This window comes from Diaphorina citri, unplaced genomic scaffold, assembly GCF_000475195.1.
Source record: "Diaphorina citri unplaced genomic scaffold, Diaci psyllid genome assembly version 1.1 scaffold334, whole genome shotgun sequence".
Lineage (NCBI taxonomy): Eukaryota > Metazoa > Arthropoda > Insecta > Hemiptera > Psyllidae > Diaphorina > Diaphorina citri.
Window position 1 is genome coordinate 82,608 of NW_007377769.1, and position 144,179 is coordinate 226,786.

The 144,179-nt window shown below is 38.2% G+C and overlaps 1 protein-coding gene and 1 long non-coding RNA gene across 2 annotated transcripts; one reads left to right on the top strand and one right to left on the bottom strand.

Moving 5' to 3' along the window:
* Positions 1 to 40,618: 40,618 nt before the first annotated feature.
* On the top strand, positions 40,619 to 113,778 carry LOC103507673 (protein Shroom-like). The gene is made up of 13 exons (XM_026822483.1): positions 40,619 to 40,673; positions 68,057 to 68,302; positions 73,932 to 74,204; positions 74,481 to 74,665; positions 91,364 to 91,485; positions 91,923 to 92,178; positions 92,601 to 92,958; positions 104,215 to 104,294; positions 107,651 to 108,004; positions 108,282 to 108,552; positions 108,899 to 109,243; positions 109,723 to 109,841; positions 113,504 to 113,778. Exons 1-13 carry the CDS (start codon positions 40,635 to 40,637, stop codon positions 113,505 to 113,507), a joined length of 2,652 nt encoding a protein of 883 aa, XP_026678284.1. The 5' UTR covers positions 40,619 to 40,634; the 3' UTR covers positions 113,508 to 113,778.
* A 2,955-nt stretch (positions 113,779 to 116,733) lies between these two features.
* On the bottom strand, positions 116,734 to 118,722 carry LOC113466791. The gene is made up of 2 exons (XR_003391082.1): positions 118,592 to 118,722; positions 116,734 to 117,790 (listed from the first exon to the last, which is right to left on the bottom strand). It is a non-coding gene; the product is annotated as an uncharacterized LOC113466791 (long non-coding RNA).
* Positions 118,723 to 144,179: the final 25,457 nt, after the last annotated feature.

Genomic DNA, 144,179 nt, shown 5'->3' on the forward strand with positions numbered 1-144,179 from the left:
CTAAGGTTTGATGCAGGGAAATGTAACTGCTGAGGTCTTATCGTCCCGAAATCGAAGAGAGAAGGAAGACAGGATAGGAGAACGAACGTTATCCGCGCGGTCAGGATAAAATCTGACCGGGCGCGGAAATCAAACCTGTGAGACCTATAAGAGCGCTTACATGGCAGACGCGCTACCAAATAAGCTAACAAGGCTGGCCGTGGCCTGGCATCCTGTCAATCGCTTTGACCACTACACCACGGTAGGTTTCAACTTTCAACATCTGCCAGGATCGGCGTAAAAGCTGACCACGCGGACGGACGCCTTCGCATGGGTTAATAGGTATTAGCAAGTTATACGATTAAATAACAGTATTGTATAATCGGAACGATTTTTGGTTCGAGTCCAACTTATTTCAAAGTCAATGTTTTTCGGATCCAAATCAACTTCGTGTTGAACTTTTATCTCGCGAGGGACAAAGTTCAGGGTTTCAATGTTAACTGTTCAATTGTCGAACTCGGCTTTTTGGTATGCAAATCAAACGCCAAGTGGAAATGATTCAGTTGAAAAGAAAAGTTCCATTCAATTTAAACATAAGGCAATTTCCTATTTTTACCTTCCATTCAGCGTCAAACTACCCGTTTCCACACATTAACCTCAGCCAGCCTATTTTTACGACACATTGTGTTGGCCACATTTATTTTAATGAGTTTTGTGAGGCAGCCTGGCAGACTTCGACATTTTTTTAGCCCACATCAAGTTTCGCACACACAGCTGAGGTCAACCACACCCCTCCATCAAGCTTTTGTCTTTCCTTTGTCAAGAGTTTGGAATTTTCGTGTGGGGTTTCATAAATTTTATGATTTTATGTCTTAATGGCATTTTTTTGACGAGATAATTTTCACTCGATTTCTAGGTACTCCAGAGTCCAGATAGATGTGTATAAAGCTACTTGTAAATCGGTCGATGTGTGGGATTTTTCGAGTTTCTATGACAAAGGCTTGTATGGATGAGGATTTACGGGATTTCAAATGGGGTATGAAATTAGGACCTTTGACCTGGAATTAGGACCTTCTTGGACCAGTTTTTCTTTTCTTCTCCTAAATAATGTAGTATGGCCTACATACATACTACAAGAAGTATTGGCCTACATACATAGTAGATCAAGTATTGGCTTACATACATACTACAGGTATTGGCCTAAATTTTGGAACATTCCGCTCCCACTAAGCCACTGATTCTTGCCCCACTCCCTAGCTGAAACCCGGGATTTTGCCCTGAACGATTACAAGGGTCGTAGCGAAGTTTCTATTAGCCAATTTCCAGATCTCCAACTGAGTCCATCACCTTTAGAGTCTTTAGACATGTCGAACTCCTCCACGAAAACAGTCAATCTATCGGTCCTTCTCTCTATGTTGGTTTGTTGGTATATGGTATAAGGAAACATCAGACTATCATCAATATGGTACAAGAATCAACAATCAGCAGTATACATAGTTAATTCCAATGACTATTATGATCATTGAAGTAGCAAAACCAACAAAAGTTTGTAACATGATCCGAGTAAAAGTAGCTAAAGCAATTTTGTATCGTAATAAATTTCCCTGCCTGCCCGGCTTGTGGGTTGGCATTGTTTTTCTTATGCCCGCTAGTGTTGTGTTGGGTATTTCCTTAACGATTTATCTCATATGAGCTTCAAGTATGTGTCTGGTGGTACCTTCTGTGTACGTATGAATAAGGTAGGTATAAGTATATTATAAAAGCACAAGTCTGGCATTCTGGCTGCAATATCTATAGTAACTCTGTAAAATATACTATACATACCTACATATTTTTCCTTACTGATTTATTCTAGTACAGGGGTTTCCAACTAGTGGCCCGCCAGACCATGTTTGTGGACCGCGAAGTATTTTGGGATTTGTACCTACAAACTTACCTAAATGTAAAAATAATAATAATGGTGTTCAGCTACAATTAGGAGAATACTTTTTGAAATTTTTTGCCTGCGGCGCTCAAAATTCGATCGGACCGCAGTGTTAAAAATTGGGGGGGGGGTGCTCCCCTATGTACATAATTATGTGGCCGCGAAGTACCTCCCATTGTAGCATGTGGCCCGCATACACATGGAAGCTGGAAACCCCTGTTCTAGTACAAGATCCAGCTATGTGTCTGGTCGCTTGAGTCAACAATGAATTACCCGGGAAGAATAGATATACTGAGACAGCTAAATGTTTCAGAGCTTAAAATGAGATCTTCGATTACCGATTTTTATATGAAATCAAAATAGGTACAAGTACGTACATTACAACATGATTTCGGCATAAAATTTCAGTTCTCAGATAACTACCTAGTACATATAGGTACCTACTTTTGTTCTCGTACCTACATGGAGTCTGGAGTTATGAAAATCTTGACCTATGAATCTCGTTTTATGCTAACTCGACCTATAACTCTATCGGGGCCTGCGATTAGTAAACTTCTACAGCGACCTGTGATTAGTAAATTTACTACGATTTACCATTTCCATTTACTGATCAGTGAATTGCCCAAGTCACGAGTCAGCCATATCGTAATCTTCATTGTTTTCGATGATTTCGACTTGGTGCGAGACGATCGATTGGTATTTATTGACCGAGAGCTGGGCATGTCTAATGTTACCCGCCTTTCGATTAGTAAATTTACTACGATTTACCATTTATCGATCAGTGAATTGCCCAAGTCACGAGTCAGCCATATTGTACCTAATCTTTATTGTTTTCGATGATTTCGACTTGGTGCGAGACGATCGATTGGTATTTATTGACCGAGAGCTGGGCATGTCTAATGTTACCCGCCTTTTCATCCATGTAGGTACCTACCTCATGAGTATAAAGTTAATTTTGAATTTTCCTTCAAATTTCGAGGAGACTCTTGGTGACAAAAGCCCTGGAAAAACCGTCTCAGTTATGAGTGTTTTTGTAATCTGAGCCGTTTTCACATCTTTTGGCACAAATCTATTCATTTAAGGCAGGAGTTCCATTCTTATGAGGTGATTTTTGGCCCATTTTCAATCAATTCAAACTGCTGATGCTGTAGCGTGATAAAAGCACCGCCCGGTTTCGGCCACTAAGACTTCGAGTTTCTTCACTCACCTTTTCGGATCAAACTGCTGATGCTGTAGCGTGATAAAAGCACCGCCCGGTTTCGGCCACTAAGACTTCGAGTTTCTTCACTCACCTTTTCGGATCAAACCTACACACTACAGATCGAAAAATTCGTATCTTGAGAGGTAATTTTTTGTACGTTAGCTCCCGGTCCATTATTATAGGCTCTAATTCAGTCTGTTATGAATGTTATGATATAGTCCGATGTTCTCATATAAATCAGCCCAAATGCTCCACAACTGTCAAAAACAGCAGCGGAGGGTTTAATGCAAAGGTTATTCCAGAGGTCATGTAGGATTTCGGTCATAATTAATAGCTTTGCAGTATTGACAAATATCGGAACACTGTACGTTAGCTCCCGGTCTATTATTATAGGGTCTAATTCATGCTCTTATAAATGTTATAATATAGTCCGATGTTCTCATATAAATCAGCCCAAATGCTCCACAACTGTCAAAAACAGCAGTGGAGGGTTTAATGCAAAGGTTATTCCAGAGGTCATGTAGGATTTCGGTCATAATTAATAGCTTTGCAGTATTGACAAATATCGGAACATACAAAGGTAGATATTTTATAAAGCAAGACTTGACAATGATGGTTCTTTCAACACTGCCCTGATCGAAACTTCTGTGTAGGTAGCATTGTAGGACTGGTAAGCAATCATCCTGATTGGTTGATATGACGGAATTGAAATCTGCAGAAACTACCGATCCAACAACCGACATAAATTTAGATTGAATCATTGAAGTGTTTCACGAAGAGTCAAAGAGTCAAGGTCTCAGTTTAAGCTTTTATTAGGTTTGTTTACTTGCGTTAACTTGCGTTGTTATTCTTGTTCATAAAACATTCCACAGTGTAAAATCTTTGTAACTTTTTATTCATCATCTGCATAATATAGATTACATGCAGCCGTTTCGAGAACGAACATTATCCCATCAGGATAAAATTTGCCCCAGGCAGGAATCGAACCCGCGGCCTAGCGCTTACAAGGCAGACGCACTACCAACTAAGCTAACTAGGCTGGGCCTCTGAATTCTGAATTACCCTCTGATCTGGGAATTTTTCGAGGGTAAGTCATCTTGAAATCTCCTAATACCGACAGAAACAGGAAAAGATTGGCTTTACTACGAGTACCTACAATCACGTAAATCACGCCTTCTGAAGTATAGAAGTTCATGTTCATTTTCGTTCAATTCATTTCATTCATTCTATAGATGTTTCATGATCTCATTCTATCACCGAAAGAGCATTGCGATGTTTCTCTACAACAGCACGGCGAAGATTTGTTGCTCTTCCACAGTTTACGAACGTTGTGGAGCCTCAAACAATGCTGTTATTAAAGAAAAGTGAAAGAGGCCAATTCTCCGTTGGATCGTTCGACATAGAACTTTATCCCAGAGTTGTGACCTTTGCATGAAAATATCACCTCATTGAAACTTGAAGCCAATGCAGCATCCACCCGTCACCTTTCTAGAGTCATCCACTTCAGCCGAGATTAACCTTTCCTGGAACACAGTTGTGCCCACACATAGTCGACTGGTCGTCGATCGACGAGAAGAATCTGTGTTGTCAAGGCATCAGTGTATACGGTTTCAATCGACATCAATAATTGATGTCCATTGACGGCCAGTAGACTGTATGTGTGGACACACCTTTAAAGCTCGTTTCCTGTCTTTTTCCTATTATATTATGGTTTAGTGCAAGCACTATGACACCAGGTGCCCACACTCGCAACTTTCGTCGTCAGTCAGCCCCCATTTGAACAGACATGAGTTGCAGCGTCCATGATGTGTCAACCCTCTAGTTTAAGAAAACCTTTAGTAGAACCCCAGCTTTTTTCGTGAACCACCCATGTCTATTGACAGTCTAATCCGAACGATTGTTGAATATCCTAAATATCTATTCTAGAGAAGACAGGGAGAGAAGCAGAGAAGAGATGCTAACCCTAACCATCCTATCTAGTATCCAGCTGATGGTTTTCAAAGGGTTTTCTCTACTTTGGCTCCTATTCCTTAACCTGTCCATAGGCTGGAATAAAATAAAGGGGACGAAAGGGCGTGTCAACCCTCTAGTTTAAGAAAACCTCTAGTAGAACCCCAGCTTTTTTCGTGAACCACCCATGTCTATTGACAGTCTAATCCGAACGATTGTTGAATATCCTAAATATCTATTCTCTCATAATGGCTGTCTGGTTACTACTATTGTTACTATCAAATCCATTAATCCACGCACGTGAAAGGTCATTGACATGAACTTACCACTTACCACATTGACTTAGACCAATAGCTAAGGATTATAGATTTCCACATCCTCATTCAATGGTTTACTTTGGCTCCTAGGTCTGTTGCAACTGGGCACAGGCCGGGCCAGATTAGCTCACCTGGGTAACATGGTGTGGCGTCAGCTCAGACAGGGCTAAGCCTAGACAAAGTACGGTTTACAAAAGATAATAGGGTTCATAATTTTATAGAGCCAGCTGACCGTAGGTAAGGCTCGAGAGGCTCAATAGATGCTAACCCTAACCATCCTATCTAGTATCCGGCTGATGGTTTTCAAAGGGTTTTCTCTACTTTGGCTCCTATTCCTTAACCTGTCCATAGGCTGGAATAAAATAAAGGGGACGAAAGGGAGGGTAAGAGATTCTTGGAATCAAACATTGCATATAGCTTATGATAGTTTAATGTTTCCATTCTTGGTATAGGACTAAGTGGGATGGCATCCAATTCTCGATTCCAGAAAACTTTTTATCGAGCGCTTGAAAAGCACTTTGACTTTGACAGAATTTCATGTATTTTTAAGTGGACTTCTAGGAATTTTTCTGTTCCAAAAGCTTCCGTATTTTTTTCCTAAGGATTTTCCTGAGATGGAGCACTATAGCAGCAAAAAAAAAAAAAAAAAAAAAAAACACAAAAAAAGGGCCCTATAGCTCAGAAAATTCCGATTTGATTAAAGATTATATTAGCCAGCCCCCAGCCTAGCTAGCTTGGAGGGTAACTCGTCTGCCTTGTAAGCGCTAGGTCACGGGTTCGATGCGGGGCGGATATTTTCCTAAACGGATAAGGTTCGTTCTCGGAACGGCTGGCTTTCTTCTATCCTGTCTTTTCCTTCTCTCTTCGCTTTCGGGACGATAAGGCCTTAGCAGTTACAGTTCCCTCTATCAAACGTTTACAAAAAAAAAGTTAAATTTATATTACACTTCAAAGTCCCAAACTGCATGTAATACTAGTTTTGCAGTTAAAATAATTACTGTAGGTAAACTACAAGTCATGAATTAAGTCTCACTTAGTTTTATTATAATTTTCTGCGTGTGTTGAAGACATTTTCTCATATTTTCTGATTCTGACACTTTGAACTTGTTTTCTGATGGTGATCTGATAACTCTTGCTCTGTACAAGTTGAAAAACATGAGGTAGGTAGATAACTAGAAAGAAAATGCAAATTACGGGTAAAATAATTATAACCTTGTCACCTTGTGATAGGTACCTATTAGGTTAACTAGGTGTGTAAATTCATCTAAGGAAATTTATCTTCAAGAAAAATCGTGCGGAATTCCAACAAAATGATAAAATCTATAATGGACGGGTTGAGGTTTGAGCTTGACCTGGTGATCCTATTGGAATGAATGGAAGAAAAATCATAGGTAAGACTGATATCTATCTAAATTGGTAGGCAGTATCTCTAGATTCAGTGGGTACTGTGTTAAGAATAAGCACAACACGTTATTATAGCGGTAGGTAGATAACTTATACGCTTATTCACTTATCATTGATTCTACTACCTTGTAGGTTCATATGATTGGTGAGTACTGAGAGGACCTTGAACCGGTAAACAAAAATTAGTCCAACGGTTAACAATTAACATAGTATACGTATACCTGGTCCTCCCCTTTGTAACGCTATCAGCAATATTAATTGGCATAAGATATGTAGGTACATATGAGATAGAACCGAACCAGAACTTAAATCAATTTAGTTCTGAAAGAAAACTGTTAACAGTTAATGGATTGGAAGAACAGTTGGGAAAAATTCTGGAGAAAAGAAAAACAAGTTTTCTAAATTTCATCAAAATAGGTAAGAGCTCATTATTGGAATAAGTCCGTATGATTTACCACAATGTTATTTCACCTCACCATTACAACTGGTACGTGTGTCTATTTAATAACTATTTATTGACACGAGAAATTGCCACGAAAGGACCCATTTTGAGTTTACGTTGTAGTGTGCGGTAATGCAATTACGCTCACGTAACTTTTCCCTTGCTTTAACAAGGAAATCATAACTCGAGATCATCCCTTGCTTCACCAGGAAAATCAAAACTTGAGATCGGTTTAAATTTCAGCACAATCCTCTCTTATTGCACATCTAGAACAAAGAATCCTCTTTGGGAATGATTTTTAACAAAATTCCACATTAGAAAAGTCATTAAAAAAGGCCTGAGCTCTTCTTCTAAGCCCATATTTTTCCTCCCATTCAAACTTTACACCATTCTATTCTTTTGATTCTTCCATTGATAAATTATCATCTTCATCACCATCATTCCTTACGCTCTGTTTCCTATCAACAAAATTGTAGGTAATACCTACAACACAATAACCACCTTATTTACCTCACAAGCCGCGAGCTACCATTCCTATGCATTCTCATACGTATAGGTCTCTGCATTACAAACAGTTTGATTGATATAAAATTATGAAAAACTGCACCACTCGACCAGGGTCGTTTACAGCTTTTCCAGACCTAGGTGCTGGCCACAAGAATACCCCCATCTCAATGAGATACTGTTCGCCCCCTCGCCCCTTACTGAAATCCTGGATTCGGGCCTGCTCCCACCTCCCTTAGTGTGGACTGAAGGGATACCTATTAAAAGTACTCTTATTTTATTTTTAGCTTAAATTCCCTTTAGGAATGAACATGTTTCACCAAGGTCACAAATTTGGGTCGCAGTTGTGTTCCCTCTATCAGAACGTTAGATAGAGGGAACTGTAACTGCTAAGGTCTTATCGTCCCGTAATCGAAGATAGGATAAGAAACAACCAGCCGTTCCGAGAACGAACATTATCCGTTCAGGATAACATCCGCCCCGGGCGGGAATCGAGCCCGCGACCTAACGCTTACAAGGCAGACGCGCTACCCTCCAAGCTAAGTAGACTAACCTATTCTTGTTTTATATTTGTCTTTGGGTAGTGGTAAAAAAGGTATCGCTGGTTCCAGGATAGCTCGGAGATGCCGCGGCCCGCAACTAAGCTAACCAGGCTGGCGATAATGTTCTTTCTCGGAACGGCTGGCTAGTCTGGCTACTAATATTCAAGTATAGCACATTGCATAACCTATCAAATATCAGGCGCTAGGCCAAACTAGAAAGATTTACAATCTGTTTGTTACCAAAGACAATCTTGATCTAAAAAGTTGGTTTTTCGGAAAATTTGCATATCGATTAAATTAAAATAGGTATTACATAAGTTAAGATAAGAAAATACCTACAATCTGCCAGCAAGTGTTACACCTGCAGCGTTTGATCCAGTTATGCAAATAAATACAACCTATTGATTAATTTATTATACTATTATTTTTATTTATTACTTGTCTATTATAATCTGTAACGGGAAAACTGGACAGTTTAACCATTATTTTATTTTGACGCCCGGGTTTACAGTCTTTGACATTTTACAAAGTTTGTACCTACGTTAGTCCGTTTTTGGACCTTTTTCTGGGCTTTACGTTACGTTCTCATTTTAAAATTCATTTTGGATCTCTTGATTGGATGAGGTTCGTTCCGACAACCAGATGAGGTTCGTTTTCGGAACGGTTGGTTTGCTCCTATCCCGTCCTCCTTACCTCTTAGCTTTCGGGACGATAAGACCTTATCACGGTATTTATTGTTACAGGGTTCTCATTTTAAAATTCATTTTGGATCTCTTGATTGGACGACAAAAAGGCCCGTTTTGTCTCGACATCCGACAACCAGATGAGGTTCGTTCTCGGAACGGTTGGTTTGCTCCTATCCCGTCCTCCTTACCTCTTAGCTTTCGGGACGATAAGACCTTATCACGGTATTTATTGTTACAGTAGGTACAGTTCCCCCTATCAAAAACCTCTTGAAAAAGTCAATTTGAGACGATTGACCTGGCTATTAGTTGACATGCCTACACTCTACAATCTACTGATAACAACAAAAGATCTAAATCAGAAATTCCTCCAGTGAAAAACAAGCGCAGTTTGAGCTCTATGGACAACTTTGAACTTTCGTTATTGAAATCATTTTAGTCTCCATCTGAAACTCTAAATCATTTAGTCTAAATCTAAAAGTCTAAATCATTAAGTTCCACATCTAAAAGTCTAAACGAACGAGGGGGGACCTTGAATTAGAATAATAAAAGTCATTAAGTTCCACATCTAAAAGTCTAAACGAACGAGGGGGGACCTTGAATTAGAATAATAAAAGTTTAAAGAATAATAATCTGGAATGGATTGCGAAATGTGACCATCTGAACTTGAAGCACGTTATGTAGACATTTATATTTGAGTCGTGAGAGTCTTAACCTGTGTCAGGTCCTATAAGTTGGTGGGCCTTTGATATTTTTTACTGATGGTAGATACCTATTTAGAAAATCCAGGTGAGGGTAACAGGTAGACTGACATTTTTTTACTTTCCTTATCCTATAGGAAGGAAAGTAATGTAATCGGGTCAAATTTTCGATGGTCAGTTTTTAGTGTCAAAACACTTAGTTGGAGAGCCTTTGATATTTTTTACTGATGGTAGATATCTATTTAGAAAATCCAGGTGAGGGTAACAGGTAGACTGACTTTTTTTACTTTCCTTATCCTATAGGAAGGAAAGTAATGTAATCGGGTCAAATTTTCGATGGTCAGTTTTTAGTGTTTTTTACTTTCCTTATCCTATAGGAAGGAAAGTAATGTAATCGGGTCAAATTTTCGATGGTCAGTTTTTAGTGCCAAAACACTTTTTGAGGTCCCTATAGAGCCTGAATACAAAGTTTCAGCCATTGGTCCGTGTGTCTGTCTGTAAACAAAATATCTCGAGAACGGTAAGAGCTAGAGACTTGAAATTTGGTAGGTATGTACATATGTAGCTGTGACACGAAACTTTTGGTTAAGATCGGTGCAACGGTTGGCGGCATTTTACCGCTTTTTGGCGGTTTTCGGTGTAATTCAATATTATGGCTGTGACACAAACTTTTGGTTAAGATCGGTGCAACGGTTGGCGGCATTTTACCGCTTTTTGGCGGTCTTCGGTGTAATTCAATATTATCTCGGGAACGGTATGAGATAGAGACTTGAAATTTGGTATGTAGTCCACAAATGAGGCAAGAATGTAACACAAAACTTTTGGTTAAGATAGGTTGGCCGTATTTTGACCGCTTTTTGACGGTTTTTGACAATGCGACACAAAACTTTTGGTTAAGACCGGTGCAACGGTTGGCGGCATTTTACTGCTTTTTGGCGGTTTTCGACCCATTTTTGGCGGTTTTCAGCTATACTGACTAAACGGTTAGAGATATTGTAAAAGTTACTATAGAACAAAAAATTAACATCATTCAATAGGATAAGGAAAGTCGTGTGATGTTCACACCAGATTTTTTAAGGTTTGATGCAGGGAAATGTAACTGCTGAGGTCTTATCGAAGAGAGAAGGAAGACAGGATAGGAGAACGAACGTTATCCGCGCGGTCAGGATAAAATCTGACCGCGCGGAAATCAAACCTGTGTGACCTATAAAAGCGCTTACATGGCAGACGCGCTACCAAATAAGCTAACAAGGCTGGCCGGGGCCTGGCATCCTGTCAATCGCTTTGACCACTACACCGCGGTAGGTTTCAACATCTGCCATCAGGATCGGCGTAAAAAGCTGACCACGCGGACAGACGCCTTCGCACGGGTTAATATTAGCAAGTTATACGAATAAATAACAGTATTGTATAATCGGAACGATTTTTGGTTCGAGTCCAAATTATTTCAAAGTCAATGTTTCGGATCCAAATCAACTTCGTGTTGAACTTTTATCTCGCGAGGGACAAAGTTCAGGGTTTCCATGTTAACTGTTCAATTGTCGAACTCGGCTTTTTGGTATGCAAATCAAACGCCAAGTGGAAATGATCTATAGATTCAGTTCAAACTTTGTGTTTTTCTACTCAGCTTTGTTCTTCTGGGCGCTATTTGAAGTGATGTGCTACAGTTTTTCCCCCCTCATTGCAATGAAAATGCATTTGTTTAGACAGAATGAGTATTTGGTCAATATCATAGAAGGAAGAAGAGATGGCAAGCAAGGAAGAGGAAGGCCAAGATCGATGTACATTGATCAAGTTGTGAAGGCATCGGGTTGTACCAGTTATCAAGAAATGAAAGCGAAGACATCAGATCGATCGGAATGGAGAGCTGCCAACCAATCTTAGGATTGAGGAGAAAGAAGAAGATTGCAATGAAACGGGTATAACACCCATCACTCACGGATAGGGTCTCCAGATCAAATTTTTAAAAAGTAGGACATTTGGTTCCAAAAACCCGGACATTCCATCGAAAACCCGGACATTTCCCAAATTTCAAAATGTATAGTTTGCACCAGTGCCCAGGGTGCAGAGAACACTGCATTTGCCTTACTTAAGTTACACACGATCGTTCTTCTTCACATTCCGATGAAAGCAAACATTTTTACTGGTTTTGTTGATGTTTCATGAATACGAATGTCCATAATGTAAAGACAAGCATTAGTCATGTAAAATACACATGACGAATTGTCAACCTATGTATAAATTGTAGGCATTTCTGTTAGACCTGGATCTCAAACTTTTTCCGCCACAAACGTTAAGACAGTCTCACAGACCTATGTAGGTCTGTCAGACTGTCTGAGCGAGAGTGGCTGGCGTTAGTGAAAAACCCGGAAATTAATTTATGACAAGTGAAATTAATTTATGACTGGAAACCTACAGATACAGATATAAAATGTGATTATTGTATAAAAAAAAATGGCCTTTACATTTCCCAGTGCATGACACACTAGACTTTTATTCTGAAGGTCCGTGTTCAATTCCTCGCAAAGTCGAAGCTTTTGGGGGCTTAAATTTAAAGAGCATCACTCAGGAACTCAGCCTAGTAGCTTATAGTGTCGCCGAGAGGAAGACAAAACCCCGTCACCTAGCAGTGATGTTAAACCAAGGGCCGTATTTAGCCCCCCCCCCCCCCCCTCCCCCCATTTTTTACCAATTTCATGACTAGCTCTTGCCTGGTTAGTTGGTTGGGTTCTTAACCAAAGTTGAAGTCAAAAGCTCTTTAATACTTCATTACAATTGAACTAAGTACCTAGGTATTTTACCTTATACTGCTTAAGTGTCAGCCTAGTTAGCTTAGAAAGTTAGAAGGTATCACGCCTGGACTTGTAAGCACTAGGTCGCGGGTTCGATTCCCGCCCAGGTTATACTTTATCCTAAACAGATGAGGTGTTCCTTCTCGAAACGGCTGGCTACTGGCTAATATTCAAGTATAGCGCATTGCATAACCTAATATCAGGCGCTAGGCGAAGCTAGAAAGATTTTACAATCTGGGCCCCGTTTCATGAAACTTATAAGTCCTGTAATACAGGGAAATTGCCTCTATTAAAGCCAAATTTTAAAGATGGTCGTTTCAAGGGGGCCCGGCCACCCCCCTCCCCTACATTCGAGCTTCATTTTTCTCCTGTACTGTAGGTCAGACTTCGAAAATTTGGAAAACTTCTCTCTTCGATTTCGGGACAATAAGACCGTAGCAATTACAGTTCCCTCTGTCAAAAAACCTCTTTAAAAAAGAAAAAAACCTTAGACTTCACTTCGTCCGGTCACTTATCTTGATCTTATCTTTTGCAAACCATTGTTAATATACCCACTCGTAATTTCTACCATATTGTATTCGTGTAATCGTGACGAACTGAAAATCCGAACATATGAAAAGCTCAACTTTATTTTAAATTATTTAGATAGGTAGTTACCTATACATATTATTTAGAATTTATCGTTATTCTTCTTCCAGCTAAAGCTACGCCACGTTTTGAGCAAATGCCTCGGGCATTTCGCCCGCGACAACTCCCTAAAACCTTGAATCAAACAATATGTTGCACAGAATAACAATATGTTTCACAGAAATACAATCTGTTAAAGACTTATATAGCAGAATTGGATACCTATATGATATATGCATTACTTTCTGTAAAGTCAGGACGAAAGGTGTTATTAGAAAGGATCGAAATAAAGCGAATCCCCTGGCCTTGATCCCGCGACCCCTGGACTTGTGGTCGTGTGTACTGCCCGCGTGGTATTCTGGTAGGTGTAGTCAATATGTATCATAAAAACATAATAGGTATGCTAAACATTGTAGCTTTTAGTATGTAAATGTGTATCAGATCACATATTATTATGTATCACTCTACATAATTCTCATTTTATAGGTATACCTGGTTAGCTGGTATCTAAACATACCTATCTCCTTTGTAGGTATTTGTAGTTGCAATGGCAGGTACACAATATACCTATGTAGGTAGGTACCTATATTGAGTAATGGAAAATATCTATTTATTGTCCTTTGTCCCGAAGATAGGTATGTGTTGAACTATCTATCTATCTATCGAACATTTTGAGCCTTATTTTGTCCAACAAATTGCATGAAGGAAAGTTTCATCCGGAGTTTACTTGCGGTCAACTTCTTCCGGAACATGTCAGGCGCAAAAACCTAACAACTTAAGCACGTGTACCTATTTATTGCGGACACTTGCGGAAAAATTCATAGGTCAGACTTTTACAAGGTGAGCAATTTTTAGGTTACTAACAAACGAGCAAATTTCTATTCAAATCTAGTGCATCTTTTCAAAGTTGAGTTTAAACAACCAGTAGGTTGTATGCAAAAGGTCATTTCGTTCGCAATTAGTTCAGATATGCATATATGCAACCGTCCCATCGTGCCTGACTTTAACTTGACACTTGGACTTGAAAAAGATTTATTATTTCATTATCTCATGTTACATAATAACTACATAATACGGTGAATACCTCACAGTCTACTTTGAATAAGTAAATAGACTAACTTAACCTTTACAACTTCGCTAAAGTCCTCAAGGTAAACTCTAAAGAGGCAGTAAAAACTTTGAGCCTTTAAAAATACGGGGTGAATTGCGGCTATAGGTATGTATTTGATTTCGGTCCTCAAACTTCGGCCTCAACAAGTTAAAGGTGACAGCCTAGTTAGCTTGGAAGGTAGCGTGTCTGCCTTGTAATCGCTAGTTCGCAGGTTCAATTTCCGCCCGGGGCGGATTTTATCCTGAATGAATGAGGTTTGTTCTCGGAACGGCCGGCTTTCTCTTATCCTGTCTTCCATCTCTCTTCGATTTCGGGACGATAAGACCTGAGCAGTTACAGTTCCCTCCATCAAACCTCTTAGAGGTACTTTACCTCTGGACTTTCCCTATAGTCTTATTGAAAGGCACTTTGGGCTCTGTATCTGTAGGTGGCTAGGTGGACAAGTATCTAGGATCATTTGATAATAAAAACTTTTGTTCAAATAGGTTTTAAATATTATTATCTATATTCATGAAAAACTTTAAGATCTATTCATAAGTCACAACTATACCTACATAGTTTCTATGACCAAAATGGTAGGTATGTAGGTACTATGTACATAGGTAGGTATCTAGTGTATCTACGTACCTACGAGTGGGTACATGTACATCGTCTGTTAGCTCAGTTGTAATAAAAAGAAATCATTACAACCCTTGGGCAGAAAACTAAACAAATTGCATGAAACATACGCGAAGAATTTTATAGTTAAGGGGTCTGGCAAAAATGAAAATTTGATAACCTTGAATTATTAGCACTTTTGGCACAACCCATCAAAAATAATAATAATAATACCTAAGTATGCAATATGCATGTACATATAACTAAAAGTGTTGATTTTTTCTGTATTTTCGGCACATCCACAAATAACGTTAGAATTTCTCTCTCTATCTCTCTCACTCTCTCTCTCTCTCTCTCTCTCTCTCTCTCTCTCTCTCTCTGTGTGTCTATGATCTTTTGATACTAAAAACTTCGAGATACAATATTCTATAGGTACAACCTATTTGTTCAAATAGGTTTTAGTTTAGATCCTACCTATTCATTATCTATTTAGATCTTCCCAAAACTTTAAAATCTATTCATAACTATACCTAGTTTCTACGACCATACTGGTAGGTAGGTAGGTATAGGTATCTACGTACCTACATCGTCTGTTAGCTCAGATGTAATAAAAAGAAATCATTACAACCCTTAGGCAGAAAACTAAACAAATTGCATGAAACATACGCGAAGAATTTTATAGTTAAGGGGTGGGTGCGTTGTCTATATTCGTTGTTGGTTATTGTATTTGTATGACTTGAGGGGGTGCACTCATATTATTGTGTGACTCAAAGGGGTGCCCCCTATGTCAGGTTTTGTCCGTGAACCCAATCACTATGAGCATTTTCCAATTGATCTCTCTCGATTTGCATATTTCTGCTGAGAATGACGTCATGTGTGTTTTATCTTGGACATCTATTGTTCCATGGGGTTAGGACGTTAGGTACATTACAAGTCAGGCCCGTTAACAGAATTTTATCGAGGGAGGGCCCAAGAATACAATTGGGGTGGGTGCTCCAATTTTTCGGAGTCTAACCCCATAGTAAAAGAGCAGAATAAAAGCCTAAGGAAGGACACTATAGAAACAGCCCGGGTTCAAGTATTACCTACTGTCAAATTTTGACTTGGCGGGGTGGACTTACCTTGCTCCTTACCTACCTCGGTGGTGTAGTGGTCAAGGCGCTCGCCTGGTAAACAGGAGGGCGTGGGTTCAATCCCAGCCGAGGTATGGAATTCTCAACAAGTTAAAGGTGCCAGCCTAGTTAGCTTGGAAGGTAGCGTGTCTGCCTTGTAATCGCTAGTTCGCGGGTTCAATTTCCGCCCGGGGCGGATTTTATCCTGAATGAATGAGGTTTGTTCTCGGAACCAGCCTAGTTAGCTCAGTTGGTAGTGCGTCTGCCTCGTAAGCGCTAGGCCGCGGGTTCGATTCCCGCCCGGGGCGGATTATATCCTGATGGGATAATGTTCGTTCTCGGAACGGCTGGCTTTCTCCTATCCTGTCTTCCTTCTCTCTTGGATTTCAGGACGATAAGACCTTGGCAGTTACAGTTCCTTCTATCAAACCTCAAAAAAAAAAAAAAAAAAAAAAAACCTATAATTTTTTTTTAATTACTGTCAAACCTCTTTAAAAAAAAAAAATTGTTCTCGGAACGGCTGGCTTTCTCTTATCCTGTCTTCCATCTCTCTTTGATTTCGGGACGATAAGACCTGAGCAGTTACATGATCCCTCCATCAAACCTCCTAGAGGTACTTTACCTCTGGACTTTACCTATAGTCTTATTGAAAGGCACATTGGGCTCTGTATCTGTATTAGGTGGCTAGGTGGACGGTGGACCATTACCTATCTAGGATCTTTTGATAATGAAAACCATTGTTCAAGTAGGTTTTAAATATTATTGTCTATTCATGAAAAACTTTGAAATCTATTCATAAGTCACAACTACACCTAGTTTCTACGACCATACTGGTAGGTACATGGGTAGGTATCTAGTGTATCTACGTACCTACGAGTACATCGTCTGTTAGCTCAGATGTAATAAAAAGAAATCATTACAACCCTTGGGCAGAAAACTAAACAAATTGCATGAAACATACGCGAAGAATTTTATAGTTAAGGGGTGCGTTGTCTATATTCGTTGTTGGTTATTTATTGTAGGTACTTGTATGACTTGAGGGGGTGCACTCACATTATTTAATTGTGTGACTCAAAGGGGTGCCCCCTATGTCAGGTTTTGTCCGTGAACCCAATCACTATGAGCATTTTCCAAATGATCTCTCTCGATTTGCATATTTCTGCTGAGAATGACGTCATGTGTGTTTTATCTTGGACATCTATTGTTGCATGGGGTTAGGTACATTACAAGTCAGGCCCGTTAACATAGATTTGCATAATTCTGCTGAGAATGACGTCATGTGTGTTTTATCTTGGACATCTATTGTTGCATGGGGTTAGGTACATTACAAGTCAGGCCCGTTAACAGAATTTTATCGAGGGAGGGCCCAAGAATACAATTGGGGTGGGTGCTCCAATTTTTCGAAGTCTAACTCATAGTAAAGGAGCAGAATAAAAGCCTAAGGAAGGACACTAGAAACAGCCAGGGTTCAACAGCACTAGAAACACCCCTTAACCATTAGAAACAGCCAGGGTTCAAGTATACCTACTGTCAAATTTTGACTTGGCGGCGTGGACTTACCTTGCTCCTTAATCATAAATTGGTGCCTCGGTGGTGTAGTGGTCAAGGCGCTCGCCTGGTAAACAGGAGGGTGTGGGTTCAATCCCAGCCGAGGCATGGAATTTTATCCTCAATATATTTTGAAAATTTGACCACAATAATAGTAGTAGCCCACTGCTGGAGTAAAGGGACTTTTCAGTCCTATGCGAGCAGTATAAATAAGCACTATTATTATTAGGTATTATTATTAAATTGCTAAATGTTTCAGAGCTTAAAATGAGATCTTCGATTACCGATTTTTATATGAAATCAAAATAGGTACAAGTACGTACATTACAACATGATTTCGGCATGAAATTTCAGTTCTCAGATAACTACCTAGTACATATAGGTACCTACTTTTGTTCTCGTACCTACATGGAGTCTGGAGTTATGAAAATCTTGACCTATGAATCTCGTTTTATGCTAACTCGACCTATAACTCTATCGGGGCCTGCGATTAGTAAACTTCTACAGCGACCTGCGATTAGTAAATTTACTACGATTTACCATTTATCGATCAGTGAATTGCCCAAGTCACGAGTCAGCCATATTGTACCTAATCTTTATTGTTTTCGATGATTTCGACTTGGTGCGAGACGATCGATTGGTATTTATTGACCGAGAGCTGGGCATGTCTAATGTTACCCGCCTTTTCATCCATGTAGGTACCTACCTCATGAGTATAAAGTTAATTTTGAATTTTCCTTCAAATTTCGAGGAGACTCTTGGTGACAAAAGCCCTGGAAAAACCGTCTCAGTTATGAGTGTTTTTGTAATCTGGGCCGTTTTCACATCTTTTGGCACAAGTCTATTCATTTAAGGCAGGAGTTCCATTCTTATGAGGTGATTTTTGGCCCATTTTCAATCAATTAAAACTTGTCGTATCGTACCTCTACTTTTTTTCATCAACAAGTTCCAAATTTCTAACAACAGTCCCTCGCCTTTTTCATCGTTAATCAACATAAATCAAACTGCTGATACTGTAGCGTGATAAAAGCACCGCCCGGTTTTGGCCACTAAGACTTCGAGTTTCTTCACTCACCTTTTCGGATCAAACCTACACACTACAGATTGAAAAATTCGCATCTTGAGAGGTAATTTTTTGTACGTGAGCTCTCAGTCTATTATTATAGGATCTAATTCATTCTGTTATAAATGTTATAATATAGTCCGATGTTCTCATATAAATCAGCCCAAATGCTCCACAAATGTCAAAAACAGCAGCGGAGGATTTAATGCAAAGGTTATTCCAGAGGTCATGTAGGATTTCGGTCATAATTAATAGCTTTGCAGTATTGACAAATATCGGAACAATAGATTTATTGTTATTAAAAAATGTAATTATTAGATTTATTATTAGGGTTAAAATTATATTATTAGATAAGAACACCTAATTAATTAATGATTTTATGATGTATTAGAACTTTTGGTTTTAATTTTTAGATAGGTAAATGAGCAGAGTTTTCATTACTTGAATTTATGACCCAAAAGCATTCTAAATATGTATATATACCTACAGTCGAATCTGTCTAGGAAATCCTAGGGACCGGCAATTTTCCCGCTTTTCCCAATTACATAAGTGTTTCTCTATTACAAGTACCTAATACCTACAAATCAAGGGGCATGATTTTTTCCAGGTTTCCCACTTAGACGGGTCCCAATTAGACAGGTTCGACTGTAGGTATCTAGCTATCTAGTTTTTTTTCCTGAAGATTGCGAGGTTGCATTAACGTTCCATCGTAGTTTTTGCTCTTATAGGCTAAGTGTGGTTTTCTTTCCTTGACGCATGCCTTTGACCAGGGTTGCAAATGTTGCTATGCTTTCATTGCCTGTGGTCATACGCGCAAACTTCCCCATTCTTTCTCCGCGCAAGTTTTCCAATGCGCTCGCATAATTTAATGAATTTTATTTCTCCGAACATCAGATAAAAATATCTGATCCAGAGAGGGTTGTATATTTAAATATCAGTTTAATAAAGCTGACAAAGTTGTTGATTATACTCTATATACAGGGTGTTTAGAAGGTACCTATACAAAACTTATGCTGGATTGCACGATGTCAGTTAGGCTTAGGCATTAGCCACTCTCGGCAGTCCAGTTAGGGTGTATTTTCCACTGCTCCAATAGAGACTGTATAGAAGAGTGGTCAATTTTTCAAAGGTCAAATGTCAGTTTCCCGAAAGAAAATACCTACAACTTTACTGGGCTGTAAATATCACTGCCATCCAAAACCAGTCCGGTCCATTTGGGCGAAATCCACTTCCTCAGCTACAACCCACTTCTTCGACCCCGCCGTGAATCGAATCGCGATCTCCGGCGTGCAAGCCTAGTGTGATACCCACTCGGCTTTTGCTTGAACAAAAGAGAGAAAACTATGATGACCTTTTTCTCGTTGTTCAATGTTCAAGAAAACTGCAAAATCATTATCTCGCCCAACAAACCACCCATGTTTAGTACCTACTTCTGGGACACCCTGTAGATATTCAGATCAGATTAATAAACCTGACAAAGCTGTTGGGTTCTTGATCGTGAGCTTTCAACATTCTTTCACCTAGGAAGTCACTCGATTTTTCTTATGCCCGCTAGTGTTGTGTTGGGTATTTCCTTGACGATTTATCCTATATGAGCTTCAAGTATGTGTCTGGGGGTACCTTCTGTGTAGGTACGTAGGTATGAAGCTATAAGTATATTATAAAGCACAAGTCTGGCATTCTGGCTGCAATATCTTTAGTAACTCTGTAAAATGTAAAATATATTAGAGAGGTGTAAAATGTACTTTACATACCTACATATTTTTCCTTACTGATTTATTCTAGTACAGGGGTTTCCAACTAAGTGGCCCGCGGGCCACATGTGGCCCGCCAGACCGTTTTTATGGCCCGCGAAGCATTTTGGGATTTGTACCTACAAAACTTACCTAGGTAAATGTAATAATAATAATGGTGTTCAGCTACAATTAGGAGAATACTTTTTGAAAATTTTTGCCTGCGGCGCTCAAAATTCGATCGGACCGCAGTGTTAAAAGTTGGGGGGGGGGTGCTCCCCTATGTACATAATTATGTGGCCGCGAAGTACCTCCCATTGTAGCATGTGGCCCGCATACACATGGAAGCTGGAAACCCCTGTTCTAGTACAAGATCCAGCTATGTGTCTGGTCGCTTGAGTCAACAATGAATTACCCAGGAAGAATAGATATACTAAAGGAAAAGAATAAATGATAAATTTGAAAGAACGAAGTGAGTTTTAAGTTTTCTCTCGAGGATTTTGCTTTTCATTTGTCTGCAAATCTGGTCTGTTTCCAAACTACGATAGCTTTCCACCATAACTCTCGAACGATTTGAACGATTTTGATGAAATTCGTTGAAACTGTACAACACGTTAAAAAGAAATCTTCTCATTAGATTTGAGGTCCAAATGGATCTTTGAGGGCCTCGTTGAAGCTCTTTTCCATACGCAGATCACTGAATCTGAATCACTAGTTAATTCATCATCCTACTTTTCAAGCATTTTTTTTTTTTTTTTTTTTTTTTTTTAAGTTAGGTTGGCTTTGCTGCGAGTACCTACAATCACGTAAATCATGCCTTCTGAAGTACAGAAGTTCATGTTCATTAATTCATTTTCGTTCAATTCATTTCATTCATTCTATAGATGTTTCATGATCTCATTCTATCACCGAAAAAGCATTGCGATGTTTCTCTACAACAGCACGGCGAAGATTTGTTGCTCTTCCACAGTTTACGAACGTTGTGGAGCCTCAAACAATGCTGTTATTAAAGAAAAGTGAAAGAGGCCAATTCTCCGTGGATCGTTCGACATAGAACTTTATGCCAGAGTTGTGACCTTTGCTTGAAAATATCACCTCATTGAAACTTGAAGCCAATGCAGCATCCACCCGTCACCTTTCTAGAGTCATCCACTTCAGCCGAGATTAACCTTCCGCGATTTTGATGAAATTCGTTGAAACTGATGTACAACGCACGTTCATCGTTCAAAAGAAATTTTCTCATTAGATTTGAGGTCCAAATGGATCTTCGAGGGCCTCGTTGAAGCTCTTTTTCATATGCAGATCACTGAATCTGAATCACTTCGACATTTTTTTAGCCCACATCAAGTTTCGCACACACAGCTGAGGTCAACCACAACTCATCATCCTACTTTTCAAGCATTTTTTTTTTTTTTTTTTTTTTTTTTTTTAAATGGGTTTTTTTCCTCGCAAACAGATTTCAGATTGGATCGCCTGGTTGAATCTGTGGTATCAAGATTGGTTTTTCTCCAAATTGCAGATCAAAAGTTTCCATTCCCTTCTGTCTTGTGCTCTTCTCATCCATTTTGTCCCTGCCACTTCTCTGATTGAATCATCCTATCTAATTGGTGGACGTCCTCTTGCTCTTTTTCTTTGGCTACCATTCTGTTGTTCGTCCATCTATTGTCAGGTTGAATCGGGGGAAAAAAACTTTGGGCGAACCCGGGGTCTGCCGATAGGTCGAGAAAGGCCCAACTTTGAAATATTAAATGAGAATCCTCTACTTGTGAAAGGGCTCCAAAAACTCGATACCTCTGTACAATAGTAAAGGCTCTTTTGAAGACTCTTTTGAACAGAACGGCAGTTGCGTACGGCGTACGGGCGTTAGTTAGTCGCGGATTGTGTTACGACTGTTATCGTGTTTTTACTGATGCCTCATTCTAAGAGGTCCTGAGCTCCTGGAGGAAGAAAGTATGAATTCTCCAGAGTCTCCAGTGACTCCAGTCACATTATTTGGACCTCTCACCCTGTACTACAGTAAGAAGCTATCATTGTAATCCATAACGCTATTAATACTTTAAAGTTTATGAGGTGTACATTGTGTGCATTATTACATTGTATATGTATACCTACTATGAATTCATTGATCTTGATCCAGAAATTATGAAATGTGTGACTACACTAGAGAGTTCTTTATGAGATGTGACTTTAGTTCCATGTATTTAGATCAATAGCATTGATCTGTGTTAACCTTTGCATGTTTCCTATTGACGCACGTGACGTGTGTAGTCACCCTTTTTTCCTGGATAGATTACAGGGTGGCGTTTTTCCGGTACTGCGAAAGCCAGTTCCGAGGATCCGAGATATTTTTTTACACTTTAATTAAAAATGTCCAGTAAAAAAGGAATAAAAATTTTCAGGTTTTCAGTGACGGCAATTTTTACCTTCCATTCAGCGTCAAACTACCCGTTTCCATCACACATTAACCTCAGCCAGCCTGAGTGCTGGGGCGTCAGCATTGCCCAAATGGTCATCCATCCCGATACCAACCAGGAGGAACGTTTCATCCTGTGATTTATTGAGCATTCAGCGTGCTGAAGCCGCCACTCCGGTGTCAAAACATCTGGTCATCTAGTTTGAATCGGGCTCTTGTCAATGGAGGCTATTCGGAACTAGATCTCTCTATTTTACGACACATTATATTGGCCACATTTAATGAGTTTTGTGAGGCAGCCTGGCAGACTTCGACATTTTTTTTAGCCCACATCAAGTTTCGCACACACAGCTGAGGTCAACCACGCCCCTCCATCAAGCTTTTGTCTTTCCTTTGTCAAGAGTTTGGAATTTTCGTGTGGGGTTTCATAAATTTTATGATTTTATGTCTTGAATGGCATTTTTTTGACGAGATAATTTTCACTCGATTTCTAATAGGCACTCCAGATAGATGTGTATATAGCTACTTGTAAATCAGTCGATGTGTGGGATTTTTCGAGTTCCTATGACAAAGGCTTGTATGGATGAGGATTTACGGGATTTCATATAGGGTATATGAAATTAGGGCCTTGGACCTGGAATTAGGACCTTCTTGGACCATTTTTTCTTTTCTTCTCCTGAATAATGTAGTATTGGCCTACATACATACAACAAGTATTGGCCTACATACATACTACAAGTATTGGCCTACATACATACTACAAGTATTGGCCTAAATTTTGGAACATTCCGCCCCCACTAAGCCACTGATTCTTGCCCCACTCCCTAGCTGAAACCCTAGCTGAAACCCGGGATTTTGGCCTCAACGATTCAACAGTCCAATTACAAAGGTCGTAGCGAGGTTTCTATTAGCCAATTTTCAGATCTCCAACTGAACCCATCACCTTTAGAGTCTTTAGACATGTCGAACTCCTCCACGAAAACAGTCAATCTATCCGTCCTTCTCTCTATGTTGGTTTGTTGGTATATGGTATAAGGATAAGGAAACGTCAGACTATCATCAATATGGTACAAGAATCAACAATCAGCAGTATACATAGTTAATACCAATGACTATTATGATCATTGAAGTAGCAAAACCAAAAAAAGTTTGTAACATGATCCGAGTAAAAGTAGCTAAAGCAAATAAGCAATTTTGTATAATATATAATATCTATTCTCTTTCTATCCTTTGTTTTGTGTCTACTTATTCTGTTTATACCTATACCTATATATATCTTTATTCTGTTTAATATAGCTTTATTCTGTGTTTATATTTACATCTATATTGTGTTTTATAATATCTCTTTTATAATTATATCTATATTTTGTTTCAGTTTAAAGCGCGGTTATTAGCTCCGGGAATGGATTCATAACTTTTAACGTTAATTGTTATGACTTCATTTTCAGCTTCACATAGCTTTGCGTCAGTTTAGGCGTAACAATTGCCTCACGCTGATGTCTATAGCTTTGAGATCCCGTACCGTAATTATTTTTCCAATATGGCGGCTAAAAAGAGCTTTTGTGACAATATCTCGTCTCCGGTAATTTTTTACTGTTAATTTATTTATCGTAGCAGGAATACTTTGAACTTAGGTATAGGCCAGCTATGTCCAACTAGCGGCCCGCGGGCCACACGTGGCCTGCCAGACCATTTTTATGGCCCGCGAAGCTTATTGGGTGGGCCCCAACGGGGCTTGATTTTTGCTCTTTTAATATGGGGTGGACGAAAATGTGGAGCATTGTGAAAATGAATGACGTGAAAAATGACGAAAATCTGGAGACGAAAATGTGCTTTCCCAACTGTAGTTATCCCCTTCAAGAAAATCCTGGATATGAACCTCCTAACCTGTGTATGTGGCCCGCGAAGCACCTCCCATTGTAGCATGTGGCCCGCATACACATGGAAGTTGGAAACCCCTGTCCTAGTACAAGATCCAGCTATGTGTCTGGTCGCTTGAGTCAACAATGAATTACCCGGGAAGAATAGATATACTGAGACAAAAGGAAAAGAAATAAGCGATAAATTTGAAAGAACGAAGTAAGTTTTAAGTTTTCTCTCGAGGATTTTGCTTTTCATTTGTCTGCAAATCTGGTCTGTTTCCAAACTACCTACGATAGCTTTCCACCATAACTCTCGAACGATTTGTCCGCGATTTTGATGAAATTCGTTGAAACTGTACAACACGTTCAAAAGAAATCTTCTCATTAGATTTGAGGTCCAAATGGATCTTTGAGGGCCTCGTTGAAGCTCTTTTTCATACGCAGATCACTGAATCTGAATCACTATAGTTATCTCATCATCCTACTTTTCAAGCATCTTTCACTTGAAACCATAATGAATAATTGCCTGACTGCTAACTATACAAAGGTAGATATTTTATAAAGCAAGACTTGACAATGATGGTTCTTTGTACACTGCCCTGATCCAAACTTCTGTGTAGGTAGCACTGTAGGACTGGTAAGCAATCATCCTGATTGGTTGATATGACGGAATTGAAATCTGCAGAAACTACGGATCCAACAACCGACATAAATTTAGATTGAAGTGTTTCACGAAGGGTCAACGAGTCAAGGTCTCAGTTTAAGTTTTTATTAGGTTTGTTTACTTGCGTTGTTATTCTTGTTCATAAAACATTCCACAGTGTAAAATCTTTGTAACTTTTTATTCATCATCTCAGAACTTTATCCCAGAGTTGTGACCTTAATTTGCATGAAAATATCACCTCATTGAAACTTGAAGCCAATGCAGCATCCAGCACCCGTCACCTTTCTAGAGTCATCCACTTCAGCCGAGAGCCGAGATTAACCTTTCCTGGAACACAGTTGTGCCCACACATAGTCGACTGGTCGTCGATCGACGAGAAGAATCTGTGTTGTCAAGGCAGTGTATGGTTTCACTCGACATCAATCGATGTCCATCGACGGCCGGTAGACTGTATGTGTGGAAACACCTTTAAAGCTCGTTTCCTGTCTTTTTCCTATTATATTATGGTTTGGTGCAAGCACTATGACACCAAAAGAGGGGAAACGAGCTTCAGAAGAGGAGAAATTGCAAAAGGAAAATAAGGCTTTTCATTCTTGTCCATTGTGGTGATGATGAGCACCCACAGTTTTAATCTAGTCTGTTCCCCAAAGGGTTAAAGCTCTAGGTGAAGAAGAATGCATAGGTCAAGTGAGTGCGGGGCAACCGCCTCAAAAGTGTGGACGTGTCTCAGTCTCAGGGGATGTCGATCAACATCGGAACTAATGAACATTGACGTTTCTTTAGAATTACTTCTGGGCATGTCGGAACCTAAACGAAAATATGACTTGAAACGCAAAGCTGTGTCCACACATAGTCTAGGGCCGTCGATCAATGCCGTCCATACTGCCTCGACAACATAGATTCACCTCTTGGATGACAGCTTAAGAAGATCATTACAATGTACCTATTTGATGAGTAATTTCGATTTAACTGAGAAACGCTTGATTCAGGTGACTACATTTACATCCCAACCATCAAGTACATTTTTATGAAGATCGCTTCACAGCTTAGAGGTCACGGGTTCAAAACAATGAGTGATGATGGACGAAATTCTGTCTTGTTGTCTTCATCAGAATTACTTACAGGGTGAGTCAGTCTGGATGGCAACAAGGGACTGCTCAAGGGATGACATATTAGGCACAAATATTGAGTGATTGGCTACTCACAGGTCACGGGTTTAAAAAAATGAGTGATGATGGACGAAATTCTGTCTAGTTGTCTTCATCAGAATTACTTTCAGGGTGAGTCAGTCTGGATGGCAACAAGGGACTGCTCAAGGGATAACATATTAGGCACAAATATTGAGTGATTGGCTAATTATATTAATTAAAAGCTTATTAACGACTTAAATTAAGCTAAACTTCCATTTCATGAGCCATTAACACTAAGTCACTGTTTGTGTCCAGAATAACGTAAGTAGAGTCCAGTAATTTCGCTTTGATTACCCCAACTTTTGAAATAAAATTTTTAATAATTCCATTGCTTGTTTCTTGATTTCAGGCGGAGAGATGAAAAAGCTATGACAGGAGGCTATCTGAGCTCCTCTTCTGAGCGCCAGGTAAGTCACCACTTACGTACTTACCCTTCTAACTAAGGTTGATAAACGTGTGAATAGCTAAATTATTTGTCCAATGGAAAGGAGCTAAAATAGCAACATCCTTTTCTTGCGAAAAAAGAAACAGAAAAGAAATCAAGGTTAAACATTATCTTTTGTGAAGTTTAAGCTATTTATTTTAAAAGATGATCTCACCATATGGCTTTCTCAAAGGTTAAGAACAAAAGGTCTTTTGGTAGTGCTTTCTGTTTGGTGGGTATAGTGTATTTTTAAAAAAAAAAAAAGGTTTGACAGAGGGAACTGTAACTTCTATGGTCTTATCGTCCCGAAATCGAAGAGAGAAGGAAGACAGGATAGGATAAACGTGTCAATAGCCAAATTATTTGTCCAATGGAAAGGAGCTAAAATAGCAAGATCCTCTTCTTGTGAAAAAAGAAACAGAAAAGAAATCAAGGTTAAACATTATCTTTTGTGAAGTTTAAGCTATTTATTTTAAAAGATGATCTCACCATATGGCTTTCTCAAAGGTTAAGAACAAAAGGTCTTTTGGTAGTGCTTTCTGTTTGGTGGGTATAGTGTAATTTAATCACATTCCATTCTATGGTTCGATATAGGTAAATCTGGTTTTCAATTTGAATGAAATGGCACAAATAAATTATTCTTTTGAAATTTGAAAGCCGATTTTATTACAACCAAATCGGTTTTATTAAAACGCTCATCGCATTTTTGAAATTGTTTACGTACCTTTTTGCATACAGTATTCTTTTTGGCAAAATGTAACTGATATCAAGCAAAAGATACGGGTATACCGGTTTGAAAAATCTTTTTCTTTGAATTTAAGGTGTGTAATTTAATCACATTCCATTCTATGGTCGATATAGGTAAATCTGGTTTTCAATTTGAATGAAATAGCACAAATAAATTATTCTTTTGAAATTTGAAAGCCGATTTTATTACAACCAAATCGGTTAAAACGCTCATTGCATTGTTGAAATTGTTTACGTACCTTTTTGCATACGGTATTCTTTTTGGCAAAATGTAACTGATATCAAGCAAAAGATACGGGTATACCGGTTTGAAAAATCTTTTTCTTTGAATTTAAGGTGTTGTTAATCTTAATAATGGTTTTTGGTGCAAAACATTTAACATTATTTAAATACAGTATTGGCATAACCGCAGGCGAAATTACACCGTTACATAAACAATGCGAGCTGTGAATGTGTGTTGTCTGTAGAGATCCTCGTATTTATAATGGCTTAAACTAGGTAATGTCCTGATTAAAAGCGGATTTTTTAATTGTTGTTAACACAAGATTCTAATCCATATGCTGATCTGGTCTGATAGTGAATTCTTTAACGAAGTTCTAGATCTCGTTAGTGCAGTTGGGGTATTCTTTGATCTTTTTTTATGGTTTTGACAAACCTATCAAGTAGACATTTTCTCAAATACCCAAATAGATGTTATGTACATACATGCAAGCAATGCTACATTACTCTCAACAAAGAACAAAGTAGATATTCCATATTGAAGCAAAGCACTGACGGGAATACCTACACCACATCTTGTCAAGGTGGCTTATTAGGCATGTTTTCCTCTCTAATTTAGTTTGTTTAAACGTGTGAAACTTGTACATTATTGGCTTTAGCTGTCATCGTCTCCTAGTTTTCTGAAGTTTTTCTCACACACTTGCTCGAATAGGAATCAGTCCCTTGTGTTGGGCGTCCTTTCTTTTGGTGAATTTCTGGTGAACTAGTAATACTTATCAGTGTGATAATTGTGGTGGACACTGGTATTTGGTAAGCCTGACATGTTTGTCTGCTTAGTGAGACTGGACATTGTGCCTTTCAATCATTGTCCATTAAAACTTGCATCGTCATAAACAAGTAAACATTTGTACATACGTATAAGAAAAATGCACTTCCATGTAACTGTGTAGGAATGCAATGTTCCAACTATATGGTACTTGCAATGAAGATGAATCTCTGGGCAATATCATACTCTGAATTACCTATATCGTTGAATCTTTTTATGTCCTCTTTGTGAAAAACCACCTCAGGGATCCCAACAGACGGGAAAGGCTACAATGAAGGACCAGTGCTTCCAACGCCAGATAACATGTTGAAGAAAACCAAGATTGGACCAGTAACATATCTATCAACCTAATCCACCCTGTAAGTCATATCGATCATAGATGTAAAATATTAAAAGTTAAAATCAATCTCAATCGAAAAATAATAAAAACACTGTGTGCGCAATTGGAATAAGTAATTACATCTCTCTACTTATTGATCACTCAATTCATAAAAGAAGAAAAAAAAAGGCCATTATGATGCAACTAAAGTGCAAGGTAACGTCTGGTGCATACTAACTACAAGACTAATGCGCTTGCGATCTGTTAACTACCGACTTAATCAATAGACAACGAGTTGCTAACATGCAATTTGCAGATGGAGTCCGGCTTTTATTTTCAAATCATTGCTCGATAGGTGTCATTATTGGTTCAATTAGTTGATGTTATTGTATCCAATGATAGACTTACTTCGTGTCAATTAATAGACATAAAACATTCAGAGATAAAACCGTGAAGGGTTAAAGTTCTGCTAGAGTTCAAGAGATCAAAAAACAACATAAACTAGGACACCGGAGACTTGAATGGAAAACCCATAAGACAAGTTTGCAAAAACAGTTAACACATTCAGCGTCACTACATCTATAGATGTAATAGTGAAAACCGAATCTAGTGTGTCACTTACTTTCTATATTGTTCCAATATGTATAGCTATAATGTTATTTATACAAAACTGTAGCCCACAATATTATACAACTGTTTATTTTATAAAAAAGAGGACATCTATAGATGTTCATGACACATCACATACCCTGACATAAGGGATTAACAAGATAATACATCCATAGATGTAATATTACATCTATATAGTTTGCCATTTGTTGATGGGGACTATTGGGGACCATTTATCTGGTTACGTTAGCAAAAGAGGCATTTAACTACAGTGTCAATTAATTCCCTCAATCTTGAGAACAGTGATGACTAATGACAATGAAACAATAGGCTCAACAAGGCTCAAATATACCTAACTTAAAAAATAACTATGAAAATATTACTTTTGTTGATACTGCCATGAGTTGGATCCTTATAACTTAGGATCCTTGTAACTTATAAGTCTTAAAACGAACCAATACAACCTATTGGTAAGTTTGTGAGAAAATGTGAACAAGGTAGAAAGGAGAAGTTTGCCATTTGTTGATGGGGACTATTGGGGACCATTTATCTGGTTAAGTTAGCAAAAGAGGCATTTAACTACAGTGACAATTAATTCCTTCAATCTTGAGAACAGTGATGACTAATGACAATGAAATATTAAAAACGCTAGAAAAATGCAAACGATAGTAATGATAAGAATAGGCTCAACAAGGCTCAAATATACCTAACTTAAAAAATAACTATGAAAATATTACTTTTGTGTGATACTGCCATGAGTTGGATCCTTGTAACTTATAAGTCTTAAAACGAACCAATACAACCTATTGGTAAGTTTGTGAGAAAATGTGAACAAGGTAGAAAGGAGAACTGTGTCGAAGTAGACCTTGCGGTTAACTTGGCTGACCTCAAGGATGACTTACTTTTTGGATCGGTACTATTTTTTTCTTCTTCCACTCCGATCTAAATAAATATTGAAATCAAATGTATAACATCGTTCTCGGTTTTCTGTGGCCACATCTCTTACACATAACACAACGTCAAGATCCAAGACAAATATCTCCAGGCGGATTTAAAATCAGGCTATCAGACTCTTCTCATCAGACGTGTTCCCAAACATAATGCTCTTCAAGAGGTCTTCTTGGTTCTTAAACTTGCTATTATCATCGTTTCAGATTTCAATATTCAAATCTCATTTCGAACAAAGGAAGCGATCTATCACGAATATTGGCGAAGTGATTTATTATGACAACAGAACCCATTTGGAAGGAATAAGATTATGGTATCGTGGACCAAGGCTATTGCTGTGCACACACTAGTTACCGGTTCTAACTTGTAGGTGATAATGATTTTCAACGCTGAGATTATGGTATCGTGGACCAAGGCTATTGCTGTGCACACACTAGTTACCGGTTCTAACTTGTAGGTGATAATGATTTTTAACGCTGATTTTCTTTCTTTCACGCTTTATTATCGCCAGACGTAATGCAAGACAAGCCAGATCTTCTTAGGGAAGTTTTATAATATTGGAGAGCCTGTTTAGAACTTCTCGATCCGAGGTATTGAAGACTGTTTCAAAGACAGCAATGAGCACATTGGGCATCTAGATGAAAAATCTTCAAGATTTACAACAAATTTCTTCCTTTCGACTTCATCCACTACCGCTCCTACAGCTACAGCATATTGCTTATTCCTAGATCTAACGCAAAACTCGATCGGAGCATCCAATTTTAAGCTTTGCTGGATTTTATGGTTGACCTTTTGTCGTCAGTTTCAAAAACCTTTCTCAAATTCCCATTAAGGTTTTTTCAAACCAATCACCGGGCCAAAAGGACGAGCAAACCCATTAGACATCTTAGGATATTGGTTTCATTATTATTTATCGCACATTCTCGATCTTCCTGGTCGAAAATATTTCACGACCTGAGCAAACACTTGACCAAAATAAATACGACCTAATGTTACGTAGGTGACTATAAGACTTATATGTATTGAGCTTTATCTCCATTTGCCGAACATCATTTCGAACAATTTAAAAGTGTCATTTAGGAATGTTGATATCGGCATATTGAAGTCGTGGGTTGTTCTTTTCTGTTTGTGCCGCCAGTTTAGGGTCTATGTCCATTTTCGATAAAGATGTAATCTAACCTTACTGAGTACGAACAAAAAAAAATTGGGTATACGACACAGAATCACGCGAATTGAACATCGCGATCCCAAAATCGGTTCCGAATTGAAATTGCCTCGCACCGATTGGATTTTCAATCAATGACACAGTGGGAGGTTCGCCGGATCTTATTTATGTGACATACTACTTATGTTCTCAATATGATCAAACAAATGTCAACTCCATATATTCTCCTAACATATGGACTTTTATATTTGACTAAACCTTGAACTTGTTTCGTATTTAGGCTAATGCCATGCAAGACGGCTTGAAATCCATCACTTGCACTCGTAATTGTCATGATCGTAACGTACAGATTAAATTGAGCTAATGGGGCAGTTACATGAAAGTGACCTCGTGGTATTATATCTGTTCTTTTTACCTCGCAAATTTCTCAAAAAAGAAGACTGAGGGGGAAATTGTAGACCCTTTTCTGCGTTTAATACAGAAGAGGCACTGGCGAAAATTCGAGATAAAATTTGAATTATCCATCACATCTGTCCTCAACTCCTCATGTTTGTCCCTTTACTATCTGTGTTATCGTTATTGGAAATGTTGAAATTGGCAATATGCATGTTTCACTTTTATGATGACGGCATTTTCCAAACAACAAGATTTTCCAAAATTTAGGTACTTGGATCCAACTATTTTTGATATTGGGAGACACTAGATTCGTATAAGCTTAACACATCTTTTGGGGCTGTTTGCCCCTAAACGTTGTGGGAGATGTCTCATTCCCCCGTTCATATTCAAATGTATATTTGAGACAACCAAACAAGCAACTGCCCCTTCTAAATATTAAAACTAACTTTGTTTATACTCCTATTTATCATAATTTTCCCGTTGCTCTTCTCTCCGCTCATGGTTTTTAATGGAAAGAGTTTTGCGGTGGAGAAGGAAATTATGCTTGCGAGGCTTTTTGTCTGCAGCCATTAAACGTGAGGTTTTTAGATTTGGATATTAAGAATTATCATGTGGGGTTATGGTATTATACATTGCTTACAGTAGAGTTTGAACTTATTAATTTGTATGCTTCAAAGTATTCCAGGGGGTTTTGACTACTAACTAGTGATGCATCACACTAAGGAATTCATCTTGATAAAATGGGAGCATAGGGAATATAGGAATTAATCGTAAAAGAGGTAAAATCTAAAAGGGGTACAAATAGACGATGAGTCTTTTGGGCTAAATTGGGGTACAAATAGGGAGTCTCTTGGGCTAATTCTGCAGAGTTGCTAACTGGTGGGCAAGACAAAATCACTAATACCGAGAACTTGTATGTCAGGTCTACCTCTGAGCACACACACTGTTAGGTAGAACTGACTCTATCAGGTAGACCTGACACCTGATCAGATCTACCTGATAGTGAGTGGCTGGCCTAAGCCAATCAGAAGTCTATAAGTTTAGATTTTTATATGGAGATAACAATCAATATCGCTGATCTTCCTAAGGATTCTCTTTAGTTAACATATTGGAGAATCCCCATAAACTCTTCCAAGGAGACCATAACGTCCACACATCTGGAACCTCACTGAACTTTGTACCGTTCCAAATTTGAAAGAGGACATCTTGCTTAGTCAGGACAATAAATTAGAGACGAGCAAAAAAAAAAGTGTGCTCATGCTTTGCCGTGATCAGTTCGTTGATGATTGGGAGTAACGTTAGATGTAAGAGGCGAAACTGTGATGAAAGATTTTTTTCAACTCATATAAACAAGTTTTTTTTTTTCATGCAAAATTATATGCGTTCCTAACTACGTAAATATTCAATCAAATCAATAGCATTGAATTGCAGATTTGATTCCAATAATTAATTAATCCACACACTGATAAGCTGACTGATAAGGAAATTTCTTGGTATTCCCCGTCTGACTGGTTCTGGAAAAACTTCCAGTCTCACATTTTCACACATTGAGTCACACTTGCGAATTAGCATAAAAATATGACATCAGATTTTTTTTCTAAGAAGTGATAAAGAGAAATGATTATTAGGAATAATATCATTATTATGAGGAAGATTATCAGCTGTGTCTGCTCCTCTGTTTGCGATTAGATAACCTCTTGCAGATGAGGTCTCTAAAGGAAGAACACTCAACCTAGTTCATTGGGAAGCCCTCAATTTAAATTTTAGAAAACTGTGTGCCTACAGTATGTAGTGCTCTCCAGTTCCAGTGGATATAATTTTATGTTTTACTAACCGAATCGGTTGTCACTTACTTTTACTAGCAAAGAAGCGATAGGAACTGGATGTGTAGCACATTGCATACCCTAATCTCAATACCAGGCTTTCATAAAAAGTTGTTGCTTGTTTGAACGGTGATTGTTGAATAATGATCTTCAAAATTAAGTACTTAGAATTTAGAATGTATTTGTTGTGATAACTTTCCTCCCTTTCATATTACCTTTTATTAATTATATATGTTCTCTCTCCCTCAGTTCAAGCTGTGGCTCCCTCTCAACCGCAGTTCTAGGCCCCATCATCATGGGCCCCGCCATCTCCATCGACGACTGGGTCCCCGAGAGGCCCCCTAAGAAGCCCCACCTCCGCTCCGGATACTCTGCCCCACGGCCCCCTAGCCCCGAGTTGCCCCCTCCCTCCCCACCCCCTAACCAGACGGAAGATGAGGTGTTTGATCCGGATGAACCGTTGCCCCCTCCCCCGCCTGAATTTCCGTCATATAGCACTCAGCTCTCCCATCATATGATTCACAAACTTATATGATAGTTTTGGAGTTAGCAGTACAATCTCACAACAGACGAATAAATAAACTGAGCCTGGAAAACAGATTGAAAGCAGAAAGAGAAGTTAACTTTGCGCCGTGTGATGGTGGATGGTGAAGTTAGGTAATGAAGTTACTTCTAGACTTCCAGTAGGTTTTACCATGAATGATACAATTGGCACAGTTCAGTGGCATGAATCCCCACGTACTCCACCTACGCCTGCACGACATTATTGTATTTGACAATTCTCTCAACAAAACGTTGAACAAAAGCCGCCATTGTTAGTAAAAATGACAAATGACAATGTCAACCTTCTTGCAAATCCGTTCGAGATGAATTGCTTACTAATCTCTTCACTGAATTACTGACGTCCCGATTATCATTATGGAAATCCTCTGGTGTGATTTACTTCCAAGCCCACGCTTGCAGGGTGGCTTATTGAGTAGATTCTTACGTACGGAGACTTAGGCAACCATGTCTCTCTGTGTCTTTGTTTAACAAAATTGAAGAAAATTTGTGTTCAATCCCCGAGATATGGGAGGGGATAAGAAACTTTCTATTTTTTCAAGCTCTTTAAAGACCGAAAATTTGTGATTTCTAGAGGCTATGGAGTAGTCTAGAGTTTGGGTTTAAAAGAAGTTTCCGTCATATAGCTCTCAGCTCTCCCATCATATGATTCACAAACTTATATGATAGTTTTGGAGTTAGCAGTACAATCTCACAACAGACGAATAAATAAACTGCACTGAATTACTGACGTCCCGATTATCATTATGGAAATCCTTTGGTGTGATTTACTTCCAAGCCCACGCTTGCAGGGTGGCTTATTGAGTAGAGTCTTACGTACGGAGACTTGGGCAACCATGTCTCTCTGTGTCTTTGTTTAACAAAATTGAAGAAAATTTGTATTCAATGCCTTATCTTTCCCCGAGATATGGGAGGGGATAAGAAACTTTCTATTGTTTCAAGCTCTTTAAAGACCGAAAATTTGTGATTTCTAGAGGCTCTGGAGTAGTCTAGAGTTTGGGTTTAAAAGAAGTTTCCGTCATATAGCTCTCAGCTCTCCCATCATATGATTCACAAACCTATATGATAGTTTTGGAGTTAGCAGTACAATCGCACAACAGACGAATAAATAAACTGAGCCTGGAAAACTGATTGAAAGCAGAAAGAGAAGTTAACTTTGCGCCGTGTGATGGTGGATGGTGAAGTTAGGTAATGAAGTTACTTTTAGACTTCCAGTAGGTTTTACCATGAATGATACAATTGGCACAGTTCAGTGGCATGATTCCCCACGTACTCCACCTACGCCTGCACGACATTATTGTATTTAACAATTCTCTCAAAAACGTTGAACAAAAGCCGCCATTGTTAGTAAAAATGACAAATGACAATGTCAACCTTCTTGCAAATCCGTTCGAGATGAATTGCTTCTTCAGATGTCTCTATTTCGCTCTGCTAAAAAAATCTTTTAACTGTTTTTGCAAACTTGTCTTGTGGGTTTTCCATTCAAGTCTCCGGTGTCCTAGTTTATGTTGTTTTTTGATCTCTTGAACTCCAGCAGAACTTTAACCCTTCACGGTTTTATCTCTGAATGTTTTATGTCTATTAATTGACACGAAGTAAGTCTATCATTGGATACAATAACATCAACTAATTGAACCAATAATGACACCTATCGAGCAATGATTTGAAAATAAAAGCCGGACTCCATCTGCAAATTGCATGTTAGCAACTCGTTGTCTATTGATTAAGTCGGTAGTTAACAGATCGCAAGCGCATTAGTCTTGTAGTTAGTATGCACCAGACGTTACCTTGCACTTTAGTTGCATCATAATGGCCTTTTTTTTCTTTTATGAATTGAGTGATCAATAAGTAGAGAGATGTAATTACTTATTCCAATTGCGCACACAGTGTTTTATTATTTTTCGATTGAGATTGATTTTAACTTTTAATATTTTACATCTATGATCGATATGACTTACAGGGTGGATTAGGTTGATAGATATGTTACTGGTCCAATCTTGGTTTTCTTCAACATGTTATCTGGCGTTGGAAGCACTGGTCCTTCATTGTAGCCTTTCCCGTCTGTTGGGATCCCTGAGGTGGTTTTTCACAAAGAGGACATAAAAAGATTTAACGATATAATTCAGAGTATGATATTGCAGAGATTCTTCATCTTCAATGCTAGTACCACCATACAGTTGGAACATTACATTCCTACTCAGTTACATGGAAGTGCATTTTTCTTATACGTATGTACAAATGTTTACTTGTTTATGACGATGCAAGTTTTAATGGACAATGATTGAAAGGCACAATGTCCAGTCTCACTAAGTAGACAAACATGTCAGGCATACCAAATACCAGTGTCCACCACAATTATCACACTGATAAGTATTACTAGTTCACCAGAAATTCACCAAAAGAAAAGACGCCCAACACAAGAAACTGATTCTTCTATTCGAGCAAGTGTGTGAGAAAAACCTCAGAAAACTAGGAGACGATGACAGCTAAAGCCAATAATGTACAAGTTTCACACGTTTAAACAAACTAAATTAGAGAGGAAAACATGCCTAATAAGCCACCTTGACAAGATGGATCATACTGATAGCACACTACAACCACAGGATAGAAGATTCACAGACCATCCTTATCTTGATCTCAAATTACTAAAGTATGTAGATTCACCTTGGCAAAAAAGTCAGACAGATGTGAGAAGTACGAAGTGTCTTCTTCCTCATTTGTGAGATGTTTGTCTTGAACGTTTTTAAATAACGCCTTGAACAAAATAGCGCCCAGAATTCCTAAGATCAAGCGATATTCCCACGTACCATACCAAAATTACAAGCGTTTTTAAATAACGCTTTGAAAAGAATAGCGCCCAGAATTCCTAAGATCAAGCGATATTCCCACGTACCATACCAAAATTACAAGGAGCACAAAGTGGACATTATTTCTTGACTCGAGTACAACTTTCCTCACAACCTCACAAGATATACCATCCGCATTACTAGGCTTAGGCTCTTAGCCCACGTAAGCAGGATTCAGTAACAAGTCTTTCAAATCTGGCACATACTTTCAAATTACTTGTAAAGAACAACTTGAGATCTTATTGGTAATTATCAATTCAATTGACCCCAAAATGCAATTTAAAATGGAATGGGGAGGTAATACCCTTAACTTTCTTGACCTCACTATTAATATAACCCAGAACCACAGCCTAGAGTTTAATGTGTATAGGAAGGCAACATATGCGGACACTATCATACCTGCATCTTCACTCACATGTAATGCCCACAAACGAGCCTTCTTTGTATTTGCTTTCGACCGGGTTCTAAACCTAAAATTAGCCAAAAAACAGTATGAGGCTGAAGTAAATGTCATTTTCAACATAGGATTAAGAAACGGTTATACCCTAAGTTATATGAATAAGATTTTAAGAAACAGATCCAACGCCCTAGATAATAAGCTGTTGTACACCACCTCCCCTAAAACAACCAAACCTAGATACGTAAGAATCCCCTTTATAGGACAACCTAGCTATAACATAGCCCACAAACTGGAAAAGAATGGACTTAAGGCCGCCTTCTATCCACTAACAAGACTGGGCCAAACCCTGTACAACCACAAAAATATTAACAAAATGGAATACTCAGGGGTTTATGAATTAAAACAACCAAACCTAGATACGTAAGAATCCCCTTTATAGGACAACCTAGCTATAACATAGCCCACAAACTGGAAAAGAATGGACTTAAGGCTGCCTTCTATCCACTAACAAGACTTGGCCAAACCCTGTACAACCACAAAAATATTAACAAAATGGAATACTCAGGGGTTTATGAATTAAAATGTGAGTGTGGTGCCCAATATATTGGGCAAACAGGGAGATCCTTTGGGGCACGTATAAAAGAACATCTAGCCATTCCCAAAAGATACGTAAAAGCTTGTAGGAGTGCCACCCAAGAAAACATCCCAGAAATTAAAGCAAAGTATAAAGATAAGTCTGCAATGGCTGACCACCTCATAGACAGCGGCCACAACCCAGAACTATGCCAGAGCATAACTTCCTCCTCTTCAAGCTAAAGAATAAAGTGAGTAATCTCTCTCCAAAGAGATAATGGTTCATCCTACTTGTGAATAAGTAATTAGCGGGTAAATATCTTGCACTGGCGGCTTTTGCTATCTAAAAATTCGAATCGCGTTCATCCCATTGCTTTTGGGCTTCAATATCTTCCATCATACTTGCTAACAATCTTTGGTTAAAAACACCTGTACACACACCCACTTTGAGTTGTTCTATAGCTTAAAGAAAAAAGTTCAAATCTGCAACATTTACATTTCCCCTAGCCAAAGATTTTCCTCGGTAGATCTGGAAGATATCTCAGAACAACTCCATGTTCACAAATTGGTTGATTTGAAGGTACGGACAAACTTAATGAAATCTTCATAAAGCATTCGAAAGGAACCCACACCAAAATCCATGTTCACAAATTGGTTGATTTGAAGGTACGGACAAACTTAATGAAATCTTCATAAAGCATTCGAAAGGAACCCACGAAGACTAAAATCATCTGCTTAAATAGCATCAGACATCTTGGGTTTTCGAAGCATGTCACATAATTTTCAAATGAAACATCGCGTCCTCACAGTGGGAGTTGTGAAATGGTTTGGTTCTTTCGAAATCGAGATGAATGATAGCAGACGCGTTTTTCAAATAATGGCCTGTACACATGACAAAGGTGACTGGCCTGGTGATAAACTAGAAGTTCATGAACCAGAAAATAGACTTGATTTCTTAGATCAGTATTCAAGAACACTTGGGGTACCCTGAGGATGTTTACCAAAATTTTGTTACGTTATTCGCTTCTTTTCTATCCCTTTGTAATGTTTGAAAATCAGGTGGAAATCAAATTAAATTTTTTCTTGGTCTTCCAAATAATTTCCCTTGTCTATTAAAATGCTCCAATCAGCAAAAGCTACACTATTTTTCAGTAGTGAAACAAGAAACCTACCTCGGAAAGCTTGCGTTTATAGTCTCCTACGAGTATCATATCAGTCATACCACCATATTGATATTCCATTCCAAAATTCCAGTTCGTTTTCTTTGAAAATTCTTCGGGCACACCCATATTTGTAATTCGCAATCATTTGATATACGAGAGTCAAAAGCTTGCGTGTGATCAAGGTCGGTGTGTGACTTGCAGAAAACAATATTTGCTTTTAAATTGGCGACTCCCACTTGCCATCCAGCGGATGATGTGTGATGGACAAGTACTGTTGTTTTAAGTTTTTTCAGGAGATTGAAACATGTGGTGCTGTTTGATAGAAGGTGGGCAGGCACATTAAACATGACTGTACTAGAGAAGCCGTGCTTAACTTATGGTACAGATTAAATATTTTGACACGTGGTTGAGTGGATAGAATTACAGAGTTGACAGTCTCTGCCATCTATCATGAGGGGACACTAACCAGAGTCCATCTATATGTTGATCGACATGGCCTGGAACCCATATAAAGTCTGTAGGTAAGATCAAAGGATTTTGGTGGAAAATAAAAATTGAGTTTAAAGTGTGGACGTGTCTCAGTCTCAGGGGATGTCGATCAACATCGGAACTAATGAACATTGCCGTTTCTTTAGAATTACTTCTGGACATGTCGGAACTTAAACGAAAATATGACTTGAAATGCAAAGCTGTGTCCACACATAGTCTAGGGCCGTCGATCGATGCCGTCCACACTGCCTCGACAACATAGATTCACCTCTTGGATGACAGCTTACGAAGATCATTACAATGTAGCTATTTGATGAGTAATTTCGATTTAACTGAGAAACGCTTGATTCAGGTGACTACATTTACATCTCAACCATCAAGTACATTTTTATGAAGATCGCCTCACAGCTTAGAGGTCACGGGTTCAAAACAACGAGTGATGATGGACGAAATTCTCACTGCCTTGTTGTCTTCATCATAATTACTTACAGGGTGAGTCAGTCTGGATGGCAACAAGGGACTGCTCAAGGGATGACATATTAGGCACAAATATTGAGTGATTGGCTAATTATATTAATTAAAAGGTTAACGACTTAAATTAAGCTAAACTTCCATTTCATGAGCCATTAACATTAAGTCACTGTTTGTGTCCAGAATAACGTAAGTAGAGTCCAGTATTTTCGCTTTGATTACCCCAACTTTTGAAGTTAAATTTTCAATAATTCCGTTGCTTGTTTCTTGATTTCAGGCGGAGAGATGAAAAAGCTATGACAGGAGGCTATCTGAGCTCCTCTTCTGAGCGCCAGGTAAGTCACAAGTGTAACTGGGTGGATGGGTTGGGTTTTGGTCAGATATGCAAGTTTATTTTTAAGCGTGTTCATTTTAGCAGATTTCTCTAGAAAAGCCTGGTCATTATTCGTGGTGTAACTGGGTGAATGGGTTGGGTTTTGGTCAGGTATGCAAGTTTATTTTTAAGCGTGTTCATTTTAGCAGATTTCTCTAGAAAAGCCTGGTCCCGGGCTCGGCTATCCAAACACTCAAATTCAGCTTGATGTAACCAAAAACCAAGTTCAATGTGGATCAACATCAGCTTTTTGTCTATCCAGGCAAGTTTTTTATATTTGTTGTTTGTTTCAGCAACAAGAATCTTCCTTTTGATTATTCGGCACTCCAAGATCATTAGTCGGCACTGATTGTTTCAAAATTTTATGAACTGTTACCTTCATAAGAATAAATATGATGTATAAACCTTGTTTTATGTAGAAGGTCTGCTTCTAACTTAGCGTTCTTGGGTCTTACCACACATTTGACAAAATTTGGTGTTAGTTTCTTCTTAATTGTTATTGAAATTAATCAGTGTGATTTCTCAATTATTTAGCCTTAAGATACCTACCATGTTTTTTACTTACAATTACACGATGCGCATTTCGATCATTGGATCATCATCAGGTGGATATGTCAATATTTTACGAAACACTTGTATTGTTTTGTACAACGCTTATGGTACCTGAGATCAATCAGTGTGATTTCTCAATTATTTAGCCTTAAGATACCATGTTTTTTACTTACAATTACACGATGCGCATTTCGATCATTGGATCATCATCAGGTGGATATGTCAATATTTTACGAAACACTAACGAAAAAGCACGTATATCGGTAACATATTTTAATACTAAAACACGGGAAATAAAATAAAAAGCTGGTGATTTGAACCATTTGAACCAGGACAATTTCCTGAATATTGCTACAGACTTCCATAATAAACGAACATTTGAAATACTCCGCGCCAAACAAAACCTACAACGTCCCTATGTAGAACTAGAACCCTATGTATAATCACAATCAGTGGCGTAGGTATACTCGTATGTGAGAAGATCTTGTGCAAAGTTAAATATCATCAATTACTTATGATTATGACTAAGGGTGTGGTCCACTCTTGTAGATTGTTCTCGGATTATGTTCAGTCTTGTTTGTCTGTAGTAAGTGGCTTTAAGAAAATCTTAAATTTATCTCAATTCTGACATATGTAATCTGACTTTGTAAGTCTCAGAGAACGGGGGGAGAGGAAGAGGAATAGGGAGAGATGGAGGAAAAGAAAAAACAACCAAGTGAAAATTAAAATAAATAAATTTATTTAAGTGTTATCTATTAGATAAATAATTAAATTTATTTGTTCGTCATCACCTGTGGCTCCCAAGACAAGGAAAGATGACTTACCCTAAATGAAATTCCAGTAACGAGGTAACTATATCCAATTACCAACTGACCCCACGGGACTGGGTACAAAGCTATTTAGTCATATTCCCTAGCTCGCTAATCTGACGGCATAATTACCCCATGTTAGTATTTAGAGATTGTAATACACAGGATATTTCTTGAAGCTTCCATTATCTCTTGGCGGAAAATAGAAAGCGTTATCCAAGAGGCAAAACTGCAAAGTGTGGGTAAATATTTGGTTTGCTTCAGCCACAAAAGTTTAATAAGTGTTGTTTCCACCTATCTTGCATTTTACATTATACACTTCTGTTGATACCTACGTAATACATACTATATCATTGTTGCAAATTAAACAAATAATGAACAGGTAATAGAGGTATCTATTGAAAAATAATTACCTTCATCTACTGTACGAGTACGAGTATTTCTAAAATTAGTATGAATTTGTTCAAAGGTTTAAGGAAGAAAGGAAGTTTATAAATTTTTAATTCTAAATTTTTATGTCGTTTATAGGAGTCGAAAACCAACCATAGGTTAGGAAGCTTATGTTTTAACTCTGATCTACATGCCCCTAGTTCCCTACGGTCGGTCTCATTACCTCTCTATCACCGTTCCTGTACTTACCACCCTCCCTCTTCACCTGTTTTTCCTTACCTTAATTTTACACCTCCCATTTTACTTCCTTTGCTCTCCCCCTCATATGCTCTACCTTTCTACTTTCTCTCCCTCTTTCTTTGCTCTATCTTTCTCTTTTTCTCCCTCTCCTATGCTTTACCTTTCCCCTTTTTCTCCCTCTCCTCCTATGTAGGGTTTCTACTTGGGGGGAAACTTTCCTCCAACTCCGCCGACATATTGAGGTAATAAAATTATTAATTTATTTTTGAAACCCATGGAGGGAGAGAAAGAGAGGGTGGGAGAGATATAGGGTACCTACATAACATGAGGAACTGAGATGTGGAGAGGGAGAGAGAAAGAGGGAGGGAGACGGAGAGAGAGGGAGGTGGGACGGAGGGAGGAATTAAGGAAGAGAGATAAGATAGAGAGAAGGAGGGAAATGAGAGAGAGAGAGAGGGAGGGATAGAGAGAGAGAGGAGAGGGAGAGAGAGAGAGAGGGAGGAATGTTAAACACGTCATTATGTACTCCTGTCACATATTACCTATGCGTGTAGTATAACCATCCTTGTCACGCACTCCTTTCACTCCTTCTGGAAGTCCTGGGAGTCCTGGATAACAGATAAATATACCTACCTAACTCATTTCAGGATTTATGTATTCGGACACCTTGTCATTTGGACGTAGGTACATATTTGGACAAATGAATGGACACCTTTTCAAAGGCAACCTAGTGTATGGCCTCAGGACACTTTGTATCTCCAGTGAGTACCAAAAGGTTCAAATAATGCCCTAAAGTGCATTGGATATAGGGTCTCCAGATCAAATTTTTAAAAAGTAGGACATTTGGTTCCAAAAACCCGGACATTCCATCGAAAACCCGGACATTTCCAGATTTCAAAATGTATAGTTTGCACCAGTGCCCAGGGTGCAGAGAACACTGCATTTGCCTTACTTAAGTTACACACGATCGTTCTTCTTCACATTCCGATGAAACTATGAAAGCAAACATTTTTACTGGTTTTGTTGATGTTTCATGAATACGAATGTCCATAATGTAAAGACAATCATTAGTCATGTAAAATAATGACTTGATCGTTTTCTTATTGTATTATTCTGAGTGGAGTTCCATGTTCCACCATAGCAATAAGTATGATAAATTATGGAATCCCTGTCTACCTAGATTCTAAGTAACTTTACCTATCTACCTATTGTAAGTAACTTTACCTAGAAACTAAAATATTGACGAATTTAGCGTCACTCAATGTGGATATAACACGGTTATTAGGGTTATTTAATATGTAAAGTTGAACACAGTTTGAAAGGATCCAAGTTCGTGTAATGGAAATTTTCCAATACTGCTGCGGTTACCTATTGTTTTCTCCTTCCTAACCTCTACCCTTAGATTTCTGCCGGCCTGTGTAACTTCCTCCTCTTCAAGCTAAAGAATAAAGTGAGTAATCTCTCTCCAAAGAGATAATGGCTCATCCTACTTGTGAATAAGTAATTAGCGGGTAAATATCTTGCACTGGCGGCTTTTGCTATCTAAAAATTCGAATCGCGTTCATCCCAATAGGGAAGTAGGAAAAGGCGGGCTAATATTGAATCTCTCTCCTCTTCCTTTTTCCTCATCTCACCCCTTCTCTCTCTCCCCTCCACCTCATTCTCCCTCCTTCTCATTCCTCCTTCTCTCCCTCTTCTCCTCTCTATCTCAGCACTTTAATCACGTGACATCTGTTAATTTCGAGTGGCGAATCATGGAATGAATTCATAAAATGTTGACGGCTCCTGGAAATCCTTTAATCAAAATGGTGTCTAATCTCTTAATCAAAATGATGTCCGAGGATTAGGCTTTTCCTGGGCCGGGGGCTATTTTCTTTATTAAGGCCTCCGCAATCCTCTCATGGGGAAATGTATAGTTACTTAATTCACTTGTATTCTATTCAGGAGACCTTTTGGGTTCGAAATTCAAAAGCAAAACGATTGCTACATTGTACCGATTGCTACAGAATGATTTACCTACATATGCATATACATGGCAATTCTGATATTTCTAAATAGCTACCAAATATCCCATGTGTGTACAAGTATTTTAGAACAATACAGATTACACAAATATCTTTCATCGAGGTTATTAATTTCTTGCCCGGTATTAAAAATGACCCCCTAACCTCACGAAGAAGAATAGGAAACTGGCGGATAATAATTAATCATAAGTTTTCCCCAACCTTTGTAAACGGGGGAAACCTGTCAGGGAAAATAGGCCAAAGGCCAATTTCGACCCCGCGTGTCCGTGGCTCTACCACCCAACTATCTCATATCTTTTTCTCTCTCCCTCTCCCTCCCTTCTCTAACTCTCCCCTTTTGCAATAGAGTTACTTCCCCCTTCCCCATGCTTTTCATAGTAGGTATATCTAGGTTTAAATCTGATAAATAATTGTAAAAAAAAACTTCCTACCCCTACACAAAAAAAAAAACATCCCAGAACTCTCTTAAACTAGGAGAGAGGGTGGCAGCTAGGTGGCGTACCTACCTACATGTACATACCTACCTCCTAGATCTAAGGAAAAGAATTTGGAAGGGAAGTCCTCTCTTTAGATTAAATCGAGAACCCCGGGTCACCATCTTGTGAAGTGAAGGCAGCATCGCATTAACGTTATTTGATTTACAAGAGTTGATAGTGGAAAAGAAAAATATTGAGCGAAAGCGTAAGACGAAAAAAAGAGGGGAGAGAGAAGAAGATGAACTGGGAAAAAAGAAAAAAAATATGGCACAAATAAATCAGACGATAGGAGAGAAAAAAGAGATAAAAAGAATGAATAGGAAAAAACACGAAAGAACAGCTTTTTCTTAAATTACATGTGTAGGAAGAACGAGAGAGAAAAAATGGGTGTGAGGGCAAGGGGTTACCTGGACGAAGAAAAGAGGGAGAGAGGGAAGAAGGGGATGAACTGGGAGAAAAAGAAGAAAAAAAAACATGGCACAAATAAATCAGACGATAGGAGAGAAAAAAGAGATAAAAAGAATGAATAGGAAAAAAACACGAAAGAACAGCTTTTTCTTAAATTACATGTGTAGGAAGAACGAGAGAGAAAAAATGGGTGTGAGGGCAAGGGGTTACCTGGAGAGGAAAGAGGGATTGAGAAGATGGATCTAGGGAGGAGGAGAAGAAGGAGAAGTAAAGAAAGATGGGTGAAGATTGGCGATCTTTCGTGTGATTTACTGTAAATATCTGCCCGAGCCTAACCCATCGATACCTACATCAATAGAAGAGGAAAGAGGGATTGAGAAGATGGATCTAGGGAGGAGGAGAAGAAGGAGAAATGAAGAAAGATGGGTGAAGATTGGCGATCTTTCGTGTGATTTACTGTAAATATCTGCCCGAGCCTAACCCATCGATACCTACATCAATAGTCGCAGGAAACAAATGAGAAACATGGAGAAGGAGGGGGGAGGATAAGCCTTTGTTATCAGCGTGAGATACCTTAGAGAGGGGAAGGGATTTAAAGAAGAAAAAATGAGAAAAGGTAGAAAAACTGGGGAAGGAGTATATTGCAGAGAAGAAAGAACAGGCTCACGAAGCAAAGAAGGAAAAGAAGCAAAGAGACATGGAGAGGAAATAGGATCAGTCTCAGGTTTACAGTCATGTTCCTGTATTGGCAAAGATTGAAAGGTAATAAAGGTATACAGGAAGGAGGAGGTATCGCTGCAGTTATCCCTGATCCCTGTTGACAGACGTACCTAATAAGCGCGTGCAGGAAACAAATGAGAAACATGGAGAAGGAGGGGGAAGGATAAGCCTTTGTTATCAGCGTGAGATACCTTAGAGAGGGTAAGGGATTTAAAGAAGAAAAAATAAGAATAGGTTGAAAAACTGGGGAAGGAGTATATTGCAGAGAAGAAAGAACAGGCTCACGAAGCGAAGAAGGAAAAGAAGCAAAGAGACATGGAGAGGAAACAGGAACAGTCTCAGGTTTACAGTCATGTTCCTGTATTGGCAAACATTGAAAGGTAATAAAGGTATACAGGAAGGAGGAGGTATCGCTGCAGTTATCCCTGATCCCTGTTGACAGACGTACCTAATAAGCGCGAAAATAGGAACAGTCTCAGGTTTACAGTCATGTTCCTGTATTGGCAAACATTGAAAGGTAATAAAGGTATACAGGAAAGAGGAGGTATCGCTGCAGTTATCCCTGTTGACAGACGTACCTAATAAGCGCGGTCAAACTTTCTTGACTTGGCGGGGCGGAGCGCTACCGCGCTCCTTAATTTAGCACAATAAGCGCGGTCAAACTTTCTTGACTTGGCGGGGCGGAGCGCTACCGCGCTCCTTAATTTAGCACTCAGCTGTGAGCAAATACCTAATACATATTTGAGTGGTCCGGTGCCAGACTTGCCTAACCCTCAGTTTCTTCAAATTGAGATAATGAGACCTAAAGTTGGGCCAAATTTTAAAACCCTGAAATGAAGTATTCCAGCAACATAGTATTTCATGCCATCAGACATTTGGAAACATAGTTGTCGATGCTGGGAACAGATCTTTTTTAGTACTTCCTCCTAATGAATGTAGGTTGAAATTTTCAAATTTGTGGGTTAGGCAAGTCTGGCACCGGACCACTCAATTAAGTTTAGCGTACTCGTATCACTTTAAGACTGAGAAATGGTATAGTTAACCCCAGGCAATCTTCATCTGTGCAATCATATTCGAACACTCATATTATCCTTGTTGAAAACTTTCCTTATGTACTACTGCTACTACTAGTCAAACACTACGACTACCTATAACCTAGCTGAATTCCGTCGCTTCGCTCCGGAATCCCGCTAGTTCATCCCGAGGCATGGCCAACCTTGTGGAAAAGGCATGGCCGAACTTGTAGTTATCAAACTAAAAACATAAACGAACCTCAAATATTAGGCGAGCGAGGAAAAGTTTTCTCTCCCGCAGTCTCTGCACTCTGTGTATTTCTTATGGAGATTTTAGCGATCAAAAATTGATCATATCTCAGGATCGGTTTAGATTTTCGCAAAATCCTTTCTTATTGCACACCTAGACCATAAAAGGAATATCCCTACCAAATTTCAGCTTTCTAGGTGTTGTGGTTATCGAGATAGAGCGATCAGTGTGTGAACTATGAAATGTGAAATGTGAAATGTGAATGAGTGAATGGATCTCGTTCTTATAACTTACTAGTTCATCCCGAGGCATGGCCAACCTTGTGGAAAAGGCATGGCCGAACTTGTAGTCATCAAACTAAAAACATAAACTATTGGCATAACCGCAGGCGAAATTACACCGTTACATAAACAATGCGAGCTGTGAATGTGTGTTGTCTGTAGAGATCCTCGTATTTATAATGGCTTAAACTAGGTAATGTCCTGATTAAAAGCGGATTTTTTAATTGTTGTTAACACAAGATTCTAATCTATATGCTGATCTGGTCTGATAGTGAATTCTTTAACGAAGTTCTAGATCTCGTTAGTGCAGTTGTGGTATTCTTTGATCTTTTTTTATGGTTTTGACAAATCTATCAAGTAGACATTTTCTCAAATACCCAAATAGATGTTATGTACATACATACACATGCAAGCAATGCTACATTACTCTCAACAAAGAACAAAGTAGATATTCCATATTGAAGCAAAGCACTGACGGGAATACCTACACCAAACAATATCACTGTACCAAACAACTCTAGCCTCAACAATACCCATCTTAACGGGAACTTGAAATTTCAAACCATAATCCAATTGCCCTGGTTTCAGAAATCAGAAAGCCTTGGAATAGTAATCTGGACCGCGTGATATCTCAATAATACCCACCGAAAATAATGCTCGAACTTCTCCTTGTGTTATTGTTGGTCTATGAAGATATCAACATACTATCAGGGCCACGAGAAGATTTCGAAAAAGCATTAACTATTAGCTCGGAGTTTGAGATATTTTTATTAGATGTTTGTAGTCTGTGGACCAGATTGTCAGACGCATGTGGTTGACCCTCACTGTGAGTAATGGGAATATGAACATTAGGAGCACCATGCACATTGGTAATGGAGCTACCGAGGTTACTATTGTATGGGCTTTGAGGAAAGTATCTGTCTATTTTGATTAGCTATGATTCTAAGTTTGTAGAGTATCGAGAATACATCAACGTGGATCCTAGGGCGAAAAACAAATATGTACTTGTACTTCTTGCTAGACTGCTGAAAGGTCCAAACTATCTTCACATTCTAACCAAGACCTTTATACGTACGTGCCTACATCGTAAGTTCTAAAATCTAAAGCAAACAAGATAAAAACAACTTTCAAAAATCTGTTCAACAATACAAGCTCATAAGCGCAGAAATTGTACTTCTTGCTAGACTGCTGAAAGGTCCAAACTATCCTCACATTCTAACCAAGACCTTTATACGTGCTTACATCGTAAGTTCTAAAATCTAAAGCAAACAAGATAAAAACAACTTTCAAAAATCTGTTCAACAATACAAGCTCATAAGCGCAGAAAGATTCGAGTGCGTTAAATCCGAATCTAACGAGAGAAATACGTAACCAACGGGTGATGGTTGTGCAATGAGAACTAACAAGAGGTTCTTCAACTTTGTCTCAATTTCATGGCGGGATTTGTGCGACGCTGCGATGTTTCCGTGGTTGTTTATTTCCTTGAGTTTTGAGATCTGAGCTACGAGGGTTTGAACTTTACCCCTTTCTTAGGAGAAAAGTCCAACGCACTTTATTGATTAACAATCGTACTTGGATAGGTAACCGTTAACAGTATTATCTGTACCCAGTATGTCCTCCGTGCGTTCGCATACCTAGTAGATACATCACCGAAAATTGGCTAAATCTATTGTAACATTTATAGGTAAAGTGGCAATAAAGTACAAAGTGTATATTGTAGACTTTATGTGGCAGACTCTTTTTCTTTCTTGGCAATCCACCACGTACATTGATGAGTCAGAGAGCCCTTAAGTCGAGTAATTGATCCAAAGATGGAATATTGAGGAGTAGGTGGCTCACCACATTGCCTGGGTGTCTGATTAACATTTTAGTTACAGCTGCTTTCTTGGCAATCCACCACGTACATTGATGAGTCAGAGAGCCCTTATTCGAGTAATTGATCCAAAGATGGAATATTGAGGAGTAGGTGGCTCACCACATTGCCTGGGTGTCTGATTAACATTTTAGTTACAGCTGCATAATGCTCGCATAATGAGTTGTGCACTTATTATACATTCATTATCATCTTCAATTAATGCAGTCTATGGGAATCGTTTTAGCTAGTTTGTTATTAACCTACAGGATCTGACATTGTTATTAGCCTATGGGATGTGACATGTCATGTGAGTCTGTGTGGGTTGCTGTGTTTTGATTTTCTTGCCGGTGGATGTTTTTCATGGAAAAATCTTGACATCCACAATCACAAACGAGTTTTGCGCCAGCCTAGTTAGCTTAGTTGGTAGTGCGTCTGCCTTGTAAGCGCTAGGCCGCGGGTTCGATTCCCACCCGGGGCGGATTTTATCCTGATGGGATAATGTTCGTTCTCGGAACGGCTGGCTTTCTCCTATCCTGTCTTCCTTCTCTCTTCGATTTCGGGACGATAAGACCATAGCAGTTAAAGTTCCCTCTGTCAAACCTCTTTAAAAAAAAAAAAAAGATTATTCAAATCTCATTTCGAACAAAGGAAGCGATCTATCACGAATATTGGCGAAGTGATTTATTATGACAACAGAACCCATTTGGAAGGAATAAGAGATTATGGTATCGTGGACCAAGGCTATTGCTGTGCACACACTAGTTACCGGTTCTAACTTGTAGGTGATAATGATTTTTAACGCTGATTTTCTTTCTTTCACGCTTTATTATCGCCAGACGTAATGCAAGACAAGCCAGATCTTCTTAAGGAAGTTTTATAATATTGGAGACCCTGTTTAGAACTTCTCGATCCGAGGTATTGAAGAGTGTTTCAAAGACAGCGATGAGCACATTGGGCATCTAGATGAAAAATCTTCAAGATTTACAACAAATTTCTTCTTTTCGACTTCATCCACTACCGCTCCTACAGCTACAGCAAATTGCTTATTCCTAGATCTAACGCAAAACTCGATTGGAGCATCCAATTTTAAGCTTTGCTGGATTTTATGGTTGACCTTTTGTCGTCAGTTTCAAAAACCTTTCTAAAATTCCCATTAAGGTTTTTTTCAAACCAATCACCGGGCCAAAAGGACGAGTAAACCCATTAGACATCTTGGGATATTAGTTTCATTATTATTTATCGCACATTCTCGATCTTCCTGGTCGAAAATATTTCACGACCTGAGCAAACACTTGACCAAAATAAATACGAATATACTTTATTTGTTTGATGATGGATAATAATTCAATCATTCCTCGGGTACTTCTCATACTTCAACCATCTTTTTCAGTGGCGAACTTCGGATCCAACGGATCTCATTTTGATCCAACAAAATATGTTAGCTACTGATTATAGAAGAGATGGACATCTCTTCTATAATCAGTAGCTAACATTGAAGATAGTTGGTATCGAATACCCTAATAGATTATACTGAAATAATACTCATTTATAATGTACCTATGTACCTGTTTTCTAAAATTATCCTACACTGACTTTCACCCTCCCCATCGAACTTGGGAACTTGAATCGGATGGTTAGAATTCCAATAGGGTAAAGACTCCTCCAAAACAACTGAGACCCGCGACTGATCATCAACTTGTAATGAAATGGCGGAATCACATGAAAGATCCAAAGCCAAACCGAATAACCCACTGTAGATTTTTGAATATTTCTTCGAGTTTTAATGTGTGTTTTTGATTGCTATGGGCTGTTTGAGACCTGGGTGGCCGCCTTGTGTACTATTTCTTCAATGAATTCATATTTATAGTCTCCATTTATTACAGCATCGAGTGTTGTCTTTGCCCGCTGTTCTCATTTCCCCGACTGGTGCAGAGATGAAGTTTTGTATCAAAATCACGTTCGCAAAGAACCCATATTTCGTGGCAATCTTCCTGGCTGTCACATTCTCCACAGTTTTTGACTTATTAATATTGACTCTTGTAGTGTTTAATAGATCGTTTTAGTTATTTATTACCTCTCTTCCATTGTTGGCCTCACTGGCGTTTCTCTACAGCACAGTTCTGAAGACTTCCTTGTGAGATGGAATCGTTGGAAATGGTTGTAAAATGGTTTATTTCCTTTTTGTTGATCTTTTATCTCCTGATTAATTGGTTCACAATAATCACGATGGAACTTCTCATCTCTGACTTTTATTATGGCACCTCGTCCTTCGCCTACAACGTTGTTTTCTTTACCAGCTCCTCATTTTCTTGGCTCTCTTCTTCATTGTGCTATGTAATTTCTGTAGTACAGTTTTTGATAGGTTGCCTCTCTTGCTAGTCTTAGAATATGGTAGAACCTAAGTATGTATAGTTTTAATCGATAGATTTTTATCTCATCAGTACAGTGACATTCATTGTCGATTCCTTCTTTCACAGCAATTGTACTCGCAAAGGCGTTAACATACTCGATCCGCAAAGATAAAATCGGAAACAAAACATCTCATGCGCTTCACATGATGTCATATTGGAACCCCCACACGTTGTATGCCGTAATAAAAATCACACGAACTAGGAACTTAAGAGTTGGACCATTGAAAGTTCAAGCTCTCTTCTTCATTGTGCTATGTAATTTCTGTAGTACAGTTTTTGATAGGTCGCCTCTCTTGCTAGTCTTAGAATATGGTAGAACCTAAGTATGTATAGTTTTAATCGATAGATTTGTATCTCATCAGTACAGTGACATTCATTGTCGATTCCTTCTTTCACAGCCATTGTACTCGCAAAGGCGTTAACATACTTGATCCGCAAAGATAAAATCGGAAACAAAACATCTCATGCGCTTCACTTGATGTCATATTGGAACCCCCACACGTTGTATGCCGTAATAAAAATCACACGAACTAGGAACTTAAGAGTTGGACCATTGAAAGTTCACGACCCAGGACCTGGGTTTATATGGGCATTAGCGATCCTAACGTACAGATTAAATTGAGCTAATGGGGCAGTTACATGAAAGTGACCTCGTGGTATTATATCTGTTTTTATTACCTCGCAAATTTCGTAACGTACAGATTAAATTGAGCTAATGGGGCAGTTACATGAAAGTGACCTCGTGGTATTATATCTGTTTTTATTACCTCGCAAATTTCTCAAAAAAGAGGACAATGTAAACCCTTTTCTGCGTTTAATACAGATGAGGCACTGGCGAAAATTCGAGATAAAATTTGATTTATCCTTCGCATCTGTCCTCATGTTTGTCCCTTTACCATCTGTGTTATCGTTATTGGAAATGTTGAAATTGGCAATATGCATGTTTCACTTTTATGATGATGGCATTTTCCAAACAACAAAATTTTCCAAAATTTAGGTACTTTGATCCAACTATTTTTGATATTGGGAGATACTAGATTCGTATAAGCTTAACACATATTTTGGGGCTGTTTGCCCCTAAACCTTGTGGGAGATGTCTCATTCCCCCGTTCATATTCAAATGTATATTTGAGACAACCAAACAAGCAACTGCCCCTTCTAAATATTAAAACTAAGTTTGTTTATACTCCTATTTATCATAATTTTCCCGTTGCTCTTCTCTCCGCTTATGGTTTTTAATGGAAAGAGTTTTGCGGTGGAGAAGGAAATTATGCTTGCGAGGCTTTTTGTCTGCAGCCATTAAACGTGAGGTTTTTGTGTCTAGTCCTCTTTGGATTAATTAATTTTCATACGTTTGTGGCGAATTCGAGTGCGTTAAATCCGAATCTAACGAGAGAAATACGTAACCAACGGTTGATGATTGTGCAATGAGAACTAACAAGAGGTTCTTCAACTTTGTCTCAATTTCATGGCGGGATTTGTGCGACGCTGCAATGTTTCCGAGGTTGTTTGTTTTCCGGGTATTCAAGACCTTTAGAGGAGCTACGAGGGTATTCCTTTCGTAACTTTTCTTCTTGGCAGAAAAGTCTACCACAATTTAACTGATTAAGAGTAATAATCGTACTTAGATTACCATAAGCAGTATTAGAAGGGTAGATACTAGATACATATTTACTTAGGATGTCCTCCATGTATCCTCGGAGAATGTGTACCTAGTAGATGCAGCATCCGAAAATTGGCTAAATCTATTGTAACATTCATAGGTAAATTGGCAATAAAGTGTAGAACTGTAGACATTATGTGGCAGACTCTTTAGTCCGTCCTTCCTTTATTATTACTAATAATAAAAGGTATAGTGGACGGACTATTGTATTCGCTTCGGTGTCGTCTGTCTGTCGGTCTGTCGGTCGGTCGGTCGGTCTGTCTGTCCCCATAGAAGGACTTATCCAAACCTAGTCGACCTATATATCAAATTAAAGGTCTTTTTACCAGGAACACGAAAATGGTGGTGCAAATTTTGTCCAGAAAACCATAAAGCCAAAAAAACTGGTTTTTGGGGGATTTTTTTCACATTTTCTCACACAAATGAGCTCTGATCTCGAAATTTGTCGCGACGACCTATAAACTCAAAGCGAGAAAGTTTTAGATAACACTTCAGCCGATCATTTAAGACCGGTTTTAGCGTTACCTATGTTAAGCTACGCCAAGGAAGGCCAATAAATGGATGGGTGACTTGCACACTATACAGGGTGGTTCGTGATTTGCGAACCACGCTTATATCTCAGAAACGGCTGGGAATTAAGGAATGAAATAAACGGCATCATGTAGATGAAATTTTGATGATTAAAATGGCATTTTTTAAATTTGCAATTTTTTTTGCAAAACGGCCCATTTTTTGCCAAATATAGGTCACTCTTATGGAAACCCCCATTTTTTATTTAATTATTGGAATCAGCATAAAATTTTAATTGAAAAAATGTATTCACTCGAAAAAATTTGATGTACAAAAATTCTGTACACTGTGAGAAAGAAAAACAATTTCTTAATTATTTCTTTAGTTTTTGTATTATTCACTTAACTATTTCAACAACAATCAACAACAACAAACAAATTTATAAAAGCTGTTCAAAATGAGATCCATTTCTTTGTACACAGTAACGCATTGTTCGCTCTAACTCAGGACCAACTGCGTTGTTCATCAAATCTGGGGTCACTGACGCACACAAAATCGCGATTTGTGCAAATTTTTGTAGAGCAAATTTTTTCGAGTGAAAAATTTTTCAATTAAAATTTTATGCTGATTCCAAAAATTAAATAAAAAATAGGGGTTCCCATAAGAGTGACCTATATTTGGCAAAAAATGGGCCATTTTGCAAAAAAAATTGCAAATTTAAAAAAAGCCATTTTAATCATCAAAATTTCATCTACACGATGCCTTTTATTTCATTCCTTAATTCCCAGCCGTTTCTGAGATATAAGCGTGGTTCGCAAATCACGAACCACCCTGTACATATATATAGAAATGTGTCACTGCACTGAAGCCCTTCTCAAACAGGTATGTTGTTGGAAAGGCAAGTAATAACCACTTGGCCTTATTCCATAGGTCTCTGTGTGCTACCTTGCTGTGGTGTGTTATTGGTATTCTGAGATCGCGTGCTAAACGCTCTGTGTCTAGTGTACTGAGGTTAACCCTTGGCTTGATGAATCTTATGCGTACTCCCTCAGAGCCTAGCCTACAGAGTGATTCTGAAGTTTGCTTTAAACTTGGGTATTTTTTTCTTGGAGCCTCTTTTGGCTGCTACTTCTTGGAACTCTCCTATAAGGAGCGTGACACTTTTTGTTGCCATGGTTTGGTGTCATCTATTGCCTCACTGATACGTACTTCGCTGATAACGGCTTTAACGACAATTTAATAGTAGGGAAAGAACCAAAATAAGTAGCACACTCTGAAAGGAAAGAAGGAAAATCAATTGACCGAAAAATAAGAGGTTAATCTGCAGCCTCTACTGTAAGGCACCTCCAATATTTTCCACATAACATCTGTGTAAAGTGTTTGATTGTTCAGCGTTTATAGGATAGAAGGACTTTGCTTGTCCTGCCCATTATGTCATAAGTGTCATTATTCCAGAGCTCATCAAGGACTTTAATTGTTTTCTTTTATGACAAACGTTTTGACAGAGTTTTGCAGCCTTTAATACCTTTCAGCTCTTAGAAACCAATCAGTACATGACTAGACTGAACCTTTCGCAATTAAACAACTCGAGTCGCTTCGCAACGTTTACTTGACTGTCGTTTATACTAGAATGCCTCTGTTCATATCTCCATATTCTCATCAATATTGCCAGTGGAACTGTAAATATCGCCTAATTTAATCAACTCATTAGCGCTTTACGGGATGATCGACCTCTCCCTTGCCTCTGGCCTCACAATGACAATAGCTTTCTTTTCCACCACAGTGAACATCTTGCCTATATGATTCCTATGGAGAATTCCGCAGCTACTCGTGTTCAGCAGTGTTGCAATCTGATTTGTTGTATTCGCCATGTGTTGTATTAATTAGGAGGTGTGCTACCTTGCTGTGGTGTGTTATTGGTGTTCTGAGATCGCGTGCTAAACGCTCTTTGTCTAGTGTACTGAGGTTAACCCTTGGCTTGATGAATCTTATGCGTACTCCCTCAGAGCCTACAGAGTGATTCTGAAGTTTGCTTTAAACTTGGGTATTTTTTTCATGGAACCTCTTTTGGCTGCTACTTCTTGGAACTCTCCTATAAGGAGCGTGACACTTTTTGTTGCCATGGTTTGGTGTCATCTATTGCCTCACTTCTGTGTCTAGTGTACTGAGGCTTGATGAATCTTATGCGTACTCCCTCAGAGCCTACAGAGTGATTCTGAAGTTTGCTTTAAACTTGGGTATTTTTTTCTTGGAGCTTCTTTTGGCTGCTACTTCTTGGAACTCTCCTATAAGGAGCGTGACACTTTTTGTTGCCATGGTTTGGTGTCATCTATTGCCTCACTGATAAGTACTTCGCTGATGACGGCTTTAACGACAATTTAATAGTAGGGAAAGAACCAAAATAAGTAGTACTTCACTGATGACGGCTTTAACGACAATTTAATAGTAGGGAAAGAACTAAAATAAGTAGCGCACTCTGAAAGGAAAGAAGGAAAATCAATTGACCGAAAAATAAGAGGTTAATCTGCAGCCTCTACTGCAAGACACCAAAATAAGTAGCGCACTCTGAAAGGAAAGAAGGAAAATCAATTGACCGAAAAATAAGAGGTTAATCTGCAGCCTCTACTGTAAGACACCTCCAATATTTTCCACATAACATCTGTGTAAAGTGTTTGATTGTTCAGCGTTTATAGGATAGAAGGACTTTGCTTGTCCTGCCCACAAGACACCTCCAATATTTTCCACATAACATCTGTGTAAAGTGTTTGATTGTTCAGCGTTTATAGGATAGAAGGACTTTACTTGTCCTGCCCATTATGTCATAAGTGTCATTATTCCAGAGCTCATCAAGGACTTTAATTGTTTTCTTTTATGACAAACGTTTTGACATAATCGTTCTTGGTTTGAATCGCAAATCATTATCTGTTATTATGTTTTTTTGTTATGGGAGACAATTGTGTTTGAACATAGCTATATGAGTATCAAGCATATTGTGAAATGATGAAGTATGAAGTGTGTTTGATTCTGGGCGTAAGGAATAATAGACAGGAGCTTCCTTTAGAATCTTTAGATGGTACCGACCTAGCCCTTTTATCTTGATGTTGAGTCCTTTTGATGATAGTACCTAATGTTACGTAGGTGACTATAAGACTTATATGTATTGAGGTTTATCTCCATTTGCCGAACATCATTTCGAACAATTTCAAAGTGTCATTTAGGAATATCGGCATATTGAAGTCGTGGGTTGTTCTTTTCTGTTTGTGCCGCCAATTTAGGGTCCACATGTGTCTATTTTCGATAACGATGTAATCTAACCTTACTGAGTATGAACAAAAAACTGAGGTATACGGCACAGAATCACGCGAATTGGTCATCGCGATTCCAAAATCCATTTCGGTTCCGAATTCGAATTGCCACGCACCGATTGGATTTTCAATCAATGACACAGTGGGAGGTATGCCGGATCTTATTTATGTGACATACTATGTTCTCAATATGATCAAACAAATGTCAACTCCATATATTCTCCTAACATATGGACTTTTATGGCACAGAATCACGCGAATTGGTCATCGCGATTCCAAAATCTATTTCGGTTCCGAATTCGAATTGCCACGCACCGATTGGATTTTCAATCAATGACACAGTGGGAGGTTCGCCGGATCTTATTTATGTGACATACTATGTTCTCAATATGATCAAACAAATGTCAACTCCATATATTCTCCTAACATATGGACTTTTACATTTGACTAAACCTTGAACTTGTTTCGTATTTAGGCTAATGCCATGCAAGACGGCTTGAAATCCATCACTTGCACTCGTAATTGTCATTTATCAACATGAATGTCAACTCTTTGGATTGTCTCAAGTGTTTGTTTTGTCTTGTGCGCTTTGTAGGGGATATAAGGTACAGTTGTCATAAATTCGAATTATCTGCGTTGTTTGAGTTATGTTGGAGTATTTACATTAGAGAGTACCTTGATCTGTTCCATGTTAAAGTCATGGAGAGCAATTAGAACTGTCACTCAGTCAGTTGGTCGCAACTAATCACAGTATTGTTTTAAGGCGCTCAGACGTATTTCAACCTTTTCAGAAGTTAATCAAGTATGAAACACACTTCAAACAAATCGACTACAATCTTGTACTTTGTACAATTAAATAGAAGGATTGAAGGAATTTAAAATGTTTTTAATCGATTCAAGTAAACAAAGCTCAAAATGTTGAAAGGTAAATCGCTGTGACATTGAAAGTGACAATATTAAAAGGTTTGAAAATGATGAACCAAAAGGTAAAAGCTTACACAATATTCATAGACAATACAAGTAAGTTCAAAAAGTCATTTCGTTTTGTAATCTCGTCACCTATTGTGCAAACTTGATGAAATGGTGAGTAAATTTCACATTTCCTTGTTTTGTGCACAAAGCTCAAAATGTTGAAAGGTAAATCGCTGTGACATTGAAAGTGACAATCTTAAAAGGTTTGAAAATGATGAACCAAAAGGTAAAAGCTTACACAATATTCATAAACAATACAAGTGAGATCAAAAAGTCATTTCGTTTTGTAATCTCGTCACCTATTGTGCAAACTTGATGAAATGGTGAGTAAATTTCACATTTCCTTGTTTTGTGGCGACACATTTGCAATGATAACATTATGCCCTATTATACAAGGTGTTGACTCTGAAGAAATTTAACACAATTTGAAGGAGTTGTTCATTTAGTCCTAGAAATAAAAGGTACAATATGGTTCCCGATTTTAATCTGATGGGTACACAGACACACAGTGTAGAATGAAAGTTGTATAAAAGCTCTGTTTTTACTGATAAAGAAGTTCACCAGAATGTGCCGTATAGGTCTCCCGTAGGGGGCGTAAAAGTTCACCGGAGATTAGGCCCTCTCGCCACTCTGTCACCTACTGGAGTCGTTCAATTTGAGCTATAAAAGTGGAAAACACAACATTATAAACGTTAACATTTATTTTTATTGGTACAAAAACAGTCCCTTGTTGTTACGGATCACTGATCACTAAAGATAGTCTTTCAGTATGTTCAACATGAATGTGAACATACTTAACTTGTGACACATGACATTTGTTTGAGCAAATCATTGTATTGTGTTATGAGTATTGGATCAAAGTTTGACTCGTTACTCCCGTTAGTTATGCTTCTTTGGGAGTTTCAGATCAGGAACTAATCCGAGTGTTATCTTTATGAAAATCTTAACGTCTTGGTGAATTGGTTTTGTCTGCGTTTATAATGGCTTTTATTGCTTCTGTAGAAATGAGTGTGTTTCACATTTTTAGCATTTTGTTGTATACCTACCAATAAGAAAGTTGTTCTTTGTAAATTGATGGGGTGCGATCGTTGTATCCCTTGTTCTTACTGGCTTCTTTAACTTTTAAATTTCCATAATATCTCCCTTAACTAATGGTGGTTTGCCACAACACAGCTTTATATGGACAGGTTAGCTTCTAAAGGGCTGAGCATTGCGAACTCTTATTAAGCTTTCTCAAAGATTTGGCGTTAAATAGCGGCCGAACCGTACATTTCTCGAGTTCCGGCCCGCGGACACTTTTGATCATCATTAACTATGGAAGCTGCCTGCAAAATTTGAGTGACCTGTGGCTAAAGGTAAAGTCGTGAGAAGCGCTAGGTCCTTCTTGAAAGAGAGAACACTTGTAGGTATGTGAGTTTTGAAGAAAAGAAGCAAATTTTGAACCGAGTGACTGGCAACTCATTGACCGCGGAACTCCTGAGGTCAATGCCTTGCATCTCTTTCCATCAGGCGTGATCTTACTTAGGGGAACAAAAGATGAATTTTTAGTGCCTGATTTGCTGATAACATGTGCCTGTGCTGAAATGCCTATGAGCTAAGTGCTTATAAATGTATTAGGAAGCATCTATTCTTGAGGGGTTTCAAGGGATACTCCCGTTACTATTCGGTAATGGAGATATCATCCTGGTTAGCTTGGAAGGACGGCTGTCTTGTAACTTACAAGGCAGGATTCAATTCCCGCTCCCCCGGCGAACTTAATCCTAAACAAATAATTTTCGCTCGGAGTAGGTACGGCTGGCCCTCTCCTATCTTGTCCTCCTTTTCTGTTCGATTTTGGGACGACTGGGACCTTCGTTGCTTAAGCTCCTTCTATCAACGATTCAGATGCTTTTCTCCTATGCCTCCAATGTTCATCGGCCCTGCTCTCCCTATTCAAAACAAACCAGCCAAGCAAATCATCTTCTTGTTGCGATGGTAATTCGTCTTCACGCAGAATTACCAATAACATTATTCAGTGTTGTGGATGTTGTTACCATTGACCTTTCTTGTCAACCTATACCTTACCTCCTTTCCAAGCGCAGCGAAGTGCTATAATCCGGAGTACAAGTACTATTTGGAGAATGGAGAAATGAAGGAAATAAGGAAATTTTGTATCTTTCTATTTCCTCTTTCTTCTCAAAGCAGCCGCTCCCAAAGTCAGGATTGCCATGATCCTTGCACATCTTTGCAACGGAGATGCAACATGAAGAAGAGGTTCCTCTTTAATTTACTGCCTTTTTGGAAACAGCAATCTTTCCTCTCATCAATTGTTTCATAGCTCATTAGATCCTGGGTTATTGGCCCACCACATTGTCAAGTGGAAGTGAACCATCATTTTAATCGTTCAATAAATCAATCCTAACCTACAGGTTGATGGTCGATGTTTTCTTCTGGTGAATTCAAGTGATTAATGATTCCTGTACAGGGGTAATTTGATCTATTCTGATTTATTCGCTCAATACCGTCACCACATGGGCCATGATTTATCCTATGAACTGTTCTTCCGTTAACGGACAGAGAATTTGCTGTGCGTAGTGCGTGTACCTGGTGCGTTTTACCACGAGAAAGTTCAGTGAAAAAGACATCCAGCAGATTTGATACCAGCAGAAGATGAACAATTTGAAGTTGGGATATTCGTTTTGAAAGTTTTTGTTTTTGACTGATTTAGGCATTTATGGGGCTTACAGTTTTGATTGGGATGTCGTGAAATGCACATCTCGTTCCGATAACCAATGTCCTAATTTCTCCGGATATTCTGCTTGGATTAAATATGTAGGAATTGAACTTCAATTCAAAACAAATAACTTGTCTGTTAAATCCAACTGATACTGATCTCATAATCATACAACATAATAAGACCAATATCATTTTTCTTAATGACTAGAATCCATTTACCACTATCAGATCTAAAGCGATAATTTCTTCCTTGTTCTAAAAGTAGCTCATTGAATCGATCCGAATGGCCTGATTTCTCCGGATATTCTGCTTGGATTAAATATGTAGGAATTGAACTTCAATTCAAAACAAATAACTTGTCTGTTCCAACTGATATTGATCTTATAATCATACAACATAATAAGACCAAAATCATTTTTCTTAATGACTAGAATCCATTTACCACTATCAGATCTAAAGCGATAATTTCTTCCTTGTTCTAAAAGTAGCTCATTGAATTTGTCATATTTCCTGGCAACATATCGCTCTAATGTTTGTTTTAAGCGTCCAATATAACTGAAAACACCCACGCCGATTAGCTACTTAATTTTAATTTCCTTAAAAGGCTAACATTAGTTTGTTTTACTTCATCCACTCTAGATTTCACAAATTTCCTCAATTACTCGAACATTAAAATGCTTTTACCTTGCTATTGTGCTGTTATATCGCTCTAATGTTTGTTTTAAGCGTTCAATATAACTGAAAACACCCACGCCGATTAGCTACTTAATTTTAATTTCCTTAAAAGGCTAACCGTAGTTTGTTTTACTTCATCCACTCTAGATTTCACAAATTTCCTCAATTACTCGAACATTAAAATGCTTTTACCTTGCTATTGTGCTGTTAGGTGAACTAATTGCCTTGAAACTTGAAAGCCAGCAATGATATTGTAGGGATTGCTAATCGAAGGCCCTGAAAATCATGGCAACCCCCCTGACATCTACTGTTTTGTAGGTACTTATTTTGTAGGAATTAATGTAGGATTGACTTAATTTATCCTGGCACTTACGCTCAGACTTTCTAAAGAGCTAGATTCGTAGAAGCTTAACCCATCCTTTAGGGCTGTTTAGCCCCCACACCTAAGCCTCAGATTGGTCTTTTGTGTATGGAGTTAAGCTGTAGAAGAGCTAAAGTTAAGGAATTTTTAATTGTGTTAAGCATACTTAAATGCTTGTCACAAATATCGGTCCCCAATTATTACACCTAGATAAATTTTATGGCTTGTCTTGGACTCGAACCACTAACCTCCAGATCCAAAGCCCAACGCTTTAACCACTACACCACTGAGGTTGGTAGAAGAGCTTAAGTTAACTTTCCGTTTCTCGTCCGTCCTTTTGTCCCCAGATTGACAATTCGTCCCCTCCCCCCACCCCTGTCCGTGATGCCAGTTCGCTCAAATCAATACCTACATCGCAAAGGTTTTAACCCACGAGAGCCGAGGAATACATGCAAGTCACACCAAATCTTTTTCTTTTTCGGTAACATCTCAGTCGCTCCCCTTCGAAGTGCATCGGTGATTCGGCTCTTATGGGCTAAACATGTTCATTGGGACACGTACGTACGAACGTACGTACCTCTAAACTCTAAACCTACCCTATCTAATGCTTGTTCATATGAAACCAACTTCATTTAAGTTCTCCACATGGCTATCTGAACAAACAAATTCTTCCATGCTTCTTCCCTCAGGGTTCGGCAATAATTAAAATCCCGTTCAATAAAAATCCTCATTATTTTCGCCGTTGATCCACCAACTTTGCTCTTTTAAATAAACAAGGATTTATTTGTATATTAAATCAATTCACGCCTTGCATCTCTTTCCATCAGGCGTGATCTTGCTTAGGGGAACAAAAGATGAATTTTTAGTGCCTGAATTGCCGATAACACGTGCCTGTGCTGAAATGCCTATGAGCTAAGTGCTTATAAATGTATTAGGAAGTATCTATTCTTGAGGGGTTTCAAGGGATACTCCCGTTACTATTCGGTGATGGAGATATGATCCTGGTTAGCTTGGAAGGAAGCACGGCTGCCTTGTAACTTACTCGTACAAGGCAGGGTTCAATTTCCGCCCCCGGCGAACTTAATCCTAAACAAATAATTTTCGCTCGGAGTAGGTACGGCTGGCCCTCTCCTATCTTGTCCTCCTTTTCTGTTCGAGGCCACGCTCCGTGCCAATTTTGTGGATTCGGAACTTTCCCTGAAAACCGTTTAGGTCGGTACTTACATAGTAGCCTTCCTACTATGCACTTTAGATTAGATTATTGAAATTGGTTGTATATTTGAGTAGGTTTAGCGGAAAAGCGGTATTGGTATGTTCGTAATTCCTACTTCTGACAGCATAAACGAAACAAAATTCATAACTGAGGAATGCCAACATACTTTACGGTATTCGGCCACTCCACAGGCGTAAGCTGCTAAGTGGTAAGTAACCTGAGCCAAATACCGATCCGGCTAAACGCTTGTAAGGTTATATTTAATTTAGATTTATACACCTTAGAGTTGAAGATGCGTGGAAAGTTAAAGTCTGGAGAAATGAGTATTTAAACAGGAGTTTCTTGAAAACGTTTGCAGCAGGATTTAGAATGTCCCCAATGTGTCAAAATCCCTTCTGGTCATCTAGTTCTAGTTTCTTCTTCTTCTTCTTCTTCTTCTTCTTCTTCTTCTTCTTCTTCTTCTTCTTCTTCTTCTTCGTGTTACATCTCCTCTAAACCTCTGTTCCTTCCCTCTTTAGAATTCTATTCCTGTTCAGAATGACTTGTCGTAGATTATAATCATCAACAGAAGAGTCATTTTGCGTGTTAGAACCTAGTGGCTATCCAGAGCTGAGGTCACTCCTACACAATCTGAAAGCGTAGATCATTTTTTAAGGTGTCCGAGCCTGGAATCGAACTCTTAACACTCAGTTACATCTCCTCTAAACCTCTGTTCTTCCCTCTTTAGAATTGTATTCCTGCTCAGAATGACTTGTCGTGGATTATAATCATCAACAGAAGAGTCATTTTGCGTGTTAGAACCTAGTGGCTTTCCAGAGCTGAGGTCACTCCTACACAATCTGAAAGCGTAGATCATTTTTTGGTGTCCGAGCCTGGAATCGAACTCCAAACACTCATCTGCTGTATGATCTGCTCAGTTGTGCACACGAATTTGACTATGCTACGTGAGCAAACACTCATCTGCTGTATGATCTGCTCAGTTGTGCACACGAATTTGACTATGCTACGTGAGTCAGCCTAGTTAGCTTAGTTGGTAGTGCATCTGCCTTGTAAGCGCTAGGCCGCGAGTTCGATTCCCGCCCGGGGCGGATTTTATCCTAACAGCATATTAACACTCATCTGCTGTATGATCTGCTCAGTTGTGCACACGAATTTGACTATGCTACGTGAGTACGGAGTAATTAGGGGGGGAAAGTGTTAACAATCAACACGTGAGAAAATAGCCGGCAGTCATCATCAGGTAACCTCGGACCCAAACGTGGAAGCTTCGAACAACTTTTTTTTGGAGGTTTCAAATTATACGTTTGGATCTTGTCGAAGAGAAAATACCATCTAACTCTAACACAATGTGCATATGATTGAGATTATATAAACAGAGAAACGCATCGTTCAACCACGATGGTTCAAATTGAAATGATTTAGCATCATTACCGGGCACTTACCAGCAGAAGATGAACAATTTGAAGTTGGGATATTCGTTTTGAAAGTTTTTGTTTTTGACTGATTTAGGCATTTATGGGGCTTACAGATTTGATACCAGCAGAAGATGAACAATTTGAAGTTGGGATATTCGTTTTGAAAGTTTTTGTTTTTGACTGATTTAGGCATGTTTATAATGGCTTTTATTGCTTCTGTAGAAATGAGTGTGTTTCACATTTTTAGCATTTTGTTGTCTACCAATAAGAAAGTTGTTCTTTATAAATTGATGGGGTGCGATGGTTGTATCCCTTGTTCTTACTGGCTTCTTTAATATTTAAATTTATATGGATAGGAAGAGGTCAGTGGGAAATCTTAGCTTCTGAGAGATCAGTGAAACTACAAGAATGTTTAAGTTTAAACAACTCGTCTCCTGACTTATTGAAAGGTAAATCTAAAGCGCTCATCATTGCGAACTCTTTTTAAGCTTTTTCAAAGATTTGGCGCTAAATAGCGACCGAACCGTACATTTTTCGAGGTCCGGCCCGCGGACACTTTTGATCATCATCAATTACGGAAGCTATCTGCAAAATTTGAGTGACCTGTGGCTAAAGGTAAAGTCGTGAGAAGCGCTAGGTCCTTCTTGAAGGAGAGAAGACTTGTAGGTATGTGAGTTTTGAAGAAAAGAAGCAAATTTTGAACCGAGTGACTGGCAACTCATTGACCGCGGAACTCCTGAGGTCAATAAATCAATCCTAACCTACAGGTTGATGGTCGATGTTTTCTTCTGGTGAATTCAAGTGATTAATGATTCCTGTACAGGGGTAATTTGATCTATTCTGATTTATTCGCTCAATACCGTCACCACATGGGCCATGATTTATCCTATGAACTGTTCTTCCGTTAACGGACAGAGAATTTGCTGTGCGTAGTGCGTGTACCTGGTGCGTTTTACCACGAGAAAGTTCAGTGAAAAAGACCTTATGGAAGTCTTATGGAGTCATCTTTTTGAATGAAATTAATTAAAGTTCGACCAAAGAGTAAGACGCAGATTAGGATGGACCATGACTTCATGAGTGACAGTTTCGGGATATCATAAAGAGAAAGAGAGAGAAAAAAGCAAAAAAAGCAAAAAAAACTTACCTAATAGATCAGTTGCGCTTACTTGGGTCATGTTTCAAAGTCATAGAGCAGAAAAAATGAGGACCAACGAAATTTTTCTTTTTCTTCTATACTACAGTAAGAAGCTATCATTGTAATCCATACCGCTATTAATACTTTAAAGTTTATGAGGTGTACATTGTGTGCATTATTACATTGTATATGTATACTATGAATTCATTGATCTTGATCCAGAAATTATGAAATGTGTGACTATACTAGAGAGTTCTTTATGAGATGTGACTTTAGTTCCATGTATTTAGATCAATAGCATTGATCTGTCTTGACCTTTGCATGTTTCCTATTGACGCACGTGACGTGTGTAGTCACCCTTTTTTCCTGGTATCGCGATCGTAGCTGACGATTAACGGCCGAGTCTAGAAAGAAACGTTGTTATGTTGACTTCATGTTGGAGCTAGAAACAGCACTGTAAACCGCATATTTTGAGGCAAAAATTAAAGACTTTTTGTCGAATCAACTGATTCTACATGAATTTCAACATTTGTAACCCTCTCCCCAAGAAATGTCCAAAATTAGGCTTAAATGGAGTTCGTAAAAGGTACATAAAAAAGACCATGGACCCAGTAATAGATCAGTTGGGCTTACTTGGGTGGTGTTTCAAAGTCATAAAGCAGGAAAAATGAGGACCAACGGAATTTTCCTTTTTCTTCTACGACTTCTAGATCCCGAGATAAATCGATTTAAAAAATACCGGCAAATCGTAAACTTTGACGTCACGGCATACGCTCCCGTAGGCGATGACGTCACATCAAATGTCCCGAGCAAAGCTCCCTTGCAGGCAACGCATTAATGTGTTTGTGCGCATACGTTTCTGCGCAGTTCTTTCTGCTCCTCCGCTAGTGCGCTCGCATAGTGGCGCTACCTAGCGGACAAAAATAGCAACTGCGTTAAGTCTGACGTCACAAATCTTTGAACTTTTTCATTATAAAAATTGAATTTTCGACCTTTTACAGTTGTTTTTTCGGAGTTTTGACCTCAGATTTGGATTTTTCCCAACTTTTTACATAGGAATCGACCATTTATTTATAATTTTTACCCACTTGCAACTCCTCCATTGGCGAAATTATATTAATTATACAAATAAAGATCAGTAGTTATGCCAGCCTAGTTAGCTTAGTTGGTAGTGCGTCTGCCTTGTAAGCGCTAGGCCGCGGGTTCGATTCCCGCCCGGGGCGGATTTTATCCTGATGGGATAATGTTCGTTCTCGGAAACGGCTGGCTTTCTCCTATCCTGTCTTCCTTCTCTCCTCGATTTCGGGACGATAAGACCATAGCAGTTAAAGTTCCCTCTGTCAAACCTCTTAAAAAAAAAAAAAAAAAAAAAAAAAAAAAAAAAAAAAAAAAAAAACAAAAAAATACTCGAACATTAAAATGCTTTTACCTTGCTATTGTGCTGTTAGGTGAACTAATTGCCTTGAAACTTGAAAGCCAGCAATGCCATTGTAGGGATTGCTAATCGAAGACCCTGAAAATCATGGTAACCCCCTGTCATCTACTGTTTTGTAGGTACTTATTTGTAGGAATAAAAAAATGTAGGATTGACTTAATTTATCCTGGCACTTACGCTCAGACTTTCTAAAGAGCTAGATTCGTAGAAGCTTAACCCATCCTTTAGGGCTGTTTACCAGTGTTTACTCCTACACCTAAGCCTCAGATTGGTCTTTTGTGAATGGAGTTGAGCTGTAGAAAAGCTAAAATTAAGGAATTTTTAATTGTGTGATACTTAAATGCTTGTCACAAATATCGGTCCCCAATTATTATACCTAGATAAATTTTATGGCTTGTCTTGGACTCGAACCACTAACCTCCAGATCCAAAGCCCAACGCTTTAACCACTGCACCTCTGAGGTTGGTAGAAGAGCTAAAGTTAACGTTCCGTTTCTCGTCCGTCCTTTTGTCCCCAGATTGACAATTCGTCCCCTCCCCCCACCCCTGTCCGTGATGCCAGTTCGCTCAAATCAATCCGCTACGGCCCGGGTCACGAGAAGTTCCCGTCTTGGCCTGAAGTGGCGCTGTCCCGATCAGGGCCCGTAGGAGGGGGCTCCTTCCGGTCCAAATCTTGGACGGACCAGACGCACTACAGCAAGGAGACACCGGCCCCGCCCACCCGGCCCTATATGAAGAGGCCCAACCCGGCTTTCACCCAGCAGGTGAGTTAAGGCCTATTTATAGGCCTGTTCCCACTTGTCGTTCGGAAAAAAATCGTGTCTTTCTAGTGGGAATACTCTCATTTAAATTGCATTGCCTAATACAGGACATTTGGAAAAAAATCGGATGAAACTCACGACAAGTGGGAACGGGCCTTATCACAGCTTTTCTAAGTACCTGAAAGCAATAGCAATGTGGACTTGAAACAATGTTTTATTTGGGAATCTTGAAATGTTATTATTTATTAATTGCTGGTGGAATTCAAAGTTTTCAAAATCTGAGATGGTTTGCTGTTTTTTTTTTTTTTTTTTTTTTTTTTTTTTTTTTTTTTTCCCTTTTTTCCCTTGCCCTTTTTTTTTTTTTTTTTTTTTGCATTTCATATTTTCGAAGATAAGTTCAAAAGTTCTCATGACAGGGTATTACGGTAACGTTGTAGATATTTGTGCTTTCATATAAACCTAAGGTTACTCCTCCCCGTCTCCGGGCTTTGGCGTCTACCCGAAATAGCATTTTTAAATTTTTTTTTTTTTTTTTTTTTTTTTTTTTCAGTTTTTATGGTCCTCCGAAAAAATATATAAAAAAATTGCACTTGTGTTTTCAAAAAATCTACCGAAGTGCTTCTTTGTGTCGATTTTGATTTGAAATTTCTGATGTTGAAGATTGTCTTTGGAACTCTAATTTTGTGCTTGAATTATTTGATGTAAATCTTCCTTGTGGAAACTGATGGCAAAGATGCGATAAGATATTAAGATCAAAACATGAAGGAAATGTTCTCCGCCTTGCATCTCTTTCCATCAGGCGTGATCTTGCTTAGGGGAACAAAAGATGAATTTTTAGTGCCTGAATTGCCGATAACACGTGCCTGTGCTGAAATGCCTATGAGCTAAGTGCTTATAAATGTATTAGGAAGCATCTATTCTTGAGGGGTTTCAAGGGATACTCCCGTTACTATTCGGTGATGGAGATATGATCCTGGTTAGCTTGGAAGGAAGCACGGCTGCCTTGTAACTTACTCGTACAAGGCAGGGTTCAATTTCCGCCCCCGGCGAACTTAATCCTAAACAAATAATTTTCGCTCGGAGTAGGTACGGCTGGCCCTCTCCTATCTTGTCCTCCTTTTCTGTTCGATTTCGGGACGACTGGGACCTTTGTTGCTTAAGTTCCTTCTATCAACGATTCGGATGCTTTTCTCCTGTGCCTCCAATGTTCATCGGCCCTGCTCTCCCTATTCAAAACAAACCAGCCAAGCAAATCATCTTCTTGTTGCGATGGTAATTCGTCTTCACGCAGAATTACCAATAACATTATTCAGTGTTGTGGATGTTGTTATTCAGTGTTGTGGATGTTGTTACCATTGACCTTTCTTGTCAACCTATACCTTACCTCCTTTCCAAGTGCAGCGAAGTGCTATAATCCGGAGTACAAGTACTATTTGGAGAAATGAATATTGTCAGAGGAAATTTTGTATCTTTCTATTTCCTCTTTTTTCTCAAAGCAGCCGCTTCCAAAGTCAGGATTGCCATGTTCCTTGTACATATTTGCAACGGAGATGCAACTTGAAGAAGAGGTTCCTCTTTAATTTATTTTTTCTCGTCTATTCCATTTTCATCCAGCTGTTTCTCTGAGAGATTCTTCTATAGGCTGAGCCTTGTTTTAGTAGATAGTAGGTAAAATGTCCATGTCTTTTGCTGCTTCTTTGGTAGTTCGATGCCTTGGCACGTAACCAGGCTCATCCCCTGATTTGCTTGTCAACCATCTTTCTTCTAATTTGTATTAACTTCATTGGACTTTCATTTTATTTGTTTTTGATTTCTTTGCGGATAACGTTTCAATATTTTTTTCGTTGACTATGAAACTGTAATAGGCTCATTTTATTTAACAAGTTTCTGCCCTTTCTTCTGAAAAAAACTAGAAAAATCCACGTTATTGTATCACTTGTACCAGAAGTTTTTCCTGCCTTTTTGGAAACAGCAATCTTTCCTCTCATCAATTCTTTCATAGCTCATTAGATCCTGGGTTATTGGCCCACCACATTGTCAAGTGGAAGTGAACCATCATTTTAATCGTTCAATAAATCAATCCTAACCTACAGGTTGATGGTCGATGTTTTCTTCTGGTGAATTCAAGTGATTAATGATTCCTGTACAGGGGTAATTTGATCTATTCTGATTTATTCGCTCAATACCGTCACCACATGGGCCATGATTTATCCTATGAACTGTTCTTCCGTTAACGGACAGAGAATTTGCTGTGCGTAGTGCGTGTACCTGGTGCGTTTTACCACGAGAAAGTTCAGTGAAAAAGACCTTATGGAAGTCTTATGGAGTCATCTTTTTGAATGAAATTAATTAAAGTTCGACCAAAGAGTAAGACGCAGATTAGGATGGACCATGACTTCATGAGTGACAGTTTCGGGATATCATAAAGAGAGAGAAGAAAGCAAAAAAAAACTTACCTACCTAATTATGAAAAGAAAGAAAAAAAAAATCAAATCCGTTCATCTCAAGCCCTCGATTTTTTAATTGGCGTGCAGATGAACTCCAGTGATACATCCTTGGCTAAATTTCTTAAAAAAAAAAAAAAAAAAAAAAAAAAAAAAAAAAAAAAAAAAAAAAAAAAAAAAACAACAACAACTCGGTCAAAACAAAATGTATCATCTTAGCTTAATGCACCATCACACAAAACGGTCTGTCTGTCCGTCTGTTATCCGCATTCTTGTCTGAATAATTCATTGTTTGAACCTTACCGGGTGGGGTATAAAATGTCTACTACTTTAGACTCGTGTGGTCTGTGTCGTAGCATATCCATCCCGTAGTATGTCCCTCATCATTTAGATTTCTGTCAACCGGTTCTAAAGCCTCAAATCAAAAGAATTTCTGCCTGAAATGAGCCTGAATTCCAGAATTTATCAGTGATCCATATACCTAACCATATTATTGTTTTCACATTTATTGAATCTCCCTTATATTTATATATAAAAAAAAGTTAAAAGGTGTTAAAGATGGTTCTCCTTGATTAAAAACATACTTGGGACCATAAATCACATTGGAGTGCAGCAACAATACGGACTGGACTGTCTGCAATGTAGGTTTTTTTGCCATTTTTAAGCCACTTTGCGAGGATTTTGTTACTGTCTGGAATTTTATCCTTGTTTTGTTCTTCAAGAATGGACCTTCCTACATACTCTTGTGTTTGTGTTTCTTCTTTCTATCGTAGTGTTTCCTGATTCTATTGTGATTTTGATTTTGTGAGGTTTTCTGTGTCATGAACATTTTCTTTGAATGGAATGTTGACCTTGAGAAAAAGATTGTGTTTGCTCATCTCAAATGTAAATTTATTGTATCCAATAGGTAATATACCTATGTATATCCTCTTACCTACTTTGGTTTTCCTCAGTTACAAGTCTATGATCTGATTTTGAAATCCCTCATCATTTAGATCCTTGTCAACCGGTTCTAAAGCCTCAAATCAAAAGAATTTCTGCCTGAAATGAGCCTGAATTCCAGAATTTATCAGTGATCCATATACCTAACCATATTATTGTTTTCACATTTATTGAATCTCCCTTATATTTATATATAAAAAAAAGTTAAAAGGTGTTAAAGATGGTTCTCCTTGATTAAAAACATACTTGGGACCATAAATCACATTGGAGTGCAGCAACAATACGGACTGGACTGTCTGCAATGTAGGTTTTTTTGCCATTTTTAAGCCACTTTGCGAGGATTTTGTTACTGTCTGGAATTTTATCCTTGTTTTGTTCTTCAAGAATGGACCTTCCTACATACTCTTGTGTTTGTGTTTCTTCTTTCTATCGTAGTGGGACCTTAGAGTTGAAGATGCGTGGAAAGATAACGTCTGGAGAAATGAGTATTTACTACAAACAGGAGTTTCTTGAAAACGTTTGCAGGAGGATTTAGAATGTCCCCAATGTGTCAAAATCCCTTCTGGTCATCTAGTTCTAGTTTCTATCGTAGTGTTTCCTGATTCTATTGTGATTTTGATTTTGTGAGGTTTTCTGTGTCATGAACATTTTCTTTGAATGGAATGTTGACCTTGAGAAAAAGATTGTGTTTGCTCATCTCAAATGTAAATTTATTGTATCCAATAGGTAATATACCTATGTATATCCTCTTACCTACTTTGGTTTTCCTCAGTTACAAGTCTATGATCTGATTTTGACAAATAGTCAAATACGTACCTACCTACTCCGTTCAGACTGCCTACATTTCACTAAAGAGGCCCTTTTTGCCAACAGTTCTACTAAAACTAAAGTCTTGTTTATTGGTGAAATATTCAAAGTTCAGTCTGTTGAAGTTTGTTCTGTTCACAAGGCCCTTACTCATTTCGTGAATAATTAATTATTAACATGGTACCCTCTATTAATTGCTTCAATATGAATTCATCTAAATTGGTTCCAGTCCAGATATGACCATCTGATGGGATTTTTTTTTTTTTACATATCGACGGGATATACCCATTGGATTCACGTTATATTGAAATCTCATTTGGGGGAGTGTCCCCTGCTCTTTGACCGCTCTCTGGAAGATACTTATCTGCTACTGGATTATTAACCTGCTCTCTCTATAAGGCTCCCATTGGGGCCATACCGAACCAAATCTATTACAAGGTCCAACGAGGAAATTTTGACCATGCCAGGTGTAAGGCAAGTCTGATACAGTGCTTTTCAAACTGTTCATAGTGAATAGAGATGTGTGATGAGTGAGTGAGTTAAAAAAAGAACTACTCTTTTTAGTGGACTACTCAGTCTGTGAGTCAGATTATAACTCCTTAGACCTACAATGAGTTATTGAGTTCATAAATTCGTATAAGCTTTACCTATCCTTTGGAACATTTGCCCCCACACCTAATCCTCAGAGTGGGCTTTTTGTGTGTGAGAGTTGAAGAGTATGTAACTCTTTTGTTTCGGGATATTGACTCATTGACTGAGTAGTCCACCGAAAAGAGTAGTTATATTTCATAACTCACTCACTTACTCTTTACCCTTACCTACAAATCTAAACACATACCTACTTTGGTAGGTATCTGGTTGAGAACTGCTATCTGTAGATCCATTAGATCCATATTCCATATTTTTTTAGAATCACGAAGATGAACATACTGTGAAAGATGATCGTAAACTTCCCAAGTCGCAAATTTAGAATCAATTAGGTTTCGGCATTCTTGTAATGCGAAAGTAAGAAACCGCAGCTGGGGTTTTCGAGGCATGTTTGCAATAATATTGCAAATTATTACAGACTGAACTGGTCTTGGGTTTTCTGCTTCCCTCTGCTACCGTCTCGTCTCCTATTGTTTATGCAATTACTTCATATTCATATCTCGAATTCTGTCCATGCTTTAGATATTTTCTTTGTACATTTCTTTATATTTGTCCACCTCTAAACCGTCCATTTTGTTTGTTCACAGTTGAAGACGGTCATGGAGCGATGCGAGAAGATTCCCGCCTCTACGTTCGAGTCCCGGCCTCTTCCTTTGCTACCGTCTCGTCTCCTATTGTTTATGCAATTACTTCATATTCATATCTCGAATTCTGTCCATGCGTTAGATATTTTCTTTGTACACTTCTTTATATTTGTCCACCTCTAAAACGTCCATTTTGTTTGTTCACAGTTGAAGACGGTCATGGAGCGATGCGAGAAGATTCCCGCCTCTACGTTCGAGTCCCGGCCTCTTCCTCACTACCCCGACAGCCGGGATAGAGATTCGAAGGTGCTCTACCTGCCCCATCTGGATCGGGAGGGCAAGTACCTGGGGGATGACGACTATTCGGTGCCTTCTCCGCCGGAGCGGGATATATCGGGGTCATTGACCTCTGGACCTTCGCCACTGACGCAGGCAGACCTGGAGGAGTACGCGCGGACCTACGCCTCTGATTCAGCACAGGTTAGTGGAACTTTCGGAAGTTGTATTCAATCCTTCTTGGTCTTTCGGGTGAGAAAGAGTAAGAAGAGGACCCATAACTTAGAGAGATGAATGGGGTGCTGTTTCCAGCAAATTCGGTAGAAAAACTTGAGTTCGATCACGAACATTTCGTGGAATCTTTAGGGTTACCTTAGTGGTAGACAATACCAAGGACCTTGGGCATTTCGAACATATATAAGGGGTTACTTTTCAGCTATCTTAAGAATTCTCTCAAGTATACTCATCATTATTTTCTAGGGTGACTACGAGGATTACGTCAGCTGCTACGAGTCGGAATCGGGCGGATCTCGAGTATACGACGACCCTCAGATTGGAAGTCTACATCACAACCACCAGACCCAAGGCTCCTACGCCCAGAGTGAAGGTTACCATAGTTACGTCAGCTCAGCTGACTCGACCACTACCACGCCCTTCCTTGATAGGTAAGTCAGCATCCCCCCCCCTTACCACCAAGAACATAAGTGAGTTGTAGAACTCGTGGGGAAAGCACCATTTACCAATTATCTGTCATCTGCTTACTAAGGCCAGCCACTCACTATCAGGTAGACCTGACAGGTACGGCTGAAAAGGTGCGTATGTCAGGTCTACCTCTGAGCACACACACTGTTAGGTAGAACTGACTCTATCAGGTAGACCTGACACCTGATCAGATCTACCTGATAGTGAGTGGCTGGCCTAAGCCAATCAGAAGTCTATAAGTTTAGATTTTTATATGGAGATAACAATCAATATCGCTGATCTTCCTAAGGATTCTCTTTAGTTAACATATTGGAGAATCCCCATAAACTCTTCCAAGGAGACCATAACGTCCACACATCTGGAACCTCACTGAACTTTGTACCGTTCCAAATTTGAAAGAGGACATCTTGCTTAGTCAGGACAATAAATTAGAGACGAGCAAAAAAAAAAGTGTGCTCATGCTTTGCCGTGATCAGTTCGTTGATGATTGGGAGTAACGTTAGATGTAAGAGGCGAAACTGTGATGAAAGATTTTTTTCAACTCATGATACTTACTTACTTCCGGACACGGACAACTCATGGTAAGTTAGGGTCGTCGAATGTATGCTTATATTGCTTATACGATCCTACTTGGGCTAGTTGGAAATAAATAAAGGCCCTTCGCAAGATCAGTGGAATTCATGTCAACTCCTCAATTGGCCTCAGGAAGCCGAGTGCTCCTCAAGGTAGGATACTCCCTTTTCTTTTAACAAAACTAGTAGCGTTCCGTATTCAAAGAGTGACAAGTCACAGTACAACTCTCTAACTGCCAGGGTGATTTGGAACTTTGAAAATACTCAAGTAGGCCAAATACTCAAGTAGGCCAAGTTGGCTCAAAGTCGGCGTCCTCATATCTCTAATCCAGAAACTAAAGACGTTGCGCAGAACTAGCGATATGTTCAGCAAAGTCTGTGTTGACAGAGATGCAGCACTACAAGCTAATAAGATAAGCATCATCAATACTGTCAGTAAACAATTAATCAAAACTTTTGCCCAACACCTAACCAAAACAACACCAGCTCCATTGTCACCTAATAATACAGGGTGCGCTAAAAATCGAAGTGTTGTCTATCTATCTATCTTCTATTATATTTTAGTGGTGCTCGTCAACACCTTGGTTATATGCACCTCGAAGTGTTGTAAATCGTAAGACAGTAATATTGTGCCTCCCTTGGAGGACCAATAGGCAGACCATCAGAAGGGTGTATCAGTGATTTTAGCCCTCACTCTGACTCCCTACAAAGGGCTTTGGAGTATACTCTGTATATTCTTTTATACCATGAGGAGCGTGGATAGATAGGTAGTCTCTATTACTTTGGTCTAGTACACGTATAGATAGATACACTTTTATGGAAACCCTGTATAAAGCGTTGAGAAAGATTGTGCCTCCCTTGGAGGACCAATAGGCAGACCAGAGGGGTGTATCACTGATTTTAGCCCTCACTCTGACTCCCTACAAAGGGCTTTGGAGTATACTCTTCTATCCCATGAGGAGCGCGGATAGATAGGTAGTCTCTATTACTTTGGTCTAGTACACGTATAGATAGATACACTTTTATGGAAACCCTGTATAAAGCGTTGAGAAACTTTCTTTCAACGCCCTGACTTCAAAGCCCATGAGAGATTTGTAACAAATTTCGCGCGCCCACCTAAACAACTCATCTCCGGTTTGAAGTACTGTTATTTGTTCAGTCACACAATATCTGCCTATAACGCTACACAAAGATGTTATTGATTGATTGATCTGAGGACTTGAATGATTAAGCTGTATCTGTTTTACTGAATATATTTACTGATGGTACTACGCGCCCACCTAAACAACTCATCTCCGGTTTGAAGTACTGTTATTTGTTCAGTCACACAATATCTGCATATAACTCTACACAAAGATGTTATTGATTGATTGATCTGAGGACTTGAATGATTAAGCTGTATCTGTTTTACTGAATATATTTACTGATGGTACTTCTTCTATTATTCTAATACTCTCACTACTTCTTGAGGATGTTTCGCCAATACCACGTCTGTTTTGCAATCCTAGAAAGTTTGGGACTCACCATGCCATCAACCTCTACTAAGTTATAATTTTGGTGAGGATGGATTACTTTGATGCACCTGGGGTTTCAGAATCTCCCGATTTTGGGCGATTCTCTGCAAGGATTGATCCATGGGAATAGATGACCAATGATATCATGAAATCTTCGGTTAACTCATTGAGATGAATCTGAATATGCTCCAAATGCCGTGAAAATGTCTGAAGGAATAACCCGAAAAGATTAAAAAGGAACAGATATCCTTTAGTTCCAGATCGAATAGAATAGAATATACCTTGTGTTATCCTGTTAGAATGAGACTGATACTCAAGATACTGGCTTTAAGTTGAGTTGGATTAGAAAACTATATCGTCAGGTTGCCGCCATCAGCTTATGAGAAGCTAATCTCTAACCGCCATCATCTCAGAACGCCGCCAAATCTTCCGCCAAGGACTCCGGCGGCAATGGCGGAAAAGACAAAACCTCGCTCAAAGCGATCCAGAAGAAAGCCCTCCTCTCTTTCTACGAGCGCCACCATTCAGCCTGGCGGTCAGAGCCACAACTAACTCCCCTCACGGGGCAACCACTGTCGACTGCCCAGCCTCTGACGTCACAACTGCTGGGACAGGCTGTGACGTCACAATCGGGAAGGCCGAGTCACGGAAGTTCCCGCCGGTCCTCTTCGGCTTCGGACTATGGAGGAGGTCATTGGAAAGAGGTAAGTGTGGACGAAGTCTATGGTTGTTATGCACAGACCATGATGAAGCTGATGAGTTTAGTGGAACCAGGGAATCAGTGTATTTCAAGAAGGTATTAAAAGTTAAAAGACACATACCTACCATAAACTGTAAACTTTTGAGGAGCTGAAATCAAAATATACCTAAGAAAAGTGCAACAGGCTATAACTTATAAAAGACACAAGTGGAACCAGGGAATCAGTGTATTTCAAGAAGGTATTAAAAGTTAAAAGACACCATACCTAATTACCTACCATAAACTGTAAACTTTTGAGGAGCTGAAATCAAAATATACCTAAGAAAAGTGCAACAGGCTATAACTTATAAAAGACACATATTTTATGAACTCAGAAAACATGCATAGATAGTAAGTACTTCCTTCAACAAGGAAATTAATGGGAGGAAAAAAATTGCAAAACAATTTCCGAAACAAAACCTGATTCTTTGGGGTCTGAAATCAGGTTGCGTGTCCCACGTCCATCTTGATTGTTGTCCGTACCACGTTGCCAGTTTTAATTATGTCCTCAGGGGGGCATGAGGGACACTCTTTGCATGTCTCCAATCTATGAAGACATTTCCCACTCGAAATTTGAAAGTAAGGACAAACATGACACGCCAACACAGGCGTGGAATGGGAGTCGAAATAAATTGGTCTCAGTTGTGGAATTTCTGATCTTGTCATAAGTGGCAAGCAGTATATGACACTTTGCTTCTGCTGCTGCAAAATCTGGAGTGCTGTCACTTTTGAGGTCGGCCTTGGTTCTTTAATTGCCTGGAATTTCTTATCACTCTAGAAAATACAATAAAAAAAGATGAAGAGAGAAGAAATCAATAAAATTTATTGATGAGATGCCCAAAAGTTTGGGTTGCCAGATGACACAGCATAGTATACTACTCCTGCAAAAGTTGTTTCATTAAATAGTTTTTAAGCATAAGAATATACATGAATTGCTTTGACATTTTCCACCCTTAGTAAGAAATTATTCAACCACGCGCTGCGAGCTGCTAAATCAATCTATTTAATCTAACTTTTCTTTGTACAATATTGTTAAGTATCAGCTCCAGTTTATGTAAGAGTATCCAGCTCCAGGTTTATGTAAGCGTGTATCTAGATTAGGTGCTTGTTGGAAAGTGGGATATATGGTTTACTTTTTAGAACTGCAAATGTCACGGGCTAATCCGACCCAGTTGACACTTGGATTTGGACTTATTTATTTATGCTCAATGCAGAGGCCTGTCCTAAATGCCGAGAGTTGTTGACAGAATGTAAGCCTATAATCCCAGTATTTCAGTCAACAGTCATAGATATTTTATTAGTTTTTGTTATGGAATATAGCTTTTTTTATGATTTATGGGAACTTACCCAATAGAATGCCTTTAGTAGCGAGCTACTATCTATCGAGATAGATTTGACAATGTCAGATGATTGATTTCATTGATTCTCAAGATATGTAGGTGTCAGTGAATCAATACCATTTGTACTGACTGTCTATGTCGGACTGATATTTACTTTCTAAGTTTCTGACTCTATCTTTCCTTTTAAATAAAGGATGTATGCAAGGTACAAGGTGTCTTTAGTAGTTACCAACTGAAATGTATACTCGTATTGGTGTTCGTTGAGAAAAAGATAGTTTTCTAGAAATATGAGTTCATATTTCATAATTAGTTAAAATTTAGATGTATTTATTTATTGTAGGGTAGTACGTACAGGCTAGAAACATAAGGGCCAATATGTGAAGCTTAAATTATTATGATTTCTGCAATTACCTATACATATATCATAATCTTTGTCATATCCAAGTCTTGAGTACCGAAGACTCCAGTCGAATGAATTAAAAATGCATGTGATGCGAGTAAGCGAGTATACTGTACCAAAGCTTTTAGAATCTGGAGTGCTGTCACTTTTGAGGTGTGCCCTTGGTTCTTTAATTCCCTGGAATTTCTTATCACTCTAGAAAATACAATAAAAAAAGATGAAGAGAGAAGCAATCAATAAAATTTATTGATGAGCTGCCCAAAGTTTGGGTTGCCAGATGACACAGCATAGTATACTACTCCTGCAAAAGTTGTTTCATTAAATAGTTTTTAAGCATAAGAATATACAATAGCATAAATTATATGATATTGTATGCGTCCCACGTACATTGTGACATTGTTCTCATAACTTAATTAATTTTACATGGCAGCTTCTACTGGCTGTTCTAGGTATGTTGGGGTAATTGGAGTGTCTAAATATGGACTGGTTGGTTTGATCCACTGATTTCTTGGTCGGTCAACGATTGGTCCGGCGTTGGCCAAATGGAAAAACCCGACTATGCTACTAATGGATTAACTAGGAAAAAGGTGTGGTTATAGCTACCCCCCTCGAAGGAAAAAAACTAGTCCATGTGGATTTGAGAAAAAAGGGGAAATATACCCCATGACTCAAAATAATCAGTTTGAAGTGGTCAGTCAAATCTAATGCAGCCTATTTTTATTTATTTTATTATTATTTTTACCTCGGTTGTTATTGTCCGTTTTAGCGTTGGGGTAATTGGAGTGTCTAAATATGGACTGGTTGGTTTGGTCCACTGATATCTTGGTCGGTCAACGATTGGTCCGGCGTTGGCCAAATGGAAAAACCCGACTATGCTACTAATGGATTAACTAGAAAAAAGGTGTGGTTATAGCTACCCCCCTCGAAGGAAAAAAACTAGCCCTTGTGGATTTGAGAAAAAAGGGGAAATATACCCCATGACTCAAAATAATCTGCAGTTTGAAGTGGTCAGTCAAATCTAATGCAGCCTATTTTTATTTATTTTATTATTATTTTTACCTCGGTTGTTATTGTCCGTTTTAGCCAGAAAGGCAATTTGAACAGTTCTCCTAAAGCCGAAAGAAATTGTGGGCAGAGCTCTTGAAATTCAAAGAACGACACTTGGTTTCTACATAAATCATACCTGGGGGGCCTCCTAACAATGAGAACAACTTCATCTTGCTCGTAAATTAAATTAAAATTTAAAACATCCTAATTTTGCCGTTTTTTTTTTATTTTTTTTTACAAGTCATTACGCTCTGGTTCTGGGGTCATCGCTATGATAAATGGGCACGGGTCTGGATTTATTACTGGGGTCAGAGCCTGTTTTTTTTTTTTTAATTTTTTTTACAAGTCATTACGCTCTGGTTCTGGGGTCATCGCTATGATAAATGGGCACGGGTCTGGATTTATTACTGGGGTCAGAGCCATAGCAAATGGGGTCCATTCACCAAACTGAACTGCCCAGGGGATCATCACGAAGTGGGAGTCTTCTGCGGATTTTTGATTGCAATCAAAAGTATATCTTATCGTATAATCTCCTGGTATCTCTTATTCACCGTACCTATAATTATCTCCTGTTAAGAGATGTACCTGATGGCTTCATTGAGAACTTGAACACCCTGGTGGCTCAAATAATGAGGTAGATAATTGACCGAACGAAATGAGATCTAATTTTCTACAAGATTTTGCATTTCATTTTTTTAAATTTGGTTAAAATACTCCCAAGGCCTCCATGCTGCCCCAGTACTTTTGTTACTTTCCTTATTATAGGATAAGGAAAGTAAAAAAGTGTCAACGAAATGAGATCTAATTTTGTTAAATTTGGTTAAAATACTCCCAAGGCCTCCATGCTGTCCCAGTACTTTTGTTACTTTCCTTATTATAGGATAAGGAAAGTAAAAAAGTGTTTGGGCCACATGAGGCCTTTGGGAGCTCCCTTTTCCGTTGTCCTTTTATTCTAATCCGAGTTCACTTTAGTGCACCAGACCAGACCAAGTTCCATAAGCTCCACAATTTAGTAAATTACTGTTCGTCTAACCAACTGACCAACATACGAGCTTTTACAGGAAATGGCAAAGTTGGAAACATTGCCGTTTTATTCTAATCCCAGTTCACTTTAGTGCACCAGACCAGACCAAGTTCCAAAACCTCCACAATTTAGTAAATTACTGTTCGTCTAACCAACTGACCAACATACGAGCTTTTACAGGAAATGGCAAAGTTGGAAACATTGTAAACACCCTGTATGGAGAATGACGAGTTAATTTCGAGTTAACATTCATGAAAGGTGAGCAGTAACTGGAAGCTAAAAGATGGAGTGCACGACTTTCGATTACCCTATAATGACCTGGGACACCGATGACGATGACAGCATAATCGTTACAAAACAGATTATTCAAGTGTGTGGAGATCTAGAAATAATTGATTAGAGCGGGTAAATTATTCATAAGTTACTTGCTAACCTAATTTTGCCCAATTTGGTAATTTTGTTGCAAAGTTCCGCGAAGAGTTGGCATATTTGAGGGAGGCATTTTCGGTCCCCCTTTGTAACAATCGTTTGTGCGCATACGTTTCTGCGCAGTTCTTTCTGCTCCTCCGCTAGCGCGCTTGCATACTGGCGCTACCTAACGGACGAAAAAAACAACTGCGTAAAGCTGATTCAGTCATTGTTAATGAACGACACCAAACCCAATATGTAGTGCTTAACCTCTGTAATAAGCATTATGGAGAACGCAAGGGTCGCAAGGCCTCAAATCGTGAATCTCCTGTCTTGGAGTAAAGATAATATTCAGCGACATATACTGCGATGCGATGATCTTCCTGTCTAATATGAAAATAAGAGGACATAGTAATTGGACAATTATTGTCCAGTGACCACAGTTAGAAGAGATTTACTACGAGGCAAAAGGCTAGGCGTGTTGTGGTGCACCAGTCTCAGTACTTCAACATGGCCATCATAAATACAGACCTCCCACCGTATGAAATGGGCCGCCGCCATTTCTAATGGACGTTATTGCCCGCGTTGTAACATAGATTAGGAGGCACATAACTTGGCGCTAACAGAGCACACCCGACTAGTGGACATGACAAAGTAAATGAAACAGGGCAGCCTCTTTGATCCCACTGAGTGCCGGCAACAGGTTTCGGCAAAGAAATTGAACTATGTACATAGATACAAAAGACGAGACATGCACAACGTTTAGGATTTTCTTGACAAAAAAGGTCTTTTTAACTACTAAGTTGGAGCTTCTGGGGCACTGTATCAGCCTTGCTAGACCCTTACTGAGATTTTAAGATTCTTGGTGAAACTGTAATTGTACTGGTAACTGGTCACCCTTTGTGAAACCGACATTTTGACGTGAACAATAATTGAATATTAAAGAAGGACTGAGTGAACAAGAAACGAAGAGGTCGGATGATACTAATGGTATCAAAATTGTGCTTTACGTCCAGTAAGATCTTCGTATGTACATTGATGTAAACTAGTACTGTTTATTAGGCTCTGAGAGCATCGTCATTTTCCTAATCGCTATGTTCAAGCTCTGTACCGGTTTGGATTTTGGACTTGCGCCAATTTATCGGCCGTTCCATGAAAGCGTTTAAAAGACCATCAGACTTTGTTGTACAATTGAAGCACACCTCAGCAAATACTTTGTGCTTTAATTTTTTAAAAAATATTTGAGTTTTATTGTGGGTACTATCTTTGAAAGGACCTCTAATATTGTGGTTCAACATTTTTGAATAAAAAGTTTAAAATCTATTCGGAAAGATTTTAGAAATTTTCGTTCGGATGAGATAAGATAAGATGATAGGACTCTTTGGAGGTGTCGGATATGAAATTCAAAGCATGATTTCACACTGCATTATTCCTGCATAACAAAACAACCTTGTATGATGAGTTCTCGTGAAAAAAAATCGAAGAATTTGGCAACATACTGTGAAAGATGATCGTAAACTTCCCAAGTCGCAAATTTAGAATCAATTAGGTTTCGGCATTCTTGTAGTGCGAAAGTAAGAAACCGCAGCTGGGGTTTTCGAGGCATGTTTGCAATAATATTGCAAATTATTACAGACTGAACTGGTCTTGGGTTTTCTTTTTTTTTTTTTTTTTGGAAAATGGCAAATTCATCTAATAGTCTAACCTACTTTGGAAGCTAATCTATTCTTTATAAAGTTTTAAAGCGGGAGATCTGCTGTGACGTCATCTGTAGGACTGGGACAAGGTGGAATCGACTTGAGATCGATCTGAATCGAGATTCATCTTGTCTAGAACTGTGCCAAATTCCAAATCACCTTGAAACCATCGTGCAGAATGTTATTATTTCAGTGGAACGCCAACGCCTTCAAATCAATTTGCTTAAATCTCGAACGATTTTTTTCTGCATCCTGAAGCTGTCTAGGATACATAACTTTGAATTGATCTTTGTCTGCTCTTCGGTTCTTTCAATCTCCGATTGATTTCATTGATTCTCAAGATATGTTGGTGTCAGTGAATCAATACCATTTGTACTGACTGTCGATGTCGGACTGATATTTACTTTCTAAGTTTCTGACTCAATCTTTCCTTTTAAATAAAGGATGTATGCAAGGTACAAGGTGTCTTTAGTAGTTACCAACTGAAATGTATACTCGTATTGGTGTTCGTGTAGGAACTCCTGAGAGATTAATAAGGGTTTGAACTTTACTTTTGCCGAAAACTCCTGGAAATCAGTGATCCAATCCCTAGATAAATTCTAGGTAGTGACTGTTCGTATTGTGGTTTTATGATCTTATTTTGTGCTTGAATCTACTAAACTAGCACCATTATTATTATTCTAGGTGCCTATAAAAACTGTCTGCATTTGACAAAAATGAAATCCTCAAAGGCCATAATTATAGGTACCGGAAAACCAGTGGGACATTTAGCTTTCACGTCAGCAATAGTGCAGGAAAAAGAACGTCAAATAAAATATAGTCCTTGGCTGGGGCAAATATCCTTGGCTGGGACTCAAACCATAGACAAGCACCTCAGACGTCCTAGAAGGCGCAAAATAGAGCAAGGCCAACGGCGAAACCTACGTAAAGATCCAAGAGGTGATGAAATAAAGTGTATTTATTTATTGTAGGGTAGTACGTACAGGCTAGAAACATATGGGCCAATATGTGAAGCTTAAATTATTATGATTCTGCAATTACCTATACATATATCATAATCTTTGTCATGTCCAAGTCTTGAGTACCGAAGACTCCAGTCGAATGAATTAAAAATGCATGTGATGCGAGTAAGCGAGTATACTGTACCAAAGCTTTTAATGCCAAGGACCTTGGGCATTTCGAACATTTATAAGGGGTTACTTTTCAGCTATCTTAAGAATTCTCTCAAGTATACTCATCATTATTTTCCAGGGTGACTACGAGGATTACGTCAGCTGCTACGAGTCGGAATCGGGCGGATCTCGAGTATACGACGACCCTCAGATTGGAAGTCTACAAAAGCTTTTAGCCGTTAGATATCGTTGGAAGTTAATATAATTACCTGTAAAATTAATGCTCTCATGAAACGCTTGGTGCTCGCTAATGTCTTCTGGCTAATGTATTTAATTATGCAATAATATTTAGTCCACCAAGACATACCTACATAGCATAAATTATACGATATTGTATGCGTCCCACGTACATTGTGACATTGTTCTCATAACTTAATTAATTTTACATGGCAGCTTCTACTGGCTGTTCTAGGTATAGGGTGTCTTTTTTCTACTTCACTTACTTATGTTTATTTATTATTTTATTTATTTTTCAAACAAATGCGAATATTTTGCAAATTTTCCTGCCCTTGGAAAACACATTAGTCTCTTGCAAATCCCGTATAGGGTGTCTTTTTTCTACTTCAGTTACTTATGTTCATTTATTATTTTATTTATTTTTCAAACAAATGCGAATATTTTGCAAATTTTCCTGCCCTTGGAAAACACATTAGTCTCTTGCAAATCCATTCCCTTTATTCTTAAAAAACTTTAAAAAGTAAATCCCTCTTTGTTTGAAGGATTTCGAGTTTAGTAGGTACCGAAGACTTTTTTCAGAGGTTTGATAGAGAGAACTGTAACTGCTAAGGTCTTATCGTCATTTTACTAGATCAGATGAAACTTTTGTCTAGGTACCCTATAGGCACCTTATCTTGTCTGTGTTGTATTGTTTATCCATTGATTTAGTTTTTGAACTTTTGATTTACAAAATGTCCCTCATCATTTAGATTTCTGTCAACCGGTTCTAAAGCCTCAAATCAAAAGAATTTCTGCCTGAAAATAGCCTGAATTCCAGAATTAATCAATGATCCATATACCTAACCATTATTGTTTTCACATTATTTATTGAATCTCCCTTATATTTAGGTAGGTATATATATATAAAAAAAAAAGTTAAAAGGTGTTAAAGATGGTTCTCCTTAATTAAAAACATACTTGGGACCATAAATCACATTGGATTGCAGTAACAATATGGACTGGACTGTCTACAATGTAGGTGTTTTGCCATTTTTAAGGCACTTTGCGAGGATTTTGTTGCTGTCTGGAATTTTATCCTTGTTTTGTTCTTCAAGAATGGACCTTCCTACATACTCTTGTGTTTGTGTTTCTTCTTTCTATTGTAGTGATCATTGTTAATGAACGACACCAAACCCAATATGTAGTGCTTAACCTCTGTAATAAGCATTATGGAGAACGCAAGGCCTCAAATCGTAAATCTCCTGTCTTGGAGTAAAGATAATATTCAGCGACATATACTGCGATGCGATGATCTTCCTGTCTAATATGAAAATAAGAGGACATAGTAATTGGACAATTATTGTCCAGTGACCACAGTTAGAAGAGATTTACTACGAGGCAAAAGGCTAGGCGTGTTGTGGTGCACCAGTCTCAGTACTTCAACATGGCCATCATAAATACAGACCTCCCACCGTATGAAATGGGCCGCCGCCATTTCTAATGGACGTTAGTTGTGTTCTGGTGCACTAGTCTCAGTACTTCAACATGGCCATCATAAATACAGACCTCCCACCGTATGAAATGGGCCGCCGCCATTTCTAATGGACGTTATTGCCCGCGTTGTAACATAGATTAGGAGGCACATAACTTGGCGCTAACAGAGCACACCCGACTAGTGGACATGACAAAGTAAATGAAACAGGGCAGCCTCTTTGATCCCACTGAGTGCCGGCAACAGGTTTCGGCAAAGGAATTGAACTGATTGTGTTTGCTCATCTCAAATGTAAATTTATTGTATCCAATAGGTAGGTACTATACCTATGTATATCCTCTTACCTACTTTGGTTTTCCTCAGTTATACAAGTCTATGATCTGATTTCGACAAATAGTCAAATACATACCTACCTACTCCGTTCAGACTGCCTACATTTCACTAAAGAGGCCCTTTCATTGGTGAAATATTCAAAGTTCAGTCTGTTGAAGTTTGTTCTGATCACAAGGCCCTTACTCATTTCGTGAATAATTAATTATTAACATGGTACCCTCTATTAATTGCTTCAATATGAATTCATTTAAATTGGTTCCAGTCCAGGTATGACCATCTGATGGGATTTTTTTTACATATCGACGGGATATACCCATTGGATTCACGTTATATTGAAATCTCATGTGTGGGAGTGTCCCCTGCTCTTTGACCGCTCTCTGGAAGATACTTATCTGCTACTGGATTATTAACCTGCTCTCTCTATAGGGCTCCCATTCAATGTCAGAATAGAAATTGCACCAAATTCTAAGGTTCAGCAAAATTGAGTTTTTTTTTTTAAACCACAGTAAATTTTTAATTGAGGAAAAACATCACACCATTCACACATTCTTACATTAACCAAGAGAACTCTAGAAGATCTGTGCCTTCTTATAAGAAATTCAATTTTTTTTTTAGCTCCAACTTTTAACTACTAAGTTGGAGCTTCTGGGGCACTGTATCAGCCTTGCTAGACCCTTACTGAGATTTTAAGTACATAGATACAAAAGACGAGACATGCACAACGTTTAGGATTTTCTTGACAAAAAAGGTCTTTTTAACTACTAAGTTGGAGCTTCTGGGGCACTGTATCAGCCTTGCTAGACCCTTACTGAGATTTTAAGATTCTTGATGAAACTGTAATTGTACTGGTAACTGGTCACCCTTTGTGAAACCGACATTTTGACGTGAACAATAATTGAATATTAAAGAAGGACTGAGAATTGAACTATAGCTCCAACTTTTAACTACTAAGTTGGAGCTTCTGGGGCACTGTATCAGCCTTGCTAGACCCTTACTGAGATTTTAAGATTCTTGGTGAAACTGTAATTGTACTGGTAACTGGTCACCCTTTGTGAAACCGACATTTTGACGTGAACAATAATTGAATATTAAAGAAGGACTGAGTGAACAAGAAACGAAGAGGTCGGATGATACTAATGGTATCAAAATTGTGCTTTACGTCCAGTAAGATCTTCGTATGTACATTGATGTAAACTAGTACTGTTTATTAGGCTCTGAGAGCATCGTCATTTTCCTAATCGCTATGTTCAAGCTCTGTACCGGTTTGGATTTTGGACTTGCGCCAATTTATCGGCCGTTCCATGAAAGCGTTTAAAAGACCATCAGACTTTGTTGTACAATTGAAGCACACCTCAGCAAATACTTTGTGCTTTAATTTTTTAAAAAATATTTGAGTTTTATTGTGGGTACTATCTTTGAAAGGACCTCTAATATTGTGGTTCAACATTTTTGAATAAAAAGTTTAAAATCTATTCGGAAAGATTTTAGAAATTTTCGTTCGGATGAGATAAGATAAGATGATAGGACTCTTTGGAGGTGTCGGATATGAAATTCAAAGCATGATTTCACACTGCATTATTCCTGCATAACAAAACAACCTTGTATGATGAGTTCTCGTAAAAAAATCGAAGAATTTGGCAACATACTGTGAAAGATGATCGTAAACTTCCCAAGTCGCAAATTTAGAATCAATTAGGTTTCGGCATTCTTGTAGTGCGAAAGTAAGAAACCGCAGCTGGGGTTTTCGAGGCATGTTTGCAATAATATTGCAAATTATTACAGACTGAACTGGTCTTGGGTTTTCTGCTTCCCTTTGCTACCGTAGGATATTGACTCATTGACTGAGTAGTCCACCGAAAAGAGTAGTTATGTTTCATAACTCACTCACTTACTCTTTACTCTTACCTACAAATCTAAACACATACCTCCTTTGGTAGGTATCTGGTTGAGAACTGCTATCTGTAGATCCATTAGATCCATATTCCATATTTTTTTAGAATCACGAAGATGTTTTCACCTTACCTACAAATGTAAACACATATACCTACTTTGGTAGGTATCTGGTTGAGAACTGCTATCTGTAGATCCATTAGATCCATATTCCATATTTTTTTAGAATCACGAAGATGTTTTCATCCGATAACGAGATTTAGATTTAATGTAATCCATGCCATGTCTGATCATAAACTGCCAAACTCGAGGGCACTTCAAGTTATGACCAATATTGAACGTTAAGTGGTTTCAGGTCTCAAATATTTGGCATTTAGCAGACTTCAAAAGTTTTTATGTTATTTTAATTTACCTACTTACTTATGTCTCATATTAGAGTATTAAACGGGAGTAGGCGGGTTCTAATATCTAATTTTCAAGATTTGAACTTTTATAGTTACATACATACCTACATCGCAAAGGTTTTAACCCATGAGAGCCGAGGAATATATGAAAGTCACACCAAATCCTTCCCTCTTTTGCAGTAATACCTATCTTAGTCGCTCCACTTCAGAGTGCATCGGGCATTCGGCTCTTATGGGCTAAACATGTCCATTTGGGCACGTACCTCCAAACTCCAAACCTAGAACCTACCCTATCTAATGGTTGTTCATATGAAACCAACTTTATTTAAGTTATCCACATGGCTATCTGAACAAACAAACGCTTCCCCTTCTGCCCTCAGGGCTCGGCAATAATTAAAATCCAGTTTAATAAAAATCCTCATTATTTTCGCCGTTGATCCACCAACTTTGCTCTTTTAAATAAACAAGGATTTATTTGTATATTAAATCAATTCATAAATCAAAAACCAATCAATAATACTCTGGCCACGCTCCGTGCCAATTTGTTTTGCCAGTGCGGGGTTCTGTGTTCGATACCCACCCAAGACCAACTTCTGATATGTTCGGGAGCATGTTTGACTTATACCCCTTCAAGTCCATGTATAACGGGGAGGTTGTAATTATATTCATACAAAAGAGCAGTATGTTCTGAGACCTTTTCAAATAAGAAAATATCTTCATCAATGTCTATTATGTACATAATTATGCAGGTAATTACCTACATATTTAGGTTGTGGATTCGGAACTTTCCCTGAAAAACGTTTAGGTCGGTACTTACATAGTAGCCTTCCTACTATGCACTTTAGAATAGATTATTGAAATTGGTTGTATATTTGAGCAGGTTTAGCGGAAAAGCAGTATTGGTATGTTCGTAATTCCTACTTCTGACAGCATAAACGAAACAAAATTCATAACTGAGGAATGCCTACATACTTTATGGTATTCAGCCACTCAAACAGGCGTAAGCTGCTAAGTGGTAAGTAACCTGAGCCAAATACCGATCCGGCTAAACGCTTGTAAGGTTATATTTAATTTAGACTTCTTAAAAACTTTAAAAAGTAAATCCCTCTTTGTTTGAAGGATTTCGAGTTTAGTACCGAAGACTTTTTCAGAGGTTTGATAGAGAGAACTGTAACTGCTAAGGTCTTATCGTCATTTTACTAGATCAGAAGAATTTGTCTAGGTACCCTATAGGCACCTTATCTTGTCTGTGTTGTATTGTTTATCCATTGATTTAGTTTTTGAACTTTTGATTTACAAAATGCCCAGAGTGAAGGTTACCATAGTTACGTCAGCTCGGCTGACTCGACCACTACCACGCCCTTCCTTGATAGGTAAGTCAGCATTCCCCCCCCCCTTACCACCAAGAACATAAGTGAGCTGTAGAACTCGTGGGGGAAAGCACCATTTACCAATTATCTGTCATCTGCTTACTAAGGCCAGCCACTCACTATCAGGTAGACCTGACAGGTACGGCTGAAACGCCCAGAGTGAAGGTTACCATAGTTACGTCAGCTCAGCTGACTCGACCACTACCACGCCCTTCCTTGATAGGTAAGTCAGCATCCCCCCCCCTTACCACCAAGAACATAAGTGAGTTGTAGAACTCGTGGGGAAAGCACCATTTACCAATTATCTGTCATCTGCTTACTAAGGCCAGCCACTCACTATCAGGTAGACCTGACAGGTACGGCTGAAAAGGTGCATCTGTCAGGTCTATCTGATACCTCTGAGCACACACACTGTTAGGTAGAACTGACTCTATCAGGTAGACCTGACACCTGATCAGATCTACCTGATAGTGAGTGGCTGGCCTAAGCCAATCAGGGGTCTATCGAATGGACCATGGATATTACCTATAGTCGTATAAGTTTAGATTTTTATATGGAGATAACAATCAATATCTCAGATCTTCCTGAGGACTCTCTTTAGTTAACATATCGGAGAATCCCCATAAACTCTTCCAAGGAGACCATAACGCCCACACTTCTGGAACCTCACTGAACTTTGTACCGTTCCAAATTTGAAAGAGGACATCTTGCTTAGTCAGGACAATAAATTAGAGACGAGCAAAAAAAAGTGTGCTCATGCTTTGCCGTGATCACTTGAGTGATGATTGGGACGAGAGGAACGTTAGATGTAAGAGGCGAAAGTGTGATGAAAGTTTTTTTTTCAATTCATGGTAAATTAGGGTCATCCAATTTATGCTTATATGTAGAATCCTTCTGAGGCTAATCGGGGTTGAAGGCACCTCGCCAGATCAGTGGAATTAAAGTCAACTCCTCAATTGGCCTCAGGAGGCTGAGTGCTCCTCAAGATAGGATACTCCCTTTTCTTTTGACTATAATGACTTAATGAGTATAACTAACTAGTAGCGTTCCGTATTCAAAGAGTGACAAGTCACAGTACAAAAGTTTCCTGTTTGATTTTCCAGACTGCGGAGAGACAATGACTGTTCTGTCCTGAGTGGCATGGAGGAGACAGCAGTGAGGAGGGAGACTAGTCGAGACTCGAGCGCCTCAAGCGGATCCTCCAGTGAAACTTTGAAATGGAGAGGTAACATTTGTAGCAAATAAATCATAGAATCTAGATCCCATGATTTGGATATTAGAATTATCATGTGGGGCTATGGTATTATACATTGCTTACAGCAGAGTTTGAACTTATTAATTTGTATGCTTCAAAGTATTCCAGGGGGTTTTGACTACTAACTAGTGATGCATCACACTAAGGAATTCATTTTATCTTACTAGGATAGGAACTTTTTAGTCAGTCCTAGCACTGAAAAATTGTATCCTTCATCCCTTCGTCATACACTGGACATTTCCGCTCGAACAATAGTAACCAATTTCTCAATATAAACACCTACATTACATTGAAATGGGGATCTTTTCTGACGAAATTTCTGTGTGCGGAGTCCAGTATGTAGGATTGTAAGACTATTGCACCCCAAAAATACAAACACCTGATCTCTCTCCATTCTCATCCCGCAGGTTCCATGAGCGATGTTTCGGTGACCAGTAGCTCTCGCGGTTCCTCGTCCCAGCTCATAGCTCACAGTGCGCGGGTCGAGACCCCTCAGCGGCACCTTTCCGAGTCTGTTCTGTATTTAGAAACCACCAGCAGTAGCGGTTCGCAACTGCGGCATTCCCATCAGATACGGCATCAGCATCAGTTGCGGCGATTGTTCCCGGTTTCGACCTACACGGTGGCTCCTCAGCCGCAGTTGAACTCCCCCACCTCGCCTAAGTAAGTTTTTGATGACCGAGTAAGTGATCTATTGCTACTCGTATGTCTTCTTCAGAGACATTTGCAAGATTCGATTAATCACAATTCAATGCAACAACAAAGACTTGGCTGAAGTCTTCTGAGCTAAGACTTTTAAAAGATTTGATACAATTCAATTCGACAACAATGGGCGGGCTTAGCTGAAGTTACCACAAGAGTTTAATAATTCCAATTTTCAACGTTTATCTGAACGAACTTTCAAGTGTGGATGGACTTGAAAAGAAAGTATCTAATGAAGGCACTAGTAAAAATTGTACTATCCTTCTCCATTATCTGCTCCTCAATAAAGTAAAATAGATGGATACAGACTACCAGACTAGGCTTACTATGTTACTTCCTTAAGCTTGTCAAATACCTAATTTGATGTTTTATCAATTCCTCAGATCCCCTCCAATGAGTGTTGCGGACCGAATATCAGAACTCGAGAAGCATCAACCGCCATCATCTCAGAACGCCGCCAAATCTTCCGCCAAGGACTCCGGCGGCAATGGCGGAAAAGACAAAACCTCGCTCAAAGCGATCCAGAAGAAAGCCCTCCTCTCTTTCTACGAGCGCCACCATTCAGCCTGGCGGTCAGAGCCACAACTAACTCCCCTCACGGGGCAACCACTGTCGACTGCCCAGCCTCTGACGTCACAACTGCTGGGACAGGCTGTGACGTCACAATCGGGAAGGCCGAGTCACGGAAGTTCCCGCCGGTCCTCTTCGGCTTCGGACTATGGAGGAGGTCATTGGAAAGAGGTAAGTGTGGACGAAGTCTATGGTTGTTATGCACAGACCATGATGAAGCTGATGAGTAGTGGAACCAGGGAATCAGTGTATTTCAAGAAGGTATTAAAAGTTAAAAGACACCATACCTAATTACCTACCATAAACTGTAAACTTTTGAGGAGCTGAAATCAAAATATACCTAAGAAAAGTGCAACAGGCTATAACTTATAAAAGACACATATTTTATGAACTCAGAAAACATGCATAGATAGTAAGTACTTCCTTCAACAAGGAAATTAATGGGAGGAAAAAAATTGCAAAACAATTTCCGAAACAAAACCTGATTCTTTGGGGTCTGAAATCAGGTTGCGTGTCCCACGTCCATCTTGATTGTTGTCCGTACCACGTTGCCAGTTTTAATTATGTCCTCAGGGGGGCATGAGGGACACTCTTTGCATGTCTCCAATCTATGAAGACATTTCCCACTCGAAATTTGAAAGTAAGGACAAACATGACACGCCAACACAGGCGTGGAATGGGAGTCGAAATAAATTGGTCTCAGTTGTGGAATTTCTGATCTTGTCATAAGTGGCAAGCAGTATATGACACTTTGCTTCTGCTGCTGCAAAATCTGGAGTGCTGTCACTTTTGAGGTGTGCCCTTGGTTCTTTAATTCCCTGGAATTTCTTATCACTCTAGAAAATACAATAAAAAAAGATGAAGAGAGAAGAAATCAATAAAATTTATTGATGAGATGCCCAAAAGTTTGGGTTGCCAGATGACACAGCATAGTATACTACTCCTGCAAAAGTTGTTTCATTAAATAGTTTTTAAGCATAAGAATATACAAAGTCCACCGCGCTAACTACTACTACTACAGTTGATTCTTCAACCAAGTATTTCGTATTGCATAAACATCATAACTCTCGCAGGCGATTCATCAGTTCCTATTACCGGTTCGGTTTATCTACACATTCTAAGGTCACCGGAGAGTAAACTTTGGAATGCGCGGAATGCTTTGTGAAGTTAGTCCATTATGATGCTCTCTAAGTTCATGATCCGCAGTCACCTTAACAGTAAAACCGTAAGAAATGGACCACGATCTGAAATAGACATGATGTACTTTGTACGAGTACTGTATGTACGATTGTACTATGATAATGTACTTTTTGTATGTAGGAACTATGACCCTAGTTCCTAACCAGGGTGGTTGAGAGGCTGACGAAAAACGCCGACCCCGTCTGTACACGGGAAAGGGCGAAGAAAAATAAGAGAAAGACTTATGTAGGAACTCCTGAGAGATTAATAACGGTTTGAACTTTACTTTTGTCGAAAACTCCTGGAAATCAGTGATCCAATCCCTAGATAAATTCTAGGTAGTGACTGTTCCTATTGTGGTTTTATGATCATATTTTGTGCTTGAATCCACTAAACTAGCACAATTATTATTATTCTAGGTGCCTATAAAAACTGTCTGCATTTGACAAAAATGAAACCCTCAAAGGCCATAATTATAGGTACCGGAAAACCAGTGGGGCATTTAGCCTTCACGTCAGCAATAGTGCAGGAAAAAGAACGTCAAATAAAATATAGTTCCTTGGCTGGGGCTCAAACCATCAACAAGCACCTCAGACGTCCTAGAAGGCGCAAAATAGAGCAAGGCCAACGGCGAAACCTACGTAAAGATCCAAGAGGTGATGAAATAAAACTAGTCAGCATAGAACACCAATAGTGTTTTTTGCCGATGTATCAATTATATTGAAGCAATCAAAGAAATGAGACCTCTCTAACGAGTCACATACAAGACACGAACATGTTCAATAAGGTGTGATTCAATGGGAGATATTGCAAGAAAAAATCCAAAGCTTCCTTTTGCAAAATTTTGCAATGCCACCAAGACGTGACATACAGTTGCAGTTTTTATCATGCTTGTTTGGTATCGATTGTCTTAAGTGGGACTCCAACCCCTAATACCTTTGTTCTTTTTATTATTTTATTTATTATTTTTTTTTTTTTTTTTTTGCCGATGTATCAATTATATTGAAGCAATCAAAGAAATGAGACCTCTCTAACGAGTCACATACAAGACACGAACATGTTCAATAAGGTGTGATTCAATGGGAGATATTGCAAGAAAAAATCCAAAGCTTCCTTTTGCAAAATTTTGCAATGCCACCAAGACGTGACATACAGTTGCAGTTTTTATCATGCTTGTTTGGTATCGATTGTCTTAAGTGGGACTCTAACCCCTAATACCTTTGTTCTTTTTATTATTTTATTTATTTATTTTTTTTTTCAAGGCCCCCAAAAAATTGAGAAATCTTTTTTGCTAGATAGATGTTTAGAGCAAGTAAAAAAAAAAAATCGTGAATAAATCATATACCTAATGTGTTAACCACTAAAGGAAATTGGTCAAATATTGATGGGGAATTTTTGATTTGACAAAGAACAGATTCTGTAGATGGACAAAGATCAATCTGAATTGCACACTGAACTAGCCAATGTAGGCACCTAAGTAACTCCAGATCTAAAGTGAGCGGAAATACCCATGTGCCCAGGTCCAAACCATTGACTGAGTCACATAATACCATTATTGCATTAGCTCATATTGACACATTCAACAAGTATAGACATATAATTGAAAGTATATTATGTAGATAGTAATACATATAAATGAAAGTATATACGTCTCTCCGACCAATCCCGATCGACCTAGATACAACCAACACACACGTCATGAGTTCATAGCTCTATTATGAGGAGTGTAATTAGAAGACTGGAGGTTCGAGTCCAGGAACGAATGTATTAAAAATTACTTGGGGCAGGGGTAATAACGAAGAATTGAAGATTATAGGCTATAGATAGGGGAATAAATGGAAGTGATACCGTTTCTAAAAGCTTTCTTCCTTTTAGTTTTGGTATTGATAAAACGACCTTAAAGCTTGGTTATATTGTTGGTATCGTGTTAAGAGAGGGAGGGGCTGTAGCTGTGCTCGTTTCTGTCTGTTTTTGCACTATAAATCTGGAACTTTAATATCTTTATAGCTGCTACAAAAGTACAAAGACCCATACGTGCCTATCAGTATGCTCAAGTAAACCCTCCCTCATTGGAAAAAATGTCCATCCATCCCAGTTTATAAATGAACCTGCGCTCTGCTCCCCGTCTTGGGGGTTTGAGCGCCCCTAAATGTCACCCCTGAGCTCAGTGTGCCCAATGTCTGACTCCTGCTTAGGTGATAGCGTCTCCACAGAAGTAGACACATCAAAACTGACCTAGTCACAAAGAATTAGGCGGGAAATCCCATATCTTTGTAAAAAAAAAGTGATATCAACATATGTAGCAATACATGATATTGTGTTCCTAGTTTGATATTTCAATTAATGGGTATCCTATCTCTTACACAAATGGTGTAATATTTTTTTGACAATTGAAAGAAATATTACGAGTCTACGTGAAGATCTGTTTAGGTGGAGCTATATTATTAATTTGTCTACGATAAATCAAATCTATCTACAATTCTACAGGGTGGACGGGATGTTGGTGAAATAAAATGAAGGGGTCCACTTTTCTACTAGCACAGTATATTATGATTTCACAAATTTTGACTTATTGAATAAACTGGGCCGGGGTGGTAGCGCCTAATCACCACTTACGTAAGTACAGGTTATGGTTACCTACTGGGAGCCCACGAAGGCCGCAAAAAGAACCTCATTTGAGAATTTTGACATGAAGCTTTGTCCAATTTTCATTAGGTATCTAGTTTTCATTAGTTTCAATAGTTTCCAATATTATCAAATCTACGTTGCTAGAATAGGTACGATTTTATCTGTCTATATCCGATCTACCTATCTATAAAAGTCTAGTACCAAAAGTATGAAAGTAGTTATTTTATCATTAGATGTTATTTTTTACCAGTTTCATGAGAATTTGAGATTCTTCTTTCTTCACTCCTCTCACCGCCCGTTTGTATTCTGTATTCCTTGAGTCCATCTCCTTCTTTCAGATAATTGAACCCATTGGAATGATAGTTATGCGATGTTACATCTGTAAAAGAATGAATGTAACATGACCCCACAACAACAGTTAGGTCATCTTGGTGTTTTATCCGCTGTGAAATATGAAGATCCCACCAGTGTCTTGTCTGTAAATCTTCACAGCAATTTATTCTATTCTATTCTCCTCTATTCTATTTAATTCCATTCTATTCTGGTAGGTTATAAAAAACTTATTAGTGACAACGACAACATGAATTTAAAGGATACAGTTGATCCCTTATTTGTAGGTAGGGTAGCAATGTATTGTCTACAATCTACAGTTTGCAAGTTCCCTTTTTGCTTAGACCAATGTGCCATTTAACAAGGTACAGAGGAACGGCTTCATGTTTTAAATGGGTGATTTTTACAGTAAATAACGTTGTCGTTTTTTGGCCAAAAGTGTTTGAAGTTTCGTATAGGGTAGCAATGTATTGTCTACACTCTACAGTTTGCAAGTTCCCTTTTTGCTCAGACCAATGTGCCATTTAACAAGTTACAGAGGAACGGCTTCATGTTTTAAATGGGTGATTTTTACAGTAAATAACGTTGTCGTTTTTTGGCCAAAAGTGTTTGAAGTTTCGTCCTACCAATGAGCCTTAACAAATATACCTGCTCTTGGGGATCGAACCCAATTTCCCTAAGATCCATCCTAGATGTTCCTACTTTATCAACACCAGTTTACCCTATCCTTATACCCGTACGGTACTAACCTAGTGCTAGTCATTTTCACTATGGAAACTAACGGCTAGCTTTTCTATTCAGTCATTCGACATGATATCTGTTTCATTCCCTTCTTTTTCACGAGGGTCATTTAATTTCTTTTCACTATCGAAACTGACGGCTAGCTTTTCTATTCAGTCATTCGACATGATATCTGTTTCATTCCCTTCTTTTTCACGAGGCTCATTTAATTTCAAACGCACGAAATAACCCAAGTGACCTTCAAATACATTTCAATTGCAGCAGAAAGAAAAGCGGCTCCAACTTTGGCAAATCCAATTCCTTCGTCCTTGAACTTTGCAGAAAGTAATTCGAACAGAGACCGGATAGTGATACCCTCTCTCTCGCAGATATCAGTGATATCAACCAAATGGTGTGCCTACAGCTATTTTTTCGAGTCAATTTTTTTACTTCTCCTACTTTGGTGTGGAGAGAATTTTGAATGGAATGTTTTCCCCTCTCTTCTACCGCACTGAGTTGTCAGGTAGATTAGAGGTGCATTCCAGACTTCTTATTCATTAGGAGAGGTTCTCCTCAATTAACGTTTATCTGAACGAACTTTCAAGTGTGGATGGACTTGAAAAGAAAGTACCTAATGAAGGCACTAGTAAAAATTGTACTATCCTTCTCCATTATCTGCTCCTCAATAAAGTAAAATAGATGGACTAGGCTTACTATGTTACTTCCTTAAGCTTGTCAGATAACTAATTTGATGTTTTATCAATTCCTCAGATCCCCTCCAATGAGTGTTGCGGACCGAATATCAGAACTCGAGAAGCATCAACCGCCATCACTTCTCCTACTTTGGTGTGGAGAGAATTTTGAATGGAATGCTTTCCCCTCTCTTCTACCGCACTGAGTTGTCAGGTAGATTAGAGGTGCATTCCAGACTTCTTATTCATTAGGAGAGGTTCTCCTCAATACTACTGGCTTTAACCCGGTGTGGTTTCGGTGGGCTTTGTCTTGTCATGATTCAATTTACCTTCCGGACTGTCTGACACTTGGACTGTTAAATGTCAAACTTCCTTGACTTGGCGGGGCGAAGCGCTACCGCGCTCCTTTAATAGTGTTGTGGCGCTCACAACAACACTCAACACAAATAAAATCTTACATAGAAAACGCAGGTTCTCGTTTCTCCACAATTTCCATCTCTGACAAAGGTTAGATAGACATTTATGTCCATCTAGCGAATTGGCCCCAGGTTATATGTCAATACAGAATCCAGTAATCAATCACCTTTTGTGTATCAGAGTTGGTACTTTTGGACATGTCATGTCCCTTTTCCATGCCATGCTTATTGAAATTCCAGCAGGATCAATTATTGCCAAGGTGCACTAGGGCAATCTGTCATTTAACTTGAATGGTAGATTCCTATACAGTAAAGGTGTGTCCACACACAGTCGACCGACCATAGATCGACTTCGACTGAACCGTCCACACTGCCTCGACAACATAGGTTCACCTCGTGTTTGGAAACACCTCAATATTCGATATTGTATAGGTATTTATTTCTAAATTTTCTCTCGTCTGACACCCCTCGGTTCATCAAGGGGTTAAATCCCCGGGTCTCCCACTCCCCGAGTGTCTTGGTTTCTTGATCTTCTGGCTTGAAGTCCGCATGGGTTCAAAGGTTAGATAGACATTTATGTCCACCTAGCGAATTGGCCCCAGGTTATATGTCAATACAGAATCCAGTAATCAATCACCTTTTGTGTACTTTTGGACATGCCATGTCCCTTTTCCTTTGATCTTCCTTGGATTCAGCCCAAGTGTAGGAGCTTATTGAAATTCCAGCAGGATCAATTATTGCCAAGGTGCACTAGGGCAATCTGTCATTTAACTTGAATGGTACATTCCTATACAGTAAAGGTGTGTCCACACAAAGTCGACCGACCATCGATCGACTTCGACTGAACCGTCCACACTGCCTCGACAACATAGGTTCACCTCGTGTTTGGACACACCTCAATATTCAATATTGTATATTTATTTCTAAATTTTCTCTCGTCTGACAACCCTCGGTTCATCAAGGGGTTAAATCCCCGGGTCTCCCACTCCCCGAGTGTCTTGGTTTCTTGATCTTCTGGCTTGAAGTCCGCATGGCACAACAATACGTACGCATTCCTATAGCGTTATGTATAATTTTCGCAGTCTAGCCCTGTGTCTTGCGTGGCTCGCAGTTCGTGTGTTGACTGTGCTATATTTTTTGTCTAATTATTTAATCTTTCACTGTGCTATATATTTTGTCTTGACTAAAATTACCTATTTCAAAACTTTCCTCTTCTCATTGTGATATTTTTGGTGACGTGATCATTTTAATTGGTAATTAGTTTAGTCTACATGCTCCGCTAATAAATTCGTCATCTGTAGGATTTTTGGTATAACCTTTATTTACGTTAACAAATTTTGTGATGTGAATTATATCATCACCAAAGTAATTCATACTGATACTAGAGCTTGTAATTAATTTTTTCCGTCTCGGAGCTCGGAGGTACCTATCTAATTCATTCATTAAATTTTCGCTACATGTTTGTCACTATATTGTTTAAATTTGTTTTGTCTTTCGAAGTTTTATCTTGCCTAATCTCTATTCTGTGACCTATATTCTTGGAAGTTATATCTACAAGTTGTCCACTATCAGTTTTGTTTTTGTCAAGTGACGTAAACATTTTACCAGTCCGTCTCGGAGGTACCTACCTATCTAATTCATTCATTAAATTTTCGCTACATGTTTGTCACTAGGTATATTGTTTAAATTTGTTTTGTCTTTCGAAGTTTTATCTTGCCTAACCTCTATAATTCTGTGACCTATATTCTTGGAAGTTATATCTACAAGTTGTCCACTATCAGTTTTGTTTTTGTCAAGTGACGTAAACATTTTACCAGGTGTTGTGTTTGTAGTTTTCTTGTAATTTTCCGATGCTAGTGTTATAATATCTAATTTTTAAAATCAATATTACTTATTTTCTAATAATTTCACTTCGATTTTTGCTCTCGTTATCTAATTTAGATAATATATTTTTTAATTTCTGTGTAATTTTTGTCTTTGGTTTAGTAGGTACCTAATCTATTTTTAAAAATAATTTGTATGTATATTATTTTTTCAAGAATCTCTTAGCCGGAATAACGACCTTTTTTACCTACCTGTTAAATTGTTTTGAGAAACACTGGACTTCCTGGAAAGCCCCTTTTGTGTGCATTTTGTGTCTTTTTGTTTCATAACCTAATTTCCCTTTGATTTGACTATTGTTTTCTTGAGTGCCTCTGTGAAACCTTTTGTTTCCTTGGAGTATGTGACCTTTGGATTTGCCCCGCGGTGAAGTTACCGACTTGGAGAGAAGGGTTCTGGGTTCGAATCCAGGAGTAACCCTGACTAGTCATACAAGCAAGGTATCTATTTTGATCTATCTAATTTTAATGTGAAAGTGAGTTTTCGTGAATACTCGTAGTTTTTCCATGAGAGATTAGCCTTTGAACTGCTGAAAGCAAGCATGACTAGTCATACAAGCAAGGTATCTATTTTGTTCTATCTAATTTTAATGTGAAAGTGAGTTTTCGTGAATACTCGTAGTTTTTCCATGAGAGATTAGCCTTTGAACTGCTGAAAGCAGGGAGGGCCTAGCAACCAGGGGAACCGGGTTTGAATCGCGGATGGACAGGGTTCGAATCTACCGCTGGGCTGGTATCTCTTGTGACTGATTTTTCCCTATTGATATCTTTCTCCTATCCTGTCATCTTTTGATTTCGGGACGATAAGACGTCCGTTGTTACAGTTCCCGCTATCAAACCTCCCATTGAAAGTATCCCAGTTGAAAAAGTTTTTATCTAAGCAGGGGAACCGGGTTTGAATCGCGGATGCACAGGGTTCGAATCTACCGCTGGGCTGGTATCTCTTGTGACTGATTTTTCCCTATTGATGGCTTTTTCCTATCCTGTCATCTCTTCGATTTCGGGACGATAAGACGTCCGTTGTTACAGTTCCCGCTATCAAACCTCCCATTGAAAGTATCCCAGTTGAAAAAGTTTTTATCTACTTGGTTGATTTCCGTGTTTGTGAGCCATCAAATGCGATTTATTTCTATTTCAATATCTAGTCACTATAGTTGATGAAATACCTACCCAAGAAGAAGTGGAATGGACTTCTATTTTGCCTTCTGCCCGGAAATACCCCCCAAAAAATAATAAATAAATAAATGGACTTCTTCCTTCTGCCCTGAATATAATCTTACTTCCAATGATAAACAGATAGTTTAGGGTTAAGGGATAGTATGTATAATCTTACTTCCAATGATAAAACGGATAGTTTAGGGTTAAGGGATAGTACGTGCCACAGTGCTGGTACCTCACACATGTTACACATGGTGCAGGTGTCCTACACACATGGATGTTTCCGTGTTTGTGAGCCATCAAATGCGATTTATTTCCATTTCAATATCTAGTCACTATAGTTGATGAAATACCTACCCAAGAAGAAGTGGAATGGACTTCTATTCTGCCTTCTGACCTGAAATACCCAAAAAGAAATAAATGGACTTCTTCCTTCTGCCCTGAATATAATCTCATTTCCAATGATAAACAGATAGTTTAGGGTTAAGGGATAGTACGTGCCACAGTGCTGGTACCTCACACATGTTACACATGGTGCAGGTGTCCTACACACATGGATAGGTAATTATAATGGAGCCTCCAGTAGTGGGCTCACAGTCAGCTGTTCGTGAGTTCAATCCCGTGTCCTCTCGGCTCAAAAAACATTTTGTGTTCTAAATTATTGGGCATGATAACAAGTGGAGCCTCCAGTAGTCGGCTCACAGTCAGCTGTTCGTGAGTTCAATCCCGTGTCCTCTCGGCTCAAAAAACATTTTGTGTTCTAAATTATTGGGCATGATAACATACCTATTGTAGAAGAGGTAAATAACTGAAGGATGTAGAGTAAATTCTCTGTCTTAGGTGAGATTTGAAGCCACGCTTTCCTGTTTACCAGTTGGTCTTCTCAAGACTCAATTAACCCATCCTTTAGGGCTGTCTAGCCTCTACACCTAACCCTCAGATTGGGCTTTTTGTATATGGAGTTAAGCACGTTCACGTTGGTAGTTAGAAGTAGAAGCTACAAGTAGAGCTATTCAAATAAATGCTAGAATTGAGGTTCTTGTGATCTTGTCTTTATATTGTCCTTGCCTTGTGATCAAAGGTCGCTGGATCGAGTCTCTAGAATAGTCTCGATTTTCCCTAAATCTGACGTCAATAGAGACTTTGCCCTTCCAAAGGACTCTACTGAATTTCGATGTCACTAATGGGATTTGAACCCCAGCCCCCCGAATTATGAGTCTAACATTTTACCTCAAAGCTACTAGGGCTCTCTTATCTAGCTACCAAGCTACTAACGTATGTACATACATGTCTACCTATTCTAAATTTGTGCCAATTCTCAGAACCTACGAAATCGTGTTTGCTTGGGTATTGGATTTCAAGTTTCAATTAGATAATAAGACATACGAGTACGCTACCTCTAATAACTACATCAGAATCGTATTATTTTATTGTGTTACAAAACATTTACAGTCATGTGAAATGTAACATGAGGTCAGTTTGTGGGTGTTTTTTCAATAGGACCCATTTCATCCAGTCTTTGTGCCACTGTACCCCTTTTATTTGAAGGAAATTACAAAATTCTATTCATCAAGAGGTATTGATGATTGATGTAAGATCTTGTAGACTAGTTACCTTCAGTCTCACGTTTGTGTTAAGGTGTGTAACTAGGCATCATTATTTTTGATTCACATTAAATTCAACGAAAAATTATTAAAGATCTGGATTTATTTGTTTATTCGGAAACCCATTATTTGACAATTTTACCTATTATTTGGAAAGCTGTCGTTCTAACTTACAACTTTGATCTTTCAACACCGTATCGAACCGCTAACCCTAAATCAGAAGAGCACTTTTTTTACCAATCCATATCTGATATGGAACACCTCCCTTTGTTTGGCGCTTTGCAGTGCAACTGACAACTCTGAAGAGTTATGGACTTCCCTTAGGTATTCTGTCTACATTGTTGTATATTGTTCCTTTAATAGTTTTCATTGATAATAAGAAGGCATGTGACTCTAGTTTTGTTTTCAGCTACTTATTTACTAGGTTGAATGACTAACGTAATGTGTGTTTGTGGTTACAGATGTTCGGCAGTAGCAAGGACATTCAGCATGAGGGAAGCGACCCATAATTTGGAAATCTTTACAACTTTGATCTTTCAACACCGTATCGAACCGCTAACCCTAAATCAGAAGAGCACTTTTTTTTTACCAATCCATATCTAATATGGAACACCTCCCTTTATTTGGCGCTTTGCAGTGCAACTGAAAACTCTGAAGAGTTATGGACTTCCCTTAGGTATTCTGTCTACATTGTTGTATATTGTTCCTTTTTCCTTTAATAGTTTACATTGATAATAAGAAGGCATGTGACTCTAGTTTTGTTTTCAGCTATTTATTTACTAGGTTGAATGACTAACGTAATGTGTGTTTGTGGTTACAGATGTTCGGCAGTAGCAAGGACATTCAGCATGAGGGAAGCGCCACCAATGGGTTAACCAAGGACCGGGGTCATCACCATAGGTAAGTAATGGTAACCCAGGGATCTGTGCTATCACCCTAACTCAATAGGAAGGTGATACAATGTTTAAAGTACATACTAGTGTTTGTGGTGGAAATAAGTAAAAATTATCACCATAAGAAGTTAAGTAGGTAACAGAGGAATTCAAGTAGCAATGCGTTACCTAGGGTCCTAGGGATCAGTGCTATCACCCAAGATAACTATGACTTTCATATTAAATATATACCTAGGTACCTAATGACCTACAAACATGGCCATATGACCAACATTAGGAAGATAAGTAACTTAAGTGATAAAACCAGTGCGTGGGTCGCCCAAGGATCAGGGATACCGCCATAGATAAATATCATGCTGCCGATGCCGGTAGGCCGGTGCCAACTGCAAAAGAGAGCTTTCCAAACCTCTAACAAGCTGGGTCCGTCCCTCCGGGAATTTTTTAGCCCGTAGTTTATTCGATCGTGATTAAAGAAAATCAGTACTTATGTACCTACAAACCTCTAAAAAAACTAGCTTGATAAAATGGGAGCATAGGGAATATAGGAATTAATCGTAAAAGAGGTAAAATCCAAAAGGGGTAAAAATAGACGATGAGTCTTTTGGGCTGAATTGGGGTACAAATAGGGAGTCTCTTGGGCTAATTCTGCAGAGTTGCTAACTGGTGGGCAAGACAAAATCACTAATACCGAGAACTTTGGTATTCTTTTGAGTAGATACACCTAGGTCTTGAAGACCCATCTCTGAGTTTTGAGGTCTTTAAGACCTCTAGGTTTCGATGGAATGTGGAACACAGACCTCAAAACTCGGAGAAGATTCAAAGAACCGCATTCATAAGTAGGAGGATACAGAGATTATGAGATATGCAGATCTCAAGACAGGAGCTAGGTTACTAGGTCTCCGAGGTTTGTTTACATTCATATTGTTATCTACTGATTAGTCAGAGGAGACCTTGCTGAACTGAGGTACCTATTGGTATTGGCAGGCAGGACGGTATCTATGATGAATAAGCAATATTTGTCAACTATGTAGGTAATTAGGTACCTACACTCGAGTGCAAAACAATCAGGACAGGTTCCATTTCCAAATGTCCATTGACAACCATTTCAGTTTGCATTTTCCAATTTCCATTCCTTATTTCTGACAGTTTCTTCTGTTTGTTTTGAAAATATTTCGAACATTTTCCTTTCTATACCCCGCTAGAAGCTCACGCTGGCTCTACTTTCAATTGAAATGTTTTCAATTTTGAAAAAGTACCAAAGTCATTCTGCCCCAAAGTACATAGTTGCACGTGTAATTGTAGTTGTTATATTCTCAATGGAAATGCTGTCAATATTCCGACAGCAATAAAGTTCAACAGTAAATCTATCCCCATCTTTCTGCACGTGAATGTACGTACTTCTACGTACTTATATCAGCTCTCTAGCTTAGGAACAGCTCATCAACTATATCAGGCAACTAACTAGCTAACTACCCAAGGACACTTGATAATGAGATGTAGAACTTCTTGCAGGTGCCAATATTGAGCTGATCTTGTGATTATGATTATTATGACAATCATAATCATGATTTTCCTGGTGCTCTTGGGAAATAAATACACAAATCTCAGCAAACGCCTCTGAAAAGTGTCTCCTCTCGCCCACCTTGTTGAGGAATATAAAGAAGCATAAATTGAAAAAATAAATAAATTCAACAGGTAATTGGACTTTTTGACGTTTGAAAATGTCCACAAATCTACGAGTACAGTGACAATTTTATTTAGCCTTTCAATAGGACAAATATACTTACATAGGTAGGTATGTCTATTGGCAGGCAGGACGGTATCTCTGATGAATAAACAATATTTGTCAACTATGTAGGTAATTAGGTACCTACTTACACTTGAGTGCGAAACAATCAGGACAGTTTCCATTTCCAAATGTCCATTGACAACCTTTTCAGTTTGCATTTTCCAATTTCCATTCCTTATTTCTGACAGTTTCTTCTGTTTGTTTTGAAAATATTTCGAACATTTTCCTTTCTATACCCCGCTAGAAGCTCACGCTGGCTCTACTTTCAATTGAAATGTTTTCAATTTTGAAAAAGTACCAAAGTCATTCTGCCCCAAAGTACATAGTTGCACGTGTAGTTGTAGTTGTTATATTCTCAATGGAAATGCTGTCAATATTTCGACTTTCGACAGCAATAAAGTTCAACAGTAAATCTATCCCCATCATTCTGTCTGCACGTGAATGTACGTACTTCTACGTACCTACTTATATCAGCTCTCTAGCTTAGGAACAGCTCATCAACTATATCGGGCAACTAACTACCCAAGGACACTTGATAATGAGAATAATGAGATGTAGAACTTCTTGCAGGTGCCAATATTGAGCTGATCTTGTGATTATCATAATAATCATAATCATGATTTTCCTGGTGCTCTTAGGAAATATACACACATATCTCAGCAAACGCCTCTGAAAAGTGTCTCCTCTCGCCCACCTTGTTGAGGAATATAAAGAAGCATAAATTGAAAAAATAAATAAATTTAATATCAGCATTATTAGCACACTATAGTAAATTTCCATTAAAAAAAAAAAAAAAAAACAAACAAAAAAAAACCTCTAATAACAATAATTGCAATATGCAGGTAGGGCATGCATAAACAAGTTTTTTTTTTTCATGCAAAATTATATGCGTTCCTAACTACGTAAATATTCAATCAAATCAATAGCATTGAATTGCAGATTTGATTCCAATAATTAATTAATCCACACACTGATAAGCTGACTGATAAGGAAATTTCTTGGTATTCCCCGTCTGACTGGTTCTGGAAAAACTTTCCAGTCTCACATTTCCACACATTGAGTCACACTTGCGAATTAGCATAACAAAAAGGACGTCAGAATTTTTTCTAAGAAGTGATAAAGAGAAATGATTATTAGGAATAATATCATTATTATGAGGAAGATTATCAGCTGTGTCTGCTCCTCTGTTTGCGATTAGATAACCTCTTGCAGATGAGGTCCCTAAAGGAAGAACACTCAACCTAGTTCATTGGGAAGACCTTAATGTAAACTTGAGAAAATTGTGTACAGTATGTAGTGCTGTCCAGTTCCAGTGGATATAATTATGTTTTACTAACCGAATCGGTTGTCACTGACTTTTACTAGCAAAGAAGCGATAGGAACTGGATGTGTAGCACATTGCATACCCTAATCTCAATACCAGGCGTTCATAAAAAGTTGTTGCTTGTTTGAACGGTGATTGTTGAATATGAATAATGATCTTCAAAATTAAGTACTTAGAATGTATTTGTTGTGATAACTTTCCTCCCTTTCATATTACCTTGAATTAATTATATATGTTCTCTCTCCCTCAGTTCAAGCTGTGGCTCCCTATCAACCGCAGTTCTAGGCCCCATCATCATGGGCCCCGCCATCTCCATCGACGACGACTGGGTCCCCGAAAGGCCCCCTAAGAAGCCCCACCTCCGCTCCGGATACTCTGCCCCACGGCCCCCTAGCCCCGAGCTGCCCCCTCCCTCCCCACCCCCTAACCAGACGGAAGATGAGGTGTTTGATCCGGATGAACCGTTGCCCCCTCCCCCGCCTGAGGTGGCCTGGGGGCACCCCCAACCCGAAAGACTGAAAGATAGTAGCCCTAGAAATCGATCTCCTGAGGAGGGGGGCAAACAGAGCCCGCCCCGCCTGCCTGATAGACAGTTTGAGAACAGGTGAGTCTAAAGATCTGGTAAAGCAACCATTAACGTTGTAGAGTATGCTTCAGAAAGGTTGTAGAACACGTTGATCTAAAATTCGAGATAAAAATGAGATAATAATACATAGAATCACTATAAGTCAGCTTCAACAATCCGGCTTGAATAGATCATAAAACTCGATGGAATTTAGAGACCATTGTCCAATATACAGACATTATTTGGCCATGCAGGTTATATGTATGTAAATAGTGACCAGAAACACTAATCCCCCTTTCATCTCGTTCCTTTTCAGTCATCGACCGGAAGTTTTCAAACTGCGTCACATCAACGAGAAATCGTCGCCAGAGCGGGAGAGGGGCCGAATCTCGGCACCCGGCGAAAACCGGTCCCCCCACCACGCCCTGTCGCTTCATTTGGACGAAAAGTTGATCCAAGATCGCAAGTCGTTCCCGACGCACAGCTACTTGCCCGAGTTAGAATCCAAGTCACTCGACTACATCGAACCCAGGACCAAGAAGTTGTCGCCCCCGCCCGTCAAGAGCGTGAACAAGCCGGGACCTCAGGTAAACTAGAGGGAGGATAGGTAAACGTTAATCGGTGACCCAACGTTAGGCCAGCCGCTCACTAACAAGTACACCTGATAAGGTCTACCTAATTGTGTGCTCATCAGGTATTAGGTGGACCTGACAGCCGGACCTGATCGGGTGTACCTGTCAGGTCTATCTGATAGTGAGTGGCTGGTCTTGCAAAATTTCCGAAAGGAACATTCTTCAGAAAAACAAATTTGGTATCGACCTTCAGAAGCACCATAGAAAACTTTTAGAAATCGATGTCAAAACAATCATTAGGAAGTTCCTTGGAGTCTTTCCGACTCCAAATTTCTAATTTTCTTCCCCTTCCCTTCCCCAGGTGCCAGTAGAGCGGAAAAACTCGCTCAAAGCGAGAAACTCCAACATTCAAAACCAAATCTCCGCCCACCAAACCCCTCTGCATCCTCACACCACCTCCCCGAAAGAAAACTCCGTGGAGTCCATTAACAAAATCAACGAACTGCGGTCCTCCTACAAGCAGGCGAAAGAGAATTTTACTCGCTCCTCTAGTGTGAGAAGCTCCGAGCTTAAGATTGCCCGAGGCAGCGGTGGGTTTGCCCATCACCAACCGGACAGGCAGTCACTGAGGTTCCCTAGCTCTGGGTCTCCCCAGGCTGCGAGCCAGAACGGAGGAAAGCTGACCAGTAGTTATACAAGTGCCAAGGTGAGTGGACTAGTGACAAAGTACTGTTTTATTTTACATCCAAATCTTCTTTTTCCTACGGACTGACTAGCTGTGACTGACATATTTTTGGTTTTGGCCGGGTCCTTTACAGGTGGATGCTTTTCCTAACCCGTCATCACGAATACACTGGCTTGCCCTTCATCTTCGATGGTTGGAAATGCGCCACCCTAGTGGTTAAACTAATTCCCGTTTTTTTCCCCCTCCCTTTTAAAGAATGGAAATGAGCTTCAGAAGAGGGGAAATCCGGAAATTTCGGTTTCCGAGAGGAAAATACGACTGGGGTTAATCTGGTGCTGCATAATTATGTTATCCTGGGGCGAAAATATAAATTTCCTATAATATCAGACTCACTCACTCACTGCGATGGCGTCTTAGGAACATGTGTGAGTCCCGGGCCGACCATATTACATCCCTCCATTGAACTCGATCTAATTATCACATTATTTTATTTATTTCAGGTGTTCCACAACATGCCCCTAGTTCCTAAATGTCCCACAGACGTGGTGCGAAGTTTGAAAACTGCAAGCGGACTACCCCCTTCGTTGCCTGCCCAATGCCCGCCGACCCAGCATCAAATGTAAGTATTCCCTGTACTTTAATGTCCCCAATGTAATAGAACTAATAGCCCACTCAATATAAACTTCTGACTATTGGCCAATAACGTTCTGACTATTGGCCCCCCTTGGCGCTCTTTTGTATTGATTGTAACCCTTTATAATATGTTTGTAAATAAAGTATTTTTCAACTATCAATTTAACAATACAATCATTAGATAGCTCATTCGTTGCCCACCCAGTATAAAGCTCCGACAGTAGGTCATTCACGCCGTCAATAACTTTTGATTCTTTTGAACGGATTGGACATTTAAAGCTCCATACAGTGCTTGATCAATAGGTAGAGGGAACTATTGAGACAGACTATTAGGAAAGAACGAAGGTACATACTACATACCTTCTTTTACCATACCGTATTCCTATCAACCCTGATCATAACCAGATCAGTAAGGTTCTATCTAAATCATAAAGAAGCGTTAGCTCTTCAGTAGGTCATTCACGCCGTCAATAACTTTTGATTCTTTTGAACGGATTGGACATTTAAAGTTCTATACAGTGCTTGATCAATAGGTAGAGGGAACTATTGAGACAGACTATTAGGAAAGAATGAAGATACATACTACAATTACTACATACCCTCTTTTACCATACCGTATTCCTATCAACCCTGATCATAACCAGATCAGTAAGGTTCTATCTAAATCATAAAGAAGCGTTAGCTCTTCATCCATCCAGGATTCAGAAATCCAGTGAACTTCCAATGTTCAAACTTCCTTCTGTTGTCTCTGAACCAGATCGCCCAGATCGGTAAGGTTCTATCTAAATATACCAGCTGCATACATAACTAACTTATCGTTGTCTGTTATCTACAATGTTTTGGTGATTGTACGATCTCATACGAGTAAGTCGTAGTCTGTTTTCTATCGTTCTGATATATCCTACTCTGTATGGTTCTGATACTATGGCGCCATTTGTCTAATTCATTTATTGAACATGTTTGCCATTATATTCTGAAACGTTGCATGTCCCACATCATTGTCAGGTGAAATTTGTTGCTTTGTTGTCGTTTTGTATGGTGGTCTTATTTCGGATGTTGTTTTCATTGTCGTCCAAAACATGTTTAATTTAGGTATGCTCATTTCTTGTAATTAATGAGTTTTAACAGATAATTGGACTTTTTGATGTTTGAAAATGTCCACAAATCTACGAGTACAGTGACAATTTTATTTAGCCTTTCAATAGGACAAATATACTTACATAGGTAGGTATGTACTTACCTAATTACCTATTTCCAGCTCACACTTTTGAACAGTTATTCCAATTTGTTTACCAAGTCCATCTTTGATCATTTCATTAAGCTGAAGTAGAACATCCAGATCTTTTACCTGATTATGTCAAATATTGAGATATCTCTCACTGTATACTTCTTCTGTAATATGAGACTTGGTTCTTAGTATTAAATTCCATTAGCTTCGTACGTATTATTAAATCTTGTTCATACAGTTCTTGGTTTCCTTCCAACGCTTCCTTTATATTCATTGTGTTCATTAGATGATATTGTTTCATTTGTATAAATAGCTGGTACGTGTATTATTATTTGGGCGAGAGCGTTCCAGACCAAATTGCCCTATTACGCTGGACCTTGTATCATAGGACTTTAGCCCTTATAACCTTGTATCATAGACTGTTGTACCATGTTATCCTGGTAAAAATCTTGCATTTGTATCGTATGTTAGCTGGAAAAGACGAAGACTATAAGAAAGAATGTGTAAGCAATAAATCGAAAATTAATTAAACAAGAAAATAATAAAAATATTTCCTCAAGCCACAAACCATGTTGTAAATTGAATTGCAGCCTGGTCTTCCACTTGTTCTGATATCGGCTGATCTACAGATGAGATGCAGTTCGATTCTATGCGTTGAAAGTTGAAATTCAATTTGAATACTGCAACTATGACAGAGCTAACACTGTTAAAAAGAGACCTATGTGGTCAAATATTCTCAAAGATTAGATTAGTAGCAGTAGAATATTTCATACCTTCACAGGGATTGAACTCACTCCCTCTACGATTAACGAACGACTATGAGGAATCATTACAGAAGTCGTTTTTTAGTGGCTCATTGAAACCCTAGAAAAATGAAATGAAAACTAGGAGACCTTTTGGATGCCATCTTTGAAAGCACGTGCTTCTGGCTATTTCAGGATGTAGCCTCGTAAAGACAATAATTGAAGAGATATAATACCTTCACAGGGATTGAACTCACTCCCTCTACGATTAACGAACGACTTTGAGGAATCATTACAGAAGTAGTTTTTTAGTGGCTCATTGAAACCCTAGAAAAATGAAATGAAAACAAGGAGACCTTTTGGATGCCATCTTTGAAAGCACGTGCTTCTGGCTATTTCAGGATGTAGCCTCGTAAAGACAATAATTGAAGAGATATAGTAAATACCCTAGCGAAATAGCAGGAGGTGGCTTGCCCGATTGGACTAGCAGTGAATCTCCGACAGTCCGTCGACAGAAAGCATCCAGGAAACTATTTACTTAGAATTTCTAGACAAAGGACAGAGGCAAGGTCATCTTGTGCACTTACTCCGGGTAACTAGTTTCCTATACCTGCCCAGAACTCTAACTACCTGAGCTTGGTATACATTTCAACCTTTGATCTCTTGTTGCTGGTCACTTGTTATGTAGGAATACACATGCCATTAAATATATAGATAGAATTTACATAGACATGAACTACATGAACCATTATGAAGTGCAAATAGATGTTTTCTATCGTCCGGCTCCAAAGTATTTACGGTTCATTTGTGAGTTCTTAGTTACCTATAATTATTATCATTGTATTTGCAAAGTTCTTTTCTTTCACTTTCTTTCCTAGGTTTTTAATGCCATGCGATGTGAACTCGTTGTTCATTGTTTTTGTGTATGTTTTATTTCTCTTACAATGCAGTCTGTAATGAGATTTGTGCGCCATTTTCTGATTCTGCTGTTTTGAATATGAATTGGATAGTGGATGCTTGTATTTTTATTTCCTCTCTACTTATATTATTGTCTTTATTCACCGTACTAAGATTCTTTATTGCTACTTCAATATTTTCCAATATCACTAGGTATGTGTAGTCTGGCTGAGGGACTATAAACAGAGAGTAGATCAGCGTCTAGCTAGGGGACTATAAACAGGGAGAAGACTAGCCCAAATTTCCTCACGCTATATCAATAGCGAAGGTTGAGTGCGAAGGGCATCCCACTCGGAAAATTTTGTTTAGTTGGCCTCAAAGCGATCACTCTAAAGCTGATTGAGAGGCCGACGACAAACGCCGACCCCATCTGAACATGGGAAAAAAACAATATTATGATCGTGCTTCATGTATTTGTCACTTTATCCTGTTGGCGGTTTTGTCGCATTGTTAAAGTTGTAGATGGAGATCAGATAATTTTTGTATTATCTAATAATCTTGAAATGAACTTTGCATTAAATTCTCTCTTATAAAAGTCCTGGGAATGGTGAGTATTGTTGACGAAAATATCAGCTCTTTTGCTATCTCTTTTCGGGCTTTTAAGGCTGACAGACTCTTGTCTTTTGGCCCTACTTGTAAAGTCATATTTGTGTTCTCTTCACCTCTAATACTCTGTGTCCCTCTGATTTAATATTGTAACTTTATTCTCATTTGTTTCAGGTAAGTGAACTTCTGCTTATTTACAATCATTTACTTAACTCATCACAAAGTACGGTAGCAGTTTCCCTGTGGCTTTCGGTAAGTTTACTGAATTCTAATTCGTCTTCAGCATTGTCTAACCATCTCATACTTAACGAGTTGCAATAATTCCAGAGCTTTGAACTTTTCATAGCGGATAGCGCACTACTTGGACCATATTCGCGAAGAATACAAAACGATCTTGAAGAATATACAGTATTATACAGGGGGGTCCGCATGATTCTATTACAAGGGAGAAAACCTTTTCAATCGTGGCTTGAAAATATTTTTATCTAACAGGATTTTTCGGACCAAAGTTGTAAAATGATATAAAAAAAAAAAAAAAAAATGGTAGACAAATGTCTAATACTTAGTACTTACTTGGTACTCGGACCTGCTAGAAATTACCAGTCAGAAAATTTCCTACTCCCCCATATCCCATGTGTGAACTTAGTGCACAAGACAAAGGTCATGGCATCACTTTTATTAGCGCTTAGGTTAAACGTAAAATTTAGAAAAGCAAGATGACAAAGGATTTGATTAGACTATTAGCCCATGATAAAGTAAGTCTAATTAATTAATAAAGTAAGTCTAATTGTTGACCGTTGCAATGAACTCTCAAGAATAGGCAAGAAAGGATTTGATTATTATTTTACATACGGACACTAGGGGGATTCTTTGGTTAAACTGAACCATGCTGAACCATCCTGTATAAATGATGACACCAATAAAGAAACAGAGATGGTATCCGGCGTTGTGTATGGAATATGGAAAATTGTGCATGAAATACAAGTAACGAAACACACAACAGTTATCTCATTCAAATTAGGAGGGAAAGACATGGAGACTACTCATTGCTTCATTACTTTTGCTGATTTTGTTTGTTAGCAGTGTCTGGAAAGTTAACAACCATTGTGCCTCTGAGTAGGTTAGAGTCTGATATTCCCACTTACTTTACGTGTCCGCCACATCACACCTTTCGATTCTGTGCTTCCAGTGATTCGAAACTTGAATTGCCTTTTGTCAGTTTTTCTGTAGACACTTTCCTGGAAATTCTTGGGAAAAGGAGAGTTAGAAACAACAGAAAATGAATAGCTTCCAAATGAGGATTTCAACTACAGTCCTTCCTTATTGGTTATGTAAATGTCATGTACGAAAATAAAACACCAAAGAACCACTGTAGCCTAATTGGACTCCTGGTTATTTTACCTCTTTAATTAGATTAAATAAAGAGATACATAGTCGTTTGTGAAATCAACATTCAGTAAGCTAATCACAGCAAACGAAACAAATCGTGAAAATGGAGAAAAAAATCTCGGAGCAAAAAACAGCATTTTTTTCATTCCTTACAATTTGCTACGCGCCACTAATAATATATGTAGGAAATGGAGAGGAAAAAAATATACAATATACCTACTTGAAAAAAGCAGTCATTCAAATACACCATTGGCTATGACTGTAAGGCACTCACTTTTAATTGCTTAATTGGCAGAAGGTTTAGGTGGGTATGCTATTATTATTCTGATAGCAAAAATGTTAATTTGTAGTCCTCGTGCGTCATATTTCCCTCGGAATTTTACTTGAGTAATAAAAATGGTACTATCTTTCTCGTTTTTCCTCATGTTTTATTACTTTAATTGCTTTCGTTATCTTGAAACTGTCCTATCTTACGCTGTACAAAACGTACTATTTAGGTAGAGGTACTTGGAATATTTTTACTGTTTGTGTTACTTCAAATAGAAGAAAATTGATTTTGAACATTGTCTTCAAAGCATGTTTCGTATAACACTATTTTTCCATTATTACATATTTATTTCCTGATTTCCTTCTCTTGGGTCTAGGGTGTATTGGAAATGGTTTTTGGAATCTACGAGTATATCCTCAAAGCCCTCCAGCTTGGTTTGAACTCGCGGTTTTCCATTTTTGGTAGACGTCTACTAACCTTTCTAAAATTCTAATACATAATCGATAAAATGGTTCCTTTTTATGGCATCTTCTCGAATAGTAATCTTTATTTTTGTTAAAAGTCGAATTTAGGAGATAAAAGAATTAATTGAAAAGCTTCAACTTGTTCCGTTTCTTTTCCGGTTCTTTATGTTTTTTGAAAGGATTCTCGAAGTTTGCATAAAATGTACCCATGTGTATAATGGATTGACCTCATATTAACCTATGGGTGACCTCCTCCTAACCTATGGGTGACATCGAGAGGACACATTCTACCAAATTATAATAACAACAGAAGAAGGAAGAAGAACTAACAATATTTACAAGAATGTGGAAACACTGTTTTTAACCGGACACGGAAAGTAATGTGAATAAAACTGATCGTATACCGTTTTGTTTAAAATCTACAAAACTTTTTTTAGGCTAAACCAATAAAAAAAACTCTAGCTTAGAGGCACTTAACGAATTTCTAGTTTCGAGCATTCTTGTTAATTTCTATGTTTCCGAATTCTTCCTGCTGTAAATTATGTAGTAGTTAACGTCAAACTTGATTCGAAGATGATTGGAAGAAAATCAAACATAAATTAGTAATCGGATACCACAGAATTAATTATTATTGGTAGACACTGACGAGAATTTTTTCACTGACAAGAAATCTAGCAAGGATAAAGGAGAACTAGGTATCTAACTTCAAAAAAAAAAAAAAAAAAAAAAAAAAAAACCCACCAACAGTCCTTTCAAATTAGGAGGGAAAGACATGGAGACTACTCATTGCTTCATTAGGTCTTGTGCTGATTTTGCTTGCTACCAGTGTACCTCTCAGGAAATAGATAGCTCCCAAATGAAGATTTCAACTACAGTCCTTATTGGTTATGTAAATGTCATGTACCAAAATAAAACACCAAAGAACCACTGTATAGCCTAATTGGACACCTGTTTCTCTTAGCTCTTTAATTAGATTAAATAAAGAGATACATAGTCGTTTGTGAAATCAACATTCAATAAGCAAATCACAGCAAACGAAACAAATCGAGAAAATGGAGATGAAAAAAAATCCCAGCAAAAAACAGCATTTTTTCCATTCCTTACAATTTGCTACGTGCCGCTAATAATATAGGAAATGGAGAGGAAAAAAATATACCTACTTGAAAAAAGCAGTCATTCAAATACACCATTGGCTATGACTGTAAGGCACTCACTTTTAATTGCTTAATTGGCAGAAATTAAGTGGTCGTACGTTGTTTTTGAACGTGTTAATTATTTCATAATTTCGTTATTGCGTAAGGATCGTTGGGGAGGCTCCCTGAAGAAAACTGCTATAGCTATTAAGTAATCAATTCGTAGACAATCCATCAGCATCTGAAATAACTGATTGGTTATGGATTTCGCAATTAATTAGTGTAGGGAAAACCGAGGAACCTAGCTATGTATTTGCGTAATGAAAGTAATTCCATACTATCACTGATCTTTTGCATCAACATCAATAGAAGTGAGCTGATAAATAGTTTTTTTTAAAGCTGTTGGGAAAATGTGTAAATTTATTTGATATCGGATCAAACCAGTATGTCCTTTAAAGTTTAAAGCTATGTGAACGTCTTAACTACCAGAAACCAGAAAGTCCTGTTTTCGGCCCTTCTATACTTTTCCCCTAAACTTCCACTTAACCACACCTTCTCCAAATTTAGTTAGTTGTGGAGAAGTAGAGTTGAAATTGGCAATGGTATATTTGCATTGTTTGTGAAATTCACCATAGATATGAGCTGTATTGAACATGATATAACAGAGATAGCATATCCTTTCTTTCATTCTTTTCTTATTTATTTGATGATTTAATTGTTCTAAATCGACTGTAAAGTTTAGGAGTATTGTTATTTTGTTTTGAAGTTTATCGTTTTCTAACTGGATCCTCTTCTTGAAGACATTGTTCGCTGCACTTGGAGCAGATCTCCTGTCTGGTATAAGTATCTTTAACTGTTCCATATCCTTGATGAAACCTCTTCACCTAATTCTTGTCTTGGATGGAGTTTCACCTTCGGGGCTTCGTCTTGACCGAACTTCTCTTTGTTTGCTCGTTAAGAAGATTTCAGATTCATCAGGGAACGTTTGAAGAGTACCATTTTATCCCACTTGCTTATCTTCTCATTCTTTAATAATAATTATTTTTCGTTCTCCGTTATGGTCAATTTTTCTCCTTGCGGTTCCTAATTCATGTTAAGTCGCCCATATACAGATACTGGGCTGATAATATGGACTGAGTGGTCTGAAATTTGTCACTTCCTACGAGGAGTTTACGTGGATTTGGTTCCTTGACATCTTTGTTAATTCCTGCAAAGAACACAATCGAAGAGTTATTTTCCTCCGGTGGTCTTTGCGTCAATTATGTGACCATAACTGTAGATTTAATAACTGCTCTTGAATTATCATCACGAATTCCAACGTTTCAGCGTTTTTCTGGTCGGGTAATTTCACAATAAAGACTCAGGTCGACAGATCTGTCTCATTGAATAATCGTCCAAGTTTTATCTTAATCTTTCAACGTCCTCTCTACTTCTCTAAGTTTTTGAGGTTATTGTCTGTGACGAAGATGTGTGGGTAGAAACAATTTCGTTGAAATGATTACATCTTGGTATTTTCTTTCATTAAATGCGTCAGTTATCTGGGAAATGGGTACTTCTAGAGTTTCTAGGAGCTCAATTAAATCCATTTCCATGAAAATTATTTGCTCAAATTGACGTGGTCTTTCATATAATCATATCCGATGCCCCTCTTCTCTCTCTACATTTTCTTAGATTCTAGGTAATAATATAAAAACTTGAACTACTGTATGCCTACCCGTTGGTTTTCGTTATCAGGTACATCATCTGCCCGAATGTAGCCGATGCCCCTCTTCTTTCTTTACATTTTCTCAGATTCTAGGTAATAATATAAAAACTTGAACTACTGTATGCCTACCCGTTGGTTTTCGTTATCAGGTACATCATCTGCCCGAATGTAGGTATTTTCATATTATTTTGTCATTCCCGTCGGTTTTATGAGCACATTGGCTTGGTTTTTACCGTTTTTCTTGTTTACTTCATATACATAGTTATGTTCCTACCCAGGTAGGTACCGAGTTATTTTACTTACTGGTACTTGCTGTTCCAGTATGTTATGAAAGTCCCAGAATGTTAGCGAGTACTGCTTTTATGGTGGGAGGAGTAGGGTAGCTTGCTGTACCTTGGCACACTTTTCACACTTTTATTTTTCAATTTTTTTCTTTAATTATTAGCAGAGACTTTTTGAGCTTGTATTTATTTATTTTGTTTTATTTCATTTGATTTTATACATTTTTTTGTTTATCTTGTCACTTAGTTCCATGATGTTTAAGTTTTGTAATATTAATAAAATAGTACATAGTTTTCGTTAAAATTAAATAATTTGGCATATTTTTATTTCGAAAAATTCACAATTTTATTCAGGCTCCTTGAAAACAATTGAAACAAAAGAAATTTGAGGAATTTTGGAAAATCAAGTTCCGTTTTATCAAGTGTCTGCCTAAGCATCACGAATAATTGAAACAAAAGAAATTTGAGGAATTTTGGAAAATCAAGTTCCGTTTTATCAAGTGTCTGCCTAAGCATCACGAATAATTTGGAGTCTTCTCTTCTTCTTATTGTACAATCTCATCAGAGTCTGCAGTGTGGACATGTAATGCCTCTCTTCATTCAGGTCCATGTCGAGCTCATCCTTTGGAATTGATCTGGAAATTAAAAGAGGGATGTGATTTCTCAATTTCTTTAGCCAGTAAGATACCATTTGTGGTATCTTAAGGCTAAAGAAATTGAGAAATCACATTGATCTCAAGTACAGCTTTGTACAAAACAACACAGTAAAAGATAGACTTTTGGTTACGTACCTACTTAGTTATAGGAAAAAAAGTTTTGATAGAGGGAATAGTAACAACGCAACGCTTATCGTCCCGAAATCGAAGAGAGGAAGACAGGATAGGAGAAAGCCAGGGGTAGCTTGCTGTACCTTGGCACACTTTTCACACTTTTATTTTTCAATTTTTTTCTTTAATTATTAGCAGAGACTTTTTGAGCTAAAAATCTGAATTCGTGAGTTACCTAACCGTTTATTGTACTTTCATGTGAAATATTTATATAGTTTTTCTAGGAAAATAATTTTCCTTAAACTATTTTTTTGTTCCAAGGTACATGATCATAACGTACCTTGGAACATGACCTAATGTACCTTGGAACACTCTGGAAAATTTTGATAAAATATATGAAAAAGATAGTTTTAAACTGAATTTCATATTTTTGTCATTATTTTTTCTTTGTCAGCTTTATCTTTTGTGAACTATGTGACTTTATTATTATTTTCGATCCCCAAATTACTTAAATTTAATTTGATTTAGTTTCATTAATTTCGTTTATTATCCAAATATTTACTAGATAAAATGAATTTGTTGTTACATTATTTTATTCTTTAAATTTTTACGGTTTGTTCGTTCATTTGTATAGAAATCTTTAGAAGATTTTTCTTAATTAATTTGTGGTGTTGTTTAGTGTGAATGGATTATTAACCTTTTGGAAATTGCTGTCAGCTTCCTTTGGAATACTTACAAAATGGTTTTCGGAAGTGGAAATAAATTTCGCATAAGGAGGTAAGCAACTTTTCACCGTATTACTATTACATCATCTACGTTACTTTTGAAGATTTTCTCAATTAATTTGTGGTGTTGTTTATAGTGTGAATGGATTATTAACCTTTTGGAAATTGCTGTCAGCTTCCTTTGGAATACTTATAAAATGGTTTTCGGAAGTGGAAATAAATTTCGCATAAGGAGGTAAGCAACTTTTCACCGTATTACTATTACATCATCTACGTTACTTTCGTCTATAACGTTACTTTCGTGTATTTTTGGCGTTCATAAATTGTATCACCTTATAGTTAATGTCTTTTATCTTAGAGACATGTATTAGAAATTATCTCGTTTCAAACAAAGATACCTAAGTGGCCATAAATCTCTTAAGATCTTTCGTTATCTGTGATTTATGCGGGTGTCAATGTGTCATTCAAAGATTCCAAAGGTTTTACTATATGTGAACGGTTTCATAGGAAGATACCTCATAAGAAGCTGAAGATACCCAACTACGGGTGGTATTACCTACCTCCTACCTTTGAATTTTTGTTGTTATTGTCAAAGTCCATCGTATCACTGTTTGTGATTGACGGTCCTCAGTGCTATTTCGGCATTACCCCATTTTAGCATTGTTTTAGCGTGAGGGTTATTTGTTGCTCTTATCAAGTCCACGGTCAAAGGTGAAACAGATTGGTGTGTTGTCAGACTGGTTTGATTTCGCAATGTTGTTTTGGGGAATTCGACCTGACCCAATATTTATTGGTAACAAATTCTTTGTAACAACTTCTTTCTTCTTCTTTGATCATTTATCAATCATACTGATCAAAAACTTCAGGGTCTTTTTCCCAAAAGTTAACTCGCTGAGAGCCCTGTCTCTAATAATAAAGTCTTCGTTTCATCCTTTATTCTTTTTATATTAATCTAATCTTTTATGCTTTATCACTGGATTTTATCTTTTTAATTACCTGGATTAACCCCGCAGCTCTCTGTCTAACCCTACTTTACCACCCTAGCTAATGGCAGTCACAACATAAATTTGACACCACTGCCTCCATTTGCATCCCTGCTGTTGTGTGCCACGGCGGGAGGGTGGGGTGATTGATTTATATCTCCATTTCTAGGATATCCATGTCTGTGACTATTGTTGCAGGGTGCTCATTATTAGATGAGGGATGTAGGTGGTAGTGTAGGGTTGCAAACACCTCTTTCTTCAGATTGCATATCACCTTTCTTTCGTCTATGAACTCATGTGGGAGGGCTGCTCATCTTATTATCCAAACCCAGAGGTGTGATGTCACCCATATGACCCATCTCAAGTACTACCTCATCCAAGTTGCCCGCAAAAATTTCTGATTAATCCACCTTTCTGAGTTTCTAAAGCTTCAATGTGGGTTTTCAGTGAACTGCTGTTTCTGACACTTTTTTAATCTTTTCTAGTGAAAGTTTGCGTGGTTTCTGATTTCTTTACACATTGCAATAAGTTTACAATGTCACCACTGAGGAATAGTTTAGGTAACTAATCTAATCCAATTTCATTAGTTTTACATCTACGTATATTATGCGATTGCATGATGTGGAGGAGACTTCTCTGTACGTGACTTTGTAGATCTCTGAGTACTTTTACGTCTTTTACGTATTCGATGGTATTTCATTTTGATTGTCAAACTGAAATCGTTCTTGGATAATTTATTTATCCTCTTATTTCTCACTTTTGAAAAGGCTGAGGGATACCTATTCTTCGAAAAAACACATGGCTGTAGTTAATGGGTACTACAGTAGCAGGTTTCCATAATATGGAAATATTATTCTTATCAGAAAATGAGGTTTAGGTGCGATTCAAAAGAAAGGACTTGAAATTTTCACTCTCAGAAAACTGACCAGCGAAAATTTTACCGTACATTACTTTCTTATCCTATAGGAGAAGGAAAGTAAAAATTGAGCACAGTTCTTTTTTCTTTTCTTTTCAACTCTCCAGTCCACTAATAATATCCATTTTCTATTAGCCCATTCGCCAATTCCTAGCCTACATTTGCTTCTTACATGTACTACTTTATTTAGGACTTTCCTGTGTAAAAGGTCATGTATGGTGTCAGGTTAGATTAAACTTTTATAGGACCATTCGACCAATGTTGGTTCACTCGTAGCATAAGGCTCAGTAATCTCAATATCTCCATAGAGGAACTCGACACAAACTATTATTATCCTCTTTGTCAAAGTGAGTCTTCTCGAGATGCCAATCGAATAAAATCCAAGCTTCCAGCAATAAAGTTAGGAATTTGCCATTGTGACCAACATTAACAGTCTCTTCTTCCTTTGTCCTCACGAGGATGTGGGCTTTGTGTTTTTTTTATCAATTTTTTCAACATTTTTACGACATGCTATTAAATATTAAACCAAATATTAAACCTCACCAAATATTCGAGCTTACAACTGTTTTGTTTTACGATCCAGGAACTCGACATACTAACCCGGTCGGAATTTAACGGTACCTCCAAAGTCCAAACGTTTACTCCTCCTGTTTATCGACCTAGCCAGATTGGTTCGTTCGTTTGTTTGTTGGAATTTTCCTTCTCTTGGCAGATATTGGTGTATTTGTTTGCCAGAATTTTCCTCCTTTTGCCAGAAATTTATGCATGGAGATTTTTCAGCTATCATATCTAGTTGGCTCTATTGCTATATTCTCAGTGTTATCTATTGCCGATATTTCATAGTTTCATACCAACTAGGACTGACTTGTCTAACTACTCACACTACTCAGTTTCATTATCATTTACTTCTCCCAAGACACCTACTGGATTTGTGAAATCAATAAGACAGGTCTGTCCTGTCCAATCTGCATACTTTTTCAATTTACCTACATGCATTTTGCGACACCTTATTCTTATTCAATGAATAAATGAATAATATGCATGAATTTATCAAATTAAGTAGTGTCGAAGTCATTTGGAATTTGACCAATATGTCGAGTAATAGGCATTTATGTGCAACTTTGCTCACACCTAAAAAAATTGAACTCATCTTCAATACAATTAAGTATGTTTATTATCTAAATACGTAAGTAGATATGTAGCTCAAGTTAAATGAAAAACAAGGTAATTTTCTCAAAACTTACCTACCTTCAGGTTTGCTCAACACACTTTACTTGGTTTAAAAGCAAAAGCTTGTTTATTCATTTCATACTAAATCTTAACAACTCTCTGAAAGTTCATCGTTTTGAATATCAGTTAGGATATTACAGAGTTGAAAGATTCAAACAACTTTGAATTTATCTAACCTCTGAGAAAGTTTCATAATTAGGTGTAACATGTTATGTAGATACATGTGTTGGGCATACATGTTGTGTTATGAGTTATGTAACATATTGATCATCTCACCTGTAACACACTTGAGTACTACACATGGTTTGGTATGCAATATTGCATCTCGTATAGATTTTAGTTGTATCCGAAAGTTAGGTATTTGAACCCAAGACTTGGTAAAAAAAAAAGTGCAGATTAAGCATACCTATAATACCTACGAATAGTTATGTAAAATTTTAAAAATAAATGAAACACAAATATTACTATTATTACCATTAATATTTTCTATGTTCTCTCTTCTCCCTCTGCCTCTCTTTGTCTCTCACCCACCCAGCTTGATTAAATTGAATTTTAGCAATTTTAGATTTTTAGTTCCATGTCCGAGTCATTAAAAACATCAGCATTAAAAAATTGGTTTAATTTTTGTAATTTTTAAGAGATCAAGGGTTAATTCAAAGTCGTGGCGGATTTTAGGGGATCTTCATTATGAAATTGAATTTTGTCTTGTCATCTAATGGACTTACAAAAATGTCCGTGAGTACCAAATGTGTAATGTACGTACCATTGAAAAGCGTGGAAAAAATGTCCGTGAGTACCATATGTGTAATGTACGTACCATTGAAAAGCGTGGAGTAAAAATTGAGGGCTCCATTCCACAGACTCTGCACTTCCTTTTCTGAGCATGGATTAAAATGATTGACTCCATAAGTAGTATAGGTACACAAAAAGCCCCCTCCAAGGCTTAGGTGTAGGGGCAAACAACCCTAAAGGTTAAGCTTCTACGAAAATGATGGGCTCGAATTAAGAAATGACGAGTAGGAAGCGCATTGACGTTACATTTTTGGGGATGGGGCGGGGGGCTCATAAATTTCGGTGTCCTGGATTTTTTCGGTGTCCCCCACTGGTCAGTTGATCAACAGGAACCGAGAAGCACGAAATGTGAAAACTCGCCGTAAATTTTTACCTCGAATGGAATATCCGTAACCTTGATGTCAGAAATTTTGCACGCTTCTAATCTCCTAATACACGACATTACCTGGCTCTTATGACCAATGGAGTCCACTCACGCAATTACCAACCCAACCTGAACAATTAGGTGAATTAGGTATACTTGGGTAAAAAGAAATAAAGAGGCACCATCACTTGTTATCAGGAGTACTTTAATATTGTCTGAACACAGCTTGAGATCTCTTTATTGGAAAATGATAGTTACATATATGCCTGATAGGATGTCTGCTAATAGTCATCAAACATCAATGATTGTATTTAGAGAGAGAGAGAGAGAGAGCTCTTACAGCTAACATTTTCGCCATCTTGAAGTATTTTCCTTTTTTATAACTGCACCTAAAAAAAACTCCTATTTTTTTCGGACCCAACAAAACAAATCGAACCTGTCCGCCCAGTTTTGTAGAAAATCGGTAAAGCACACACGTGGTCCCAAATTCCCAATATCGAGAGATCGGTCGATGGATTCACCTTAGATAAGCAGATCGACCAGTAATAAAGGGTGGGCCAAAAATAAATGCGTTAATATCTATCAACTTTTACCGATACTACCCGTATCATGTTATGACTGTTTAAACTAAAGCACCAACGGATTGAGATCTTGAATACCCTTTTTTTTGCAGCACATTTCACATTGTCATAAGATGATTTTGAACAAAATGAGAACAATATCAGAGTGGGTATTTGTTGACAGATTGATAGAGGCCGGCCCTATTGAACTGCTTCAGTTATTGATCATCTCTTTTAGAGCCCAAAAACTCCCCCCCCCCCTTGCGCTGGAGAGAGGAAATTATCACAAATTTATTCACTGTCATTGATAATTTATTGGAAAAACAAAATTGTTTGTTCGATTTTTGACCCACCCTGAATAATTTAAATCGTGTAGTCAATAAAGTAAATCACCTGAAACGCCCACCTGTGATACCTACATTATAGGTGTTGGGATCCCACCTCCTTGTTATAAGCGACCTAAAGGTGAATAGGTGTTATAGGAACAGTTATTGAAGTTTCCTCTTCTAGTGTCCTTTCATGCAGTCTGCACAAATTCGACTTGTTAAATGTCTTCTTAGAAGTCTCAATTATTGAGAATATTGCGATTCAAAAACCTTTCTGAGTTTCTAAAGCTTGAATGTGGGTTTTCTGTGAACTGCTGTTTCTGACACTTCTTTAATCTTTTCTAGTGAAAGTTTGCGTGGTTTCTGATTTCTTTATACATTGCAATAAGTTTACAATGTCACCACTGAGGAATAGTTTAGGTAACTAATCCAATTTCATTAGTTTTACATCTACGTATATTATGCGATTGCATGATGTGGAGGAGGCTTCTCTGTACGTGACTTTGTAGATCTCTGAGTACTTTTTGTATTCGAAGGAATTTCATTATGATTGTCAAACTGAAATCGTTCATAGGTAATTTATTTATCCTTTTGTCTCGTACTTTTAAAAAGGCTGAGGGATACATATTCTTTGAAGAAACACATGGCTGTAGTTAATGGGTACTACAGTAGCAGGTTTCCATAATATGGAAATATTATTCTTATCAGAAAATGAGGTTTAGGTGATACATAGTAGTATCCCTATCACAAGTATATCTATGAACATATATGTACTTATGAACTGTGATACAGATACAACCCCCGAGCTTTGTGACTCATACTGTCTCACCATACCTGTAGTATATTGTTAACAAGAGTTCCATATTCCTACGTAAATCATTTTATTTATCTGTCGTTTAGCCAAGATTATCTGAGGACAAAGAGCTTAAAGACGGGTATAGAAGATTAAGACTATGATGAATAAGAGCAATAGTAATAAATTAGTAATCATTATAATGGTAATTATGAGTCATGTTAAGTCATGTATAATGTGATTTAGTGACATTAATAATAAAATTATTATATGAGATGAGATACACAAGATAATCAAAGTAACATACATTGACATCTTTGTGTAAAAGATGTGATATTGTGACGATTTGTGTAAATATTACACCACATCCCATTCTTCCCTCCAGGAGATGTCCAGGGAATCGATAAGAAAACCTATCGAAGATCTATAGGAGTTATTATGTAAGAATATTTGGAATTTTAATGTTGATATACATAATTATCTGTAGTGTTCAAATGGGTATATTAGAAGAGTAGTTAAGTTAGGTATTTGACCTCTGCTGTAGAATCTGTAAATTTCTAAAATACGAGTATACTTGTAACTGGCGATCCGAGTATCTACCACGGGTGCTTGTGGAAAATCAGCTTCCTTCTAGCTTGAACCTCCATTGTTTTTCTGGATCGATATTTCAATAAAAAAGCAGATGAGATGCTGAAACATCTGATGTCGATGATGCTCTGTTTATAACCATCGAACCAATCTAAACTATCTCCTAATCCCATCTGGAAATAGAAAGTGAACTCAATGAAAACATCACTGCAGGAAAAATAGAAAGGACACCTTCTCTTCTAGACTAGGTATTTAAAAAGTAGCAAACCAACTGATGGTTCAATTGATCTGTTGACCAAATGACCAGAAAATTGACACCGCAGTGATAACTGCGATGAAGGAAACGGATGTTCTAAACCTAAACACTGTAAACAGTTCAACCAGAAAACTAACATTGGACTTTCCTATAAAATCAGTCTGGTAGCTGAACTACCTGGGTAGGTAATCGCTGTAATCAGCCATCTAAACTCTTTATCTTTAGCACAAAATGGGGCCTTTTAGACGTAGAAATTGATAGGAAATCAACTATGAACATAAACTTGAGGTTATAGGTGTTTGCAGTAAAATGTTCAATGGATTTCAGGAAGAATTTATGCATGTTTATGAGCAGTTAAACCTGAAATAAAAAATAAACCAGTAAAACCCAAAATAAAACAGTAAAACCCGAAACGTCTCCAATCCTGGGTCTGCCCGAGAACCAATAACAGGTGTCCCTAGAACAGTTAAATGAGCAGCTTGTTAGGCCAATTACGCCCGGGCATACCAGGAAGAATTTGACATTGTTGTATGCCATTACACTGTTATAGGCTCGAACATTGCACTTAAACAGTGTAACAGGCTCAGTTACTTAATTGCCATAATCGTTTTATAGGCATAATATTTTATGTATTGAATGTTATTCCATAATCATTACGTCTGTTTATTTTCCCAGGCCATAAAATTGTTCTCTGTTGGGGAGTTAATTAATTTCCCCATCACCACCAGGAGGTATCTCGGAAAACAGCAGATTGTAGTATGAAGGCAAAGTTGGGAAATATAGCAAGAGCAAACGGTTGTATAACCGGTTCAAGAAGTTTTAGGGTTGTAAGCTGACTTAAAGAAACGTTTCTACTGTGTAAAACCGTAATGATACAAGATGACGGTTATAGTGAAGACAGCCCAACATAAAGGCCGCACTCCAACAGGTGCTGCACCACAAAAATATGCTGTTTTAATTAGCAACAATAACTTGCAAAATATTTGCTACTGAATGCTAAAGAGCTCAGCATATACATAAAGACAAAATTACAAATGATAAAACGTCGAACTTCTAAACCACTCTGTTCCATTCGTTCTGGAAGTTCCCACATTTTGTAGACACTTTACAACCGGTGAACCGGTGTGTCAATAAAAAAAGTAGGTAATAAAATTGATGTGATCTTGTTAGTAGGTACGATTCTAAATCGTAAAACTGGATAGCCTGATTTGTGTAATGTCTTATTTGCCTCAACTCTCTATACCTCCTATCAGTTGAGTGATAAGTTGCGCTAATAGCAATGATAAGTTAATATCTATAGGAGTAACCTTGGCAGGTACTGTGGGAAATCGGCAGGTATTCGGAGCTTACAGGAAAAACGTAGGTGGAGCTTTTCTCTTCGTTCGTCAGGGAGTACCCTTCCCTTTTAAGTCAAACCAAACGCTCAAAGCTTGTTGTGAGTTAGTCTAAAATCTGATAAATGTATGACTGATTTACTAATTTTCAAAATGGTTTTCCTTTTGTTTCAGGTAAGTTGTTCTATTTATTCATTTGCCATTTGGTCAAATATGGTGCAGTATTTGGAGCTGGTAAGTTGTTAATTAATTTTGAATTTGATATCGAGACATAGATTTGTTGGTTTCTATGAGCATATTCAAAAGCAGAACGTTTCTTCCTAGTTCTGCCTAAAGACAAAAGATCTCTTTCCACTTCGAAATTCTTTCTATTCGAAGCAATCCTCATTTAATATTCTGTCCTTGGTACTAACTTGTCTAATCAACACAACATGAGTCATCAAGAACAACTTAAAGCTGGCATTTTACCAGAGGACGTTTTCCAAATACAGATAACAAACTACTCTCTTTCCTAGCGAATATTGTGGGGAAACACGCAAACTAGGAATCCTAGAGTACATCGGTTGGAAAGTATATTGAACTTGTGTGGAGTATGTGAAGCGAATAGCTAATGGACAACAAGCGGACTGACGGAAGAATTTGCTAAAATACACGACCAATATGTGAACTGTATCAGAACATTCATACGAATTATACAGGAGCGATGGATGAACGGAGGAGGACTGATGGTGATTCGGACAGGATTGTGAACGGATGTATGTGTATACGAATTAGTAGATTTGAAAGTTCGTAACTAGGTACAAAACATTTTTTTTTGAAACCAAAAATTTTCCTCTGAAATAATAGTGTTAATAACGTATTCGAAATCCTTTAAGGATTCTCATGATGTATCAGAATTTCATAGAACCCAGTAAACATTGCTATTCTGTATTTCATGGGCAGAATACCTTCTGTTTGTACATTTCTAATGCGACTGGAATCTGCCTGTGCTGCATACTCATCAATCTCATCATGCTGGAATATTATGCTAGATGACTATTTGTACATATGTATATGGATAGCTATATATTTCTATGTACATGACTATTTCTATATGAACGGAGAACACAGAACAATGGTATTGTCGATGATATCTTTGCCAACATTAACTGAGTGAGTGAGAGGAGAGGAGGGAGGGAGAGAGAGAGAGAGAGAGAGAGAGAGAGAGAGAGAGAGAGAGAGAGAGAGAGAGAGAGAGAGACCGCCTATGAGTCCATGTTTGACCAATTCATTAAGCTGAAATAGAACATCCAGATCTTTTACCTGATTATGTCAAATATTGAGATATCTCTCACTGTATACTTCTTCTGTAATATGAGACTTGGTTCTTAGTATTAAATTCCATTAGCTTCGTACGTATTATTAAATCTTGTTCATACAGTTCTTGGTTTCCTTCCAACGCTTCCTTTATATTCATTGTGTTCATTAGATGATATTGTTTCATTTGTATAAATAGCTGGTACGTGTATTATTATTTGGGCGAGAGCGTTCCAGACCAAATTGCCCTATTACGCTGGCTATTGTTCCATTTGTATAAATAGCTGGTACGTGTATTATTATTTGGGCGAGAGCGTTCCAGACCAAATTGCCCTATTACGCTGGCTGGTTCATTTGCTGTGTTCATTAGATATTGTTTCATTTGTATAAATAGCTGGTACGTGTATTATTATTTGGGCGAGAGCGTTCCAGACCAAATTGCCCTATTACGCTGGCTCATTAGCGCTTAGGTTAAACGTAAAATTTAGAAAAGCAAGATGACAAAGGATTTGATTAGACTATTATTAGCCCATGATAAAGTAAGTCTAATTAATGTATTGACCGTTGCAATGAACTCTAAAAAATGGGCAAGAAAGGATTTGATTATAATTTTACATCCGGACACTTGGGGGATTCTTTGGTTAAACTGAACCATGCTGAACCATCCTGTATAAATGATGACACCAATGAAGAAACAGAGATGGTATCCGGCGTTGTGTATGGAATATGGAAAATTGTGCATGAAATACAAGTAACGAAACACACAACAGTTATCTCAATTCAACTTACAGTACAATAACTGTCGTAACTTACTTTGTGCAATGCGACTTACCACTTAGATTTCTTGTATTCTGTGTGCAAAACGTAATACTTACCTATTTAGGTAGAGGTACTTGGAATATTTTTACTGTTTGTGTTACTTCAAATAGAAGAAAATTGATGTTGAACATTGTCTTCGAAGCATGTTTCGTATAACACTATTTTTCCATTATTACATATTTATTTATTTCCTGATTTCCTTCTCTTGGGTCTAGGTGTCTTGGAGATGGTTTTTGGAATCTACGAGTACCTATATCCTCAAAGCCCTCCAGCTTGGTTTGAACTCGCGGTGTTCCATTTTTGGTAGACGTCTACCGAAATTCTAATACATAATAGATAAAATGGTTCCTTTTTATGGCATCTTCTCGAATTTATAGTAATCTTCATTTTTTAAAAAAGTCAAATTTAGGAGATAAAAGAATCAATTGAAAAGCTTCAACTTGGTCCGTTTCTTTTCCGGTTCTTTATATTTTTTGAAAGGATTCTCGAAGTGTGCATAAAATGTTGTACCCATGTGTATAATGGATTGACCTCATATTAACCTATGGGTGACCTCCTCCTAACCTGTGGGTGACACCGAGAGGACACATTCTACCAAATTATAACAACAACAGAAGAAGGAAGAAGAACTAACAATATTTACAAGAATGTGGAAACACTGTTTTTAACCGAATAAAACTGATCGTATACCGTTTTGTTTAAAATCTACATAACTTTCTTTTAGGCTAAACCAATAAAAAAAACTCTAGCTTAGAGGCACTTAACGAATTTCTAGTTTCGAGCATTCTTGTTAATTTCTATGTTTCCGAATTCTTCCTGCTGTAAATTATGTAGTAGTTAACGTCAAACTTGATTCGAAGATGATTGGAAGAAAATTAAACATAAATTAGTAATCGGATACCACAGAATTAATTATTATTGGTAGACACTGACGAGAATTTTTTCACTGACAAGAAATCTAGCAAGGATAAAGGAGAACTAGGTATCTAACTTCAAAAAAAAAAAAAAAAAAAAAAAAAATCCCATCAAAACTGTCAAAAATAATAGAGGCCGCACAAATCTCAGATGGAATTCGCTATTATACTGGTACTCCAAAAGCATTGATGTCAACTAATCGTCCTGGAGAAAGATCTGCATATAAATGAGGTGAACCCACCAATTATTGCACTATGTTCAATACAGTTAGATTCCGTTGGACCATCATCAGAAGTGGTGTCCTCTTAGTGCACATTCTGATTGGTGCACCAAGCGCTACGCCAATTGGACTTTAGCCCTTGTGACCTTGTATCATAGGACTTTAGCCCTTATAACCTTGTATCATAGACTGTTGTACCATGTTATCCTGGTAAAAATCTTGCATTTGTATCGTATGTTAGCTGGAAAAGACGAAGACTATAAGAAAGAATGTGTAAGCAATAAATCGAAAATTAATTAAACAAGAAAATAATAAAAATATTTCCTCAAGCCACAAACCATGTTGTAAATTGAATTGCAGCCTGGTCTTCCACTTGTTCTGATATCGGCTGATCTACAGATGAGATGCAGTTCGATTCTATGCGTTGAAAGTTGAAATTCAATTTGAATACTGCAACTATGACAGAGCTAACACTGTTAAAAAGAGACCTATGTGGTCAAATATTCTCAAAGATTAGATTAGTAGCAGTAGAATATTTAATACCTTCACAGGGATTGAACTCACTCCCTCTACGATTAACGAACGACTTTGAGGAATCATTACAGAAGTAGTTTTTTAGTGGCTCATTGAAACCCTAGAAAAATGAAATGAAAACAAGGAGACCTTTTGGATGCCATCTTTGAAAGCACGTGCTTCTGGCTATTTCAGGATGTAGCCTCGTAAAGACAATAATTGAAGAGATATAGTAAATACCCTAGCGAAATAGCAGGAGGTGGCTTGCCCGATTGGACTAGCAGTGAATCTCCGACAGTCCGTCGACAGAAAGCATCCAGGAAACTATTTACTTAGAATTTCTAGACAAAGGACAGAGGCAAGGTCATCTTGTGCACTTACTCCGGGTAACTAGTTTCCTATACCTGCCCAGAACTCTAACTACCTGAGCTTGTTATACATTTCAACCTTTGATCTCTTGTTGCTGGTCACTTGTTATGTAGGAATACACATGCCATTAAATACATAGATAGAATTTACATAGACATGAACTACATGAACCATTATGAAGTGCAAATAGATGTTTTCTATCGTCCGGCTCCAAAGTATTTACCTACAGAGTGTCCAAGATAAACTGTCTCAAATAAACTGGAGAGTTTTCACTCAGTGGTCTACAATGTCTACATATTGTAAAGTCTATCGAATTATCTAGCATACTGTTGATCGATAATCGGAAAGGTAATCATAATCACGTTCAATGTGTGCAAAATTTCCAACTTTGCATTTAGCAAAGTGATTGTTGACTCCTTTACCTCAAGTAATAATTGCGGGGGCAAAGAGTGGTGTCCAAGATACACTGTCTCAAATAAACTGGATAGTTTTCACTCAGTGGTCTACACTCTACATATTGTAAAGTCTATCGAATTATCTAACATACTGTTGATCGGTAATCGGAAAGGTAATCATAATCACGTTCAATGTGTGCAAAATTTCCAACTTTTCATCTAGCAAAGTGATCGTTGAGTGGACTCATGTTGAGTCCTTTACTTGAAGTAATGATCGGGGGCAAAGAATTTACTCCCATTGTTATCAGGTCTTGATCAATAGGTAGGTACTGACTTGATAACTTGATAATAACTTAATCATTTCTCAAAGTTATTATCGAACCGTTCTAAAGGCGCCCGAGGTGTCAGAAAATGCCCTTGATCCCAACTCGGAGTTCTCCAACTCCTACCAACAGTATCAGTAGTATCATATCCCATTTTAGAAGATACTCGTACAGTATCTCATTCCATTTTAGAAGATGGGGTTCGCGTAGGTCATGAAATGTACACAATCTGCAGAATACAAACATGCGGTATTATTACTGCGGATCGCGGCAGTTAGCATCGTTTCCAATATAAAAGATTCACAAGTACTGTTAGGACACTCAGAAGCACTTATGTGGGAGTTACTCCGGGTACTGTGAACTCGTGAACTCCGAGCTACAGAACACTCATCGTGAACCGAGAGAATCGAGAGATCATTATGACCTTGTGTCTTGCCGCACTATCTCGATCTCGCGGTCATCTTTAACAAGATGGAAGATATAGGTACTGAAGATTGTGAGGAATTATGGAAACAAGATGTCTGGAGATTATGATAAAAGTAGAGGCAGAATAAAAGACATTTTTTTAATTATAAGAACAAACGACTAAACATGAGAAGTATAAATGACATGATGACAAAACATAACAGGTAGTTGCTATTGACCACCTTTCGTGAATAACCGGAAGAAAGTTGAAAAGAAGCAAAAGGAAACATGGAGATAAAGACTCAGAGGAAAGGGAAGACCAAACTAGAAGAGATAACATTGGAAAGATTTCAAAAGGCCATCTTATGATTGACCACTTGAGAGTAGAAGGCAAAAGAGAAGTTGACGGACTAAAAGAAAACGAAAGAAATGATGCTACAAAAGAAGGAGACTAGAAAGGAAAGAGGTTGAGAAAGACAAACAATTTGTGAATTCCGCGAAAAATGTAGAAGAACTAGAAACCAGATTGAATTGGATAAAGAAGTAGAAAGAAGATGGCATTTTCTTTGCAGAAAAAGTAAATACAATGCTAATTATGTGGTGATGAATTATGTATATCCCTGTTATTGTATGTGAGGTATTCCCAACCAGCTTAGGGAAAGAGGTTGAGAAAGACAAACAATTTGTGAATTCCGCGAAAAATGTAGAACAACTAGAAACCAGATTGAATTGGATAAAGAAGTAGAAAGAAGATGGCATTTTCTATGCAGAAAAAGTAAATACAATGCTAATTATGTGGTGATGAATTATGTATATCCCTGTTATTGTATGTGAGGTATTCCCAACCAGCTTATTATACATTTCAACCTTTGATCTCTTGTTGCTGGTCACTTGTTATGTAGGAATACACATGCCATTAAATACATAGATAGAATTTACATAGACATGAACTACATGAACCATTATGAAGTGCAAATAGATGTTTTCTATCGTCCGGCTCCAAAGTATTTACCTACAGAGTGTCCAAGATAAACTGTCTCAAATAAACTGGAGAGTTTTCACTCAGTGGTCTACAATGTCTACATATTGTAAAGTCTATCGAATTATCTAGCATACTGTTGATCGATAATCGGAAAGGTAATCATAATCACGTTCAATGTGTGCAAAATTTCCAACTTTGCATTTAGCAAAGTGATTGTTGACTCCTTTACCTCAAGTAATAATTGCGGGGGCAAAGAGTTTACTCCCATTGTTATCAGGTCTTGATCAATAGGTGGGCACTGACTTGATAACTTGATAATAACTTAATTATTTCTCAAAGTTATTATCGAACCGTTCTAAAGGCGCCCGAGGTGGCAGAAAATGCCCTTGATCCCAACTCGGAGTTCTCCAACTCCTACCAACAGTATCAGTAGTATCATATCCCATTTTAGAAGATACAGTATCTCATTCCATTTTAGAAGATGGGGTTCGCGTAGGTCATGAAATGTACACAATCTGCAGAATACAAACATGCGGTATTATTATACTTGGGTGGTTGAGACGTTCCTAATGCAATGAATTACAAGTATTCATTAACTTATTTGCACCAGAGATGAGAAAACAGCAATAACAACTATTTGTAGATACTAGAGATACCTAAGTAATTTGAGATCAAGAGCTTAATTAATTAACCTCTGATGGAACTATTTTTATGATCCTGGAGATTTTTTTTCTTTCGGTTTCACCAATTTCCCGAAAGTACGAAAGATCCTGGGTGGCGTAATGTATGGTGAACAATTAGTTCAGGATCTGACTTGTAATTAAAACACTACCCAATACTCACACAAGAAGGAGCCTGTTTGCAAGTTGTGAGGAATTCACTATATCACCAATGTTACAAAAAATACGAGTATACTCGTATGCACTTAAAGTGTAAAGATCATCTTCTAAACATCATATACTAGCGTGAACCATCTGATCTGGTAATCCAGTGTTAAAACTGCTTTTAACAAAGGTATTATTTTTATTCTTTCTGTATCAAAATCTGAAAGGATGTGTAATTGCTGGCATAATTATACTCGCGTGGCATTTTCAATAGCCTCCAGCTAGGATTACTATAGAGAACCTCATAGGAATGAGGAATGTATGTTTTGGGTGAAACGAATTTTATTGTATTTTTCACACTGAATAGTCTGATTTCAAAGGTACAAGAAAAGGGGGCATGATCGTTTGAACCTTCTGCCAAAGAGCTACAATATGTGAAGACATCAAAATCAAATTATCCACATGTAAACTCAAAGGTGAAACCCAGTAATGCCCATGACTTGTACACGTTAGGATCTCACGAATTCTTTATGTTGAAGCTCAAAAATTCTCTTCACAATATTTTTGTGAATATCACAGCATTAAAGAGCCTCCTCTTTTACTAATTATTCTTTTTATTGAAATGCTGCTACTGGCCTCTACTGATATAAAGTAGCTACTAAATCGTCCTCACGAGGCTGAGCGCACCCTGTATTCCAAAAGCCGAAAAAACTTCGACTCTGCAGGAAATCAAACCAAGGACCTCCGCGGTGATACCCACTCGTCGACAGAGGTCACTTTACACGTCACAACTTTAAACCTACGTCATAGAACTCATCTCTATTGCTTCTCTATTCACGAAGATAGGAACAGTGTTGTGGTTTGCGCTACTTCAAGATATCGACTCTTCGCCAGTGACTCAAGTGAGTGTTCTCCTTGCAAGGTCATTCGAGGACACAGCTATCCAGAACACATACGTGGAGAGTGTATGACTCTAATAGAGTTGGCCAGTGTGACTATTTGTACATATGTATATGGATAGCTATAATAGCTATATATTTCTATGTACATGACTATTTCTATATGGACGGAGAACACAGAACAATGGACGTTAGATTGTCGATGATATCTTTGCCAACATTAACTGAGTGAGTGAGAGGAGAGGAGGGAGAGAGAGAGAGAGAGAGAGAGAGAGAGAGAGAGAGAGAGAGAGAGAGAGAAAGAGAGAGAGCATATTCCTAGGTAAATCATTTTATTTATCTGTCGCTTAGCCAAGATTATCTGAGGACAAAGAGCTTAAAGACAGGTATAGAAGATTAAGACTATGATGAATAAGAGCAATAGTAATAAATTAGTAATCATTATAATGGTAATTATGAGTCATGTTAAATCATGTATAATGTGATTTAGTGACATTAATAATTATTATATGAGATAAGATACACAAGATAATCAAAGTAAGATACATTGACATCTTTGTGTAAAAGATGTGATATTGTGACGAATTGTGTAAATATTACACCACATCCCATTCTTCCCTCCAGGAGATGTCCAGGGAATCGATAAGAAAATCTATCGAAGATCTATAGGAGTTATTATGTAAGAATGTTTGGAATTTTAATGTTGATATACATAATTATCTGTAGTGTTCAAATGATGATCGATCCTAGGTCTAGTGGAGGTGGAGCCATCAACGTTTTTCTTATGTATAGTTGTATAGTCTTACGTTTATTTGTGTCATAGCAATTGCAACAAACATTCAGTGGTAATTAGTACAGTACTATTTTTAGTTTGGTTTTCTGTGAAATCCAATTTGTTCCAACTTCTGTTTACATGATTCAGGCATTTAGTGCCCTGGGGTAATGTCATATATTGTTGCTTTCTATTGTATAAAACATGTTGACATAGATTGTACCTAATATGCTTTATACTTTGATGCGTAGGTTCTGGGAAAAAGTAGTCTCGTGAAATTTCAGTACAATTTTACTAGAGGCTTTAAATTGGACTCTTGATTGCCATTAACTCTTGGATTAATCTGTCTATTTAGAATTTAGATCGTGCTAAACACAAGTTTTTATTAGTCTTTTGAGCCCAATGTGAATGTGAATGACCATTGTGTCGATTTCATCAGCCTCACTGATTCCCTGGTTATATTGGATCTTTTATAAGTTGATTGTATATTGGTTCATTTGGTTCTCTAGTAAGATGATTGCAAGTTCAGTCTCGCTGCACCTCGTGCACTTGTCTTGTACGATAACATCTGCATCGTTTTCTTCTTCAACATTGAAAAAAATGAATTTACATTTTGGTGAACTTTGTGAAGATTATGGGTTTATTTTTCCGTGCCTTGCCTGCGGTTTGATTACGGAATCCCAGCTCATAGTAAATTTGATGCTGAATATGGACGATGGTTCAGTGTCAATATCACGTTGGACTGCTAGAATACTTGGACCTGTGGTACATTGATTTTTTATTTCCTCAATAAGGAGCTGGCTGAGCTCAGATCAAAAAAGAAAGCAAGTGAGAGCCAAGTACTATTTTTCAACATGTACCTCCAAACGTTTACTCCTCCTGTTTATCGACCTAGCCAGATTGGTTCGTTTGTTTGAATTTTCCTTCTCTTGGCAGATATTGGTGTATTTGTTTGCCAGAATTTTCCTCCTTTTGCCAGAAATTTATGCATGGAGATTTTTCAATAGAAATACCTAACTAATTAAATGAAATCAATTAGCCTATTACTCCTATTAGTCTACGAGTATTACCACAGGACCAAGGTGGTTTATAGTTCCGCCGATAGTTCCACCGATATCGTCATCATTTCTGGCCCAGCTTCAAATCGTCCATTTATAAAATTGTTTATGTTTTCCATTTACTATAGAAGCTTCAGCTTCATGTTTCCATTGTGGAAAAATTTCCTTAATGGCAGTTAATGGAACAAAGTCGGTAAATATTGTGGGAAGATGTTTTCCAAGAATCTTCGGAGTAGTACAAATGCGCCGGGGAAAATACGACTGTATTGTCCTCAACCAAACAACTTTACCGCTAATATCTGACTGTAAAAAAGCGCTATCTGACATACTCATACCTACTGGGAATTCTGATCAGCTGCCAACAAATAGCGGCAAGTAATTGAGAAAGACATGAGGCAAAACTAATTAATACAAACATTAACAATGGGGATCTCAATATTCTTAATAACATAGCGAATACAGTTTGCAATAGCAATAACAAAAGTGACATAACAGATAATCTAACTGTTAGAGATCTCTACTTGATGACATTTTCAAAGCTTTTCTATTATCCACTGTTTAATCTTCTACAATAGAGATACAACATAATCTTCTTGACATTAAGATATAACAGGCCACCATTTTATTGTTAACTTTTATTAGTTCTTTGAAATCATCATCTGTGTTTATGGGACTTTGTTGTTTCATTTTGTACGTATTGTTTGATTGTTGCGATTACGCATACTTTGGATAAGTCGTCTTTGATCAGTAGGGCAGTTCCTAATGTATTTTAGTCACAACACTTTTAACTGAGAAGACTGCAGATCAAAAAGTTTGATTGTTACGATTACGCATAGGTACTTTGGATAAGTCGTCTTTGATCAGTAGGGCAGTTCCTAATGTATTTTAGTCACAACACTTTTAACTGAGAAGACTGCAGATCAAATACCAGCAGTGACATAAAATAATCGAACCAAGAGGAATACCATTTGTTCAGATTATTCCCTGTCATTGATATCTGCAGTATACCATTTGTATTTTGTTTAGATTAAGATCAAACAAATTAGTTCCTCTGAAGTGGCACTTAGGTCAACGTCTTGAAAACAGAAGAACTCAGAAAGTCACTAGGTCAGACGCTGAGCTGTACGAGTATCTTATAGCGTGGGTTGCAAGTTCGATGCCCGGTGTGCTGGTCAATTGATTTATTCAGTCGATAAGAATGTGGGAGGTGACAAATTGCGATAAAGTTTGACACATATGTGACTTCCTTACTCAGATGAACATTTGCATTTGGTCTAGAATCGATTTGGCTAAATTTAGTAAAGGATTCAAAAACAGTTGGATCAACGTGGTAGCACGTTGAATACACCAGTTACCAGTTCACCCTGATTGACCAGCTACTTACACCTACTCTACATGATTCTTATTGAAATTCAAATGACACAAATTTTATTCAAGTTCCGCTGTCCAATCTCATTCAAGTGTAACACGGGATCTCCATGACATATCTGGACACTACCATTTGTATTTTGTTTAGATTAAGATCAAACAAATTAGTTCCTCCTAAGTGGCACTTAGGTCAAGTCAACGTCTCGAAAACAGAAGGACTCAGAAAGTCACTAGGTCAGACGCTGAGGTGTACGAGTATCTTATAGCGTGGGTTGCAAGTTCGATGCCCGGTGTGCTGGTCAATTGATTTATTCAGTCGATAAGAATGTGGGAGGTGACAAATTGCGATAAAGTTTGACACAGATGTGACTTCCTTACTCAGATGAACTTTTGCATTTGGTCTCGAATCGATTTGGCTAAATTTAGTAAAGGATTCAAAAACAGTTGGATCAACGTGGCTGGATCAACGTGGTAGCACGTTGAATGCACCAGTTACCAGTTCACCCTGAATGACCAGCTACTTACACCTACTCTACATGATTCTTAATGAAATTCAAATGACACAAATTTTATTCAAGTTCCGCTGTCCAATCTCATTCAAGTGTAACACGGGATCTCCATGACATATCTGGACACACGAGATAGCATAGAAATCATGCAAATATGCTTCTTCCTCCATATGACTTGGACAAGTACATAATAGTTTTAATTGAGTTAGCGGATTCAACCCACCTACATTTGAGGAAAGCCCACCTTCATTCACTTGATCACTTGATTTCTGAAATTGAGATTCAAACTATGGCCGAAGATCTTAGCAATGCATGGTACAAGAAGACGATGAAGATTAAAGAAGAAGGAGAAGTAGAAAAGGGAGAAGAAGACGAAGAAGAAGGACGACGACGTCGAAGAAAATGAGAAAAACTGTTACAAGTGAGGAAATCATGACACAATAATGATGCCCGGTGACAGTTATCGGGTCACTGACTGGCAGGATTTTCCGAATATCGTTCTGGATAATCATCGTCAGAGATATGACAGAGTTCTGTCGATATAGGAGGCAAAAACCCATGTGTCATTCTATCTGCTAGGAGTCAATATACTCTCTCAGGTTCACAACTGAGTCTGATTTCAAAGATACAAGGAAAGGGGGCATGATCGTATGAACCTTCTGCCAAAGAGCTACAATATGTGAAGACATCAAAATCAAATTATCCACATGTAAACCCAAAGGTAAAACCCAGTAATGCCCATGACTTGTACACGTAAGGATCTCACGAATTCTTTATGTTGAAGCTCAAAAAGTCTCTTCACAATATTTTTGTGAATATCACAGCATTAAAGAGCCTCCTCTTTTACTAAAATTATTCTTTTTATTGGAATGCTGCCACTGGCCTCTACTGATATAAAGTAGCTACTAAATCGTCCTCACGAGGCTGAGCGCACCCTGTATTCCAAAAGCCGAAAAAACTTCGACTATGTATATGACAGAGTTCTGTCGATATAGGAGGCAAAAACCCATGTGTCATTCTATCTGCTAGGAGTCAATATACTCTCTCAGGTTCACAACTACTGCTATGAATTCTATTAGAAGATTCCGACCAGGGCCGGTGTTCTGGTCTCGGGGAGATCTATTGTTGCTGATTGCTATGATTTGCCGTGTTAAAGAGGGTACTCTGTTCCTCTGGATTTATGGCTGGATCCATTCTTATCTGCCTTGGAAAATGGAGATCTATTGCTGATTGCTATGATTTGCCGTGTTAAAGAGGGTACTCTGTTCCTCTGGATTTATGGCTGGATCCATTCTTATCTGCCTTGGAAAATGTCGTGGAACTTCAGCTCATCTCTCCGGAAAGTCGCCTGAAATCAAGATTAGTATGATCTTTACATCCTATTAAACTATTTATGAAAAAAGTGGATTGGACCAAAAAGGCAGTTCTAATAAACGTTAAATACTCCCTATGCAAGGACCCATAAGTGACCCTTCGTACTTAAGGAGTCTGATTTCAGGAGTATTGAAAAGGAGTCTCTGTCCTGATGTCTCCCCTGCTTATTTTCTTAGGTTCAGATAGTGATAAGTACATGTGTGTTTAGTCTCTGTCCTGATGTCTCCCCTGCTTAGTTTCTTAGGTTCAGATAGTGATAGGTACATGTGTGTTCTATGTCCTATGATATATGAAGCATTATGGTATACCTACCTGTATTAAATGCCATGCTATATGGTGTATCTATGCTATGCTACATGCTACATGGTACATGGTGTAAATGTGTACATGATATGGTGAAATGTGACAGATCCTGTGCTGTAAGAGAAGAAGGATGACTATGTCCTTCGACCATCACCATGTCCTTCTGATGCACCTTTAGAGGTGGATATAATGTTATTGATTATTGACAAATCACCTTGTCATCGTCTTCCTATTAATTTATTAGACCCTGTTCTTTTTGGATTTTTGGCATCTCCACCAGAAGTTCACATTTCGTGTTACATTGGTGGAGACGCCAAACCTTCCAATGCGTTTCTGTTCGCGTATAATCGCGATGGATGATTTTAGTGACTACTGACACAAGATTAGATACACTATACACCCTGTATCATCTTGTGAACTCTGAACATCATGGATATTGACTTATCTTCTCCTACATACGTTACTATGAATTATAATATCATATACTTTACATAGTATGTACATACATAGTAACTCCCAATGCGTTTCTGTTCGCGTATAATCGCGATGGATGATTTTAGTGACTTAAAACAGTTTCGATACACCCTGTATCATCTTGTGTACTCTGGACATCATGGATATTGACTTATCTTCTCCTACATACGTTACTATGAATTATAATATCATATACTTTACATAGTATGTACATACATAGTAGTATCCCTATCACAAGTATATCTATGAACATATATGTACTTATGAACTGTGATACAGATACAACCCCCGAGCTTTGTGACTCATACTGTCTCACCATACCTGTAGTATATTGTTAACAAGAGTTCCATATTCCTACGTAAATCATTTTATTTATCTGTCGTTTAGCCAAGATTATCTGAGGACAAAGAGCTTAAAGACGGGTATAGAAGATTAAGACTATGATGAATAAGAGCAATAGTAATAAATTAGTAATCATTATAATGGTAATTATGAGTCATGTTAAGTCATGTATAATGTGATTTAGTGACATTAATAATAAAATTATTATATGAGATGAGATACACAAGATAATCAAAGTAACATACATTGACATCTTTGTGTAAAAGATGTGATATTGTGACGATTTGTGTAAATATTACACCACATCCCATTCTTCCCTCCAGGAGATGTCCAGGGAATCGATAAGAAAACCTATCGAAGATCTATAGGAGTTATTATGTAAGAATATTTGGAATTTTAATGTTGATATACATAATTATCTGTAGTGTTCAAATGGGTATATTAGAAGAGTAGTTAAGTTAGGTATTTGACCTCTGCTGTTGAATCTGTAGATTTCTAAAATACGAGTATACTTGTAACAGGCGATCCGAGTATCTTCCACGGGTGCTTGTGGAAAATCGTCTTCCTTCTAGCTTGAACCTCCATTCTGGATCGATATTTCAATAAAAGCAGATAAGATGCTGAAACATCTGATGACGATGATGCTCTGTTTATAACCATCGAACCAATCTAAACTATCTCCTAATCCCATCTGGAAATAGAAAGTGAACTCAATGAAACCAACACTGCAGGAAAAATAGAAAGGACACCTTCTCTCCTAAGAGGCTATTTAAAAAGTAGCAAACCAACTGATGGTTCGATTGATCTGTTGACCAAATGACCAGAAAATTGACACCGCAGTGATAACTGCGATGAAGGAAACGGATGTTCTAAACCTAAACACTGTAAACAGTTCAACCAGAAAACTAACATTGGACTTTCCTATAAAATCAGTCTGGTAGCTGAACTACCTGGGTAGGTAATCGCTGTAATCAGCCATCTAAACTCTTTATCTTTAGCACAAAATGGGGCCTTTTAGACGTAGAAATTGATAGGAAATCAACTATGAACATAAACTTGAGGTTATAGGTGTTTGCAGTAAAATGTTCAATGGATTTCAGGAAGAATTTATGCATGTTTATGAGCAGTTAAACCTGAAATAAAAAATAAACCAGTAAAACCCAAAATAAAACAGTAAAACCCGAAACGTCTCCAATCCTGGGTCTGCCCGAGAACCAATAACAGGTGTCCCTAGAACAGTTAAATGAGCAGCTTGTTAGGCCAATTACGCCCGGGCATACCAGGAAGAATTTGACATTGTTGTATGCCATTACACTGTTATAGGCTCGAACATTGCACTTAAACAGTGTAACAGGCTCAGTTACTTAATTGCCATAATCGTTTTATAGGCATAATATTTTATGTATTGAATGTTATTCCATAATCATTACGTCTGTTTATTTTCCCAGGCCATAAAATTGTTCTCTGTTGGGGAGTTAATTAATTTCCCCATCACCACCAGGAGGTATCTCGGAAAACAGCAGATTGTAGTATGAAGGCAAAGTTGGGAAATATAGCAAGAGCAAACGGTTGTATAACCGGTTCAAGAAGTTTTAGGGTTGTAAGCTGACTTAAACGTTTCTACTGTGTAAAACCGTAATAATACAAGATGACGGTTATAGTGAAGACAGCCCAACATGATATGAAGGCCGCACTCCAACAGGTGCAACACCCCGAAAGTACGCAGATTTAATCAGCAACACTAAATTGCAAAGTATTTGCCACTGAGCGCTAAAGAGCTCAGAAAAATTACAAATGATAAAACACCGAACTTCTA

Coding starts and splice junctions, on each gene's coding strand:
- LOC103507673 (XM_026822483.1), top strand. CDS start 40,635: ATGACAGGAGGCTATCTGAGCTCCTCTTCTGAGCGCCAG. Junction 74,666..91,363: donor ACCACGCCCTTCCTTGATAG/GTAAGTCAGCAT, acceptor TTGATTTTCCAG/ACTGCGGAGAGACAATGACT. Junction 91,486..91,922: donor TGAAACTTTGAAATGGAGAG/GTAACATTTGTA, acceptor CTCATCCCGCAG/GTTCCATGAGCGATGTTTCG.